Raw genomic sequence first — 144,179 nt, forward strand, 5'->3', positions numbered from 1 at the left:
GGTGGCTCTTGAATTACCCAATAACTGCAAAACATAGCAGGTGAAGGGGTTAAAAAAAAAGCAATGCTGCTAGCTGGTGCTAAATATGACCTGACGGTTACATCCTTAAAGTAAAAGAAATACCTCGGGGTTGGGAACCCAACTGTTAACTATTTTTATGAGTCTCTCTCTCTCTCTCTCTCTCTCTTTTAAACAGCTCTTTATCAAAAAAAAGCACATTTTAAGGCAGTTCTTGATCATTTTTTACCAATTTTCATCTGGTTAAATATGGATGTACTTAACTGTAGCTTATGTTAAATGTATATAAATCTATACATGGTCACCGAAAGGACTTGATCTCTGTGTAAAAAAGGCATGGCTGAGGCTCTGTTTTATAGAAGTTGATTACAATATGTTCCATGCATAATAATGGAATTCTCTGAATCTCAACAATTTAAAAACTTTACTTTTTTTTTTAAAGATTTTATTTATTTATTTGACAAAGAGATCACAAATAGGCAGGCGGGGGAGGGGGGGGGCCGGGGGGCAGGCTCCCTGCTGAGCAGAGAGCCTGATGTGGGGCTTGATCCCAGAACCCAGATCATGACCTGAGGCAAAGGCAGAGGGTTAACCCACTGAGCCACCCAGGTGCCCCTATAAATGTTACTATTTTTACTTTTTTTCCACCATCATATTCTTTGTGGGATCATAAAACAATGCAGCTAGTGAGTGACCAATTGGCTAAAAGGTATTTAAAGCAGGTTCTGAGAGTGCAGGTAACGCTGAGTCCAGAAAGGACAAATAGGTCTAGAAATACACAGACCACACAGCATATAAAGGAACGATAAAGAATTGACAAATCTGAACACACGTTATACAGTTTAGGTAAAATGTGATTTTATTACTTTATCTTTTTCCTGCTGACCTTCTTTTTCACATTTATAGTGGCAATTAAATAGGAATGAAATGTTGATTTGAGGCTACCTCCTCCAAATGAGTTAGATTGAAGGGATAAGATAAAGATATAATTCTTAATTTTTTTTTGATGAAGCTTAAAGGAAGTAGGAATCAGGAAAAGGAATGGAAACAACGTATTTGGCCGCTGGTGTCATATGTAGTTTATTTGCAGATTATGTAGTTGTGGTTCAAGGTACAGAATTTTCTCTCCTAAAATATCACTACCACTTGGCAGATGTGCTTCATGACTGGAAAATAGCCATGGAAAAAAAAGAATATACAGACATGTAGAGTGGATTCGTACCTAAGTAAATATCCATGAATCTGTGGGTGGAGCAGTGGTGGGTCTCATCTGATTGATTCATGGTTTTTCTTACTTTTTCTCCCTATGTTGCTCATGTTTTTATCTTATTTTGTCTGAGGGAATATTTAAACTTTATTTCTCAAACATTTTATGGAAATTATCCTTTTTTTTTTTAGAGAGAGAGCAGGCAGGGGAGGGGCAGAGCGAGAAGGAGAGAGGTTATCTTAAGCAGGCTCCATGCTCAGCGTGGAGCCTGTATGTGGGGCTCGATCTCGCTATGCTGCGATCATGACCTGAGCTGAAATCAAGAGTCAGACACTTAACTGATGGAGCCACCCAGGCATCCCCAGACTTTCTCCTCTACAGCCAGTTTGGTTGCCGTCTTGCTTCTCTGCAGACAATTGCCACTCCTCTCTCTGCTTTTCATCCTCTTTATCACCGTGGACGTGTCTTGCCTGTGGTCATTTCATCTTCCATTCTCTGTTTTTATGGGTTCGTACCTTTTACAATCTTGTGTCATTTTTGAGGTGTGTCAAACTTCCATTTTTGGCTGGAAATCCTCATCTACTTTATAGATAAGAGATCTCAGATGCAGCGAAATTACATGTCTTGCCCAAAGTTATAAAGACAATTAGTGGCAGAAACGAACCTTTGTTTAAGAACAGAAACAATTCTAGTAATATAAAGAAAATGGAATTTCAAAGTTGAATTAGCACAGAAAACCACATTAGTTCCTCATGATAGATTTAGGGTATTGTTTTCCTAATCAGGAGATTTTTAGAGCTGACTTTTTTGTTATCCTTTCAAAGACATGAATGTCGCCGTGTCTCACAGAACCATTGTGAGAGTTAATAGATGAAAGTTTCTTTGAAAGGCTTCCAGTGCCTCTATAGAAGTAGGAGAAGCACAGTGTTACTTAGCCAATGCTGGCAATATCCTCTCAATGCTCACTTGGAAAATAGTCAGAAAATGTGAACTAGGTATGGACAAGAAGTAACTTGGAATTCAATTTGATCGATTACTAGGACATTATTCAGTAGACTGTGGTCTATGTTTTCAAGCCCAGGATTGACCAAATTCTCTGTTCCATAATTCAGTAAATAAACTAAGGTTTCACCGGAGAGAAAGTAAGCCATAAATAAGGAAAGGAACAATAAAGTATTCCTAGGCATCTATTCATTTTGGTGTCTAAAATAGAATTTCCAGGCAGACAATGCAATTATAATTGGTAAGGGGATATAGAATCCTATACTAAGGGATGCTAACTAGGTTTCCTCTGTATTGTGTGCCTTTTAGTCTTCTTAGAAAGTGAGAAAAATGAAACTTGTGTCTTTATTTGTCTAGAGATTTGTAAAAAAATGGGAAATGGAGCCAAACATTGAAGTAGTTCTCATATCTTAGGCCTAGAGAGAGAGGAAGGGGACAGGGGGAGGGAGAGAAGGGGTGAGAAGGAGAGAGTAGGGGCGGATGGGGTGGGGGGCGTGGAGAGGCAACTACTGAAGGTATCTCTCTGAGTGGAAAATAGTTCATTAATTTGTAAACCTTTGGTTTTGCAAGTCAACATCGCTGTCTTAATTAGTGATAGTGATTCATTCTCAAAAAGAGGTTTATTCCCTCTTCCTTTCCCTTCTCGATGAGCATACTCACATTCTCTAAACCTATATTCTGCTAGAGGAGGTCACAATTCATAGCACAGCTAATCATTCATGGTGGGGAAGAAGAAAGTACGAGAGTTCTTCTGAGCTCAGTTATTTTAGTGTCTTGCTAAACACATATTCCTTAGATATGGCCAGAGATTACCATTAGTCACCCAACTCCTGTCATATTCCAGAAAGGATTAGTACTATAAATGATTCTAAGGTTCACATTTATTTATATTTATTTATTTATTTTATTTATTTATTTTTAAAGATTTTATTTATTTATTTGACAGAGAGAGATCACAAGTAGGCAGAGAGGTAGGCAGAGAGAGAGAGGAGGAAGCAGGCTCCTTGCTGAGCAGAGAGCCTGATGCGGGGCTCGATCCCAGGACCCTGAGATCATGACCTGAGCCGAAGGCAAAGGTTTAACCCACTGAGCCACCCAGGCTCCCCAACATTTATTTATATTTAAATTAAGACTTGACTCTGCTTTTTTGTTTAACTGTAGACTACCCTTTTTTAACTTACTAGTTGAGAAGTAGAGAATATGAATCTGCTGAGAGAGGGAGGAAAATAAATTTACCGAAATCTTGTTTTTACGCTCTGTGTAGACACAGGTAGAAACTAGTGCTGATTTGGATTTCTTCGTGGAAATAGAGTTACATGGTAGAACTGTGCTTAGAAGTAGGGTGTGATGAGATACAGGACACATGATCCCCAAAATAGAGCACCTTGGCACATTGAATATTATTAAGCTGAAGGAGTTTGAGAAAATGGCAGAAGCCACCATTCCCTCCTGAAATGGGTCATAAACCCTCATGTGAGAGGTGCCCACTCCATGCCTGGAAGAAAGGAGCATCCTTATCTACAAGATAGAGGGACACCAAGAAGAATTTGAATAAATAAACCTTGCTAAGCTTCCTCCAGTTCACTTACCTCACGTTCTTTATCGTACCTATCTATATGACTGTCTACTCTGTCAAACTTGGCATAAAAATCCTCAGGTTTAACTGTCTCTTCAGGTCTTCATTTCCTTATGAAGGCTCTCATGCCATGTGAATCATGTCACCTAAGTATATATGCCTTTCTCCTATTCATCTGTCTTTGCCAGTTTAATTTTCAGACCCAGCCAGGGACCCTAAGAGGGTTCAGGAAAACTTTTCTCTCCCCCATAAATGGATCTTTGAGTCAGGGCACACTTGGACCTTCACAGATGCCAGAGTTTCTGGCTAAGGAGGAAAGCAAATAAAAAAAACACAGAAAAAGAATGCCCAACTTTAAACCATTTTCTGTGAAACTAGCCATTCTTTGACTTGCCTTGTCTCATGGACAGGCTGAGCAAGGACAATGAGCCCCTATGGTTGTAGATGAACAGAATTCTCAGAGAAGCTGTTTTTCCTATGCACATTGTAAGATCAGGAATGCGAGAATATCCCATTACTTACCTGTTAGTCTTTTAACAACTGCTCTCCCACTTCCAATGGCCCAAGATGTCCATGTTTAAGTTAAAGAGGCTAGTTTGATGTAGCTAAGATAAGTTTGATGTAGCTAGATAATTTTCCTTATGACCTTCCTATGTATGCAGACTCTCTAGATAAGGGTGCTAAAAACTCGTATTCATGGAGTGCTCATCGTATGCCATGGACTCTTCTAAGGCCCCCGTTTCCCATGACAACTCTATGAAATACATGTCCAGATAATTCCCATTTCATAGACAAGAAATGGAGGCCAAGAAAATTCACTTGCTTGCCCCAGATCACACAACAAGGATGTGGTGGAGAACAGATTGGAAACCAAGCAGAATGGCTCTAGAAACTCTCCCGTTGACCTCTCTCCATCTAGCCTTGTTAAAGAATGGAAGACCCAAGCTCTATTCCTCCATATGACCTGTGCTTTAGTCAGCCTGGCTCAGGTGTCTGCATGGACACAGCTTAAGATTTCTCAACTCTGTGCCTTGACTCATGTTTCTCTCTGCTCAAAATACCTTTCTTTTCAAATACTTTATTTCCTTCTGTTTGGTTAACTCCCTGGTTTCCCCCAGTCAAACAATATCCAGTTCAAGAAGCTTTTCTAAGACCCTTAGTAGGAATTACTCTCTCTCTCGTGTGAACTTCTGAGATGTTTTATATTTTCCTCCCTAGTAGTACCTATTGCTCTTGTTGTTTATTCTTCCCTCCCCATTAAATTGTAAATTATTTGGAAACAGAGGTATTTGTCTGTCACTTTGCATTCCTGGCAAAGGCCATGCCCATGGTACATGCTTACAAGTTTGTTTAATTAATATCACTGAGAGACATATCCAAATTGTGCTTATTTTGCTATACGGAAAATCGAAGCCACGGGCAGTGATTCACATACACTCTCTTGTGTCTGTGTTTCCACACATGATTGCCTCCTAAGTAGCTGTCTCATTGGGTCATTGACTTTTAGAAAGATGACCACGGATATACAGTCACAGGCCTAACGTTTATTTAATGACAGATACTAGATTTTCAGAGATGGTTACATGAGGCAAGAGTAACAGGGATTAGACAGAGATCTATGGCTTCTCCAGTCTTAAAAGCTGGCTCTGATGATGAAACCCTGGTAAAGGTGAGCCTGGCCCTTCTCCGTTGTTTGCTACTTTTTATTCAATCCCTGTTTTTAACGTGAACATTCTGGCTTTTTTCTTTTATTTGCATGCCCTTTTCAATTCTCTTCTCTCTCCCACTTTCTCATAAAAAAAAATTTTATTTTCATTCTAATTAACTTTCCTCCAGATCCCTAGTGTTTATTCAAAGGTCTGCTGCTCTTAGGACTATTTCATCTTTCCAACATCCTGGGGACGTTTTCAGTCTTTGGTTTCCCTCTTGCTTCAGTTGGTCTTTTGTTGCTCTGATTTATTTTTCTTTTACTTTTTCTCTCTTTTTTTTTCATACGTAGCCTGAGTCAATAATGGAAACACTTTCTTCTTTGCAGCTTCCCTGCTTCCCTTAGAAAAACATCTCCCTGTGCGAATATGAATAGGGTCTGTAAAGATAAACCCTTAACTTCAAAACATTCGGGAAATTAACAGGAGAGAGCTGTTTAAGTTGGTGATCAGGAAGGCAGGGCACAAGATACTCTGAAAAACCTGCAGTCATTTTGAAGCAAGTTCCCAATTTGTGACAAATGACACTGAAGGAAGGAGGAGAGAGGGTACTTAACTCTTAAGGCTGAATGTCTTTTCAAACCATCAAAAATAATGATAGACAGAACAGTCCAGTCTATGGAAAAGAGATTATTTTGCTGTGTAATGCACTGTATTTTTGTCAAGCACTCTAAACCTTCAATGGTTTTAAAATGTATTGGTGCTTTGGGGAAATTCATTTTGTATGGTTGTGCTAAAAAAAAGAATTCGTAAAACCAGTTTCTTCTTTAATCAGGTCACTTTTCTCCCATGAATAAGTGAGTAAGTTTCACCTGGGGGTAAGTTTACTTCACTTTTCATGGTGGTAGAATCCCTTCATGACTTGCTTATTATCACATGAAATTTGGCTATGATACACTCCAAAACACCTGCCTAAAATGAATCAATCTCAAATAGAAAGCTGATGTCATAGGCCTGGCTGTTAATTGTTCCCCATTAGGATTCATTATACAGAGATATTTAGGAAGAGTCCTGGATTCCATTGTTTCAGAGTTGGCTTTCTCTGGCCTTGTTCCTCAGGGCCTTTTCTATGGGCTGTGTTGATACGCAGTGACACGTGGGAGTCTCGCCAAACATGATCAGTAATGCTTGAGAAGGAAGGAAGCTTTCCTTCATTATTTCCACAGGAATTCTTCAGAGACGTTGGCAAGTGTAACATCCCTACATATGCCTCTTGGCATTGCCAACTATATTTTTAAATTATACGTATACAAATTAGTAAACTGTTACCAAGTGATGGAGTTCCCATGCTTCAGAGTGCATGCTGAAGTGTACTAGAAGTGGGAAATCTCCATGCATGTTATGGGCTGTCTATCAAAAGGGGTTTAATTCCAACAGATAGGAAAAGAAGAGAGTAGTCAAGTAATAAAATGAGGCCAGTTAGCATCGTTAGATAGAGGCTTCCAGTGAAGTGGAAGATTTACAGGAGTGATGGTAATATTTTCAGTGCAGACAGCGAAGCCAGTGATGACTGGGGATCTGGCAGGAAATAAGTAAAGAAGTCCAAATGAGTTGATGAAGAGATACAGCCGTGCAGGGCTTTTGACTCTGGGGTGTCTGGCTCGGTTAACCAGAGAGGCTGAGTAGCAGGTACACATCACAAATACTGGGTTCAGAATTAAATTTCCATGTGGTTGACTAGAACCCTTTTCAGGGTCTGGGAACTGACGGAGCTCCTTTGTAACCAGAGACTTTGATGTGTTTGATCTCATTTTAACTGAAGAGGTCATCATAGTGGAATAAAACTCTAAACCCTCTAAAACTCTAAACTCTAAACCCTCTAAAAATCACTTGTAAAGTGATTTTAGTCAGTAACTTTTATTGATTTTTTTAAAAAATCATCCATTTTTAGGATTTTATTTTGTGATGAGTGTTATAGAATTTGGAGAACCTCATCATCCAGATATGAAAATTGTTTCTCTAGTATTAAAAATTTGTTCTTATATGTCTATGTGTAGGTATTTTATAGATTTTATTAATTATTCTTTAAATCTTACCATACGTAGACATTTAAGTTGGTTTTGACTTTTAGGATATTATAAATGTGCTGGCGTAAGCAACATTTTGCATAAAGCTTTGTCTGTATTAAAATGATTTCTTCAGGCAAGAGAATTATAAATAGCATCCTTGGTTTAAAGGCTATAAGCAGTTTCAGGCTCTTGATGAATATTGTTATTTTTTTTCCCCAGAAAGAGTAAATTAATTTACACTTCTATCATCAAAAGAGAATTGCCCACTTCACTGTACCCTTATCAGCATTAGGCATTGTCTTCTTTTTAGTCTGTGGTAATTTAGTTGTTTTTCTTTTAATTTGCATTTTGGGTCATTACTTAGATTGAACATTTTTATATATGTTTATTATCTGCTTATATTTCTCTTTTGAAAAGTTACAGTCTCTGTTGAAATGTGGAAAAATATCCTTGTACATTTTATCTGATCATTAACAGTTCTTGGAATTCTTTTTTTTTTTTAAGAATAAGAAGACCAATTCTGATCCTGCAGATCTTTGTATAAGGAGATAGAATGGTTCCTTATTTCTGATTGATGTTACTTCAACTCTCTAACTCCTTAAAGATATCTCTAGGATAGTCAAAGGCATGTGTTAAATGCCTGTTTTCATATGGCATGGCATTAGGGGAAAATAAAAGCACTTTATCCAGCCACATGCCCTGTGAATTACCAAGCTTGGCCCCTTGTTCAAACTAATAGCTAGTGAATTACTGCATTTATTTTGAAAAGTTGTTACTCAATGTCCAGTATGTGGAGATATTAATTAGTACTTTGGTCACCTTGGGATTCGAGAGACTTTGAAATTTCCCTTGCTTATTTTTCTTTCCACTTCCCAGTTTTGCCACACAACACTGTCCTCTGATAGGCAGGTGTAAGCCAGAAGACCTTTGCCAGGCATCCACAATTGTGTGTCAATCACTCTCCCACCTAAAGATATATTCCTCACCACCCAGAATGAATGAGAAACAGGAGCTTTAAGTAAAAAAGAATCCTTTGTTTTTAACTTTGACAACAGTTCCCCCTAAATAGTTCTCAGTACCCGCAGGGCTGCATACCTTTCTGGATTATTAGAATGTTACTGAGGTTCCAGCCCCTTGACTTTGGGCTGAAAGCTTCTTCAATCTTGAACTGAAAACTTCCTCTGGGTTGTTGGCTCAGTGACTGTCTTTGCAAAGCCATCCAAGCGGGGCTGCCACACGGGAGCTATTTTAAGGTCTCTCGTGGAGCCCAAGATGTGTTTCTGTGCTCTAGCAGACGTCCCTCAAAACTTCTATGTCTGTGGCCAGACAGGTCACCCTGCACCTGGGCTCCCGTTTTGTTAGTGGAGCAAACAGAGATGCCAGCCACCCTGAGGGGGGCAGCCAGGACTGTTATCCCAAGCAGAGACCCACTGGGCCAGATCTCACCGTGCTCTGACTTTTGGTGACTACTACACGACTTCAGCCACTTTCTTTAGCCTTGCTTTCCTTATCTGCAAAATAAGGGAGTGGGAGCAGATGGTCACACAAATTTCTCCCATCTGTACGGATGAATGAATCTGATTCTGCTAGCCTTTGTAGACTTGATCTTTTTTTTTTTAAAACTTCTAATCCTTTTACTCCAGAACATTGATCAATTATTTTAACAATCATTTTAGACTCTACCGCGCCCCATGTGCTAACCATGAATATCAGTCAGGTGTTTACTTTTTCTTCTACCCAAACTACAGGGATAAAGTTTCTTAAAATACGTAAAGAATCCAAGGGGCCCTGTAGCCATCATAAATGGTGTGATCCTGGTTGTCAGGTTTCATCTGTGAGGCTAGACCCTGGGTCATGGTAGGACCACAGCAGTAGACACAGCCAGAGGAAGCTAGGGTATAAAGGGACTGCAGCTCATGCGGAGAAAATCAGAAGAAACTCTTTTCTGATTCAGACGAGACAGATTTTGCATCATGAGGCAAGATACATTCTGGAAGACCGGGAAAGCTCTCCTCCACAAAGATGCCAAGAAAGTAGACGTGGAGACACAGAAGAAAAGCTTGAAACTAGGGGGGTACTGGGGAGCTTGTGTCAGTGTCACTAGGAGTTGATCCCCATGAAGTAGGAGAACATTTGAAATATGTAACTGTTTGATGCATTTGTCACTGGTTTGTCTAAGGTGGGGTTTGGTTTGTGGGTCCAACTCCACTGAAAGGGGTCTATTTAAATAGAGTTGTACTTCAGAAATGTAAACTTGGGTGGAATCAACTCTACATCTGAAGTTCCATCAGTGACCATGAGACAGTAGTTCTCCCAACCAGGGACCCCGCTTAAACTGGGACTGCAAAGACAGCCCTGGGAATCTATCTATGTGCACACTGACTAGGTTTATCTTGTCAAGGCAGTATTTGGAAAATTGATCAACTCCGAATAGGTATCTAAAGTGTAAACTGTTTAATGGATAAATGGATGTTTCTTTTATCTCTGGTTCATTTTTTTTTCTTTCTTTTTTTTTTTTTAAAGATTTTATTTATTTACTTGACAGAGAGAGATCACGAGTAGACAGAGAGGCAGGCAGACAGAGAGAGAGGAAGGGAAGCAGGCTCCCTGCCGAGCAGTGAGCCCGATGCGGGGCTCGATCCCAGGACCCCGAGACCACGACCTGAGCTGAAGGCAGCGGCTTAACCCACTGAGCCACCCACGCCCTTTTTTTTTTCTTTTAACATGTATTTGTTGCCCAGATTGTGAATGAGCACGAGCTGCTGTCTCTTTGCATTAAAATGAACACTGAGAAATCCACAGAAGTCAGAGGGAAATGGAGAGTTCAGGAACTAAGAGAACAAATAGGATAAATGTTTGGGGAACCTCCTGTTTGCACTGAGCTGGTAAAAGTGGGGAGAGCTTCCAAGGATGAAGGGCGGCAGAAGGCAGGAGCCAGATGAGGGAAGGGAAGCTTCTTTTGTTCTCTTTTTCCTTTCCCTGCATTTCCTTGAGCCCAGGGCTACTCTTCACTGGAGTTTGTGGCTGACACAGACACGGGTGCCCCTGACCCCAGTCAAGTAGAAGGGCAGATACAAGCTCTGCTAGTTGAGAAGTTGATAAAAGCAGATACTGGGGACTGGAATCATTTAAAGACTCACTCAGTCACATGTATGATGGCTGATGCAGGCTGTCAGCTGGTCCCTGAGCCGGGACTGTTGGCTGGAACGCCAGCATGTAGGCTGACATGTGACATGGTGACTGGGCTCAGAGAGAGAGAGAGAGAGAGAGAGAGAGAGAGATGCGGGCAGAAAGTGTATTACCTCTTATGGAAGTCAGACATTCTGTTTCATTCTATTTGGCAAGGCGGTCACAAAGTTCTGTCCAGGTTCCAGAGGCTGGGCTACAGTTAATATCTCTTGATGGGGGAGCGACAAGGGTCGATAAGAGTATATAGAACTGGAAATATTGTTGCAGACATTTTGGGAGAATAAACTCGTCACATAAAAAAACTTCTAAATAAGGACCAGAAACTGGACAACAAATGTTATCTGTATCTTGTGGTTTGAGCCAGTGGAGGAAGAATTTAAATTTAAATTCAAGGACAACAGCCTGCCAGAAGTCTATTTAGACAAGGGATTCAGGCATCTCCTAGGAGAGAACACGTTCCAAGGGGAGAACATCGGAGAGACAAACTTCGTTCAGGAATAAACAACTCTCTACAGTGATTAAAAACTGATTTTGAATGCAGTTTCATGGATTGCTTTTGTCAAGGATGACTCAGGGATGAAGCTTTCGAAAAGGAAAACAAACAAACAAACCTTACCTGTTAAGATTGCAAGTCCAGGCTTTCAAAGGACTGGCTCAAAAACTTAAAAATATAGCAAGTATTTAAAGAAAAAAAAATCCCCCAAGATCACCGAGGTAACCATGTTTATTAGCTCTTGTCAATATGCTGTGTGACTACTACAAAATCTGATGGCTTCACAAGCAAATAAGCGGGTCACCTGGGGCTTCGTAGTTCTAGTTTGGGTTTGGCCGGTGACTCCAAGCTTCAATAAGGGCTCATCTGTTGCAGGTGTCTCCCACTCTGTCTTCTTGGGGCCAGTAGACCCGCCAGGACATGCTGAGTCAGGTGATGACAGAAGTTCAGAGGTGAGTGGTTAGCAGTGATGTCTGCTAAGGACTGGTGTCTAAGCTCACAAGCTGTCCATTCCAACTCACTGGTCAAAGCAAGCTATGGGGCCGTGCCAGACATCAGGGTGCAGGAGGGAGTACCCTCATCTTCAGTGGGTGGAAATGCAAACCAGGAAGAGTAGAAGAAATGAAAACAGTAATACATTTTACCACACTGACCATTCATGGAAAACAGCATTTTTTTCCCCACGTGATCTCTGAGTCCATAAAAGTTGTGATATGTTCATGCACACACAAATTTCAGACATCCAGTGTTAGAAAAGAAGGAACACCACGTTCGTCAGTGAGTCAGCATCTCATGGGAAGGGCTCCAGATTTCATTTATTCTGGAGTCTAGAACTAGATGAGGGAACCCTTTTTTAAAAAATGTAGGTTTTGGGGGGGGTTGTTTATCTGTCTATCTATTTGTTTATTATTTTTACTTTGAGATGTGATACACATGATTATCCATAAAAGTAACATATAAAGAACTCCTGTCTAAATATGGAATGAGGGTTAGAGGTTGTAAAATGTAATATAGGCTGGAAAAAAAAAAAAAACTGGCTGGGGTCAGGTTGTGAATTGTGTGCCTGACAGGCTGAAGAGGCTGCCTTTACTGTCTGAGGAAATCATCATTAACTGCATTAGATTTCAATATTAGAAACCAAGTTAAATTTTAGAAACCAATTCTAATGACAATTTAAAGGGATACAGGGGAGAGATACATGAATATACACCAAATGTAACTTGATACAAGGTTAGACAATGATTATTTTTCTTTTTAAAAAAATTATTTGAGAGAGAGTATGGGAGGGCGGGAGGGGCAGAGGGAAAGGGAGAAGCAGACTTCTTGCTGAGGGGGGGAGTCTAATGTGGGGACTCGACCCCAGGACCCCAAGATTATGACTTAAATTGAAGGCAGACTCTTGAGTAACTGAGCCACCCAGGTGCCCTGACAATAATTATTAATCTAAAGGAGAAATATAGTAATGAGCAAGTGGAGAATAGAGAGATTAATCCCATGTGGGAGGTTCTGGGAAGACCACTAAATTAGACACACTGAAATCACATGATGGGAGAGGCAAGGCAAGCAAGGAAGAAGGTAGAACATTCATTTATTCAGCAACTCTTGAGTGCTATTAGGCTCTGGGCACTGTGTTAGTTACTGGGGATGCTCTTTTGGACAAAACTAAAAACATTTCCTGTCATTGAGGAGTTTATATCTAGTGAAGATTTAGACATTAATTAGACATTAACATAAGCAAATTCAAAACTCTAATAGTAACAAGTCCTGTGAAAGAGAGGTACACAGAGCTTGTTGACACTTTGCAAGGAGTGTGCCCTGGTTAGGTTAGGACAATCAGGGAAGTTCTTCCATTAGGGAGAAACACAGAAGCAGAGATCTGAAGGGTTAGTGGGGGGTTAACTAGGGGAAGGGAGGAGGGATGACATTGGACAGTACTGACTACTCACCACTTGCCAGATGATTCCTAAATGCTTTACAGGTATGAAATCTGTTTCTTTTGAGAATAACTTAATGATCTAGGCTCTGTTATTTATCTCCATCTAACAGATCCTGCAACTTGAGCTCACAGAAGGTTTAAAATTATACAGCTTGTAAAGGTGCCCCAGACATATGAACCCGGACAACTGTTCCAGTCCAGTTCTTTCTGTTCTCACTTGCCATCTCCCCAGATAAGGAAGAACAAATGGCATGTTCAAGGCTCTGGAGGGAGGCAGGTTGGGAGTGAGGGACTGAAATGAGACCATGTGAACAAGCAGAAGTGGATAGCAATGGAGTGAGGTGAAAATGGTAGATAGAGGCCACTGAGGCAGGGCTTCGTAGTGCATATAAAGGACATTTTGGTGAAGCAATTGTAATATATCAATGCCTTTTAAGCAGTGAAATCATATTTTTAGATATGCATTATGGCAATACTGTGGAGAGGGCATGGAGGAACATCCGTGAACCAATTTGGTGGCCAGTGTGATCTGTCAACCAAGAAATGATGGGAGTTTAGGAAAGGCTGATATTGCAAAAGATGGGTGGATCTTAACTTTCTAACAGGCAAAATTGCATGGACTCTATGAACTGAATATCAGAGGGATAATGTAAGGGGAACGAAGATATTAAGAATGACTTCTTGTACCTGGCATAAACAGCTGGACACCTGGCACCAAGGATGGGCCTGCTTTATGGATTATTTTGGGGACTGGGGCAAGGTCAGCTCTGCCATGTGTGGGGATCAGGATAAGGAGCAATGATTAGAAGTCTGGGATGACTTTAGCAGGGAGCTTCTTGCTTGCCTATGGCTTTTCCTCCTACTGCTGCAGCTTCATAGTTGACATTGCCACAAAAATAGAGAATACTGGTAGTATGATTTGCTGCAAAAATACAGAAGCAAATTCAAATGGAAGAAGAAATTCACTTCTTCTGGTTGATAAAATTAGATATAGAGACAAGAATCACTTTATTAAACTCAGGTTTATTTCTAGATACATTAGATTTTCTGGTCTTGGCAACATAATCTAAATGGGAGAAGAACCATAAAGCTAAATAAAGTCAAGCCATTTTGATTCAAATATTAGTCAGACCTTTTCATCATCTAGATTTTGATGAAATAGAGGGTTCTATGAGTAGATGGTGTCTCGAGGGATGAGATATTCTGTTCCTTTTCCTCTAAGTTCAAATGCATTCATATTGCCACAAACGATTTTTTTCCCTTAAAAATAGCCACGGGAAGCTAACATTTATTTATTTATTTATAGGCAAGTGGTATTTGCTTTCCAGAAATGAGAAAGTCTTGCAAGCTCTTTTTGGTATGAAATTCAGATTGATGGAAAGAAATGCCTTGCCTTAAAGGGCAGACCTGCCTTGTTGCAAAAATTTAATTAAGCTTTAAAAGTGCCATGAAATGCAATTGAGCCATTCAAGCAAGTAGATTGGAATAGAGGCTTCAGGTGATAAACAGGATACTAAATGTATTTCAAAGTGAGAGTCCGATATAAAAGTACTGCCCCACTAGAAGCCATTTTTAATTAGACTTCACTCTTGGTTCACTTGCATAAAAGTGTTAATAACGGTACTTAAACCCATAGATTTAATTTTGCTTTTATGCCCTGTTCTTGAGACAGAAAATTATCATGAACTGTAAAACACACATGGACAATGGTTTTCTAACTCTTGATTATATTCATTGTTAGAACTTTACAACTCAATCAAAAACATGATCTCGGCAGCTTTTTTTTGAATTTAGATTACACAGATAAGCAAGATGATTTAGCCAGTGGTTCTCAACAGTGCCATTATGACCCCCTAGAGATAGGGTTATCAAAGCAACTTGGGTAACTTACTGGTGTTTGATGGATGGAGTGAGATGTTAGCTGTCCTGCCAAGTCCAGGACAGCTGTTTAAACATAGACTCTCTCCTATCTGCACTGTTCACCTATGGACTAGTCTATTGGTCATTCACATAGGTGAGAATCCCCTTTATAATGATCTGAGCCTAGAATGTAACTCAATTTTACATATCAACAAAGTTTGATGTTTTTTTTTCAGAGCTCTTATATAACCTGAAATTTCCAGAAATACTACTGTAATGTATACTGAAGAATTGTATATTGCCTTATTTTTAATTTTACAAAGATGTGATCTCCACTTTGATATATCATGCCATCAACTGGATACATCTGAGCAGCACACTCCTGCTTATCAGTGCGCTTTTACCTGTCATGCCCCATTCAAAGGGATTCTATGTACAGGTGCAAGAATCTGACTTCTTCATTATGTGTGATCTGTTGCAGTTGCAGTATTAACAGTGTAGCTATGTCTGAGAACTTCTCTCTCAAAATACCGGTTTATACTAGTACCTTATACATTGTTTTTCTTTTATTTATTATATATTTAGCAACTAGGGGTATAGATAAATCATATTATTTATGAGTATTCATTACAAAAATGTATATATATTTTTTGTAAACGAAAGGGGAGTGTTAGGTCCCATAGGGTTAATGGAGTTTGAACCTCACTCAAGCACATATGTGAATTCTATAAATTTTAAAATGCCAAGAAGAGACATTTGAACCCATTGTAGTTGAGGATTAGGTTATAGACAACATAAACAAATACATGAGATTTGACTAGGGGTGTTGGGTTGAAAAAGCATGTTAAGTCAGAAATATTACCATAGTTTACATTTTACCATATATGCACACATCACAGTATTTTAAAGGTGAGAAAATATTTAGAAAGTGATGCATAAGTCTATAAATATTTTTTTAGAGATTTCTTTCTTTTGAGAGAGCGAGAGTGAGCATGTGCAAGCTGGAGCAGGGGGAGGGGCAGGGGGGAGAATCTTCAAGCTGACTCCCTGCGGAGCGCAGAGCCTGTTGGGGGCTAGATCTTAGGATCCAAGGTCATGACCTGAGCTAAAACGGAGAGTCCAGTGCTTAACCTACAAAGTCACCGAGGTGACCCTGCATAAGTCTATAAACATTTTTAAATAAAGGCACTCAAGTTTCTACCATTAAGTAGATACTGTATATAAATTCGTTTTGCACACTTTTCTCTGGCTTATTTTAAAAACAATTTATCTAGAGTCAAAATAAAACTGATTTTTAAAAATTGGTGTTTAAACTATAATGTAAATTTTGGAAATGTTAATTTTATCTCAGAAATATATTAGTGAACACTTAAAGTTATTTTATTTTATTTTTTAAAAAGTATTTATTTGAGAGCGAGAGAGAGAAAGGGAGAGAGTACAAGCACGGAGAGTGGAAGAGGGAGAAGCAGGCTTCCCACTGAGCAGGGAACCTGATGCTGGACTCCATCTTGGGACCCCGACATCATGACCTGAGCCAAAGGCAGTCACTTAATCAACTGAGCCACCCAGGCACCCTGCACTTAAAGTATTTTAATTGATACAGTTATCACACACACACCAAAGACCAGCTAGTGCCAGCCTTTTTAGTCAGATTATCCAAGTTAAGTCATGACTTCATGACTTAGAAGCCTTATATATATTATTTTTGTTACATGTAATAGAACAATATATATTAGGTTAGACAGTAGATTTAGAGTATTTAGCATAAAATCTCCATTCCTTGTGTAAGATTTTTCTTCCTTGAATTAACTAATAATCTCAACACATGCTTTGCTTTCCTGGAAGACTCAGGTATTGGATAACTGGGTAGGACAAACAGATTCTGAAATTTAAGAGCTGAATTACTATGTGAAATTCTACCAAAACTAAGATTCAGACTTATTATAAATATTTCTTTGTAATGTGTTATAATCATTTAAAAAAGATACAGTTCTCAACTCTTATACATTCAACATTTGTATGCTTGGTTTTAATCTAATCAATATATTACCCCTAAACTTCCTTACTTATACTAAATTCATATGTTCAATATATCAGCTGGACAATCCATTTTTTAAAATACTGCACAGAGGTGACCAGCATTTATGTTATTTTTCTAAGTGGTTCCTCTGCTTACTTGCTGTGAAATCATATGCAATTTAATCTGCTAAGCTTCAGTTTCAAATTAGGTAATTATAGCATCTCACTATATTTCAGTATTGAATGGATTAATGCATGCAAAGAGGTTTTATACAGTTCTAACATAAAATAAGTGCTCATAAAAACATAATATTATGAGTATTAATTATTAGCACTAGCAAAGGTCACGATTATTTGGGAATTTTATCTTAATTTGCCCTTATTTTTTAGGGAACATGAGGACTAACGAAAGTTAAGATGATCCTATTATTGCTAAAATGCCTAGTCTCACAAAATTAAACTCATGTAGACAAAGCTGGAAATTATTAGCTGGAGGCTTGAAGTAAGAGTCTTTAGCCACGATCTCACATGCTTTGAACACTGTCTCAATCTCACATACACTGTGTTCATGTGTAAAGAAAAATCACAGCAATAGACAACATGTATGAAATATTGAGGGTATATTGTTAAAGGCAGTTTTTGAAAGATAACATATAGTTTGTGATTCTATAATCCTTTAGTCTCAGGATAAAATTTTTTTCCTTATGAAAATTTTTTTTTCCAAGATTTTACTTATTTATTTGACAGAGAGCAGCAGACAGAGGGAGAAGGAGAAGCAGGCTCCCTGCTGAGCAAGAAGTCCAATGAGGGGCTCGATCCCAGGACCCTGGGATCATGACCTGAGCTGAAAGTAGATGCTTAATCAACTGAGCCACCCAGGCACCCCTGAAAGTGTTTTCACAATGAATTTTTTCCATATTTTTAAGATATATAACATATGAAAATGAGGAAGGGTCTGGTCTAGTAAACTCTTATTACAAATTTTCATTTTTAAGCCGTGACTATGCTCTGATATCAGATTCTGTTGCTATTAGCTTTGAACATACAAGAGACAGAGATAACATGTGAAAATATGATTTCTTAACAAAAATCTGAAGAAGTAGTTATTAATGTGACTCTGTCTTATTATTTACTGACTTCTCTCCCAGGTGATGCAGTATAGAAGACCCTCTTTTGCATAACCCTAGAGCGTGGTTTATTTTTTTGAAATTCTGTATTTTCCATAATGTAAGGCTCTCTGAAGTTTTTAAAAATTTGTTCAACTATTTCTCAGTTTGCTTTTATCTTCCTGAGGGATAAAGATGGAATGTTTTAAAGAAAATTATCATTATAATTCAGTGCAGTAAATTTTCCCCTTAGGAGTTTGATTCTATATGGTTTTCAATGTACCAAATTTTACTTTATTTGCATGCACAAAAAGAGTCTACTGAAAACCTATGAATCCTTCTCATATAGTGACACTGGAAATATTCTGATTCTTTAAGTCAAAATTCTTATGTGGTTACTTAAAAAATTGCTGAGAGGGATAGTGAGCAATATGTATTATCTACTCTTCTATTAAGGGAGGGGACGCAATCAATTTGACTTATGGTCTCGGTTGAAAGTAATATATTTTGACATAGAAAGTAAATGGTCATGGTTTAATCAGTGAACCTGCTTCTAAGGGCTACAAGACTGACTTAAAATATAGAGTGTCTAGCAGAGACAGAAGAACAAAAATCAGAGATATTAGCTGTCCTTGGGGGATGAAAGCAGAGATATATTGAAACTGTCATTGACAATGTAGTGATCAAATGCTGGCAGAGTTTTTAGTGTACAGAAATGAGAAAATCTATTTCATTGGTTCTAGTGTCAGGGAGTAATTTCTATATTTTTTTATTTTAAAACATAATTGACTTAGGCAATGCTGTAGCATGATGTACTGTTTATAAGCCAGTGATATTTTGGTGATAACGAAATTTTCTTGTATAGGATCCATTCCCACTTTAACCCTCTGTCTCTCCATTCATAAGTATATGAATGCTGGAAGCCAGTGTGAGGATTCTGCCAAGAGCAGAATTTAAGAAATTAAGGCAACTTAATTTCAGTTACTTTCTCAGGAACCAGGAATGCAACTACAAGGTCATCTGTGGACCTACCAGGCTCAGGACAGGAAAAACTTGAGACAAACCTTCAGGTATCACCACTGTTTCCCCCACTTCTACTAGCAGACCATAATAGGGCTTTGGATCCCCAGGAAATAGCATTAATTCAGAGCCTGTGTCTAGAAACCCCTAAAAGATCTTGGTATTTCCCTTTTTTCTGGTACATGATCACTTTAGGAAATGGCCTGCAGTTACCTTATGGAAAGACTTGGAAAAGATTTTCAGTACATAATTGCGCAATATTACATTGCCCTTCCTCAAGGAGGCCCAACATTTTTCTCAATCAAGAAACTCAAAATCCGTGAACTTGCTTCATGGTGGAAAGTAGACAAGAGGTCTCAACTCTCCATAGTAGAACTTTAAGTGCAGTTCCTGCACTTGAGATTTCTGTTACATAGTTCATCTCTTTCATTCCTAGGAAAGCCATATTCATTGAGCCACTGTCAGATCCATGAGGCTCAAAACATTCAGGCTATCATGTGGTCTCTGTTTTCTGCTGCTTATTATGGAAATTATATCTATCTTAGTTCTCATAGTTAACCATTGCCACTTGGCCTTCGCTTCTCCAAGATCCCCTTATCTCTTCTAAAATCAGGGAGGACATCTCAATAGTGGCATATCCTACCTTCCTCCTGCCCTATACAGATCAGTTTCCACAGAGCTTTTCTAAGATATTAGGACTCCCATCAATGATTGCCAATATTTTAATGAAGAAAGTATTTTTTGGTCCTGCCAGAAAGAGAGAGCGGTTTGGGAGCTGTTCAAGTCACATATGATAAATTCACTGCAACATTCCTGTATTCTTCATTTTTTGTTTCCTTCCTTTACATTATGCTAAGGAAGTTCTGGTCTCTCAACCCCCACGAGGCAAACTGTGATAGGCACTTCCCACTGCTGGAGATAACACGTGAAATCCAGAATGTCTGGCAACGCACCCATATCAGTAAATTCAACCCGATCCAATATTAAATTCCATCCTACTTGGTTTAACACCCTGAGAATCCATTTACATCTATATTACTCAGGTTTCTGCCAGTGTGAATTGGCGTAACCTTGCAGTTCCTTTGGAGTATGAGTTCTTTCCTCCCTAATCACACTTCCCACTCGTCCCCCACAGCACGATGAGCTCTGACTCTGCTTTTCAGTCCAGGGGCCCTAAGGGTTGGCCTGGGCCTGGAGAAGGAAAGACGTCTCCTTTTAGGGTGGGACTGGAGAGCAAGGATCCAGACCACATGCAGAAGAAGAGCTCTTATCCTGTCTCAGCAGCTTCTTCCTTTTCCTGGCTGGGGACCCTGGGCCTCTGAGTTTGTATGGGCATCCCAGGATCTTGGGAGGGAAGTTTTAGAGTTTTTGAGGTTCCAGATGATCACCTAGATTAATAGTGACACTGAAATCTTTTGAGCCAAAATCTAAAAGGCTGACTCCACTGGCATTGTCAAGGAAGATTTGTTCTTACCTGCAACTAATTGGCTTTTAAATAACTGGGTATGTTAAATTCACCAGCAGCTCTTCTAAGGATTCAGAAAATGTTGACTCAAGGAATTGTTTGAATAAGAGGAGGGTGAAGGATGTCATTATAGAAGGGTAATATAATTGTCATCAACTAATGTTCACAGAGTTTCCAGTGAATATAAAGTACTGAGGCAGGTTTGAAGGAATACATCAAAATTGTCTGGCCCAGACACTGATTGGTTGTGTGTGACATTGGACAAATCATTAAATCCAAGTCTTCAGTTTTTGTTCGTGTCAGATGAATAGAGTAAAAGTGCCTGACTACCCACAAGGTAGTTAGAAGGATAAAAGAAGTGGAAAGTTTGCCTAAACAGTGCGTGACACAGGGCAGGAGATCAAGAATGAAAAAAAGGTGAACATCCATGGACAGGAGCTATCCTTGCTATTTTCTGGTACAGGAGAAGAATGAGGTACATGTGATTGTGGTACTCATTTGCTGATTTTGTTTTATTTTTAAAAATATAGCTGTTTGTTAAAGCATATGGGCATTTGTTAGAATACTCTGTACATTTTTGTTTATGTATGACTTCTACATGATAAAATGTTAAAATTAAGAAAAAAAAGTTCCCAGTTTAGTCATTCAATATTTGGAGTAGTGTTAAGGGAGAAGGCTTTTATTACAGGGGAAAAATTATTGGAAACAAGTAAAAAAAAAACTGAAAGAGGGAAGAGTGATAAAGACAAAAGTAAGATCAAAAGTAAGAGTCATGCTCGAGAGTCATACTTGATGCTGGAAAGGAATTAAGGGGTAAGAGGAGAACCAGCTAACAGAATATATTTTTGGTAAAAACACAAAGGGTAGAAAATAATGAGAAGAAAAAGGAGAAATGGACAGTGGGCCCAATAATTTAGTGGAGGCTCAGGGAAGAGATGCCCCATTCCTGCCCTAGGCTTCTGCTGCCGTCTGCATATGGATGCCTTCCAGGTCTATGCAACTGTAACCGTCACTGTGGTGTGATGTTCCAGATTTGTGTGCCCAGTGGCCTAGTGAACATGTCCTCTGGGAGTCCTGCAGCCCTGCAAACTCAGCATGTTGAAAGCAGGGATGATTTTCAATTCCTCTCTGTCCCAAACTCTCTATCTCTGTCTCTCTCTCTCTCTCTTTCCCTTTCCCCTTCACCCTCCCCCTCTTTCACACAGGGACACTCACTTGCTCATAATTTTTATTCCTCCTGTCCTAATTAATGCCACCCACACAGCCATCCAAGCCACACATTTCTTTTTTTTTTTTTAAAGATTTTTTTTTTTTAATTTATGTATTTGACAGAGAGAGATCACAAGTAGGCAGAGAGGCAGGCAGAGAGAGAGTGAGAGGGAAGCAGGCTCCCTGTGGAGCAGAGAGCCCGATGCGGGACTCGATCCCAGGCCCCTGAGATCATGACCTGAGCCGAAGGCAGCGGCTTAAACCACTGAGCCACCCAGGCGCCCCCAAGCCACACATTTCTTTCTTCTTCTTCATTCTTTCCCATATCCAATTGGTTACTAAGTTTTCAATTTCTGCCTTGTAAACATCTCATATGGGTCCTATCTTTAATTTGTATTCATTTTAAAATTATGACAGAATTCTCCTGATTTTCCTATTTCTGGTGTTGACGCAACCTAAATGATCGTACATGATGTCAGCGATCAAAGCCCAGATCTGATAGTACTGCTCCACTCCCGAGTAAAACTCAAATGGCTTTGGGAGGCCTGGGTGGCTCAGTTGGTTAAACATCTTCCTTCAGCTTAGGTCATGATCCTAAGGTCCTGGGATTGAGTCCCGCATCCAGGTCCTTGCTCACCAGGGAGCCAGCTTCTCCCTATGTCTGCAGCTCCCCCTGCTTGTGCTTTCTCTCTTTCTCCCTGTTTCTGACAAATACATAAATAAAATCTTCAAAAACAAACAAACAAACAAACAAACAACCACTCAGCTTTACTTTACATATTAGGCCCTCCCTGATTCAATATTATGTGGTGATCCTCACTCGCTGCCTTTCCACTCATATCAGACAATTACAGTTTCTCAAACACAAGTGTGCACATTTATGCCTCCGTGCCTTTGCACCTGTTTTGCTTTCTGCTTCGAGTGCTTTTCCAACCAGTTGATAGGGAGTTTTTGCTTATATTTAAGAACAAGTTTAAGAACTCCCTTCTCTGTGAAGAATTTGCTGACCCACACCTCATGACAACTTAAGCACAGCCTAGTTAATATCTAACCCATCATGGTCCCTTATGCATATCCTTGGTGTGATACCTGAGGCCATTTGTTTAGAAGTGTGCCATCTACTGGATTGTGGATTTGTCCAGGTCGAGATCACATTTCATGCATTTCTGTGCTCTTAGCACCCAGCTCCGTACTTGGCATTCAGAAGGGTTTATGAGGGATGAGTGCATACATAACTGAATATTTGGTTACAGGAGGTTGACGTTAGCAGATCCTGTTGGTGTTTCTCTACCCTGAACGTTGTGTCATCTGTGTTGAGTCCACTATGCTCCCTTGAGACGGATGGCTCCCTGCTTCCATAACAGGCAGTCCCGGGCTGCAATTTACTCCGTGGTGTAAAGAACATACATTAATGACAACAGAGGTCTTACAAAGTGAACCCCTCAAAACCAAAATCCTTTCACTGATCATCATCCTACCTGTCTCTATGGTTATTAACTAATGACTGTTTTGAGGATTTTTTTTTTTAAAGATTTTATTTATTTATTTATTTGACAGACAGAGATCACAAGTAGGCAGAGAGGCAAACAGAAAGAGGGGGAAGCAGGCTCCCTGCTGAGCAGAGAGCCCGATGTGGGGCTCAATCCCAGGACCCTGGGATCATGACCTGAGCCGAAGGCAGAGGCTTAACCCACTGAGCCAACCCAGGTGCCCCTATTTTGAGGAATTTCTGATCATGAATCTCATTCTGCTCTCATTTAGAGAAAGTGATATTTTGTTGTTGGTCCTGGTTTTTGCTGAGGGAGGGAGAACTCTCATGTTTAACTAGAGAAAATGTGAGCTCTGTAGATAGAAGACAGTACCAGATCTAATAGTATATAGAACCCCCTTTCTAACCCTTCACCCGAGGTTGATTTTAGTTCTGGTGGAAAGGTTTTGCTATATATTTTTTAGTCCCACTAGTAGTGTTAATTTTACCATTAAATATCAATGATGTCAGCATTGTAGCTCATTCTGACTAAGCTTATGTGCTTCTCAAATTTAATTTGATAATGCTTTTTCAAAGAATAGCTAAGGTAACTGGGTAAAGGTTTTTGTGTAATATGTTGGCTCTGCTTTTTCCCTGTGCTTTTTCTGATTTGAGTGTATCTGACTTGACAAGCAGAGGGGCTGCTATCCATGGACCATAGCATCATTTTCATGAGATACTTATATAGGAAGAGTATATTTTGAAATCGCGCTATTTTCCTTCAGTAGCTCTAATGTATATGCTCATTAAAGGTATTTCCTCATTTTGCAAGATGGAACACTTGGATTGATAAACTGATGCTACCTGGTTTGGATAACCACCCTCTGAACAGAGTATACAACACCCTTAGCATGCACAGTTGTGGGAAGCTAGAGTTCTATTTTATTTTTTTAAGGTTTTTGCTTAAAATAGATGACTCGTTTTCAAAGCAGAATAATTTGTTCCATTGAAGACTTTCTTAATAAAAGTAAGACTGTAGAACAAGACTATAGAGCATATGCTGATGTTTCAGTGCACGTATTCTTGCTTCCTAAAACACCTAGATAAAATTTACCTTTGAAAGCGATTTTGTGAAAGATTCTGATTTAGAAAGTATAGAAATGTTTGAAAATATAGAGAGAGCAGTATACTCTCTAGCCAAGAATTTTGATGAAGATCCAGGAAATCGGGTGGACTTCTATAGCCTTCAAGTATATTTAAAGTCGTTTTGAGCATACAGTTCTTTGAGGAAGCAGAGGAGAAACGTGGAAGAAGAATTTGTTGGAAAATGTTTTCTAGCTAAAGGGTGATAGTACTAAAAAGTGAGAAAGGAAGATATTACTTATGAATCTGATATAAAGAAAAGGATATGAATTCATAGGACATTCTGAAGTGATGTCCGTTCTTTTCTAAGTCAGACGTCTTGACTCAGTCCCATTGAAGTTGAATAGAGGCTCAATTTTATTAAACTATACAATGTTGAGGGTGCTCTATTGTAGCATTTATGATATCATGCCCCTGTCCACAGTCAGAATGAGCCAGGGTAGCCTTTGAGATGCTCAGCAAGGAGTAAGAACAAACTGAGAGGGTTGCCAGGGGGCAAACCTAAAGAGAAAGCCTTGTAGAGAGTATAACCTAGAAGTTAGTCCACAGGAGATAGACTAAAAGTAAACTAAAAGTTTGAAGCCACTGGCAGAGACCAGGAATTTAGAATGGAGGGTAGAAGCCCACTGAAATTCCCTGAGCCATGTGAGTATAGCTGACAGTGAATTCTAGAAAGTTTTGGATGGTATACAGTGATATGTGAGTGAAAGAGCCACAGCCACTGTAGATATTGTTGTGGTATAAAAAGGTTCATCTAAAAATTAAATGACCAATGCCTTTTGCAATGAGGTTTCATGGTGAAAAGTGTAAACTGAGGTGGTAACAATAGCTAACACATTTGGTTGGTACTCTGTGCCAGGCTCTGACCTAAGAGTTCTGTATCTATAAATTCATTTACTCTTCCTCAGGTGTACTGGAAGTAACCCCTGTTTACAGCTGAAGCATGGACAGGCCAGAGATCATACAGAGATGGCAGAAAAGGTCCACATCCTGGCTTTGAAACCCGTGCTTTGAAACATTTCAGTATATATGGAATGTAGAATCTCAAATCCATGACTATTATTCCAATGACTGTCAGTACTGAAATATGCCCAAGTCTCAAATTAATGACATTTCCCAATTACCTCTTGGTCCCTTTCTTTCTCCACACAATAGAAACGTATGATTTTTAATTATTATTATCAAATTTCATCCCTAGTCTTATCATTAGATATCCTCCCTGGAACCTCATCTCTACTCCAACATATACTTGAAAATAGATACTTTTATGCACAGAGTAGGGTTACCAATACACTGAGGTAGTTCACTCTAGTTACAAAGAATGATGAAGGTGGCTTCTGGGATCCATTGGATGGAAAACTCCAGAAAAGCAAGAACAACCTCTCGTAAAAAGGTTATCTTAAGTCCCAGGCACAAGGTACCTACGTGGCTCAGTTGGTTAAGCCTCTGCCTTCCGCTCAGGTCAGGATCTCAGGGTCCTGGGAGTGAGCCCCACATTGGGCTCCCTGCTAAGTAGGGAGTCTGCTTCTCCCCTCCGTCTGTCCCTCCCCCCACTGGCTGCGAGCTTTCTCTCTCTTGCTCTTGCCCTTAAGTAAATTAAAAAAAAAAAAAATCATTAAAAAAAAAACGAAGCCCAGACACTGATCTTACATTACTTATGAGAGGTGTTAACTTGAGCAGATCTTTAAACCCTTTGAGCTGAGATTTCTTAGATAGTGCAACAATGAGGCTAATACTTAAATTGTTTTTTAATCAGTCAACAAACAATTTTTGAGCATTTATGATGTCGAGGAGTACATTAAACAGATCACATTTGTGACTTCTTTCTGCTTATGTTCTATTTGGGGAAGACAGAATATAAATGTGTAAGCAAATAATTTCAGAGAATGATTAAGTACTCTGAAAAAAAAAAACAACAAAAAACAACCAAACAAGAGCAATATGATGAAGTGACTAATGGGAGAATCAGAGATGGTTTCTTAGTTAAGTGACATTTGGAGTGAAACAAATGATGTAAAGGAGCCGGCTTCTTGTTGGGCAGGGAGAGGACTATGCAAGCAGATGGAATAGCCAGGAAAAAGGTATTGAGGTTGGGATGAGCTTGACACACTCAAACTACAAAAATAGGGTCCATAATTTCAGATGAGGTGAATCGGAGGGAGATTGTGGGGAGGTGAGGTTGAAGAGAATGCCAAGGGCCAGAGCATATTGGGCCTTCTAGGATACGGTCAGGAGTTTGGGATCTCATTTGAGGCAATGGAAGTCATGGAGGATTTTAGTGAAGACTTACGGTAATAAATGCTGTGAAGTCATGGTATTCATCAATGGGTCTATACAACATAGGACATGGTAAATTTCTTAAGAGTTTAATACAAAATGTCATTTGGAGAATTAGAGTGAGTATAGGGTTGCACCAACCTTGCTTGAATATTGGGTCCTCTGTGTAGCATAAAAAGTCCTCAGTTGTGCCTGTCTCTGTGGTTGAGTAGTATTGCTGCTGCCTATACTATCAAGTTTATTTTCTATAGTTTCTATTGTGGCACTTCACAGAACTCATAGAATCTTAATACTGAAAAATATTTTAGGGATCAGCTAAGCCAGTGTCTTAAATTTACAAATGTGAGACCTGGAAGAAAAGAACCTTCCAGCACTTTTCTGCATTATCCTATGCAGCTTCTCATTAGTATGCTTTGCAGTCATTGTAGGATTTTGTTCTCCTGTTTATGATCTTTTTAGTCCTTTGGTACTTCTGTGGACCACTTTGGTGGTCCTGGGCATTTCCATATCCCCCAGGACAAGCATGCTGAATACTGATTTCTTTCAGGTATTTTGCAAACACAATTCCCATATTTAAATGGGATTACCAGAAAGGTTGCTCCCTGAACAATTTACTTCCTTGTGTTGCAACTGCTTCTGCTTCAGTTCAGCTTTCTTATGATTGGTAAAATTCCTAGTGCCTGCAGCCCAACCCTCCCTTCCCTGCTCTCCTCTGAGATATTGCTGCTCAGTTAAGGCTGAGCTTATTTTTGTAAAAGCCTGTGAGATTTACCAGCTTTCTGCTGGAAAAGTTTGTATTCACTTTGCTCTTCTTGTCTGAGCTATAAATTGTTGTAAATATCTGGCGTTTCTGGACCAGGTGGTAAGAAATAAAGCAATCTTTTCTCATCTGCCCGGTCTGGCTCCAGCGATTTGCAGATTCTGAATGAAATATTGTTTAGTGCATGTGTGGGTATGTTGACATTGCCTGAAAGGCTTTTTCCATTATCATTCTCTCTGCTTCCATCTCTGTATTGAGGGGAAATTGACATTGGCTCCAGCATAATATCCTGCAAATGGGACTACTGTTTAGAGACTGTTTCTTACGCGTCAAGCTGGACTCATTCTACCTGACAAACTTTTCTAAACCACTTGTTTCAGCTTGATCCTCATGCTTGTCAAGTAGAGAGTATTATTTAACTAACTGTGGTTCTGAACCCAACTTTTACAGAATTCTTGAAAATATAGAATAAAGACTTTGAGCATGATATGATATCTAGTTTCCTTAGCTTATTAGAAATAAAAGCTTACAGGAAATCTACAAGAAAATGAAATGACGTGGAATAGGGAAAACATGGGGGGCATATATGAAACAAATTGGTTTAATTGGTTCTCCCTAAATTGTATTTCAATTTCCTTTTGCACCTTTTGTTTCAGAGCCCATAGGAGTTAGAAAAAGAAATATTCATTTGAATTAAATAGTTAATTAAGGATTAAAATGGTAATTTATTAGGTAATCTAAGTTTTTCTTATCCTGCAAGGCTATAAAAAAGGGCTTCTTCTCTAGAACCTTTTTTCTAAAAAAAACACAAAAACCTCTTATGAAACTTTTATATGATTATTGGAATCTTTGGTACTTTCCATGGTTATTGGATTTTTTTTTTCTTTTTCTTTTTAGCCTCTCTAAACCGTGAGCTCCCAAAGGGGCCATATATAAAGGGATCATAACTTTAGATACTCTCAAATGTGTGAGGTTCTGATTTAGTTGGTGCTCAATAAATGCTTACTTATGAGACTAGAGAATATGAAATAAAACAAGCAAACAAACTAAAAATTATACCAAGCAATTTCTGGGGATAAAAAGGAATTTGATATGTAGATTGGGTGTTAATGGAATATATTGCTAAGGAAATAGTTAATTACAAAAGACCGGAAAGAATTTGAACTCACTTAGGCCCAGCTGGGATGGCCTCTCTCTCTTTAATATGTGGCAGGTATCAAGACATAATTAGAATTTGGAAGTATAAGGTGCCAAGGTCTGACACTTTTTCGGGACTTCTTTACGAACAATTTTTATTTTGGAATGAGACTGGATTCAGTGACTAATGAGGGTCCTTTTAACTTCTTAGTATCAATTATTTTACCAGCAAACTACCTCTGGTTTTAAAACACTGAATATAATTTTAGAATTCTGCTGGCTTAAAACTCACAGCATAGGTTGTTTTTAAATATCACTTGCTCATTCTTTAAATACTATATTCTTCTGAAGTCATGTCATGATCATCTGATATGACTTAATTTATATTTACCTACCTTATTACACTAGAAATGTAGTTATTTGAATGCTGTCTTCTCTATCCTTTTGAGTATAAGATACTTAAGATTTAAAAAAAAAAGATACTTAAAATAAGGGATTTGGTCTTACTTAGGACCTGGTTGAGAGCATAGAACATAGAGTGAGAGCTGAATAGAGTTTCATAATTTGTGTATGCAAGTTACTTAATCTGTTTGTCACCTTATTTTAACTTAGTCTTTTTGTATGCATTAATGAGATATTATATAAAATATCTGTATTAAAGATGCTCAATAAAGTGTTTAAAAACCTCTTGTGCCTCACACTTGCTACATGCTTAGTTACGATTTGGCAAATGAGTTGAGCTGAATTTTTTCTAGTAGAATGTATGTTAGTATGCATAGTATTGATTTTCATTGTTAGAACAAGTATACCTGACCTGAACTCATTTTTATAAAATCAAATATAACACCAAGTTATTAAACAGCTCAAGTGTTTTACTTGGGGAATTAAATTACTTGGGGAATTAAATTATCTACATCTTGCACACTCTGAAATGTTCTCACCAGATTAATTCAAAAGAAATCAAATTTTTTTTTGTTCAAAATCAACTCAGGAAACATGGTCAATATATTCCTTTCTTAGGTCACTTAATCTCAAGTCTCTTTTCAGATGACGAAGCGGAAGAAGGCATGGTGATATGTACTTTGAATTCCCCCCACCCCCACTCTGGTCTAAGTTTCTTCCCCTGAGAACCTTCACCTGGAGCCTTGCTCTCCTATCCATCTCATCTGGTTGTTTGGAACATCTGTCCGGGTTTTGTATGACTCGCATTCTACTCCTATGTTCTCCTCTGAATTGCAGTATAACTTTAAACTTTATAACTCTAATGTTCTACTCTGTGATTCCATCTTCTTCCTCCTGAGAGTTTCAAATCCTTCAAATATTTATTCTCAGATTGACCCCAAAGAATTTTCATAAAATTTTTGATAAGTTTATCAAGTATATAATAAATAACCATTGAACACATACTAAGTGAAAGTCTTTCACTTTAGGATATAATTGTGCCACTGAACACTGTAACTTGGAGGAAATTAAGAAGCACCATATAAACCACATGGATGCTTTGGGCATTTCTCCCAAATTCTAACCATTTCCTCTTAAGTTAGAGAAATACAATGGAGTGATATTTTCAACGTTTCAATACATTCCAAAATCAGTGGGAGGGGAACTTTGGCATTTGTTCGTAAATTTTATCAGTATCAACAGAAAAGTTGGATCATTTGGAGCTCAGAAATATGTTTATGTTGGGACTAATTTAGCTAATTCATGGGAAGAGAAATAATCATTGTAAATTGGAGAGCCCAGTTAACCTAGACCCTAATAAAGAATTTTGTGGTCCTCAGATCAAATCAATAGTTTATCATCACTGGCCTAACTGGCGAGAGCTCTTTCCTGTTCATTCATCATCCAAAGCATTCTTGGAAAAGCTGGGGGAGGGGCTGTGACTGATGGTAAGAGTCTTGTTGCTTTTCCCCCTCCTGTTTTGAAAATATGTGTGACCTTGTTTTTAGAAAGAAGAGACATGGGACAAATGTTTTTTTCTCTTGTATGAGTATTTCTTTCTTTGTGAAATTTGTGTAGCCACATGTGGCTTAATACAGGGATAGAGAGCTTTGTGTATTGACATTATAAGAGATAATTTTTGTGTGTTCTTGTGCATTCATAAACAAGGCACTACCTCAAATGCTGGTATGTGTATGTTCTATTATGTCCTCCCTACCAGCCAGGTAAGGTGGCTTATTATATCCATTTTAAAGATAAGGAAACCAGGAGACTGATTAAATAGTTGGCCTGGGATAAACTATGTTAAGTGGGCTGAGTGACTCCAATGCCTGTTCTCTGAACTTAAGATGATTTTCTGGACCCTAATATTTGTTAGGCCTTTTTTTTTTTTTTTAAGATTTTATTTTTATTTATTTGAAAGACAGATTACAAGTAGGCAAGAGAGGCAGGCAGGGAGAGAGAGGAGGAAGCAGGCTCTCCACAGAGCAGAGAGCCCGATGTGGGGCTCGATCCCAGGACCCTGGGATCATGACCCGAGTCAAAGGCAGAGGCTTCAACCCACTGAGCCACGCAGGTGCCCCTGTTAGGCCTTTTTTATGTAGATAAAAGCTCTACCTGAACTCCATGTCTTTAGAAAGGTTAAGGTTTGCCTTTGTGCCAGTCATGGACCTGCTCACATGATTTTGTTTAAACCTGACCCTCATGTCATTCTAAGAACAGCTATTGGATTGGAATCTCATTTTCCATAAGAGAATCTGAAGCAAAAAATTTAGCGTGTTTCAGACATGGCCATAGTTTTATCTGTCATATATGGGCAACATATATGAAGCTCTAGTTTCTTTCTTTTGCAAAGGAATTTACTGAAATAGGATCTGCTCATCATGGAGCTGCAATGACAAACACAAAACCACCAGAAGCATTTGGCAAATGTCAATGGAACTCACAGCCTCTCCTAGGCTTAGAGAAACATAAAATCTTATTTAAGTAGAAAATTTTTATTCTGACTGCAATGATCATGAGCCACACCATCAGTAGAACTAGGTAATGCACAACAAGCTTCTCTGTTTTACCAAAATTCTCCATTTGTCTGATATTTAACAGCAAATTGCTGTATCTGGTTCAGGTTAAGATCAGAATTTATTATTGGAATCAATATGCCTAACATTTCTGAAATGGACATTCCATCTAGGTCCACCTGATTTATCAAGAGTCTATTATTTAGGGACGCCTGGGTGGCTCAGTTGGTTAAGCGGCTGCCTTTGGCTCAGGTCATGATCCTAGCGTCCTGGGATTGAGTCCCGCATCAGGCTCCTTGCTCGGCAGGGAGCCTGCTTCGCCCTCTGCCTCTGCCTGCCACTTTGTCTGCCTGTGCTCTCTCTCTCTGACTAATAAATAAATAAAATCTTAAAAAAAAAAGAGTCTATTATTTAGCAAGACACTCCCACCATCAATATCATCTAGGAATTTATGGAACCAATTACTTTTTGAGAGACTGTCACTCGCTTTTTACTGTGTGCCTTGCCGTAGTGTTTGGGTGAGAGTAATTTGTAAGGCAACATAAATGTAGCAGTGTGGGTACATTAGAATTTTGGAATAAAGAGAGAAAACATAGTCCTAGACTAAGGACTATAAGTCAAAATTGAAAAGAGGGCCAACCAGAAGATTAGGGGATAGAATGTGGTATAGAATTATCTAGAAGATCACAAGGATACGAAGGTAGGGATCAAACAGAACATCTTTGGAAAAGCACTTAAAAAACACAAAGCCACAGAAATAAAATAACTGTCAAAGAATAAGAAAGTAAATTAGTATATTTTAGACCTGACTGTGCATTAGCATCATTTGAGGGGCTTTGAGAAATACTAATTAATCTGAAGAGAAATATGAGCACATTCTTTGAAAGTCCCAGGTGATTCAAATATTCATCTAGGGTCAAGAAGTGCTAAATTAAATGATGCTTTGAAGCCTATTTATAGGTCTCTTACCTTGGGGAGATCAAAGATGTGATCTATAAATAGAGACTTGTTTTGAATTTATCTTAGTTACATTTAAAAATCTTTGTTTTCTGTGAAGACTGTAAGAATAAATCTAACTCAGAGCAATAAGAACCCCCAATGGTTTGTATTTGGCTAATTTTTCACATCTTTTCATATTTTTATTAGGGTGCTCTAGTCTTTAAAATTCATGATGACCCTTGCTTTCTCATGATAGCTTTGAAAAAGATTAAGGAAAAATATCTCTATTATGTTAGAAAGAACTCTTAAAAGGCTGTAGCTCCATTTCTTTGTTAATTTAAATAGCAGCTGCCTTGCTTTTTATTTTCCTTGCCAAAGAAATCATCAGAAATACTCTCTACTATTTATGTGATATGAAAAATATCTATTTAGTGTAGATAAAAAAATACTTTTCTTCAATCATCTTCCCTCAGGAATTTTGTAATCTGCCACAAATACCAGGTTAAAGAAAAAAAAAATTTAACCTTAGAAAGTTTACTTTGGAATGTGTCTCAGGTCAGAATGCCTTTAGCACGTTCCCATCATTCTTGGAAGCATGGGTGGACAGCATTGGTCCTATTTTGTGTAGATAAAAAATACTTTTCTTCAGTCATCTTGCCTCAGGAATTTTGCAGTCTGCCACAAATACCAGGTTAAAAAAAATTGACCTTAGGAAAGTTTACTTTGGAACATGTCTCAGGTCAGAATGCTTTTAACATCTTTCCATCATTCCTGGAGAGTGGGTGGGCAGCATCGGTCCCTGTCCCTTTCTTATCCACTGCCTGAGCTTCTCCTCCTTACCTGGAATGCTTGGCAGGGCCTTTCCTCACCTGCAATGTCAGTTTCTGAGGAAATCATTATATTTTGTAAATGTCTTTCCTAGGACCATTGTCGTTAGGGAAGAATATTTGTGCCATTGAGTAACCTCCCTGCCCTATTTAAAGGAAAAAGGCAGATCTTGATGAGATGTTCCTGTAAATGTGATATCAATGTAATAGGGAAGGTCTCTGGTTTGTAAAAAACCTAAGGAATATTTTTCTTTTAGAGGAGAAGCAGGTAAAATTTAATACAAATTCAAAGAACCCAGTCAGTATAAGAGTTGCTGCTCAGCCCGTCTTGGTCACCCATTGCTTCTATAAAATAACCAGTGCAATGAACCAAAATGAGGTTGACTCTCAGCAGAAATCATGCAAGAACCAAATAAACAGAAGTGGTAGGCTTTGAGTTTCAGGCTGCTAAAGTATGATCTGGAAATGTATGAACCCGAGGAAACTGGGCAACTTGAAAAAGGCTTAGGACTTTTTTTTTTTTTTTTTTTTTTTTTTTTGCAGCATCAGTTAGAGTCTGACCCTTGGTTTCAGAAGATCCTATTTCCAGTACATCAGAGACATGTGGGTGGACTGAGTCATTCTCATTCCCTTCCAATGCACTCTCTCCCTCCAATCTCCCTGAACACCCATAAGCAATCTGCTACTTCTGCCCTGCAGAATGTAATAATTTATTGAGAGTGCTTCTGAACAACAACTTGAAAATCCAGTTTGGCATATGAATGCATAGCAAATCAGAATTTGTTAATTTGCCTTAAGTTTGCACTAGTCCACCCTGCTTTCTTCTACCTTAAGCTGGACTATTAAGTTTGGATAGAACAACCCCAATAATGTCGGGCCACTTTGAGGGTTCGATTCTGCTGTAGGATAATGACATGAATAATGAAACAGATCAAATGGTACTGGGTGCTCCTGTTTTATTGGGACTGATGGTTTTCTTTTGTGAGTTTTCAGAAATGGGATGTAATTCTGAGAGAGAATCTGAAAGTCTTTGCTTCTGCAAATATATAGCAGATGCAACCCAGAAAGCCACAGGCTCCTTTCAAAATATTTGTAGGGTGCCCCTGGAGATTCTCTAGACTGATAAGGCCATGGTCAGGGACCACACTTTGCTGTCACTGTTGAGCTGCCTTCTCTGCATCTAGAAGTTATGCTCCTTGGGTAGTCCTTGTGTCAATTAATTAGATATTAATAGCAGAACATATGTGCATCTCTCCCCTACTGTCTCTTGGCTTTAACCAAGCTGCTGAGGGTTGGGGGAGAGCTAAGCTGCTGGTATATGTATATGTGAAGACTTTAGAGGGATGTAAGAGGGGAAGGACATCATACCGCCACCCAGGGTTTAACTGCTTGTTCCCAGCAACTGTGGCTAGCTGAGCCAGATGAAGTACTCCTGACCCTGCCTCTCATCATTCTTGACCTTGAAACTCTCCCAGAAATAGTGCATTGAAAGAGAGAGAAGGTAGTGTCCCAGAGGCCTGCCTCTAATGACCTCCTTGAGGGTAGATTTATAGGGAAAACCAGAAAGACCATTAGGACCTCATTTTCAGGGTTTGAGCTGAAGAGGCTAAAATGTGCCTCAGTACTTGATAGACAGTGGAGTTTATACTCCATTCCAGGTTCTCTCTTTTACTTGGATGCCTAGTATGTAGTTCCTTAAATGCAGCTTTCTAGGCAGAGTTTTGAGGTGGGATAAAACCTACCGGGCCACTTCTCCCTTGTTCTTTTGGCAATCCCAATCTGGCTTCTCTAGAATTCTAGTTAGTAGTTGGGAGCACTCACTGTTCACTGCTTATGCTTTACCTTGCTTCTTCCAACAAATGATGAACGTCTAGTATGACAGCCTTTTGAAACAAGAGCTACTCCGTCAAAATATTCATATTTTCAATTGGTACCCATGGAGACTGGGACTTCCCCCTTTCATCACAAACATACATGGGTTTTTGCAGTCTCTTTTCCCTGAATGAAACCTTCCCTAGTCTGGTGTGGATGGTATAGGGCCCAGTTTCAGAAGACTGTGGTCTGTCTGGGTCTATGTCTGCATCACTTTCATGGGTTATTTGAGCAAATTAGCTTTGAGCTCAGTCTTCTAATTGGGTTGGACTAGATGATGTCTCAGGTCCCTTTCAGCTTGCCTACCTATGAATCAAAAGAGCTTTTTGAGTTACTTAGTGTATTCTCAATAGCTGTTCATGTCTTCTGTAATATGGCAGATTTGCAGAAAGATCTAGTCCTATCTCTGTTCTTAAAGACCCGATCTTTTTATAAAATGCTAATGAACAGCCTTGTCATCACCCATGATAATTCCTGTCTTCATACAGAGAGATAGTTTTGTAAAGCATGGTCACATTTATTATTCAGATAGCCAGCTCAGGATATTTTGTAGAAGAGAAAGTTAAACCTCAGAAAATTAGGATGCTCGTTCAAGACATTGAGGGTAGTAAATGGTTGAATTAGGGTTAGAACCCACTTTTTTTCTCACTGGAAGTCTGGTATTCTTTCCATCTCACTATAATAAAATAATCCTGAAATAGTACAAGCCAGAATGCAGGAACATCATCCAAATGGTGTAAATTATGTTCTGTGTACATCTTCTATAAAGGAGGCAGTGAGTGGGTGGGGAAAGTTCACATTTTACTCTCTTAAAACACATGAGACAAGTTAATACTATTGCCATAGTGAAGATTTCTATAGGTTATATCTCTTCTTAAAGTACCACAGGCACCAATACGATGTCTGTTTTCATGAACTAGCCTTTAAATTAGTGCTGATTTCTTCCATATTCTGAGTTGGGCTGCAGCCCCCACTCTCCCCACTCTTGGTCTCCTCCCTCTCTATAACAGTTCCTTCCTTTAGTGCTTGACATGAATTATTAGTAACCTCGATAGCGCATGTTGATATCTGGAAAAGCCACAAATTGACTTCTTTTCCACTATGTTGGGGTTATCTCTGTCAGAATCTTATCTGCCATGCTCTTCTTCATACTAGGAAATGAACTCCCGTAAGATATGGAATCAGATTGGCTAGATTACTTTTTAAGCCCCAGCAGAGACCAAGTGCAGGGATCTCTCTAAAATTGGCATGACTAAGATTAAAAGCTACTAGATGGCAAGGATCAATGAGCAATTTACAGCTTGATGGCTTTTCTTTAAGATTTGACTCCTAATATGATCTACTCTGTGCCTGTTTTGTAATTTTAATTGAATTAAATTTCAGCAAATGAAGGACAGTTGCATTTGAGGTCTGTAGAAGTGTGTAACACATTGGGGGCGGGAAAGGAGAGAAAAGAACAATACGTCCAATTAATTTCTTCCCTGTGAACCTTCTACTGTTAGGAGAGCAAATTGTACTCAAAACTTCATTGTCCAGAAATGAAGCCTTTGTTTAAAGAATGAATGTAAATTCCAGAGCTTCAGCTTATTGAATTTAGTTCAATGGCTCGTGGCCAAAAATTTAGTGAGGACTGAAATGACTGATATTTCCCCCCATTCAACTCTACCACTGGGACTGCAGTTGCTGAGAGAAAGAGTTGTCTTAAGGTTCAAAACAGAGTTAATATATTCTGTCTATTTGCAACTTTCATCAAAATGAAGTCACCTTCATAACAATGACTTGTGGCAGGATTTTTGTCCTCATTTGCCATTTTTAGTTGGAATTTTGAGGGAAAGTAAAGGAAAATAAATCACTCTGTCCTCTTTCTCCTTTTACCTTGCAGAGTCCGAGAGCCTTTCCAAACTTCAGAGTAACAAAGCTGAGAAAAAGGAGAGGAGATCTTTTCAGTAGTTTGCAAAGTTAAGTTGAGTGGTTTGCTTTGTGGATGCTAGAAGGGTAAATTTAGAACTCTTGGTCTCCCTGAATGTTTGGTGAATAATGAGAAGGCAAGGGGCCACATAGTTCTTTCTTAGATCTCTCTCTTTATCCTTCCTGCGAAACAACAGATTGTTTTCAATTTTTCAGTATCTTTACCATTTATTGAATATGAGAAGATTAATGTATTAGTCTGGTACACCTAGGGTCTCCTAAAGACAAATATATGACTCCACCTTCTTCCCCTGAGGAATAGAGATGGCTACCTAAAGAGAATTAGGTTATTATAACCATCACGTGAGTGCGTGCATGTGTATGTGCTTGTGTGTGTGAGTCTGTGTGCATGTATGTGTTCATGGTTTCCAAGTACATTTTTACAAAGGCCATCACTTTTCTCAGGATGAAAAATGAATAGGACTGGGTGCCTGGCTGGATCAGTCTATGGAGTGAGCAACTCTTGATCTTGGGGTCATGAGTTCAAGCCCCACATGGATATAGGGGTTACTTAAACAAACAAAACGTAAACAGATAAGTAGGAGTAGCAGCAATCAGCATCAAACTCATGGATTTTTTTTTTTTTTTTAAGCATAGGAAAAAGCAGGAAGCTGCCTTCCTTGCTTAGTGTCTATGGAGTCTGAGTAGAATAAAACATTGGGCATCAGATAAAAATAGGAGATAAGCCTCGACTAGACTGTTGTTTGGAATCTTCCAGCTTTTTGCCTAGAGATGTACTTTTCATGCTGAGCATACAACACTAATTCTAGGCAAATTAATACTAGCTTTTAATCTAAGTTGAAACTCTAGAGATGATGGCTCTATTATTCACATGTCGAATACCTGAACCTCAGGCACGGCTGCTTTAACAAACAACATAGTTCAGCTGAAATAGACTTTTACTGTATATTATCAGGCAGGTGAATTTAATGTGAAACTCATTTCCATAATTAGGGCTGTTGAGAGTGTCACTGTAATTATGGTTACTTAAAAAAAAAAGTTCCTTCCTAATTATCATCTGAGGGGTGTGCTCTCAACGGATTAATGATAGCATTACCCACTGCTGAGCCAGACTCAGGATTAAATAGACCAAACATCTGCTGCCTTGACATCTCCCCAGTGCACTTTATGGTGGTATATTAGGTCAGGCCAATACTGACTTATCTTTAAAAGCTATGCTTGCCTCGATTGGGTAGAAAGTTTTTGTAAAAGTAGGCTTCAAGCTTGAATTAGAGAGAAAAGTCTTTCAATTTCCCACTTTTTTTTTCTTTGCAAGCAGAAATAGAATTCTTGTGCAGGGCTCAAGGTGAATGCTAAATGTTAACCTCATGTGGATTTAACTTTAAGCATTTTTTTCCTGTAATATTTTAGGGTAAAACTAGCTGGGATAGAGAATAGATTTTAAACTTTTGACTTTGCATTGTGGAAAAATATGAACTGATCCACAAAAAATATAAATTCCTTCGGGGAAGGGGATGGCCTCTTTGTCTTCAAATCTTAGACTGAGGCCATGAGGAAGTGAGGTCAGTTATCTCTATGCACACAGATACTGTAGGTCACGTTGATTAGGGCAGCATGTTTTTTAGGGGTGGGTCTGAGTTTGATAGCATCCTTAGAATAATTCTCTGTTAATAGACAAATCTATTTTAGTTAGGTAATAAAAGAAAAAACTATAAAATGCTCACTGTTTACTTTTAAATTACTAATTTTGTAAGTGATTATACTTTTTCCAAAGTATACTTTTTCCAAAGAGGCAAGCTCAGACTGGAAAGAGATGAACTTAATAAAGAAGCTAGTGAGGACGCCTGGGTGGCTGGCTCAGTTGGTTGAGTGTCCACCTCTTGATTTCAGCTTGGGTCATGATCTCAGAGTTGTGAGATCAAGACCCATGTCTTGCTCTGTGTTGAGCATGGAGCCTGTTTAAGATTCTCTATGCCTCTCCTTTAACCCTGCCTCCCCCCGACTTGAGTGCACTCTCCCTCTCTCTTTCTCAAAAAAAAAAAAAAAAAGAAAGAAAAAGAAAAAGAAACTTGTCCATTGTCATGAGAATGTCTACCTAAAATATATATATTTTTCCAATACGAGTTTGTGTTAATATGACCGGCTGTAATATCCTATTGAGATAGGTTTTACAAAGGATATTCTGTTTTGTGGAAAGGTAATGAACTAGTGGGCCCTTGCAGGGATTTATTTGTTGGAAAAGTCTTTGAGGGATTTCTAGTCCAACATATAAGGAGACTAGAAATTGCCATTCCATCCTAACAACAAGTAAAAAGCTGAAAAAACTGAAAAATTACCTCTTCTTATATCTGTCAGAGAAGTGAGGTCACAGGGGAAACTGCTGATCCCCCAACTGGAGAGACAGGCAGATTGATAGAAAAAAATCACAACTTACTAGATCAGAAACCCATAAGCAACAACATTTGTGGGAATAAGTGCAGGCAGAAGGAGGAAAACCTAAACTATAATTGATGAATTGCTGGGGGCTTAGTGTGGACAGTCTGAGAGATAAAAGTTCTAGGGGAGGACCCCATGCTTTTGTGAGTTTTACATCCAAGAACTCTAGCAGTTCCTTGGAGTGAATATTGGAGAGAAATCCCCTCATGCTGCCAGCAGGGGGAGGGGAAAAGTAACAATTTTGAAATTCTCCAGAGCATTCTGTTGTTCTTAATAAGGCCTGCCCTTAGGAGCAATTATTTTTCCACAGCCTAACCTACGTGGGTTTTATCAGAGTCTAACCTACTTGAGAGAAGTGAAATACCCAACTCCAGCCTGTTCAGTCATTCTGTCCCATCTAAGGGAAGAGAAAAGACCATCGCTGGTGAAATTTACAGAAACACAGATCACCAAAAGACTGAGACTTACTCATAGGACAACAGAATGCTTCCCCTCCTCGTATCCTTTACCTTCATGCCACTAAATGTCTATTTACTAGAGTTTCTTTTTTTAATTTTCCTTTAAAGATTTTATTTATTTGTCAGCGAGAGGGAAAGTGAGAGAGCTCATAGCTGGGGGAGGAGCAGGGGAGCTGAAGAGGCAGAGGGAGAAGAGGCTCCCTGCTGAGCATGGAGCCGGCTGCAGGACTGGATCCCAGGACCCTCAGATCATGACCTGAGCTGAAGGCTGATGCTTACCATCTGAGCCACCCAGGCATCCCATCATGTCTAGATTTCAACAAAAATTACAAGGCATCATAGAAGGCAAAACACTCAGTTTGAAGAGACTGAAGAAGCATCAGATTCAGAGTCACATATGGTAGGGATATTAGAATTATTGGTCAAGGAATTTAAAATGACTGTGGTTTTTTTTTAAAGCACCAACTGCTAATCAACTATTTTTTTATTTGTATGGAATTAAGTTTAAATGTATATAATAAGGCAAATGTGTATGACAGTGGAGTTTATATTTTAAATTGTACCTTAAATATACACATTTAAAAAAGAGAAGCCATTAAGTATTTTAAATAAATACAGAGAAACTTACCTGTTCAAAAATAAATAAATAAAATGAGTATGATTAATTTGCTAAAGGCTCTACTGGAGAAAGTAGACAGCATGCAAGAACAGATGGATAATGTAAGCAGAGAGATGGATATTTTAAGAAAAAATAAAAAAGAAATGCTTAGAGATTAAAAACACTATGACAGAAATTATGAATGCCTCTGGTGTCTTATTTGTGATCTATAGATAGCTGAGAAAAGAATCTCTGGGCTTGAATATATGACCATAGAAACTTACAAAACTGAGAAGCAAAGAAAAAGAAACACACACACACACACACACACAGCAGAATATCCAAAGATTTTGGGGTGGTTAAAGAAGATTGAATATATGCATATGTAGAATAACGTAAGAAGAAAGAAAGAAACAGAAGCAATATTTGAAGCAATAATGACAGAAAATTTCCACAAATTAGTGTCAAACTCCAAACCACGGATCCTGAAAGCTCAGAGAACATCAACAGGGTAAGTGGCAAAAAAAAAAAACAAAACAAAAAAACAAAAAAACCCAAAAGCAAAATAGAAACAAAAAACACAACCCCTAGGTGTATTGTATTCAAACTTCATAAAGTCAAAGATAAAAAAAAATCTGAAGACAGAGGGGAAAAAAACATTTTGTTTCTAGAGGAGCAAAGGTAAAAATAACATCTGACTTCTTCAGAAACCATGCGGGCAAAAAGAGAGTGCAGTGAGATAATTAAAGGATTGGGAGAAGAAAACCACCAAACTAGAATCCTGTATCTTGTAAAGTTATCCTTCAAAAGTGAATGAAAAATAATGACTTTCTCAGGCAAACAAAAATTAAATTTGTGGCAAGTAGATTTGCCTTGCAAATTCTAAATGAATTTCTTTAGAGAGAAGAAAAATGATTTAGGTCAGAAACTTGGATCTATTATAAAGAAAGGAAGAATAGTGGAGAATGAGTAAGTGAGGAAAGTATCCCAGCCACCTGGGACCAGAGAATCTAACACATGTCTTAAAATTTCTCCTTTAAGCCTCTCCCATGATCTGGAACCGCAGCCCCTCCTCTTTTGGCTGTTCCAGACCATGTCCTTGGTGACTGTGCTTGGGAACCTGCTCATCATTTTGTCAGTCCAGACTCCTACCTCATCTCTGTACACTTTCTAATGTGTTCTTGGCTGACATTGGTTTCACCTCCAACCCAATCCCGAAGATGATTGCAGACATCCAAACTCACCACAGAGCCATCTCAGATGCAGGCTGCCTGATGCAAATGTCTTTTAAAATTCTCTTTGGATGTTTGGACAATCTGCTTTTAACCACTTTGTGGCCATATAGCACCCCATGCACCATCTAGTCATCATGAGTTCCCACCTTTGTGGCCCCGTAGTGGTTCTGGTGTCTTTTTTCCAATCTGTGTTTCTGGATCCCAGCAGCACAGTGGGATGGTATCATAACTTACATTCTGCAACAATGTAGAAATTCCTCATTTCCCTTGTGACCCTTCTCGCCTTCTCGACCTTGTCTCTTCTCGCATCTTCACCATCAATATATTGTTGTATTTATTGGTGCTGTAGTTAGTAGTGTTCTATTCTCAGTGGTCCTTAACTCTTACACCTTAAATAGTTTCCTCCAGTATTGAGAGTACAATTAGCAAGTGGGAAATATAGAGCCTTCTCCATCTGAGGGTCTCCCCTGTCCATTTGCTTATTTTATGGAACAGGCCTTGGGGCTGCCTTAGTTTGGCTGCCTTAGCTTCCCCCCAGGAAGGGTACAGTGGCCTTGGTGGTATGTACTGTGAGTACTTCCATGCTGAGTCACTTCCTCTACAGCCCGAGGAAAGGGGACATCAAGGGTGCCCTGTGGAGGCCCTTCAGCAGAATCTCTTTCCCTGTGCCATCCTTTTTAGGAGTGTAAGTTGGGAAAGACAGCAAAACCGAATGTCTAGAACTTGAAATCCTGCCTCTTTGTTAAGTAATTTTCATAGCCCATGGCTTTGAGTCCTGTCAGTGTTTTATATCCAAATACCGCTCTTTTGGTATGTCTTTAATGAATGGAGGCCGTATTCCGGGATCCTACCTATGTTACGATCACTGCATGACTGAGTCCTATCATAGCTGTAGAGCCTTTTTATTTCTTCTCTGTGACCCAGGCATTCTGGAGAAATGTGGAACTCCCCCCTTTTATACTTAAAATCCTCAAACTTTTCCAGAATTCATGTCTATTGCCCATACAGCTTTTCGTATCTCCTGATCTGTTTATGCACATTTCATTAGATACCTGTGAACAGTTCTCAACTTTGGCTTCATGTTGGCATCATCTAGGGAGTTTTAAAAATATTGATATCTGTGTCTCACCACAGATTCTATTTAATTGGACTGAGCTGTAGCCTTAGCGCAAGGATGTTTAAGTTGCTCCTGTTGGTTTTAATGTGTAAGCAAGGTTGAAAACTACTGATGTATCACATATTTTGTTGAAAGATGACTCGTATGTTTAGATTCTTTACTGCCCATGAACAGATGCTGAAGTTCTTAGTGATCCAAGCTCACAAGAGAGAGAATATGAAAAAGCTCACCCTTAGCAGTAGGCAACGTATTTCCTGGTATTTCTTTAATATATTCTTTTTCCAGACTTTACACCTAGTCATCTGTCATCACTTTGTTCCAAACTCACCCTTCTATACATTACCCCTACAAAGAGTGTCTCTTTCCTTTCACCAGTAACAAGGATCTTTAGGGCTTTATTTTGAAATCATGCTTCCCCGTCACTTGTCTTTTTTTTTTTTTTTTAATATTTTATTTATTTGACACAGAGAGAGAGATCACAAGGAGACAGAGAGGCAGGCAGAGAGAGAGGGGGAAGTAGGCTCCTTGCTGAACAGAGAGCCCGATGCAGGGCTCCATCCCAGGACTCTGAGACTATAACCTGAGCTGAAGGCAAAGGGTTAACCCACTGACCCACCTAGCCCCCCCCCCCCCCCCAAGTCGCTTGTCTTGACAAATCTGTCTTTGGGCTCTTGTTGGCATCCACTAACATGAGTATCCATATTTCCCTTAACAATGTCACATATGGTTTCTGAGTCAGTATCTGGCGCTCTCTGAAAACCTGTCCAGTAACTAGTTTAATTTCTTTAAGAGTTTTGTCATAAAGCTAACTCTACCACCTTCACTGAATAGGAACTCTGATACTGGAGAAGGAAATATCTTTTACAGAAGTTAAAGCCATACCAACCAATAAGAAGAGAAAGTTTCCATTAAAAAATTACTAAATTAACTAAATTAAGGGATTGTGATTCCCTGGTTATGAAGAAATGCATTGAGACACATTGGGTCTGATCTGCTCTAGAAAAATGAATAGGTTATATCTTCCTTTCTGAAAACCTAAATAATGGGCAAAATCCTTGGAACTTAGAATTTGCCAATGTAATTTTGATGGTTAATCTTATGTCAACTTGGTTGAATCACAGTGCTTGATACTTGATCAAACATTATCTTGGATGTTTCTTGAAGGTGTTGTTTGTTTGTTTTTGTTTTGTTTTAGTGGTGGTGGTTTTTCTTTTTTTTCCTCTTCTGAGATGACATTTAAATTAGTGGGCTTTGAGTAAAGCAGACCACCCTCCATAACGTGGGTGGGCTTCATCCAGTCATTTGGAGATCTTCATAGAACAAAGACTGACCTCCCCTGAGCAAGAGGGAATTCTGCCAGCAGACTTTGGACTCGGTCTGCAACTCCTCCATGGGTTTCTAGCCTGCTGGCCTATTTTGGATTTATCATGCCTCCATAATTATATAAGCAAACTTCTTAAAATAAATCTCTCTCTAAAACCAAACAAACAAAAGTCTTTGCAGAAAACTGCTCAAGAAAAGGTGAAAAACTATTAAAAACAGGGTCTTTGGAAGAAGAAGATTAATACCCCACTCTTTTTGGAGTCTGCAAATTCATCTCTATGAAATACAAAGAACAGCCCATGTGAAAGCTAACCAGCTTTCACTGCCTCATTGTGAATAAGTGCACACTGTCACATCCAACAATAGAAACAGCAGTAAACCAGGGCCACCTCTCTTGCGCTAGCCCCCATAAATAAATAAATAAGTCCATTTACGATAAATTACTGGCTTCCTGATGAAACCAGCTTTCTTTGTGGCTTTTATAATATTGACAGGTCACTACCTTTACTGATATGACAGCCATGTGAGGGAAGAGTTCTATCATGAAAAGACTAACTCTTATAAGATTTGATAATATTGGGGTGCCTGGGTGCCTCAGTGGGTTAAGCCTCTGCCTTCTGCTCAGGTCATGATCTCAGGGTCTTGGGATCGAGCCCCGCATCAGGCTCTTTACTCAGTGGGGAGCCTGCTCCTCCCCGTCCCCCACCTCCCCGCATGCCTCTCTGCCTACTTGTGATCTTTCTCTGTCAAATAAATAAATAAAATCTTTAAAAAAAAGATTTGATAATGTTATAAATTTTCCCCTTTAAATGACTGTTTGTTGATTTAAATATGGTCAGCTAGGTTTTCTAAAGCTCAAACTCCACTGTAAAACTTTTTGCAAGTAAACTTACTTTCTTTTCTAAATATTCTTCATCTGTGAGTGTTTTTTTCATGTTCATTACTGAACTTGATTTGTACTTATTTATGAAAAAGTTACTAGCCAGTATTATTTATGTTCAACTGGTTAAAACAAAACAATTTATTTAAGTTTGAACTCTCATGATGATACTGAAAGATGTTTCATTAGTTCATTGGCAGATTTGAAGATAAAGCCCTTCCTGCCCTCAGAAAAATGGAACTAGATCTTTTATTGCTTATGAATTGCTCTATAGGTATATTGACCATTAGAAGATCAAGAAAATAATAGACTAGAGATGAATAATATTAGAGAGGGAATACAGGGGGAAATGGGCCTTATGGACAAGAGAGAAGAAGGCAAGACAAAGCAGGGGAGGGGACAAAGCCATTTTTACCTTTAGAAAAGAAGAAAGATGATTACTAGTGAGACATCCTGGTGGCCTTGGAGCTGATACTGGGAAGTTTGCTTGAGAAGCATCTTAAGATTGAGTCCTCTGGAGGCAGAGCGTGGGAAGGGAGTTTTTATACAAATGATTTTAAAGAGAGAATGTTCTCAGGAGAAATTTACAAGAAAGTGAGGGAAGCAGAATAGGGCAGGAGAAGATAGGCAGAGATGTGGGTTCAGATAAAGCATGGTCTCAGATGGAAATGATACCAATGAACTTTAGAGTTGATGGAACCTCTCTGAACCTGGTGGAGATGAACTTGAATTTACTGTGTCCAACAACAGTGCATCAATCATTGTCTGTGAGGGTGTTGTGTTACTTCCCAGGGAGCTCTAAGAGAGGCAGGGTTCAGGAGTGAGCCATTAGCCTCCAACACCCACATCCCAGACCCCTAGGAGAGGGGATTTTGTTGAGGCAGCAACAGAATCTATTATGAGAAGAGAGAAAGCCTGCTTGTGGCCGGGGTTGGTGTGTGTGGAGGGGGGTGGGGTGTAGAGGGAGTCAAGTGGGAGGATTGGGAAAGATGGCAGTGAGGGACATCAGACAAATGCCCAAGACCATATGGAAACTAGATCTTCACTTGCAGATCCCTCAGTCTTCATTTGATGTACCTCTTATTCTCTGTACCCAAGACTTCTTTCAGCTGTTGCTCTCATAATATCTGGTAAGACTGCATTCAGCTGTAGGACTTTGCCTGTTGGTGGGCCAACAGGACAAAATGCCAGTCTGTCCCATAAGAATATGCTCAGTTCTCATTATATTGCCCAGTGCAGATACTCCTGTTGCTAATGTCTAAGAAAGATAGGATGTTGTACTTGTAACTGGGGGAGAAGGTCCTGAATTAAAACTTGGACACCCTTGACATTGGCAAGTGATTAACATCTCCCTTATATTATAGCTACATGCTCCTGAAAATACAAGGCCTCTGGTAAACTGAGTTGGAGAGCATGGCTCGTGCCTAGGTCCCAGGAGTCCTCTTTTTCTCGCATTTACTTTAAAACCTAGAGCTTACACGCTGGGACCTATTACTTAGAATGTCAGATAGTTAAAACTAGGTTGAATAAGGGATGTCAATACATTTTGCCAACCAGCTTCAGGGTGCTAACAGCAGGCCTGCTCATTACTTCTCATAGATGGAATGGAGGGAGATGTCTAACTTCTGTACTAGGCTGAGTCAGGAGATGGGGCTTGGATGAAGTTATTTTCCTTCTGGTGGATCAGCACACAGACTAGAGCAGAGAGAGAGAGAGAGAGAGAGAGAGAGAGAGTTGCTCCCCACACTGGTCATGAGGTGATACAACGGAAGAAATTCAGTACAAAATAATACATTAATGGTAACTGGGTTTCTTTTTTTCTATGATCTAAGAAGTCAAGGTAACCTTGGAAATATCGCTCATTTTACTGATTGTTAGGAAATCTATTTTTCTGTTTCAAACCTATTTTGTGACTTTAAGGAAGTCATGGAACTCCTCCATGGCCCTGCTTCTTCACCATGTGATTATTCGATCTCATCTTCCCAAATGAGATATTTGGTGTGATTATTTAGTAGCCCAATCATTTTATAAATAATAAAATGATAAGTAAGTTTGGGGTGAACTCAGAACGGATCGTTCTGGTAGCCCTGGTTAAGGTATTGTTGTCATGCAGGGCTGTTACTCGAAGCAAAGAGATGGAGACTGCGTTGTTATTCAATTGGTCAGTCATGTAAAATAATTTAATTCATTTAGTGGGGAAAGGAAAAGAGTTGACTGACTTACTGTCATATAGATCAATATGTCTTAAAGTTGTTTAGCTTGTCTTTAAATTTTTGAAATTTTAATTTTAATTTAATTTAAATTTTGTTTGCATCAAGCAAACTTTTTGGAAAATATTTCAAAATGTATTTTGATATTTTTTTAATTCTTACCTCTTGATGTTATAAACAAATACCCCGAGGAAGTTATATATTTGCTCCTGGTACCTGATAATAGGAATTACTAAACCATGAATTTCCAAATTACCTCTATCATTTCATTTTACCTCACAGAATTTTACTTTTAAAAAGATCATAAAGGCGAGTGGGTGTTTGCTTTCACAGATGTGAATGACGAAGTCCTAGAAAAAAAGAGCAAACCTCAGTCTGTGCAATCTCTGTGACGTGCTAAGCCAGTGTGATAGCAAATACCAGTACATGTTTCTAGTGCTTTGTCATTTCACATCTCATGAGGTAGATTTGGGAAGATGAGCAAAAATCTGCACAATACTTGTGCCAATTCGTATTACCATCCCACTGAATCTTCCAGGAAGTCTGTCAATTTGGGAGGCTAGAAAATATTGTTCCGCATCTAAATATGAAGGAATGGAAGTGTGATATTGACTGTCCCATATGGGTCAGACTGTGGTGATAACTTTGGAGAGTAACACATGAATGGATGCTCACAAATGTCTTTGGTTACTAAGAAGGGAGTCTGTTTTGCCGTTTGCTCTCCTTTCTTCTCCTTTTTGAGTTGCATTCTCACTGCAGCTTTATATGATTTAAATTTATTTTTAAATTTATTTTTAATATCATTTGATACTTCCAGAATAATAGGATGATAAGGCATAATAATAAAGGGAACAGTTATGAACCCCGGACCCCATAGAAAAACTAGAACAACACATGCTGCTCTCTAGCTTCTGCCCACGTCCCGCCTAGAGATAATGATTATTTAAAAATTTTTTGGCATTTATTTTCTTAAAAACTTTTTTTTTAGGTCACATGTGTTGATATTCTTCAATAATACATTGTTTAGGGGTCCCTGGGTGGCTCAGTCGGTTGAGTGTCTGACTGTTGATCTCAGCTCAGGTCTTGATCTCAGGGTCGTGAGTTCAAGCCCCGGGATGGGCTCCATGCTGGGTGTGGAGCCTACTTAAAAGAGAAAAAGTACATTGTTTAGTTTTCAGTGTCTGGTTTGGCTCTTTACAAAAATGGTGGCATGGTCACTAGTCTATGATTTTTTAAAATTAAATATTATGTTTAAAGATTTATTTCTGATACTTCATTTGAAGGAGTTCATTAATTTTCATTACTGAGGAATAGACACTTGTGCAATGTACTAATTTATTCATTTGTCTATCCATATCCTTGTCAGAGAACATTTGGACATTTATGTCTTTCCCTGTTTCTCACGTCTACGAGCAAGGGTTTCTTTTCCTGTTCATCTAAGAGCACAGCCACATAATATGCGTATTCAACTTCAGCAGGTAATGGCATAATATTTTCCAAAGTGGTCGTTCAATTGACACTCTTACTAATAGTGTAAAAGAGTTCCTGTTGATCAACATCCTTACCATCTTTTTGATATCATCATACTGTAAAAGTTTTTTCTGGTCTTTTAAGGTGTGTATAGTGTTTTGTCTTGAGATTTAAGTCTTTGCTTAAATTGGTATAGGCTTCATTTCTTTTTAAATCCCTTGTTCTCAGCCAGAAGTTGCCAACCCTCCCAATCCGTTTGTTCACAGAATAATTGGAGCCTGCTTCACTGCGAGAGAAAACTATGGAGCCTGCTGCCTTTCAGAGAAAACTTTGAACTGTCCCAGGCCTTTCGGTTCCTCATTAATACATTGTGCCTTCTTCCGTGCACAGGAAGAGGACACAAGTCCTAAGTCTCAGGACTGTCTCTTCTCCCACTCTGGGCTCTCTGAACTCAGAGGGCCCTGCTTACTCAGATTGTACAAATGAGAGGGTAAGTGATGTAGATCCAGTTTCTCTCCTTTTTGATCTACTGCAAACATGCCTGCTCTGCTGAGAATATTAAAGCTTCAAAGCTGCGTGGTTGATAATATATTGAGTGAAAGAGTCAGAAATTCATGGGGGGTGGGGGAGCCCTGAGTGATGGATTTTCTATAGTGGCAGGGATAGACTCAGTGGCTCATCAAAGGCTGGAAAGCAGGCCTCCCTAAGAGGCCATGACAGAAGAGAAATGAGCTTGGAATGAGGAAGCCCATGATAGAAGCGTGGGTATCTTCAAAGAAATTTGAAAGGTAAGGATTAAAGGCGTACGTGAGCTCCAATCTGATGTCTGCCTTTCCAGGTAGCAATATTTTCAAAGACATGAAAGAGCCCCAGGCATATTCAGTAGATACTCTGCAGGCCTAGAGAATATCAGTAGATATCCAGAGACCTAGCCATGGTGAGTGACTTGCTCAGGATCCCACAGCTAGTCATCGGACAAAGATTAGAGTCCAGGATACCTGAGCGCTCACTACCTGAGCACACTTTCCTTTAAAACACAGACTGCACTGCTTCTTCTACTCTGCTGGCCAGTTTTTCTTTTCCTGATAAAATTGAAACAATGCTACTCTATGCAAAACCCCCCAAAATAAATAAAATACATGCTGTTTTCTGTTAGAAAACAGTTTGTCAAAGATTTTATATTGAAACTCTTACACCGAAGAGGACAAAAGTTGATTTTTGAGTTTCTCAGAAGCAAACTACAACATGGGGATTCCTGTGAATGTTACTTATTAGGAAATGCTCCCAGAAAAAGATGGTGGAAGTCATGGAGAATGGGTCAGGGAAAGGAAGGAGGCCATGCAACGAGGCCCACAGAGAGGGGCCTGTTCAGGCCCATGGGAGCATTTTGAAGACAGTGGAGATTGTAGCTCAGAGCTGTCCCCAGGAGGGAGCAAGAACTCTGAGTATTAATATACACTTACATGTTGGCCTTTGGTTAAGGGCTCTTGTTGGGGTATGGGGAGTGAGTACCAGAGCATTTTTTGCTGTCCTTAGGCACAGAGCAGAGCACATTCCTACAGCCTGAAGGAAGCCTAGCAAACTCACAGCTGGCCGTTGGGGTTGAAAAACACATTGGTTGCCAATGTACATGAACATGGTGAAGGAATCCAATGAGACCCAGCAGAGCACCAACTGTGTCTGCTACTTCTTTTAAATTAGACCTTTTCTGTAAGAAATTCTCTGAAGAAGTGAAAGTGTACTGAATCTCTGCTCCATAAAGAATGTATTTCCCTGGGTTGTCTCACATGTGGCCGATAACAAAGTAATTCACACGACTTTTGGGGAGGGCCATTTGGCAGTATATATCAAAAGTCTTAACCATAAAACTTTTCTCATCAAAGTAATAGGTGTTTTTTATTAAGTGCTTGTTATAGTCAGACGTCTCGCTGTGTGCTTTGCTTGAATTATCTCAGCTAAGTCTCCAAGCAATCTGGTAAGATAGGTCCTGTTAGAATCCTCATTTTATGGGTGAGGAAACTGAATTTTACTGAGTCGCTTGGGTCACACATCTGTAAGTGGTGTAACCAGACGTTGGACCAGGTTTGCTTGACTCCGGATAACTATATCCCAGTACCATTTACAAAAAATGGTTAAGGACAGGTACAAAAACATGTCCTTTCAGTCTTGTTTTTATTTAAAAAATTGGAAACACTGTACATGTCCAACAGCTGAGGTCTTGTCTTGTTGAAGAATCTGTGTTATGATTCTTTGATGGGATGATTTTTAACACTTCAAAGGAATGTTGACAACCCACATTTGACTTGCAAAGATATTCACTATGTAACATTAACTTAAGAAAACAGGCTTAAATAGCTGTAGAGTTTCTATTTCGTGGGGAAAAAAGTAACAAAGAAACCCCAGACCATAGATGCATGGTGAGTCAGCCAGATGAAATAGGAGATCCAGCACTAGACAATGTTGCTGACCGTCTTCCTCTAAAGGCCTGTGAGATCCACTCATGTCTCATCTTTTCTCAACACAGTGGGAGACTGTATTTATTTGCAGTTTGTTGAAGTTAATACTGCAAATGGAAGAGGAAGACCTTCTAAAAATCTTGTCTATAAGGCAATTTAACCTGCTTTCATACTTACTTCCTCCATGGGGTCTGCACACTGTGGTCCCGGCACCCCCTTCTTGGAATGCTCTTCTCCCCCCAACCTTCTGGTTTATCCCTCGCTCAGCCCCTGCTTCGTTTCTCTGTGGAAGCCTTCCTTTTCAGACTGGGTCTGATTCTCTTTTGTTTTCTCCTCCAACCAAGTTAATCTTGGTAACTCTTAACATAGTGACAGATTTACTGTATTTCTCTGATTATCTTAGCAATGCCGGTCTCTCCCACCCAGCTTTAACTTCTGTCATTACAAAGGCCATAGATCTTGCACTGTAGCTTCAGAGGGAAGGTGGTGCACCAAATAATTTGGATATGTGACTGACGGGGAGAACAAATGCAGTTTTGGGGTTTTTGTGCCCTAGTCTTGGGTGGGGAGGGGTGGGAGTGGAGAAGCATTCATTTTCAGACCATTCTGACGAAAACAAATGTGCAGCACTAGAAATTTGGGGAGGCTTACTTCTCTGTCAGTCTGCTCACCTTTAGTCCTGACCGGTGACATTCTCTTCACAGAAGCCACTTGACACAGTGTCAGGTAATGCTGAACGACCATCAGTTTTCCTCTTCCCATGTTTTTTTTTTTTTTTTTTAAAGATTTTATTTATTTATTTGACAGATAGAGATCACAAGTAGGCAGAGAGGCAGGCAGAGAGAGAGAGAGAGAGGAGGAAGCAGCCTCCCCGCTGAGCAGAGAGCCCGATGTGGGGCTCGATCCCAAGACCCTGGGATCATGACCTGAGCCAAAGGCAGAGGCTTTAACCCACTGAGCCACCCAGGTGCCCCCTCTTCCCATGTTTTTTTCTCACATTTCTTTATTCTATCCATCACCTTCTGTCTTTAATATTTATCTATGTCTCCTTTACTCTTTTCATTATTCCTTTTCCCAACTTTTGCAAATTCATTCATTCAACTTCAAACTTGCAAACTTTATTGAGTGCCTAATATATGCTACACAATGTGCTGGATGTGGTGGTCACAGGTGTGGAGCCAACATCCTTTTCATCTGTTAGAGGAAGACAAAAGTATGAACAAAGCATTGACATAAGATGAGATTTGTACTGTACCTGAAGTGTATGGAATGGAGATTGGTGCCACACAGAAAAGATGGTCAATTTTACCTCTTTTGAGAGGAAGGGATTTTAAAAAGGTTTTGTAGAAGAGGTATTGGATTTTCTCTGTTTTTCTTAGCCTTAGCCAAACATGGATTTTTCAAGAGGCTCCCCCACCCCTTTTTTTCCAGCATTTTTTTTTTTTCCCATTTAACAAAATACATGAATGTCAAATACCATGTTGGGTGCCAGACAGGAGTCTAGATAAGAAATTCGTTTATGGCCCTGTGTTCATGGTGTGTTACAAAACATTTGGACAGCAAGAGATAGATGGCTGAATGAAAGACTCAAAGTGAGATTTTCTGAAGTTTGTGCTTACAAATGACTCATGCACTGTCATGCATGCCCATTTCTTCTTCTTCTTCTTCTTTTTTTTAAGATTCTATTTATTTATTTGAGAGAGACAACATGAGAGAGAGAGAGTACAAGCAGGGGAAGGGTCAGAGGGAGAAGCAGACTTCTTGCCAAGCAGGAAGCCCAACATGGGATGCGATCCGGGGACTCCAGGGTCATGACCTGAGCTGAAGGCAGTCACTTAACCAACTGAGTCACCCAGGCATTCCCATGCCTGCCCATTTCTAAGAGATGTTTAAGCTACCCTGATAGCAATAATAACAACTAGGATCCATAAAGTATATAAAAGGCCTGACGTGGTTTGCAACCCTTCACAAATATTACTTTAGAAATGACAGGATGTTTGGGGGAAGCTATCCAAAAGATAAAGATCTTCATTTGTGTCACTTAGATCTCCACAACTAAAACATATGGCTGTTGAGCAAAAGGAGGTAAGTGTCTGCAAGTGTTTTGCTTGAGCATGCTGTGTGCTGAGGGAGGGCCCGATGACCGTGCTGGTTTGAGGACACCACTTTGGGCAGCATTACTCAACTTTGCTACACGTGGCAGATGCACGGTGACATGCACCATGCTGGGGACCACTCAGATACCCGTCCTGAAGTACATACAGGACAGCATAGGGATAAATAGAGAGAACTTGGTGTTACGCCAGTAAGTTATAAACACGAATGAGTAGGAGGCTCTGAAAGTTGACGTTCAGAGGAATATCATAAATCAAAATTTCTTTGGCTTTGAAAAGTTGTCTGGAGGAGATAAAGAATCCAATTCATCTTTATTCATTTTTTTTTTTTTTAATATTTTTTATTTATTTGACAGAGAGAAATCACAACTAGGCAGAGAGGCAGGCAGAGAGAGAGGAGGAAGCAGGCTCCCTGCAGAGCAGAGAGCCTGATGTGGGGCTCGATCCCAGGACTCTGGGATCATGACCTGAGCCGAAGGCAGAGGCTTTAACCCACTGAGCCACCCAGGTGCCCCATCTTTATTCATTTTTAAAGGACAGGAGGAGAAGCAATTTATAGGAGTCTCGGATACCACTTCCCTCTTGTCGACTGTATTGGGATCTATTCAGATCCTGCTGGTGTCAGAGTTCAGTAGTTCTTGGAGAAGAGCCAGGAGAACCTCGGAGAATGACAACACTACATTTGTTTGGAAGATGAAAATGGAAATTATACCATCAAAGCTGAGCTGCAGGAGTGGAGTTTATCATGAGAGAGTTATGCAGAGGTGCTGGGCCCACTAATGGGATGCTTTTTAGAGGTGAAGATAATTTTAGTAAGCACTTAATGATTTAATTAAAAAAAAACAAACAACAGATTTTAAAATAAAGTGTCAGACAAAAACAGTGGTTTATATGTGTGCATTCATGCATCCGAAGTCAGTTTTGTAGGCTGTAGCTTCTGTTTTACAACGAATTATTATCTGTTTACCCTGTTTTTTCTTCCAACCTTGTGTTGTCCACATTGGTGTATCTGAAGTCAATTAAAATGTATCTATACTGACAATATCTGTACTGATATTTGTGACCTTTCCATGATGAAGGACTAAGGGAAGTGATAAGAACATTTTCCTGGATGTTAGGAATCCTAAATTCCTTCCCTAATAAGCTCCGTGACCTTGAGTAAGTCACATAATTTTATTAATCTTCAGTTTTCTCATCTATGAAATGAAGTTGGACCACATGATTTTGAAAGTCCCTTCCATCTCTAAAATGATATCGGACTGTCAGCTCTCATTTTTACTAATTTGGAGGAGCAATGAGCTGCTGCTATGACACAGTGGATTAATCCTCACCATTTCTGCCTAATTGGCATGAGAAGCGACAGAAACTGGGCTAAGAGGAAGGGGTGCAGCCGAGATTGCTGCAAGGGGGCACAGGCTTACTGTTCTCAGTGCTCTGAGTGCCTTCCTGTCATCCATTAGCTCACTGTCCTCATGTTCTTGATCATTCTTAGGGGGATCTGACCTTGGACTCCAGTGATGACCCGTGTATGTGATTATATATTTATGTTTGTTACCTGGAGACCCTTCTCAAATTATATATTTTATTGGATATATATATATATATATGTTATATATTTATAATATCTATCTATCTATCTATCTATCTATCTATCTATCTATCTAAAATTCCAGCATTTAATTGTGAGAATGTATCTGTTACCATGTACAAGGCGTGAATCATTTAAGGGTGCTTTCTCTATTTCACATTGCAGAGTTACAGACCCAAAGTTCGTATCAAGGACATCTTTGGCAGTCTAGGGGAACACCTCAGGGACCACATCTCGGGGTAATGTTTTTAAATGCACAAAATAAAGTACATAGGATTACCAAAAAATATTAAATTGAAATGCAGTTCAAATCATAAAGCCTAAGTTAAGACTACTGTAAGTATGATTTTCCAACTGGACTATAAGCTTCCTGAGACCAAGGATTATGTCTCTTGGTCATTGATGTGTCCTTAGGTGCTTAACCCAATGAGTGATTCAGATAGGACGCTCTATAAATGCATGCCTGCTCATTTGGTCACACTGTTGGACTTCTCCCCCTTCTTTAAAAAGTCTGTCTCCCAATCAGCGTAAGTCCCTTAGGGATCTTGGCCGAGGCGTATCCACTCTTTTCTCTCTGGGCCTTGCTTGGCTTCACACATGGTTATTTCTCAAATATTTATGGAATAGGTGCATGGATGAGCTAGTTCTGCACATTTTTCACTCTCTTGCGGCAACTTCGAGTGCCAAGTTATTGGCTTATTGCCAGTGATTCTGTTCTCTGGAGGTGCAGGTTGACCTGAAGTCTTGAAGAACTGAAGGGGAGGGTCAGTGTTACAGTTAATTTTATGTGTCAGCCTGACATCTGAATTGGTGGACTCAGGGAAGTAGATTGCTCTCCCCAGTGTGGGTGGGCATCATTCAGTTCACTGAGGACCTGAGTAAAATTCACCTGTTTTTTCCCCTGCCCCACTGACTGAGCTGGGACATCTCATCTCCTCTTCTCCAGCCCCCAGCCTGGGAGTCACATCATTGCCTCTGCACATTCTCAGGCCTTTTGACCTGGATGGAATTATACTACCAGCTTCTCTGGTTTTAATCTCTGGGTTTCCAGCTTGCAGACAGCAGATTAGAGTACTTCTTAGCCTCCGTAGTTGTATGAACCAATCCCTCATAATAAATCTTTTTTGTAAATATATGTGTATATATATATATATATATATATATATATATATATATATATATATATATTTCCTGCCTGCCCCCACCCAAAAGCCAGCACCCTGTGATGGGGGAGCTGGCCCCTTTACCCAAGACCCTTCATCAGGAAATGTCCTCTTTTTTTTTTGAGTATGATGAGTGATACCTGCAGGCCAGGGCGTGTGGGGCTTCCCAGAAAGGGAAACAGGGTACAGTTGAAGCTTGCAGGGTGTGCTTTGTGGCTTCCAGTGGTGGTGTTGGGGACTAAGTGTGGGGCCAGATGAGAGGGCAGGGAGAGGATGGGCTGGAAATGATGAGCCCATCAATGCCCCAATGAGGGGCAGCTCAGAAGACAGCAGGATCAGGCCTGGGGCTTTGCCACTGCAGCCACTTTTCCAGGCTTCAGAGGAAGCCTGGTCTTGGAGGACTTCTACTGTGGGCTGATGGAAGAGTTCTGGGATGAGAAACTCCTGGGTGCCCAGGTGCTACAGGCTCCTCCCCCAGTCTCCTTGTAAAGGAGTCCGGCTCAAAGGGCACGGATCAAGCATAGTCCTCCTCCATGCTTCCCCAGAGGCCATAGTCAGTCACAGTGCACTGATACTCCTCTGTCCCCCACAGGGGCCCAGCAAGACATGGAGGACCAAGCTCTGAACCAATGGCAGGATTGACTGAAGCAGACTGTGAGAGTGAACTGTGCAGGTGTAGGCCAGCTGCCTAGTTTATTACCTTCTAAGAGGCTGAGGCCAGGGGCTTAGGGCGTGGTCCCCTGGTGTCCCGATCTGATGTCTACCAAGGTACAAGCCTATAGCAACTTGAGCACACGGATCCATGCACATCCTCAGGGCCCATTGTTCCTCCTGGCAGTAGTGAGCGGTCAAGATGTTGTCCCAGACCATTACTGCCTGTCCCTGAAGCCCTTCCCCTGAAGAACAGCAGATATATATATTTTCGTTCTGTTTCTTTAATCCAGAACCCTGACTAATACAGTCAGTGTAGTGCCATAGAGTGTGCGGGGGGATTCCAAGAACAGAAAACCCTAGTTCTTACTCTGTCTCTGCCGTTAACTAGCCAGAGACCTCAAGAATGTCCACTGTTTTCTTATGTGTATTGGACAAAAGAATCTAAAGTTTCCTTCCACATTCAGATTCTTTGCACTTGCAGGAATTGGGTAAATCTAGAACAAATTAGCTGCTTAAACTGAGGATGGTTGTTTAAAATATGATTGAAAGTTTAGTTTCTCAAAATACTACACAGTAAACTTAGCTTCTGATGAGAGGTTCTCAAGGCTTTTCAGGGAAATTTAGGCTTATGCCGAGATGGTCGCTCAGAAATCCAGCGACTGTGCTCAAAATGGGGATTAAGGAAGTTAGCCGTGCTTGACATTCTCCTTTACATCTTCAAGTTGCTACTTTAGATCATCTCAAGGTCACATTGATTTTTTGTTTTCTTTTCACATGGAGCTAGACAATAAAATTACTTCTATAGTGTATTTTTGAAATAAACTGACACTTAGGGAGTTAACAAATAAATGTGAGTAAAAGGAGTGCTTATTAGACATTGATTTGATAATGACTCCCATATTTTTCTTAAACGTTTATTTCTGTCCACACACACTTCCCCTCTGATTTCTGTTGTGTTTTGAAGTTCTTCCTAGCAGGATCATACAAGCTGAAGGAACAGATAAGCAAACATTGCTTTGCTGAGAATTTCACTATTGTATTGCTTGATTAGGACTGGTTGTTTCCTTTCATCAGGAAGACAAAGACTAACAAAGCTTATTAACTGGTGTTTGTAGAGAGTTCTGATGATGGTTAGTGTTGCAAAAAAATCAGGAATTTGATTAGATCTTGTAAATCTTAAAAGTAGCAAATGCTTTTGAGTTAGTGTATTTGGGTTGTTAATTTCACAGAAATCTAGAACTAAAAGGACCCTGAGTGGTAGAATAATCCAGCTTTGATGGTATAATCCAACTTTCACATGTTACAATGCCTGCCCACAAATTCTCTATGGCTCAAGTTGTCTGTTCTAGTTATTTACTCAGTCACTTACTCATGGCTCATTCCTTTGTTTGTTTACTTATCATTTGATAGATGAGACAGTGTATTGTAGTGTAGCGGTTAATAGCGTGCACTCACGTTACAATCCTGGTAGCTCCATTATTAACTGTGTGACCTTACTCTATAAGCTTCAGTGACCTCATCTTTGAGATGGGGCTAATGAAATGCCTGTTTCACGTATTTGTTTTAATAATGAAATGAGATGGTATGAGTAAGGCACTTAAAAGAGTACCTGCCGTATATAAATGGCTCAATAAATGTCAGCCACTCTTATAATTACCCCATAAGGTTGTTATGAGGATTAAATAGATGATGAGTATAAAGCTTTCAGCTAAGTTCCTGGCACACAGACTCTTTCCATAAAGGTGAGATATTATTATCAGGAAATATGTGTGTAGGCTCTGGGGACAAAAAGATGATTACAAGTCACAGGTTCCGTCTGTCTTCCTTTGCATCTTATTTTTCTCTGGGAAGGACACTAGGCTAGGAGAACACCTCTTAGATTCTCTCCATGAAGAAAATATCTAGAAAATACCACACAGGAAACTAATCGGAAGAGTTCTGCAGAGCCCACTGCATTTCTTCCAGACCCCATTGCTCAGTAACTTGTCCCACAGAAGACGAAGGCAATAAATGCATCTTAATTTAGAAGCTTCAGACTAGAGAAAACAAAATGACAGAGAAGATGGAGTAGGGGTGGGGAAATAGTCTTTGAAGATAGATTTAAATTTAATTTCTTCTAGAAAGGTGAATACCGAGAGGGAGATTGACTGGGATCTTATAGTAGTGAGCAGCATCAATGGAGGGCTAAAAAAAAAACCGCTATGTGCTACCCAAGTTCCCGAAAGAAGGAGGAAGGAGGCACTTGTTGAAATTTTAAGAAAGTAAATTTGAGAAAATTAAAAGGATGCCTTCCACAGGGATGAAAGGTACAACATAGGGAATGTAGTCAGTGATACTGTAATAGTGCTGTGTGGTGACCGGTGGCAGCTATGCTTGTGGTGAGCACAGCAACGTGTGTAGAGTTGTCTTATCACTACATTGTTCACCTGAAACTCACATCACTTGGTGTGTCAACTATACTTCCATAATAAAGAGGACGACTTTCGTGTGTAGAGGGTAATCTATGGGATTAATTATTATTATTATTTTTTAAAGACTTTATTTATTTAGACAGAGAGAGATCACAAGTAGGCAGAGAGGCAGGCAGAGAGAGAGAGAGGGAAGCAGGCTCCCTGCCGAGCAGAGAGCCCGATGTGGGACTCGATCCCAGGACCCTGAGATCATGACCTGAGCTGAAGGCAGCGGCTTAAACCACTGAGCCACCCAGGCGCCCGGGATTAATTATTTTAAGAAGTAGTACTGTTATAAAAGATTCTGGGGAAAAGATGACAAGGTCATAAATAGTTAAGTGTTGGTGAAGTAAAGGATGATATCATGGGGGAAAACTATGTTCTTATGGGATATCCCATGGGACCTTTCACAACAAAATCTACAATGAATCCTAATCTGGTAAAGTCTTGTGTATTTGCCCGTGATTTTTTTTTTTCACTGCCAGATAAGTGGGTCACTGGTTATTATTATTCTGCTAAAACTGTGTGTTTTGCAATTTGGAAGATTTACACAGAAGAAAATTCTACATTGTTCTCCGTTTTAACAATTCAGCCTCTTAACCTCCCCAGGACATGCATCTTTAGGGTAAATCTGAAATATTTATAATGCAACTGAAGCCATCTTTTGCTTTCTTCTTAGAGGATGTTGAATTCAATTGCTCTAGTTAAACAACAGTCCTTCGTGAACAAAGAAAATATCATCAGATTTCTTTAGCATTTTTGTAAAGACTTTATCCTCCATCCCTTTAATTGTCCATGTGACCTCAAAGTTTTCAATAGTTGTCAAATTGTGGAACATGCCATAAAGGTCTGATCAGTAGACTTATGTGAGTATCAAATTCAGTGAAGAAGCACATACCATTCTACTTACCTCCTGAATTACTAACCGTTTGTTTGTAGGACTTTGTATCTTTCCAGATATATATCTTTTTACACACTTCTTTATACCTTCAACCAATGCATTATTTAAAATTTGGCTTTATTTACCCCTAATGTCGCTGTTGGTTTACCCATCTCACAGCAAATCTTAAACCATTGCCCCTCATTTTACATTTTTTGTATGGATGTTGATACTTCCACTTAACCACTTTTTTACACTGTCTCACTACCATGCTCTCTTTTATCAGTTTTGGATTTCTCTCTGAGAAAAAGGAGAGAGAAATGTGTCTGCTTGTCCCCTCACCCTTTAATATGACCTCAGTACGGTTTTCTAATTTTTTTTGTATGCATGTTCCTGGGGTCACTGTCTGGCAGAATCTCCAGGGACGATTCCAGAAATGTTTTCTTTTGAGAGGATCTGCTGTTTTGTCTCTTTTTCACTCTCTGTGTGAACTGTTTACCATCTAAGATAACTGATACTAAATACTGTTCATTCAAAAACCTTCCAGATTTTATTTTAGTAAATATTTTGGCGGTAGTGGGGGTGGGGTGGGGATGGGACAAGGGTTTAGAGTTTTCTTATAATCAAACATTGTTGAAGATTTAAAAAAAAAAGACAAAATAGGCTGTCCATGTAGACTTCATTTTGTATAATCTGTGTCAACAGAAGAAATGATGAAAAAACAATTCTTATTTATTTTCCACAACATTTCAAAGCAATTTTATGTTTCGATATGTCAGCCTTTTGTTGGGCCCTTAATGGAACATCACAGGCCAGGAAAAAAACCTCAGTGTTTTTTGTTGACATTCTTGTCAGAGGCAGATGTCTAAGGTTTATGTTTCCCAGTAATATTTTAATATACATAGAGTAAGCAAACATAAATGTGGGTGATGTTTGGGACCAAAATGCTGCCTACATTTGTGTCCTGCATGAGCCCATGATTACTTGAAATTCTCAAAAGTACAGTTATTGGCAAAATATTTTCTCATGGCATTGACTAAAATTTTGGGTAACAATTAACTTAAAATGGCTCAGAAAATAGGTTGATTTAAAACAGTATCTGCCTACCAACTATTGATGCAATTTCCTTATTTTCTTGAAAATGCCTCTATCCATTAACATTTTTTTAATTCATTCAATAAATACTTACTGAGTGCCTGACCTGTACCATGGCTCTGTGATTCTCATCCAAATTAAAAAAGATAAAATTTATACTACCGCTCTGAGAGTCAACTATGGACAGAAAATGAAAGGATTTCTCTTGTTTGGAAGGACAATAAAGTTGCATGTAGAAAAACACTTACTGGACTGCACCTGCTGCAACCTCTAAATTGAAGCAGACTTGTGAACCCGAAAGGAAATTTGGAAGTTATTTATTCTTTTCTCCATGTCTGCCTTTAAGCTGTCCTGAAGTTGGGCGGCTGTCCATCATGAATAAGATACGTTTCTGTGTCCATCGAGAGACAGAATGCAGCTCGTGGATGCTGGACTGTTGAAGCCTGTGAGTTAAAGGTCCTCTCAGGAGGGGGCTGTAAACAGTGTTGGAGAACAAAAGAATCTCTGATGTTACTTACTGGAAATATGATTTTGATTGCATTCCGGTTGGATCAATGAATTGGAGATCCCAGTAGTGGGCTGGGGAGGCTCTCTCCCCAGCAGAGAGGCTCTCGGTAAATGCCCAGTGGACACGGAGGCTTGTCTGGAAGCCTACATGTGTCTTCCATTTGACTTTGCATTTCTAAGCATGTCAGTTTGCCTTGTAATTCTTTAATTGTAGTAAACACAGTTGTTTTATAACTGATAATTCCAGTTTTCTGACTTCTGTGTCTGTTTCTATTTGTCCTTTTTTCTGCTGGTTCTTACATGCTAGCTTGCTTCCTTTTGTGTCTCATTTTCATTCACCATATTTTGCTCAGTGTCCTTGGAAAATAGCTTTTGGTGACCCTCCAACACCTAGGATGATGGTGTCTTTCTATGGACAGAATGTGGGTTGGCTCCTACCAGTCAGGAACCACTTTATACCAGGTGCACAGCTTGGAGTTCCTTGCCCAAGAAGAAAACGTGTCATTGAGCAGAAAACCTGTGTGAAGTTTGGGCTTTGACACTGCTTCTCTGAGATTATTATTTTCTTACTGTGTTAGTGACACAGCTGTCTCCTGGGAGTCTCTGATGGAGCACAGGATATTTGGTTCTGGTTCACTCCTATCCCAATGGCTTCATTTGCCCTCTTTTCATCCCATATGCTCTCCTTGGAAATTTTTATCCAGTCATTATAACAGCCAGCTGTCAGCGATACTCAAATCTAATCCATCTCCCTCTCTCTTCCGAGTGCCAGACCCATGTTTCTAACTACCTTCTGGACTTTTCCATCTCAAGTTCCATGCAGTCCTCAACCTGACTTTTTTGCTTTCTCCCCATCTTACTTTTCTCACTTGTAATCTGCTCTCTTCCTATATTTCCTACTTGCTCACTACCCTCCAGGTCCAGTTGTTTCTACATTGTTTACACTGAAATAGTTTTTGAATTTTCCCCTTTGATTCATTTCAGCTGTCAATTCCTTCATTTAGCTTTACATATACTGCTCATCATAGAATGACTCCATTGTGTGTCCATTTTTCCTCTTTGCCAACACCCTCCCCCCCCCCCCCCCCGCCCCAAACCTCTCTTTCTTTCTGCAATTCCATTGTGCTGTCTCTGCCCAGGAATCTGAACTTTAAGGCCTGCACCCATAGGCCCTTACTTCTCTGATCTCTATGAGGCTTAGCCAAAGGGAGGCCCTGGCAGAAGATGAGGGCATAGGAGGATAGTGAAGGCAGGTTATTATCCTGTTCTTTCCCTCAGGGCTTTCACAGGCACCTGTAGTCCTCTCCTGAAGACCACAGCTCCTGATGGGTGGTGAATTTTTATAGGCACTTACTCTGAGAGGTGGCACTCTACTTCAAACAGCCACTCTCCTGACCTCTTTGAATGACTCTCTTCCCTTGCCTTTTAGTCCTAGAGGTGGTTAGAAGTCTCAGCAATCCCTTTTCTCAGATTATTCCACTGTCTTTTTGGCTTCCCTTAAACTTTCTCTCAAATAGTTCCTTTATTTAACTCTCCTCAATAATACCATTTAATTGGTCCATCTGAATGACCCTGACTGATGCAGTGACTCAAAAAGGCTCTCTACTTCTGATCTCATTTCTTGTCTACATACCTTCCTAACCTTTGATTAACCGCTATTCACACATCAGCCATGCTGGGATATGCTGTTCCGGAGACAATTGTTATTCAGAATTCATTGCCTTTTCACATGATTCCCTCACTCCCTAGAATATTCTTCTTCCTTCTTCCTCCCTTATTTTTTCCCTACGTGAAGAACTCCCTCTCACCCTTTTAGACTAAGATCAACCATTACCTCCCTATGGCAGCTTGTATTATTGTTAAAGTAATTGCTGCTCCTCCATCCAGGACGATCCCTATAGGTCTTACTCCTGATAGAGGATTATTCTTCCCCTCTTATTGATATCAGTCTTGTCTGTGTGACTTGCTAGAATATGAGTAGAAGGGGTCCTGGGTAGCTCAGTGAGTTAAGCATCTGATTCCATTTCCCAGCTCAGGTCATAATCTTAGGGTTGTGACATTGAGCCCAATGTTGGACTCCACCTGGGCTGTGGAGCCTGCTTAAGAGTCTATCTTTTCCTCTGCGCCTCTCCACACACCCCCACTCCCCCATATGAGTGGAAGTAATGCCTACAATTTTCCTATCAGGAGCTTTAAGAACCATTGCATGTTCTGCCATCTTTCCTTTCCCTCTGATGTAAAAATAGTAATGACTTTGACAGAGATCCTCCTCCTGCCTTGCCTCAGGTGATAGAGCAGAGCTCTATTTGATCTCCATAAGGTGATTGTTGGCATGAAATGTCAGTGATAAAACAAGTAAACCAACTAAGCCCCACAACCTTGTTTTTTTGTAAATCACCAAATTTTGTGGTTATTACCCAGCATAACTTGATCTGAGCTCTTCTACTTTCTCCATAATAAGACAGACACACAAAGATTTTCCTTCAAGAATTTTTATGCTACTTTATGAGAGTGAGAAAAGGATTTGGTTAACAAGGAATTTGAAAATAAATAATAGAAAAAAAATTAAAAAATAACTTACTCATCAACAGAATAGAACACTAAAATTCATTAAAAATTATGTTTGAATATTTAATTATGGAGGCAATGTACATGATAGGTTAATCAAAAAAACACTTTACCAAATCATATATACCATATGATGGCATCTGTGTAAAAAGAAAATGAAATGTACATTTCCTTTTTACAGTTTTGTACATTTTCCAAGGGTTATATAATAGCCATGCATCTCTTTTATATTCAGAAATAAAAGTGTTATTTAAATATTCTTTCTAATGTCACCCCTAATTTACCTAGGCAAAACTTAATATTCTTTTCTCTCTGAATACATGCTATTTAATGAATTATATTTTTGCCTATAAATATCTTCTCTTAAACAATAAAAAATACCTATGCATTATTTGGATCAAAAGAGATAATTCATGTAAAGCAATTAGTACAATGTCTTATATATAGTAACCACTCAGTAAATGCTTCTTTATGATCCTATTTTATTTTTTGGAAATTTTTAGAAATGAATATGCTTTCTTAGGGTGACAAGGGTTGAGTGGCAGGATGATTTTAGGATAATCACTTATTTTCATTGCCCTCGGAAGGCTGTCATCTCTGGCACTTGAATCCCATGTCTGTAATGGGAAGCTAAGGCTAAGCCGATGAGATTGGAAGAATGTAAGGGGCTGAAAAAGTTTTTTTTTATAAAAAGGGTTTATGTCTGGGGCGCCTGGGTGGCTCAGTGGGTTAAAGCCTCTGCCTTCAGCTCAGGTCATGATCCCAGGGACCTGGGATCGAGCCCCGCATCGGGCTCTCTGCTCTGTGGAGACCCTGCTTCCTCTTCCTCTCTGCCTGCCTCTCTGCCTACTTGTAATCTCTGCTTGTCAAATAAATAAATAAAATCTTTAATAAAAAAAAGGGTTTATGTCCTTCTTAGAGAACCTTAAAAGTCTCAGAGCTCATATTCTTAAATACACAACTGTATTCCCCATTCCCAACATGCTCCATTGGAATGTGATACTAGTGAAAAAAGGTATGACAAACACACAATTCATGGGAGATGAATCAAAACCAATTTATTTTTGTCTTCAATAGTTTCTTAAAAATGTATTCAGAGAGGGTAATTTTTTTCCTGCCACCTCATACACAGGCTCTTAATGGTAGAGTCCCCTTAACTTCCTAGATGTCCTCTTGGGCCATTCTAACTCTCCATGTGGCCTCCATTTGGTCCATGTGAAAGACCCTACACAACTGACTTCAGCATGGGTGGTAGTGTGGTTATTTAGCAAGCAGAAGGCTATCTCCAGTGTCTTCCCTCCCTCCCCAAATGGAACCTATATCAGGTTCTCAGTGTGGCTCAGTTAAATCTCCATCTTCAGTAGGCTTGAAATGGGTAGGCATTCCCTATTTCAGGGGTTCAGTTTCAAAGCTTAGATTTCTCAGTGATCTCTTCTTAGAAAATTCCTCTCCACATTCTAACCACTTTTTAGTTTCTTGATCTAGCCAAGGGATCCTCAGATGGTAGAGGAATTGAGAGAAATATTTGTTGAATATTTCCTTGTATATTCTGCATTTTGGCCTGGCACCTGACTTTGGCATGTCAGGATGGTTGTGTCTTGGTGGCGGGGTAGACACTAATGTTCTGACATATTGTTTCACTGATTTCAGGAAATGGTGGAGCACACTTTGTATTACATAGGAATTGAAAGGAGCAGCTCTCTGACAATGCTTAGGAAGCCAGTAGGAAGTGGGATACTCAGTGTTTAAAGCACATACATTAGAACTCAGATAAGCCAGGATTTATGTCTTATTTCTTTTGCTAGCCATAAGTTGGGGCAAGTAAATCAACCTTAGGTTTTCTCATCTGCAAAACTGGGACAATAACAGTACCAGTCTTATAGGCTGTTGTAAAGGCTAAATGACATAATTAATGTAAAGAAGTTAGAACAATGTCTGGCATGTGGCATGGTAATAGGCCAATTAATATTATGAAAATAATGTAGTCATACCTACGTGGCTTTGCTATGTTAAAGCTGTTTCAAGTAATATCCTCAAGGCTCTTTGCCTCTGAAAGCCATCATTTGCTCATATACTTTTCCAGCCCTGTCACCTGTATTTCCTATTACACAGTGAAATTCCATCCAGGTTTCAGCCCGAGACAACACCTGGGAGTTGGCTCAGGTTGAATCTGAGGACTGGTTGGTTATCTCAAGACCATACTCTCCATGTGGACACAACATAGTGTATGAGTCTACACCCCCCTCCTAACCACCGGGGCTGTAATCCATATAATTTCCTTTTTAACCTTAATGCTAAAATGACCTTGGATAACTTTTCCACTCTGCTTCTTTGCATTCTATCTCACTGTCTAATACGATGCCACATTGATTTGACTAAGATGAGAGCTTTGTCACTTGGAGAAAAAATTTTACATGTTTCCGTAATGCTCTTTCTAAAGCACAAAGCAATTTTGTCATTAAATTCTGAATGCTCTCTTTAGTTCCGTTTCAAGATGGCTTTCCCAGAGCCAGATGAAAGTCTTCAAAATGACTTCTGACAACTATCAAATGACAGTGGCATTCTTGCCATCATGTTGTTTCTAGTCTTCAAGGAAAGGGTGGCAGGCATTAAGGAGAGAATGTAATCATTTTCTCTGGAGAACTGCTATTTTATAAGATTATCAAAACCCCCCAAATTAGCATTTTGCATTCTTTCTCCAAAGATTTTCACTATTCTACATCTTTAACACACACTTTGGGCCAGAGAGTGTATTAGTTTCTCATCTCCAGATAATCAAGCCTGAACATCTGTTGACACTAAATTGGGCCCCCCTATATTTGGTTCAGTGGTATGGCAGAGGAGCTCATTTGTATGTATGTATGTATGTATGTATGTATGTATGTATTTTCAGCATAATAGTATTCATTGTTTTTGCACCACACCCAGTGCTCCATGCAATACGTGTCCTCCCTATTACCCACCACCTGGTTCCCCAACCTCCCACCCCCGCCCCTTCAAAACCCTCAGGTTGTTTTTCAGAGTCCATAGTCTCTTATGTCCATAGTCCATTCATCTCCCCTTCCAATTTCCCTCAACTCCCTTCTCCTCTCCATCGAGGAGCTCATTTTTATATTAAAAGAGTATCTGAAAGGGGCGCCTGGGTGGCTCAGTGGGTTAAAGCCTCTGCCTTCGGCTCGGATCATGGTCTCAGTGTACTGGGATCGGCATTGGGCTCTCTGCTCAGCAGGGAGCCTGCTTCCTCCCTCCTCTCTCTCTGCCTGCCTCTCTGCCTACTTGTGATCTCTGTCAAATAAATAAATAAATAAAATATCTTTAAAAAAGAGTATCTGATGGTTAATGGATGGGATGGTTCATCTTTTTCTTAAAAATCTGAGAAAATGCCTTTAAGCTACTTTCCCCTTCAACTTGAGCTGACAGAAACGTGCGTTTAAAAATTTACTTGAGTATTTTAAAGATACTCCTAAGATTAGGATAAGCATAATAGACCCATTTACTTGGAATTTTTCTTTTCAAGTGTTTCCTCCATTATTTCATTGATGCTTCAGAGAGAAGCCAGGCATCTGGATGCATTGCCCTTGTCTCTGGCTCAGTGTCCTCTAATAATGAAGAAATAGGTTATGACGGCTCCACTACTTATGCAGAATTTAACAGAGGAAGATTAATGGGATTTATGGTGAAACTTTATGGGGAAAAAAAGCAAAACTTTTATAAGTGAATGACATTTATTCATTTAAAAAAGTGCTTACCTCCATTTTGGGTTAATAGTATGAGAAATGGTGCTCAAAGTCCCTAATGTTCTGGGAATGTGGTTTTATCCTGGGAGGAGCTCGAGAGCTCTATCCCTATACTTGCATGTCTTAGGCACATGGTTTTCTGAAAATTACACAGTGAAATTCCATTTCACTGAAATTCTGAAATTTCAGAAATTTCATTTCTGAAAATGCAGAAGGTGAAACAAGGGGTTCAAGATTGAGTGGAAGGTAACCATACTTAGCCACTGTCCTTGCCAGACAGTAATAGAATGATTAAAGAATTTTTCTCTGTGGGTGCCTGGGTGGCTCAGTTGGTTAAGCCTCTGCCTTCAGCTCAGGTCATGATCCCAGAGTCCCGGGATCAAGTCCCAAATCGGGCTCCCAGCTCCATGGGGAGTCTGCTTCTCCCTCTGACCTTCTCTCCTCTCATGCTCTCTCTCATTCTCTCTCTCAAATAAATAAAGTCTTAAAAAAAAAAAAAAAGAATTCCTCTCTGTAATTTTGGCTCACGGCATTTTTCCCAGGATGTGCCATGGTGTGGTTTTTGTTATATTTACCCTGATTGAGTTGTATGATACTTTTTGAATCTGTGGCTTGAAGTCTTCCTCATTTTTAAAAAGTACTTAGATACTGTCTCCTCCAATATTGCTTCTGCCCCTCTTTGGTATCTGTGCCTCCTGGGACTTGAATTATGTTCACACATCAACTTTTCATTGTGCCCGTTAGAGCTCTTAATCTCTTTTCTATGATTTCTACTCTCCTTTCTCTGTGTGCTTCAATCTGAATGTCCAGTTTACTGATATTTTCTTCAGCTGTATTCAATTTGATGGAAAGGAGGCTTTTTCTGAAAGGAGTAAATACTAAGGAAACTGTAGCTGTCCGTACTGTCTTGTGCACTGTTGGTGCATTAGTGAACAAAACCCCAAAATCTTACCCTTGGGAAACTTACTTCTTGTCGAGGGAGATAGACTATAAGTAAAAAATATAGCAAATGAGTTTATTATGTAGTATTTTAGAAGTATTTTAGTATTTTAAGTATTTCACTTAGGTACTGTGGGAAAAAAATGAGTGGGGAGACTACAGCAAGCCAGGCCTCAAGAGAGGGACATTGGAGCAGAGGCTTGAAGGAGGTGAGAGAGGAAGTGAGTGGTAAGGAGCCAACCAGTGCAAAAGAACCTATGTTTTAAGAAGGATCATTCTGGCTGCTATTAAGAATTAATGGTAGGAAAAAAGACTGGGAAAAAATAGACTAACTAGGTCTAGTCAAATGATCCTGGCTCTGACCGGGGTGGTAGCAGAGGAGGTGGTAAGAAGAGACTGGGTTCTGGAAATATTGTGATTGTAGGATGAATAGGATTTTGCCAATAAACTGGATGGATAATGTAAGAAAAAAGAGATGCCTGTGTTAATGCCAAGTTTTTGCCAAATGGGGAAGAGGGGTGAGTGGAAATTGGGAATTCAGTTTGGGGCACAATTAGCAAACATTCAGGGGATGACGTCAGTAGGCAAACCACCTCGCTCTTAACCACTTTACCTAGGTTTTATTTACTCATTGATCTTATTACTTTTCTATGTGTTGTTTTTATCTGTTTCTCTCATTAGACTACGAGTTCCAAGATACAGGCATTTTTTTTCTGACATGTGTGTCATTGGATCCTAGAATATCATTTGGAAAAAAAAAAAAAAGCATAGGCTCTAAATATTTGTTGAATAAATTCATGAAAGCAACTAGTTTTCCAAATTTGCAAAGTGGGCAGATTGATACTGGTAGTGTCAGTGCTTCAGTGTAGTTGTGAGGGTTAAATGTTATGTAAAAATATGTAGATTTTCATACATGCAGTCCTACATAACATAGAGAGAGGTGCCTTTATATGGCTGTGACTTTGGAAATTAATATTGAGGTGTGTATGACTTGGGAAGCAGGCTGGCAGAGTAATGAAAAGCCTGGGCTTTGGAGCCAGCGAGACCTTAGTTTGAATCTTAGAGGAGCTATTTTCTAGCCGAATGACTTAGGGAAAATGGCTAAATTTCTCTCTGCCCCTATTTCTTCTGCAATTTGAGAATCATAGTATTATCCTCACAGGTTTGTTGTGACTTTTCAATATAATTATGTTCATAAAGGTATGGCGGACATAGTGCTCAAAAGTCAGAGTTCTCCTTCTGTCTCCTGGCAGATACATCTGACTGTGAATATTCATAGTGTTTTCAAAAGACCCCATTGTATCTTATTCCTTTTTATGTCTTCTGTGCAGACTTCATGTCCTCCCCATTTCTCTTTGTTTTTTCCCTTCAATAGGCCTTCCCCTTTTATCAGCCATTTCTTTCCAAAATTAACTCTGTACTACACATTTTTGGATGATGGTATTTTCCGAGGACTAAGGATTAGTGTGAAGGCTAGGTTAGTGGGAAAAGGAGCCAGATGTGTTAGGCAATAAAATTGAGCAAAAGTCAATCACCTCACTTTAAACTTGGGATGAAGGGCTTATCATTTCAAAACCAGTGAACATGCTGTAAATGTTGTCCATAGAGAAAAGGCGTAGTTCTGTCCTTTGGCTTTACACAATTGCAGATGGGAGTCAATATGGTGCTACGGTAACATGGAAGGAATGAATGCAACGTGAATATTCTCATCGATTGATAGGTGATTGTGTAACTATGACCCTCCTGGCACTTCTCAGAAGCCTGTCTCATTAACTTTGTCTTACAAATCTGTCATGAGTGAGTGAGCAGAGGTGAGGGAAGGGGGAGGAGGAAGGCAGGAAGTGAAAGCTGATGTACTGTCAAGGAGTAACCTGAGCAGGGCTCTTCCCCATGGGGACCCTGACTGGAAAAGCCCAGTAGATCTTTTTCTAGATGGTAAATTATAAATCACCAATTATAGCTATATTAAGTAACTAACCACTACCTCCAAAGCCACTTTTGTCTAAATTCTATTTTTTCTTTTCTTTTTTTGGAGGTTAGGGGAAGAAGGAGAGAGAGAATCTTAAGCAGATTCCACACCCAGCATGGAGCCCCATGTTATGTTCGATCTCATGACCCTGAGATGGTGACCTGAGCCAAAATCAAGAGTCAGATGCTTGACTGACTGAACCACCCGGATGCCCAGCCATTTTTGTCCTTTCAAAGGGAAATTATTTTTACTTCAAAGTTTAGAGTAGTAGAATCATACCCCTTTTAGTGTGTAAATGAAGCAGTAAAGCTAACTTTAGCATACAGCAGTTTGGTGGAAATCAATAAATATCACACATGCTATTTGGCTCATTTTTTAAAAAAGATTTTATTATTTATTTGACACAGAGAGCGAGAGAAAGAGAGAATGAGAACACCAGCAGGCAGACAGAGAGAGAGGGGGAAGCAGGCTCCCTGCTGAGCAGAGAACCTAATGCAGGGCTTGATCCCAGGACCCTGAGATCATGACCTGAGCCAAAGGCAGAAGCTTAACCCTCTGAGCCACCCAGGCACCCCTATTTGGCTCACTTTAGGAAGGCCTCTGGCAAGGAGCTTTAGAATTTAAACAAACAAAAAATGCTCTGTTGTAAATGGTATTCTGTTGAACTCTCTAGTGGGATTCTAAACATTTCTCAGGTGCCATGGGAGACTGAATACGGGGACTGGATAGTAGGTAGAGCTGGGATGATGCTGCTCCTGGTGGAGACTGGCCCTGGGGCATGTGGGGCTGCCTGTCTGTCTGTCACGTCCTGCATAGTAATGAAGTTGTCTAGACACAATGGGGTCAGCTGAGGTGTGGTGGTTTTTTGTATAGCACTGCGGAGTGATGCCACAGATGGCGTTATGCCAGAGGACAAAGTTCCTGCCCTGAGGCACCAGTGCTCCAGGAGGGGACCACAGGGGATAGAACAAACACCAGCTTGCCCAGTGCTCATTAAAGGTAAAACACTTGATGGGGAATATAAAGATACAAGGTGATATGAGGAGAGAATTTTACCTTCAACTCTGGATTTCTTGGCTTCTCTTGTCTTAGGATAGGTACTCATGTTACCTGCATAACAGATAAAAGAATCGTTGCTCTGTTGGCTCCATAATTGGGTCCTAGAGTTCAGGATCCTTCCTTCTTTCCTTCTTCTGACCCCAACTTACCCAACTTTACTAAGGCAAAAGTAAATCATAGATAGGTCCATGAATTTGGACACAGAGGTAGCTGGCAGTCTGGTATTTCTGCCATTTACCTAGGACAGTAATGACTGAGTTTGGGGGTATTCCTGAGCTGGTGTTGTTTGGCTAGAAGGAAGAAATTAATCATTATGCTGGGTCCTCCTAAAAAGCTGAATGTGGCCCATTTGGGATCAAGGATCCATGGTTGTGCTTGGAGTTCTAACTCCCTGAAAACATGTTCATCATTTCCACGCATGGGCATGTTTGGATTTTTCTGGAGAGGTTTTAGCTTTAGTGTTTTTCCAAATGTGTCCACAAACTTAAGAAAGGTTAATGATTCTGGCTTTCCTACTCCTAGGCACTTCTTTCTGCCTGTCCAAATCCTACCAGTATCTGAAATCAAATCTCATTGTTCATGAACCTTTCCCAGCTATGCTGGCTCCCAAGTACTCCCATGGCAGAATGTACACAAAAGACGCCACAATGGTACTGAGTACCCCCACGGAGAGTCACTTGATGTGTTAGAAGCATGAGGGGGGATGCGATGTGGTTGGGGAGGAGGAGAGGCTTCCTAAGGAAGAGATGACGGCAGGGAATGAGGCAGAGAGCGAGAGTGAAGAGTAAGTGCTTCCTACACACATTAAGGTGGTATATAAAATTGATTTGGTTGTGGTTGTTTGGAGAAAATGCTCAGATATTCTCCATGATAATGGTGATTTCACAGGACTGAGGACTCCAGCCACCACAAGAAAATCTTACCTAGAATTCTCTGTGTGGATCCTGCCTACTGAGGGTAACAGCTGTCTGAATTAGGGCTATTTACTGTGACTGTTTTAAGGGTATAGTTTCCTTTACGTAAATGTTCAGGCCCCACTTCTGAGATTCTGAATAATTTCAGTGGATGAGGACTAGACATTCGTGCTTTTCAAAAGCTCCTTGAGTGATTTTAATGAGAGGCCAGAGTCGAGAGCTGCTGTTATAAGTCCACTGAGAAAACATTAATGGGTCTTTAAAGACTGGTAACGTCCAGTGTTGGCAAGGACATGAAAATGGATACTCTCACATATTGCTGTGGAGAGTTTAAGTCACTATGCATTTTCTTTGATTAATAATCAATTTCAAACATTTTAAGGTTGTGAATACTTTTTTCCCCCTCAGCAACTCCACTTATGATGATCTATGCTAAAAAAAACAAAAGGAAAAACAAACGAACAAAAAAACCCCATCGGGTATATAGATAAAATTTTATACAAGATTTTGTTCTTCGGAGTGTTTCTATGACAGAGATGAACTGGAAACAATTTAAAAGTCTGACAATAGATGGGGCGCCTGAGTGGCTCAGTGGGTTAAAGCCTCTGCCTTCGGCTCAGGTCATGATCCCAGGGTCCTGGGATCGAGCCCCGCATCGGGCTCTCTGCTCCGTGGGGAGTCTGCTTCCTCCTCTCTCTCTGCCTGCCTCTCTGCCTAGTTGTGATTTCTCTCTGTCAAATAAATAAAATATTAAAAAAAAAAGTCTGACAATAGAGGATTGGTTACGTTAAGTTTGCTATCAATTCTCTTTACAATGATGCACAACTATTGAGATGATACAGTAAAATACCTACTGACACAAGAAAGTGTTCAAGATAGATTATAAAGTGAGAAAAACAGGTACAAAATAGCATGTGTGCAGCGCCAGTACTGAAGAAAACATTGGGAAAATACACTAGTATTTAACTGTATCATTGTGAAATAAAATTGCAGCTGCTTTTTAAAGGTTTTTGTTTTCTTGTCTGATTTCTCTAAGATCTTTACAACAGGCATGCATTATTTTCCTCCAGAAACATTAGAGTTTTAACAAGAGCATTAGCAGAGGAATATAGGCACGGTGAGAAGGACAAAGCGTCACCTCATCAGGCCTACCTCAAAGGAGAGTATGAAAGAAAAGTCCCAGCTGGCATGAATATGGGATAACCTGGGTGCCTGATAAACACACAGAATCTTAGCTTCCTTGTTAATCAGATTCTCCAGGCGGCTCTGCCACAGGCAGTCACCAACGGGGTTTGGGAAACTCCCAGGAGCCTTCAGTCTTCCGGGAGCTCCGTGATCTCAGCTAGCCTTCTTTCCCTTTCCTGTGTCTCTCCCATTTTCTGGGATTGTCGCAGAGAATCTCAGTTACTGTGGGTTTATTTTAAGGAATCGGGGCAAAGTCGGTCCCACCTGCCTCACAAGGATCAGGTCGTGGTTTGGAGCTCAGTCGTGACTGCACCATCAGGCCTCATGGATAGAATACGAAGCACCTAGAGCCAGGGATACCTCCCCTCAAAACCCACGTCTGAACTCTCTCTGCCCGTTACCTTATGGTCATCCAGCTGCTCTGTCAAGGCCGATGTGCAGTCACTTCATCTTTTAAATCAGGTGAAGACAGTTTGTTTATTTCTATTCTTACACAGGGTTTCCTATGAACCATTTGCCTCCACTGTCTTTTTTCTCTCCTCCTATCTTTCTCCTTCTGCTGAATCTCTTCTTCACCCTCTAGTATGGAACGCTGGGCAAGTCATCCTGCCAGAGGCCCTCACAGCCTCACAGCTGCCTAGAAGCCCCTGTCTCTGGGTCAGGCATTCATCCCTGGTCCTGCCCTCCAAGTCAGAGGGTGGGCTATGCTAGAGAAACCACATATTCATCCCTCCTGGCCTTCACAGCAGTGGTACTCACTGCTCAGAATTATTGTATTCCAGGCCCTGTGTCATGTTCTCAGCAGCAGTTGTGGCTGTGGCACGTCCTCAGAACATTCTAGAACTCGCTGTGGTATTTCCTTGTATTTAGGTTTAGCCATTAGACATTGGCAGGAGTGGCTTCTGGATGCAGGAGGGAGATGGTCGCTGAGGAGGGGAGCCTCCCTCTTTGTTGAGCATCTGCTCAGATCATCTACTGATGCCTCCCAGGAAGAGGCTGCGAAGTGACTTCCTGCTCATCCCCACAGCATCCTAGTTCCATCCTGGGAACAAACACTCCTTCCTCCCAACGCTTCAGTGATTTGATTGTGGAAGTAATTAAGAGATTTCCCCTCGTGCCTTACCTATTTAGTATATTTTGATACCCTAATGCAAATAAATTTTAATTGTACATCTATGCTCAGCAGTCTAGCATGGCCCTGATTGGGTGGAGGGCTGAGGCTGTTCATCTAGGGCTGCCCGGGATGCCAGCTTGAGGTGGGCATGTGACAGAGAGCCTGAAAGTCTGCTACCCAGAAGAGGAAATGGCCTGTGGAAAACAGATACCAGTGTCCTCTCTCTGCACGTACCTTCCTCTTGCACTGCATTTGTGTAGACCCTAAAAACCTGATTCCTTCTTCAGGGCAGTGATATTTCCATCACACACAGAAATCAGGTGCAGAGAATCAGTGCCTCATTACCAAACCTAAGCCTAGAACTTGTGATTTTGGATCCTGAAGCCTGGAATTCTATTTGAGCTGGGCTTCTTGCTGCTCAGGGGTGGGAGCCTATGGGCCTCACTTTTCCTCCCTGGATTGGCTCACCTTTTCTGTGGTCCATGTGACTCAGAAGACCTCCTTTTACCCAGGGCCAAATTCCTTTTGTGGGAAACTAGAATGTGCGTGCTTTCTTCTCTGTTCCCCTCCAAGGTCGGGATGCAGAAACCTCTGGTCCATGCTTGGATGATTGCTTCTGGAAAAGATATAGAACCAGAAACAAAGCAGAGGGGGAGACACCAGAATGTTCTTCAGAGGAGAAGCTCCAGGAAGCAGGCAGAGGAAAAATCATTCTTTCATCCATGTCATCTTAGAAAAGAGAGGTGTTGGGGATAAACAGCATTAGCATTTGTGTTTGAGAGATCCAAATTTCATTCATACCTGTTCCATTATTACCTAATGATCTGAAGCAGATTAACCCATCTGAGCCTCAATTTCTTCATCTGTAGAATGGGAACAATAATAATACCCCTCTGGTTGTTAAATGGATTATCTACTACATTGCCTAGAAAATAGTAGACATGCAATACATGTATGCTAATTTATTACACATGACAATACTAATTATTGATTCTTATTATCAATTATCTTTATTACTCCTACTTACAGTGGGATAATTTGAGAACTTCATCACTGCGTAATTTATTTTATCCAATGCTTCAAAATAGTCTCTTCGTTTATAAAGAATGATATATCACTTATATAATAAATTCTGGCCACTGAATCTAAACTATATTCAGCTACTCCTTAGTCTCCCCCTAACCATAGGACTTATAAGCACTGGACACATTGTATATTTATTAGTTTGTTTATTGATTAATTGTTTTCCTCCACCAGAATTCAATCTGTAAGGGAAATGGCTATATAGCTCTTAGAATATAACTGAAACATAGTCAATTGTTCAATAATTAGTGTTGAATGAATGAGTGGATAAAAAATAAGAAAAACTAATACTTGAATAAGTTTCTAATACAAGACCCTGATCTAAGTACTATGAGTAAAGAAATTTTACCAGCTCCTGCCTCTAAGGATCGTAAAGTCTAGCCACAGATGTGGGAGAGTCTATGAAAGCCCAGGAGAGGGGAATCAGTGACAGATGCTGTAAAAGTGAGAAAGAGAAGGTTCTGTGGAAGGTTAAGTGAGAGAAAGGTAGGGATGCCTGGTTGGCTCAGTTGTTAAGCATCTGCCTTCAGCTCAGGTCATGATCCCACCGTCCTGGGATTAAGCCCCATGTCAGGCTCTTTGCTCAGCGGGAAGCCTGTTTTTCCCTCTCCCACTCCCTCTGCTTGTGTTCCTTCTCGTGCTATGTCTCTCTCTGTCAAATAAATAAAATCTTAAAACAAAAACCACAACAAGCTGTGTCTGTCAAATAAATAAATAAAATATTTAAAGAGAGAGAGAGAGAGAGAAAGGTAACTTTCAATGGTAGGATCAGAGACTACTTCATGGACGAAGAGTCTTTTTGTGTTTAGATTTTCGGGAGGGGGGTGGGGAGCTGTGGATTTGCGTGAACAAAGAGCATTCCAGATGGAAGGACTGCAGCATGTTGCCAGGCAGGGCAGACCTGAAGGACACAGAGGAGTGGCAAGTGAAACATTGTTTTTCTTTTAAACAAATGCCACCCTGATACTCATTCCCACCTCATCCCCATTTGAAGCATACCTGCGTTTTATTACAGACTTCACTGAAATTCTACTTTTCCATTGAAGCTTTTTCAGATTCCTGATAGGAATTTTTAACTGTTTTATCGTTTATTTGGGGCTCACATTGTATCTGCAGGATTGTCATTTTTTTCCTTATTGTATGCCCTCTTGAAATTTGACAGGCAAGGGCCAGACACCTCTTCCTGTGAATTCTAGCTGGATATATATTTGGCTATAATCATGACTCAGTAGAGAGCGGTTGGTTGACTGATTTAGGGAAGTAACTTTAAAAAAATCTTGCAAGAAGTCTTTCTGTCGAATTCTGAGCAGAATTGCTGTCTCATATCCTATTTTGTAAAAGTTTGGATAGAACTTGAAGAGAAAGTCCCTTTAGAAAGAGAATACTTTGGAGCTAATATTTAGAGTTTCACTTGTTTAGGGGTTCATTTTATGGATCACGAAACTGAAGGCCAAAGAACTCTCTGCTTTCCTGATGTCCTGGAGCTAGTTAGAGGTTCCTGATGATATTTTGGACTTGAAAGCTTGAAAAGGTTTGTAAGACTTGATGTTTTACATTAGCCCAGGGAAATCTCCTGCTGGGAAGCCAAAACACAATGCCTCTTACAGGCTCCTGAGTATAAAGAATGTACTCACAGACCCTCTAAACGATGAATATTATTGAAATGAGCCTTTTGACTAATAGAGGACTATTTTTGGAACTTAGAGCTGGAAGAGAACTTTGGATCAGGGATCTGAGTCATTCCCTGTTATTCCAGTTAATTACCACAGCCCTGCTTGAGGGAAACTGACTATTGCTAAGTAACAAAAATAGGTAAGTCCCACAAAGGAAACTGGGTAATTGCCATGGAACCTGAAGGCACTTTAGGAAGATAGGACGAGATGGGAAGGAAGATCTCACAGAATAGAAAACCTGGCCAAAAAAAAAAAAAGGAAATATTCTGATATATTTTTAAAAGCCTATGCTTAGAAGTCAGTGGAAACAGTGAAAGCAAGTAAAATCTTTATTTGTTTGCAATTCAAACATTTATTTCAGTTCCATTTGTTTCAAACCAAAAAGCTTATTAGTAAATTTCTATTTGAAGGGTTTGAAAAACTGGCAAACTATGATATTTTCTATTGGAATAGGCTGGTCTTACCCAGTAGATGAAAGGGAACAAAAACTCAGATGTAAATTCTCTTCCACCGCGTAATAGTTACAATGACAGCGGTTATAGGCTAACTGACTGGACGGACCTTCAAAGTGAAAAGTCAGCAGGTCAGAGGATAAAAAAACATTTGTAGAGCTGTGAATAATGGTTTACTTAGTCATGGTGAGTCTATGCTAAGAAATAACAGTACATTGAACTATAAACTCTTGCACCAACACCTCAAAAGTGTTGAATTTTCTTCCTTCATTTGTGTTTTTCCCCCCAATTTTCCACTCAAGTTTTTCTTTTGCTTTATTTCTTTCTACCTGTAACTTTACCTGCCATTTGTATAGTTTTTCTTTTTTCTTTCTCCTTTCTAATTTTCCTCCCTACTTTTTTTTTTCTTACTGTTGGTTGTTATAGCTTTCCTCTGATTCTCTACCTCATTCCTTCTCCTTTCCCCCTTGTCTTTCTCCACTTGAAAAATTAAATGGCCATAATCAATACATTATTCTTTATTCAATGGGTGTATGATTTTCCATACTTTAAAATTTTAAATCAATTTATATATGGTGCTTGTATTTGGCCTCTTGAATTTGTGACCTCAGAATGTTATGCCTATCACGGAACCTTAGAAGAATTGCCAAATCCCAGGGGCTGCAGATGGTGGAGCTAAGAATGTACCAACTTCATCTTCCATGACCTTGAACGGCCTTTAGGTCATGGAGAGCATTGGGCTTGTGAGCAGATATTCCAATGCAAGAATATCAATACTGTCATACAAACGGGAACTTTGGCTGTGAGAGAAAAGGGAATGAAGAATTAACTCTGCCTGGGGGTGGTAAGAAAAGTTCCCTAGCCAAGAGGGAACTCAGGGGAGTCTTTAAATAAGGAAAGAGCTGCAGGTGGAAAAGAGAGAGTATTGGGTTTTATTTCCATTTGCCCCTCAACAGATTTTTCTCTATAATTGTTAATGGCCTAAATGAAAAGGTGTTCCAAGTGATGAAAGCTTCAGGACCTTTTCAGGTTGTGCCTTCTGGTAGAAAACACATGCAAATAACTTCTGCCAGGAGGAAGGGTTTTAGAGAGTTCGGTTCTGGTTTGCCTGACAGCTGCAGGGCATTACAAGGAAACAAAATCCTGACAACTTCCCCTAAAGCAGAATTTCCCAAACTCTTCTAGAGAGATGTTGATACATGTGAGGAAAAAGAACATCCTTTGATCAAGTAGTTTAGGAAATAGGTTAAAAAATGTTACAGGTGGAATTCAGGACTGTTCTAATAGGCTAATATTCATCAAAGATCTTCCAAAAGATGTATTTTAAGAAGACTTTTCCAAACTGATTTGGCCTTGAGCGCGTGCTCGCCACCCCCCCCCCCGCCCCGCCCCGCCTTGGAATTGGGCATTCCTGACACACCATCCCAGGTTTTTCTCCTGTAAACCAGGTCCCCAGCACTTTCCTAACCACAGAAGTGAGATGCCTTTCTTCCCCGTCTCCCTTCTGGAGCTGTTGCCCTAAGAAACTACCAGTAGCTCTTTGAGCTTTGTGCCTCTCTGTCTGTCCACAGCCCAGAGAAGGGAGAAGAATGGGAGCAGAGCTGTTTCCTTCCAAATCCTCACTCCTCAGCGCTACATGGATTTAGCCACTTAGAACCTGTATAATCTTAGACAAGCCTCAGAACTTCTCTGCACTTCTTTCTTTGACACTTCATCTAAGGTAGATAAGTGAAGGCAGGTGTTGCTAATAAATCCTGGATATTGTACCTTTCCCAAGGACATTTGGATATGGTTGGAGAACTAGACCAAAAGGTCTTTCAGAGCCAAGAGAAGAAATCTCCTAGAGGTAGAGTTTTAGGCATTTTGTCAGAGAGGAAGAAGTGTTTTGGAAAGAAATGGCCTAGTAGGAAGGGGGTACCAAGCTCCCATAAATCAGTCCCACATGGTCTATTTTATCTTTCTGGCCTTCTCTTGGGTGCTTGTGTGAACTTTGGTTTCCCAGACTCAGCTCTAGAAAGGGACACTCCGGATGGACTAGAGTGTCAGACAAGGACATGGAAACCCAATTAGTACTTACACTTCAGAGAAGGCCATCTGGAGGCTTAATCTTGTGTCTTAAAAATTTGGCAGCTTTCTTTCTAGAAAAACTGCATTTGGTGATGTTTACAGAATTCATCCAATGCAGCTTGAGTTTTATGGAGCGCTAAACATTTAAGCAGTATTTGGGAAAATGGCAGGGTTAAAATGTTTCTGAGTAAACTTGAAGCTATAGTTGTTCTCCTCCCACTCCTGAATCCTAAGGAAGAGTTTTCTGAGTGAAAAAGGAAGGAGATATGAACTGAACAATCGAAGTAAGACCTTTGGCTTTGTGGACAAAATCCAGGATTAGTTAAATGGCCCATTTAAATTATTTACTACAACTTACATAACTAAATTTTTATGTATGGCACCTATGACCTTCACTGCTTTATGTCTCAGCCAGATAAGCTATTAGAAAAAATAACTCAGTGAGGACTGAATGTTCATTATAATTCATAATTGTAAAGAAGCACAAGGTCTTTGCTTTGAGGACAAAGGGTTAATGAGAGATTTTTCTGGGTTTTCTTAAGAGTCCTAAAAGTCAACGCACATTGTATTTACCAGAGCCTTCTGGTCTTATAGGGGTCAGTCTGCAAACCCATGGCTAGGTCCATCTTTGGAAAATAGAGAGCCCAGAGGCAGGACCAGAGAGTTGGAGCTGGAATAAGATAAAATGAAAGAAAAATAATTTGAATGGAACACTGGTTTTTACTCTTTGTCACTCTCTGAAATATCTACAGTTATGCCTAACTCTGAATTTTTGAAAATCCCCAGACATTAAAAAGCGTGTTTGCTAAATATCACTTGAAGCATGAAAGAAAGGAATTATGTAAACTCTTCAGCTTTCTACCCTACAGCCTACCCTCAAATCTTCTATATTTCTTGGTTATCATAATCACATCCTGATTGTGTCCAGACCAACAGGGCTGAAATGTGTTCCCCTGTAAAGCGTGGACAAAATGCTTGGTTTCCTGAGAACTCTCTGTGCATGTGTTGGGGGTGGAGGGAGGAGTAGAACTGGGGGACATGGCCTAGCTAGCCTGGGAATACTGGGTGTGGTGGGGGAGCTGCCCCGACATTAAGGCTAGTTGTGAACTTTCTAGAAGCATTCTTAATGCTGTTGGTAACAGGAGATAACTAAGCGAACACAGAGACAGTCTTGGGTTGATGGGAAAGCCAGCTCCCTCCCGCCGATATACAGCTTCTTCTGCTTCTAATCACAGATACCATGACCCCTGCCTCTGCACAGCTATCACTGGGTGGTAAGGAGTGTGAAAGGCTGGCCTTAGTGAAGACTGGAGATGCTGACTTCCCTCTTCTTTTGTTACCTTCACAACATTGCAAGTCGGGTCCAAAGTGGAGTGTAGGGACTGCATTGATCTGAAACAAACACTTCCTACCAGGTGGAATACTGGTTATGCTAGGTTCAATGAGGACACAGCAGCAGGAACTGAAACCCTCTGATGATACAGGAATTTTTTTTCTTAAGAGCACAAATTGCTATTGGTAAATTAATGTATTATGTAAGCATATAGCTTTCTACTAAGCTGGCAAAAGGCAATCGTATCAAAATATAAGGCAAGAGGATCAATTTTATTCCTTTTGATTGTTGTGAAGATCAAAAAGAAAGCTGTTCATGCTGACTACTGATAAGAAAGAGTGCCATCTAGAGGTTCTGCTTAGAACTCCACTTCAGTCTCAAGAATCATCCTTCAATATGACCTTGAGTTGTCTTGCTCTGTGATTGTGGGGCTCATGATTGATAATAAGGGGAAGGGAGCAGTGGGCATAGCCACATGGTGATGGAGTCAGGTATTATGAGGGATGAGTTGTGTTGACATAGAGAGAAGGCCCAGACCTCATTAATTACTAAATGATGCCCTTTGTCTTTCTAGGGATGCTTCTCGTCCGTTGAGAGCTTTCATACTCCAGTGGTTTGCTCCTAGGCTTTAGGCTTTTAAGTTTCTTTTTCTTTAATAGAATGAAAAGCTTAGAAATCATATTTCTTCTTTTGTGTTAGGAAAAGTAAATTGTTGAGATGATACATGTCATTTAAAAAAAAAAAAAAAAGCCCTAAGGGGAGAAATAGTGACAATGAAGAGCAAAAACAAAGGTCAATAACCATCTCTAATTTTGCTCAACATACCCAATTGGATTAACTTATAGGCTATGTTCCTGAGGATTAGTTTCTTTGCCCTCATCTTTAATCATTCTATTTAGTAGCATCAAACAAATTATTTCCCAACTTAGCACTGATGTTCACTCTCTAATTTTCAAGCCCACAATGAACCATAGATTTTGAAAGGAGGTCTGAACTCAACACATCACCATTGTCATGCTACAGGCATAATTTTCTCAGGAAACCTAAGAACATATTGGTAATGATTTCATCATCATCTTGATAATGCGATAGGTAGGAACACCTGAGAGAGTGACCAAGGTGGATATCACCCCCCCCCAAACACAAATGAAGTTGGCAGCAGACCTTGGAGTCTATAATCTCTGACTAAGAAACTATTTCTAGAATAAGTTCCTTCTCCTATAATGGAGAAAATAGGCATATACATGTTTGAGTTTAATGTCTATAGTATTGGATTTTTCTATTGTGACTTTCACATAAGTTTGGACAAACTCCTTTGTTCTTTAGGAAAAGTCTGGCTCTTACAGTAGATATGAGCTACAGAGAAACAATGCAAACTCTGAAATCTTAAGGAATAATATTTTTAGTAATTTGTACAGGATAATCCACACCCCTTGAGATAGTTATTAGTGGTATTCAACTTACCGATGACACATTAAAAAAAAAAAACAACCATTGTGCTGTTTGTCTCCAAACTTCAGTAGCCAGTTATAAAAGCTCAAAGGTTGTTTGCCTCATTCTTTCAGTTAATTAAAAAGATTTTTTTATAGCCTCCAGTGTAGTGTAATTTATAATAGGCCTTTCTCCTTCTGTTTTAATTACTATCTGCATGGTGTTGTTGGACCTCTGCCTTTTTATGGACTCCTTATGCATAGCTTCCTGAGACCAGCGTCATAGCTGTTAATTAGAAAATAAAGAAGTTTTATGTATTTTTAGTTATCAAAATGAGTGGTGTCGCCTGAATGGGATTTATTTCCCCTACTTTTTTCCCTACTGAAAAGGAAAATCTTCCCTCCCAAATAATGGTTTCCTTTTTAAAGTATGTTATATAGAAAAGACTAGGAAACTGCAGTTTCCTCCTCCTTCCTAGAGGAGCCCAAATATAAGTTAAAATTCTACTTTCATTCTAGCTATTACACAGAGAAGGTAGAAACTTTTGGAATTTTACAGAGTTATGAACTGAGCTCTTGATATTTCCAATTCATTGAAGAAATAAATGAATGAATTTCTTTGCTTACTGATCAATATAATGAGGAGGATAACGTAATTCATGGGGGTGGAGGAAGAGAAAAGCAAGAAGCAAAACATTAATTTCAGAAATATAGCCTTTCAAATGACTGAAACACCGGGGTAAACACGCTGGCGTCAGTTTTGCTCAAAGAGTGTTAGGTTAGTGTGTGGAACCAGTAGAAACAGGCACTGCCATCATTTGTGCCATTCGCTTTCCTATTAAACTCAAGGTTAGCGAGGGAGCTGGGTAAAGCTTTCAAAGAAGAGAATAATTGCACCGTCAGGTCAGCTGAAGAGAAAGGAAAGCAACTTTCTTTTTTTTTTTTTTTTTAAGATTTTATTTATTTATTCGACAGACAGAGATCACAAGTAGGCAGAGAGGCAGGCAGAGAGAGAGGAGGAAGCAGGCTCCCCGCGGAGAAGAGAGCCCGATGTGGGGCTCCATCCCAGGACCCTGAGACCATGACCTGAGCCGAAGGCAGAGGCTTAACCCACTGAGCCACCCAGGCGCCCCGGAAAGCAACTTTCTAATATTAACTGCTTTCCTCTTTGTTCCTTCCTTCCCTTACAAATGAAGGAGAAACCCAAAATGGTGGAAGAATTTGTTCCGAATCCTCACAGGGTTATGCCCATATCCCAAAGAATTGTTATAAATAAGAAGGTATATAAATCTTCAAGTGATAAATGCATCTGATTAGTTTTTCATTTAAAAAATTAGGATAATGTTGCCCAGCATGCAAAATGCTCCGAGGAGCAACTGAAAACATTACATTTTAATTGGATCACCTCAATCTACAAATACTATCATTTTCATTTAAGAGATAAAAAATTACTCAGTGACAGAATTAAAAGTTGAGTCCACTTAGCCTACCTACAGAAACTTATGATTCCTGACTAAGATGACAGGGGGAAGTAAACCTGAAACAGTTTTATTTTCTTCTCTTTGGGGAAGATAAAAATCAAGTCAAGACTTGACGTTGAGGGGCGCCTGGGTGGCTCAGTGGGTTAAACCGCTGCCTTGGGCTCAGGTCATGATCTCAGGGTCCTGGGATGGAGTCCCACATCGGGCTCTCTTCTCCGCGGAGAGCCTGCTTCCCTTCCTCTCTCTGCCTGCCTCTCTTGTGATTTCTCTCTGTCAAATAAATAAAATCTTAAAAAAAAAAAAAAAAGACTTGACGTTGAGCTTTGCCAGTAGACTCACACACCTGAATCCTCTGATAGTGAGCAGATCTGTCTGGGACCTTCCTGTTGGAGCTGGGTGGTTTAAAGTTTGTCTACCATGTCTGTAGTTATAGCCAAATGTAGATGGAAAGAGTTTTATCTTTTTCTCTTTCCTGCAAATCTTTAGGTCACACATGTGCTCTAAAGAAGCCTTCATTTTCAGAGGCCTTTTTTTTTTTTCCTTTGAAATGGGAAGGGCTTCCTTCTCCACAATTGTATGAATAAAGTTTTTATCTTCATGTTTCGCTCGTGCTTTATTCTGCCACCATGGTACCAACACTTCACTGTTATCCTAACTCTATGTTTTTAACGTCAAAGAAAATATATCTGATATCTGTCTGATGCCCAGATTTTAGGAAGATGCACTAAGAATTTCAGTCTGTACCCACTGTCTTAATAAATTCATGGGTTTGATGAGAAGAAATTTTGGTGACAGAGTTTTTGTTTTGTTTTGGATGGCAACATTTTTGAACATACATTTTAGGATCAGTTTATCAGTTACTGCAAAAAAAAAAAAAAAATTCCCCCTGGATTTTGACAAGAGTTTCAGTGAATCTGTAGATCAACTTGGGAAATACTATCTTCTTGGTAATACTAAGTTTTTCAGTCCACAAACAGTGAATGTCTCCCATTTATTTAGACATTCTTTAATTTCTTTCAGCAAAGCTTTGCTGTTTTCAGTATATAAGACTTTTGCTTCTGTTAATTTTATACCTAAGTATTCCTTTAGATGCCGTTGCTTTCTTAATTTCATTTTTTGGATTGTTCATTGCTACTGTATAGTGTATGGATATGCAATTGGATATACAAATGAGCCTGGGTGGCTCATTTGGTTGAATAGCTGAGTCTTGATTTCAACTCAGGTCATGATTTCAGGGTTGTAAGATCAAGCCCCATATTGGGATTCACACTCAGCAGCAGTCTGCTTCTCTCTGTCTCTTTCTCCTTCTCTCTTTTCCCACCACCTCTCCCCCTGCCCACATGTGCACCCTCTCTCTAAAATAAACAAATGAATCTTTAAAAAAAGAAATATACTTATATTAGAAATAAAACTGATAGATTGACTAGAAGTACAATTGATTTTTGTGTACATATTTGTCCTAATTGTTTTTATTGTGTGTGGGTATGTACATGGGTACTCCTTAGGATTTTCCATGTACAAAACTATGTCATATATTAATAATGATAGTTTTACTTCTTTCTTTCCACCGTGGATGCCTTTTATTTCCTTTTCTCGTCTAATTTCCCTGGCTAAAACCTCCAGTATAATGTTGAATATAAATGGCAGGAGAAGACATGCTTGTCTTCTTCCTGATCTTAGAGGAAAGCATTCAGTCTTTCACCATTAAGTATGATGTCAGCTGTGGGTTTTTCATTGAGACCTTTTACCAGGTTGAAGAAATTCCTTTCCATTACTGCTTTATTGAGTGTTTTTTTTTTTTAATCATGAAATGGTAAAATTAAAATATAGATTTTTGTCAGACTTTTTTCTGAGTCTTTTGAAATGATCATGCATTTTTTGTCATTTATTACCATGATATATTGAACTTACTGATTTTCATATGTTAAACAAAACTTGTATTCTTGAAATAAATCTCATTTGATCAGAGTGTATAATCTTTTTTATATGTTGTTGAGTATGGTTTTGCTAGTATTCTGTTGAGGATTACAAGTCTATATTTGAGGGATATTTGTCTGCAGTTATTTTTTTTTTCTTAACTGTATCTTTGGTTTTGGTATCAGAGTAATATTAGCCTCATAGAATCAGTTGAGAAGTGTTCTCTCTTGTTTTTTGGAAGTATTTGTGTATTGGTGTTATTTCTTCTTTAAACATTTGGTAGAGTTCACTAGTAAAACCAGGACTTGGTTTTTTGAGAAGGTTTTTGATTAATTCAATCTCATTTGTGATAGTAGATTCAGATTTAGTGTCTTGTCTTGAGTCAGGTTCAGTGGTTGGTAATTTTTTAGGAATTTGTCTGTTTCATTGAGGTCATCTCATTTATTGGCATACAATTATTCATAGTATTTGCTTTTGATCCTTTTTATTTCCAAAATATCAGAGGTGACATCCACACATTCCTCATTTTTGTAATTTGATCCTTCTCTTTTTTCTTGGTCGTGCTATTCTATACTGATTTTATAATCTTTGAGAGGGTATTAATCTTCAGTTTGAAAAACATGACCTTGGGCACACATTCAGTAACTTGTCTGGACCTCTATTTCCTCCTCAGAACTTGAGGGCCCCATAGGGGCCTAATAAGTTCTAACATTTTAAGGTTCTATGGGATTTCATTCTAGAGGATTATGGGTTTCTTGTTACATTTTCCCCCAAAATGGAGTCCAATTTAGGCAAATGGTACCTCTAAAACAGTGATTGCCATAATGTGATTCCCTGCCAGCAACATCAGCATCACTTGGGGAATTGTTAGAAATGCTAATTCCTAGACATACTAAGTCAGAAACTCTGGGGTGGAGCTCAGCACTGTGTGTGTGTGTGTGTGTGTGTGTGTGTGTGTGTGTGTGTGTGTGTGTTTTTAATAAGCCCTCCAGGTGATTCCCATATATACTAAATGCCTGAGAACCACTGATCTAGAACAACTATCTTTTCTGAAACAGACACTCTCCATCTCTGGTCTTCTGATTTAAATGTCTTTGTTTCCACAATTCTTCCTCCCATTCTCCAACCCCTGTTTTTTTCCAAGGGGATAATCAGTTCCTGCAATATCCCTGAGACCAGAGTAGTACAGCAAGGCATTTCAGATCAATGGAAAAGTAACTCCAGTCATTCCTAGCCTAATGTGTACAGATCTCCTGCAGCGATCCCCACAGGTTGGGGAGGGAACAAGCCCAGTTTAGACAAGAATTTTTGCATCCTTTGGTAGAAAAGACTACAGTTCCCCTTCTCTCCCAGAAATTGCTCCCACCTTAAACCAGTTGGATGCCCTGGAATGCTGGGCTGCTTGATGGTTGTTTTTCATAGATGATATGTGATGAAAAATGTGAAAATTGTTGCTTTGTTGTTTTTATAACAATTGTCATTTTTTGCCATCTTAGGTCTTGCCAATGTAGAAACCACCCCTTTTTTGGGTCAGAAAAAGCCCCTTAAGATGTCTATAATGTAAGCAGCAGTCCTCTAGATGAGCACACACTTGTGGTAGATTTCTGTAAAGTGAGAAGACATGATTATATTTTTGTGTGTTTAGTCTCATTTTGTTTCTTTGCTTGACATATTATATAGAATATAAATGAAGGTTTTATACTGAACAGTCCTAAAGAGCTAAAGGAAATAGATGATATTTAGCCCACATTCTTTTTAAAATTTTTTTTTTCAAAAAAAGCAGAAACCTATTGTAATCTGTGAATTTAGTCACTTTTGATGTGCTGAAAACTATTTTTCTGTTTCCACAGCTCTAGGAGATTATTGTATGGTTGAAAAGTCAAGAGACCTAGATTCTAATCTGAAAATTAGAAAATGGTAAATTGACCACGTGTTAACTTGCACTCTTGCACAAATTACAAATCGTCACTGACTCTCGATTTCTTTATCTACAAAATATAGATAACACCTTCTCAAACACACAGCCTTGCTGATGGAATTTAATTAGCTAGTTCAACACATATAGCTTCTCTTATATGCTTGGCAATCAGGATAAAACAAAATAGGGGAGATCCCTATCCTATTGGGGCATATATTCCTACTAGCAGGGGACAGACAGTAAAAAAATAACAAGTGAAAGAAAAAGGTTAGGAGTCAGGTGGAGGGAACAGTAAGCGCACATCTCTGCTTTAGGGGTGTTTCTGGAGTGATCGAGGAACAGAAAGGGACCCAGAGTACCTGAAGGAGAATTAAAAGGGGAAGAGTAGCAGAAGTGAGGCTAGAGGTGACATGGTTGGGGAAGAGGACATGCTGGGTTTTAAGGCCATTGTCAGGATTTCAGCTATTACTCTGAGATGAGAGCCATTACCGGGTTTGAAACAGAGGAGTCACATGATCTGATTAATGTTTAAAACAATCAGTCTGACTTTGTTAAAGAACAAACCATTGGAATAAAGGTGTAGAAAGAAGAGACTAGTTAGAAAGATGATAGTAGTTTTCTGCAGAAAAGTTGCCAAGAAGGTGGTGGAAAGTTGTGAGGTTCTGGATATAACTTTGAAGGTAGATCCAACAGGTGTTGGATGTATAATGTGAGAGAAAGACAGGAGTCAAGGATGACACCAAGACATGTGCAGTCAAGGAATGGAAGGATATAGTAGTCTCCCCATTTCTGCCTTCTCCTTTAATCCCCACCACTTACACCAGAGATCTGAAGATGTCTTCTTTAGAATGACATCATCTGTAACTTGCTTTAGGCCACCCTCCACCATCCAGAGTTTGTATCTCAGAATGCTATTCTTAGAAGCTTCACTGTGGAAAGCAGTTCAGTAGGCAACTAAGTAAGTTTGGGAAATGTTGTATTTTATATCTCCTTCAGAGTCTTAACATAAAGGCTCTGAGAAGATCTGCAAAAAAAATAAAATAAAATAAAAAAGACACCCATTTCACTTTGATATAGTATGGTTTTCCTTTGACTTTGAAATACCTTTGGTTAATTTATCTCTTACTTATATTCTAATGTACATGCCAAGACACATGTTAGGAAATGATGAACTAGACCGCCTGCACCTCCAGGACATCCTCCAAGCCTCTTTACTAACTGTTGCCACATGAATTTTCCCAAACACACTTTTGCCATATCATTCCCTTCTCAAAAGTCACATGGGGATCCTTTCCTTTATAAGATTAACACTGAACTCTTCAACCTCACCTTCAACTGTGTCCACAGGCCAGCCTCAACCTTCCGTGCAATCCACCTTTGCTACCAGGTGCTCTCAGTGGCCTCCAGCTCTACTGCATATATACTCATCCTTTCCCTAGGAAACCTTGCTGGGCCATCCCACAGGTTCACGGCTTAAATCATTTTTACTCACCATATATTGCCCAGCAGAGGGCTACTTTTTTCTGGGCAGCTGCCTGTGATCTCCACAGGCTGTGCAAAATCTTATCAAATTGTACAGCACACACTGAACATGTTATTCATATGGTCCTTAACATATATTGCCATGCATTGATAGTCACACTTAAAACTGTGTGCTTTTATCTCAATACAGTTCCTTAAGAGCAAGGGTTATCTCTTTATTGTCTTCCTAGCCGACATGACATCTAACCTTGTAGCTTGTTTCCTATGTTTATAGGCATGTTTAGAAATATTTGCTGACTATCAGTGAGCTCAAATGCTTTGTACAAATGTAGTAAGAGGATTTACTATTTTTCTGGTTTTATTGTACTTTGTATTTGTCATCATCCTGACTCCAGAATCTTCCATTCTGTAATGCTGGTGGGTTTGCATGTATTTTGGTGGGTGCCTTTCTTCACCCGGCATGCTGGTAATGCCATGACTATGCAAGTTCAGGTGTGAGGGTTGCTGGGGCCTCAGCAACTTCATGTGGTGGGAAATAAGAAAAACTGGGAGCAGGAAAGAGCAGATTGTAGGCCTGGTCTTCATGGGAAAGACTGTCAGTAGTTGAGTATGTGGTGTCAATGAGCCTTGGCAAATGGCTTCCTTCCACTAGCTCAGATGCATTTGAGGGAGATGCATTGCTGAAGGGGCAGCAGCAGTGAGTGATTCTTGACGTCATTCAGGTTTTCCATCAATCAGAGCCATGCACATGCCAGGAGTAAGGGAGGTAGGTAACAGAATTCAGCTTCCTAGGGAAGGGTTTGCAGGTGTGAGACAAGACATCCCAGATAAGGAGGGCATTCAGTTGTGCTCCTGAGGACCTGGATGCTGGACAGAACCCCTGGATACACAAACAGGGCCATAGGCCACAGTTAGAGCCAGAGACTGGTGAGATGTGCCCAGAGATCATCACAGGGAGTAGTTCCTTTCCTAGCCCATGGAGGCACCTAGGGAAGTGTGGCACTTGCTGTTACTTCTTTAATACTCTGTTTTCTTCTTTGTGAATTAGGGAGCTTAATGCCTACCTTGGAGTATTGTTGAAAACATTAAATGAGATAATGTACATACTACGCTTTAACACCAGGCACATAGTAGGTCCCCAAGAAATGTTTCTATTCATTCCATGTGTCTGCTGATGGGACACTGAAGCTCCTGCTGTGATCCGTATTAGCTCAGAAAACGGGTTAGACTTAGCCTATAGGTGAGTCATCAGTCTCAACAAGGGCTGCATGGGCCTGGGGATGGATGGGGCAGACAGGTAAGACAGCTAGCTGGATATCAAGCCCTAGGCTCAGCGTGATTCCCAGATCCTTTGGGGTTAAGCAAATGAATATAAGCCCAAAGAGCAGCCAGACCAGAGTAATAATAAATGATACAAATAACAAGCACTGTAGCACATGCTAAGTGACAGCTATGCTCTCAGCCCTTTACAAAACTTGTTCCTTCCGATGAAACTGAGGGGTCTGGAGGCTAGATTATGCAGCCAACAAGCAGCAGAGCTTGGACTCAGATGGGGAAGGAGAATTCCCTGACGGTTTGGGATTTTGGACACTGGAATACATGGCTAGAATAGGTGTTAAAGATTTTACACATATTGCTGGGAAAGCTGATGCACAACCCTGCCTAAAGACAGAAGAATGCATGAAATCAACATGTTCAAGCCTGTCTTTGGACCAGGTGAGACCCTCTGCCTAGACTCATCTTTTTTTAGACAACACCATTTCTCAAGCCTTATCCCTGGAGGCTGTAACTCAGAAGGTCTGGGTGGGTCCAGGAATCAGGGATTTAAAAATCTTCTAGGAAGCAGCCGAGAGCTTCTCGGCCAGGTGGCTTTCCACGTTAGCTTCTAGGTCCCTGGCTCAGTTACACTACCTTCTTCTCATTTCGCAAGTTAGAAAAGTAGGCTGTGTGATGGAGGTTTGCACAGACCAGAATAATGATTTCTTTCTGCCCTGTTCCCTTTAAGATTCAGAGCCTGCGAAGTGCATTCTAGCACTTTCCATGGAGGTAGTGCTGAGGATCATACAGGCAGCAAGGCCGCCGGCTGACCACTGGATGGCATCCCTGTTCTTCCTTTTCTTGCAGCATTCCTGTTTAGCATTCACAACTCTCCTTAGAGTGCTCCTGGCAGCCTCTTGCCAGTGTTTGTCCTTCCCCTTCTGACACTGCTCTATGGTGACTGATGCCCACCACCCTCCTTGGCCGGTGGGGCTGGGGTGTCGGACCTAGACAGACCCCAGGTGAATGGCAGAACAGGGGAAGGCAGGTTTTTCATTTTACAAAAGCAGCCTCCCCAGTTTCATTCTGGGATGTGTTCATAGGTCATGCTTTTGGTGAGAGAATAAGAATGTTAAAGAAGTCCAGCAGTCACCAAATAAACATTTCCATGCTGAAAACCTCTGAACCAATAACGCAGGTTAATGGCAATATAACATTTGTTTTTTATCCAATTTTAGAAGCAGTTGTGTTCAGTGACCAGGTTATTTATTTGTTTGTTTGTTTGTTTGCTTGTTTACTGCCCTCTGGTGGAAATACATCAGAAATTTAATTTGCTGGAGATACCGAAGATTCACAGGAACAAAGAATCCAATGGTATTTCGAAGATGTGCAGAATCCTATAAAGGTGAAGAAGTTTCTTATTTGGAGAGGTAGTTTGAGAGAGGGTCAGTGGCTTTGCCTAGACAAACACTAAGCAAAATCTGCCATGTGCATGAATAGAGGTCACATAAAAGCATGATTTAGAAAAACTGGACAATGAAATGTGTTGGAACCATGTTTTCCAGGGTTTTTTTTTTTTTCCATTTTCTTTAAATATATGCTTAGTAAAAATGTAGGCTCTTAAAAACTATTTTGTATTTCTAATCTTATTTTTCCCCTTTAGTCTTTTCATTTTTTATTAATTTTTTAGCTTTCTTATTTAGTCCAAAATATCTTTTCCTGAGCAGTTTTGCTTTGCTAGAGGATACTATAGTCATGCTGGTCTTTCTTTGAGTTTGTCTTGTTGACAGGCTATGGTTCTTACTAGGTCTTGTTAATGTACTAGGAGGAAGGCCAATCCTGATTCCTGGAATTGAACCTCAGGCTTGCCATGGAAACACATGACTAAATCCTGGATTTAGAGGAAATCCCAGCTCTGGGGACTGTATGGTATTTGGTGGGAACAGATTGAACTGGATAGCTCCCAAATCTGCTGTCTATGTAGCATTTTATGGTCTGCAGTTTCTTTGTTTGGGGTTTTCAGCTCCAGAATAGGAACAGAGAGAACACCTAGCAACGGAGGGGAAATATTTAATCCCTCATCTTTTCCCTTCCTTAAAACAAAATACAGGGGCGCCTGGGTGGCTCAGTGGGTTAAAGCCTCTGCCTTCAGCTCAGGTCATGATCCCAGGGTCCTGGGACGGAGCCCCACATCAGGCTCTCTGCTCAGCAGGGAGCCTGCTCCCCGCCCCCCTTCTCTGCCTGCCTCTCTGCCTACTTGTGATCTCTGTCTGTCAAATAAATAAATAAAATCTTAAAAAACATGTATAAAATTCCCTTGCTTTGTCTTTCCTGTCTCCCTCTCTTTCAATACCTGGAAGGTTTACTTATCACATTAGACTGTGTACAGATGCATGCTAGACCAACTGATCTTATGTACTATCCCTTTAAAAAATTGAATCCACTACCCTTTTGCAATTCCCAACGCAATCGAATTGCAATCCAACTTGTCCTCTAGAGATCCCAGAAGGCAAAGAGTCACCCCCGCTTGTGTGTGTATTTCCCTGCTGTATATCGTAAGCTTCTTGAAGCTGGAAACAGTCTTATTTCATCTTTGCGAGAGAACTAGCTTACCTCGTACGAAGTATAGAGATGGTCGCTTGGACTGCGTCTCTGTGGTGTCTTGTAGACATGCGACTTTACTCATGGCTGTCAGATGAGTTAGAAAAGCCAGAACATTTTTCTTGTCATAACGTGTGTCCGCCAAAGGTCATTTATTTGAAGTTTCAGAAACTAGGATATTAGTGAAATAGAAGGCTTCTTGAGGGTCTTCTGCCACGTAAGGAGTAAGAGGGAAGACCCGGTGTAAGACCATAACAGAGATTTGGTGAGGCGGGCTCAGAGCCCACACAGTTCCCTTGAATTCTCCCCATGCTTCTGCGAGGTGAGTACGCCGAGACAGGTATTGCCTTGTTGCTGGTGCCCGGAAAGCATATGCTAGGAAAGGGTAAATCTCTCTAGCATATAGAAGGATGGCTAGCGGGCACCTGGGTGGCTCAGTGGGTTAAGCCTCTGCCTTCAGCTCAGGTCATGACCTCAGGGTCCTGGGATCGAGCCCCACATTGGGCTCTCTGCTTAGCAGGAAGCCTGCTTCCCCCACTCTCTCTGCCTGCCTCTCTGCCTACTTGTGATCTCTCTCTCTCTGTCAAATAAATAAAATAAGATCTTAAAAAAAAAAAAAAAGGACGGCTAGCCTCTCAGATGCCCACAGGGTGTCATTACTTAGAGAATCTGCTGGGATCCAGCTCCTCCAATCTGCCGGCCTTACCATCTGGGACAGGGAATCCAGTGAGAGGAGGAGATCTGAGGCCAACTCCCATCATCTAGACTTGGGGGTACCTACTTGCACAGGCGCACATAATGCCTGATGCAATGATCCTTTATTTCCACCTGCCCTACCTATCATCTTCTTCTAAGCGAGCTATGTGGTAAGCTAAGGCGCGTGAGTCTGCAACGGGATCCAGAGGGAGCTTGATGATGTCAAAATTTTCTGGAGGCTGTGGGTGCTCTGATCCAGCATGCCATGGGCCTAGCCAAACCTTTCTTCTCTCTGATGGTGCTTGGATGAGAGCTACCACTGTCCCTGTTACTCTCTTTTTAATTTCTGCTATACTTACAAACCACCTGCTGTTCACATGATCTTTCTCCAAACATGGTTTAATGGAATTGCTTAGATTTGCACTTAACGAAATTATAGTCTCATTTCCGACTCACTTTACCTCCTTGAGATTCTCCCCAGTCACCTTAGTCACTCCCAATTCGCTGCCCCACATTTAGGAAATTTCCGAGTCTTCCCATTGATGGCTGATCATTACCATGATACAGGGATTTTGCTACCTTTAACTTTCAGTGGCAGCTGTATTTTGAAGGTGTTGGAGAAAGTCTTGGTATTCCCCATGAATAAATGACGGTATTGCCACGCTATACTCGTATGTTCTTATTAAAAGGTAATGGCCCCTTTAAAAAAGAACAGTCTGTATTCGGAGCAGGTTAATCCTGCTATGTTCTGGAAACCTGGCAGAATCATTAATAAGGGAACCAGTTATGTGTAGATTTAAATTAATCAGCAAGCATCCAGCAGCTAGAAACCTAAGGGGAGGGGAGAATCTTTCTCCTTGAAAAGAGAAAATATACTCCCCTCTCATTGGGAAAACACATACACACACACACACACACACACACACACACACACACACACACACAAGACACACACACACACACAGTTGTGGAAAAACAGACATATGGTGTGGCCATAATCTTTTCTCTCTTGTGGTTTCTGTCAAGCTGTGTAAGAAAAAGTTTAAATCTCTGAGAGATGAGCTGTACCCTCAGGAGAATGGTTTCAGATTCTAAGGGATGGACAGACTGAGGTGGGTTTTATCCACCATTGTGAAGAGAGCTGTTTGGACTTTGGCCTGACAGCACGGGGAGCCACGTTCAAGGTCCTGTGTGAAATTAGGTGAGAGCCGAGTTGCAGAGGTGGGGAAGAGAGAAAATGGGGCTGCAGGGAAGTGGGGGGTTTCCTATCACCATCCCTCCTGGCCAGGCTGTTTCTAGGAGTACTGCTGGAAGACAGCGAAGATTAATTCTAACTCAGTACTTCTTGTTTTCTCTCATAGTTAAGGACAATGGAAACTAGGAGCAATGAAAAACTGTGGGAGCTGGACACTCGAGAAAGTTCTTTAGGGCTTAGACATTTGAATGAGTTCCATACACACCAAAAAAGATTCGGTATAAATCAGAAGATTGTTTATTTTGAACTAAGCCATCAATTGAGATTTGCTGAGTTACCCAATTTACGTGTCTGCATCGTTATATACTATTTAACCCTAGTACTCCTTGATCTTAATGCTTGTTATATTAATTACTCCTGTTTTTATTTTATTTTTTTTATTTTTTAGAGATTTTATTTATTTATTTGACAGAGAGAGAGATCACAAGTAGGCAGAGAGGCAGGCAGAGAGAGAGGAGGAAGCAGGCTCCCTACAGAGCAGAGCCCGATGCGGGGCTCGATCCCAGGACCCTGAGATCATGACCTGAGCCGAAGGCAGCGGCTTCATCCACTGAGCCACCCAGGCGCCCCTCCTGTTTTTATTTTAAAGGCTTAAGTTAGTTGTAAGCGTATGATAACCTGTTTAGTTTTAGTTATTTGATACATATGGACAGATTATTTCTATGAATCATAGAGACATTGCACAGTGGATAAAACAGCAGTAAGCCAGAGAACTCTGAGCCAGAGAATTCTGACCTCGCCTCTGCCCCTTACAAGAAAGGTTACTGGGGGGAAATCTTTCACCTCTCCGAGCCCCAGTTTCTCATGTGTAAACCTGGGATCGGGAAAAAAATCTGCCTTACCTAGACCACAAGGTTATTGTGATAGTTAAACGAAATATAGTCAAATCCATTTGGAAGTGCTTGGGAAACTAGAAATCACTATAAAAAATTCAGGGTTTTTATTTTGGAAAAAATTGATTAAAAAATAGATTCACAGCTCTTTTACCCTGTCTGCGGTCTTGTTGCTTCGCTTCCAAGGACATTAGTTCCTTCATCTATTAAATCAAATGAGAGGACATGTCAGCCAGTGAGCTCCGGCTATGAGGCAAGAGCAGGGCTAGCTGGGAGGTTTCCATCGATCTCCGTTGCACCCCCTGGCTGGGACTCACCTGGGGGAGAGACACTGGCCCCTTGGCTTGCTAGAGTAGCTCCATCTTTCTCTGATGTCATTAATCCTCTGAATAAACTTTTCTCTATTGAAAGCATACTACAGCTAAACAGAAAAATTATGTTTGGAAACCTTTGGGTCAGGCCATTTACAATTTCGTTGCAGAAGTCCACAGTTGTATTTCTGTGATGGTTTTTGCTGTGGTTATTGTTAATATGCCCCCACTGGTGGCAGCACACTTTAGGGGGCACATATAGAACTCAGAGAAAGTGTCAGCTCTTGCAAAACTGACTAGCTCTGCAAATCCAAAGGAGTGCCGTGGTGGAAAATACAGAAAGCCTTTTTTAGGTTGGGCCAACTGCCTAGCAATGAGAGGCCAGGACTCAAGTAAGAAAGCATATATGGATCAGCATGCCCAGGTCTAGTGGTGGCATCATGACAGTAGAGGAAACCATGTCTCATTCAGGAGCTTCCTTCCTGAGGTGGGACCAACGCTCATTCTCTAAGGGGCACTCCTTTCCTTGATTCTGTATGATTCCAATCTCCCAATATTCCACCTTCTAAGCCAACGACGTTTCTTCTCGAATCTTTTTGCTAAAGATATTGACTTGACTTATGATTGTACCTCTTATGAAATTGAGAACAGCTGAGTTTGGATAAAAGACTCTTTAAATAAATGACGAGACTGTGGATAGAATATGGTGGTAGGAATAAACAGAAATGTGACAGGAGGGATAGTTATGTCAGGTCTCATGTAATGTGTGTAATTAACTCATACAAGCATTCTTACCCAAAGAGTTGGATTGAGAAAAAGGCGTTACGTTTGTAGGGCTAAACAAAAGAAAATGTGTGTAAGTGTGTGTGTATGTGTGTGTGTGTGTGTGTCTGTCTGTCTGTCTGTATGTATCTATCAATCATTTACCTGTAAGCATTTGGATCAATCAGTTAAATGACCCATAGATAGGTATAGTTTGGGTTAAAATAATGGCAAATAGGAATTGAAACCTTTCTTCCTATCCCTCCCTCTTTCCTTCCCTCCCTCCCTCTCTTTCTTTCTAAGAGAAGGCAAAACAATATAAATTTAAAGAATAAGATTGAACACGTTATTGTTAACTGTAGCCATATATCTCTGGACTATAACTACCATTTCAGGTAGCATTAACCCTTTCATTACAAATGAGATAATATACTGACATGGAATTTACCATTAGGGCACCTCACTGAATTAAGTGGCTTAGAATTGATTCAAAAGATTCTTTAGAGTCTTCCAAAAGTCTCCAAGAAATTTCCAACTTTTTCTCTTTTAAAAGGAGTTTATCCATATGTGACATACCTTGTGTGTTTTTCCTGCAGATTATATTTCTCTATCATCTTTACGGCTTCTGGTCCTCTAATTCAAGTCTCTTCAGGCTATGCTACACAAAAATGACAAGTTTGTTGCTGATACTATTGAGAAAGGTTCAGATATTGTGTTAATCTGAACTACGACATATGTAAAAACTACAAACATTTAAAAATATATTTTCTTTAACATTATTCAGGATCATGTAACCTTGTTGAACTATACTGAAGATCCCTAATACAGTTTTTGTACAAAAGGATGTTAAACACACAGATTAAAATAGTGGCAAAACAGAAGTGGAAATTTTCTTGTTTATTAATATTACGTTCTTATCTCTTCCCTCCAGTCCAACACAACCCATACGGCTGGCGTGGTTGTTATTTTAAATTGCTTCTTAGTGGCTCTTGCTCTAAGACTTGCAATATCTATTAAAAATCATAATGAGAGGGATTACAACCCTTCTTGGCAAAGATAAACAACATAAATGTTTCGATTAAAATGGATAAACTGAAATGGGGGTTGAAGCTGGTATAACAGCAGCCAGCAGGACAGAGATTTATTTCCTCTCGAAGACAAACTTCTACCATTTCAACATGGAGTCTGGAAGTCTGGCCCTAAACTCTGAGAGGAAGTGGGCCGATTTCACCTCATGGAGGAGGTGAGTGACATAGCTAGCCCTTTAAGAAAAACGTCTTCTGTGTTCTGAGTGTGGGGACATTCTACATTAACCATTTGTTGTTTCTAATGTTGCTGAAGTTTTGAGATTTAATGCACTATTTTATTTCTGGTACTTGGGGAGCATATGAAGAAAGGTAATTCATGCTTAGTCATTTTTGATTTTCCTGTTCATTTTAAGAAATGATTTTGAGCTACGAAGTATGAAAAACAGAGTGGACACAATGAAAGATTTGTATGGACCCCAAGTTTGGCTTAATGTGTGTGTATGAACACATACACATATATCATACACATTAATGAATAATTTAATAAAATAGAATCACATAGATTCTAGATGGTATTTTGGGAACTGATTTTATTATCTTATGGGATCTTCATGTATCAGTAAATAGAATACTATATCAGTTTTCCCTCTTACATAGCAAGTACTCAATGAATATTTTTCTAAAAAGTTTTTTTTTTTAATTTATTTATTCGACAGATAGAGACCACAAATAGGCAGAGAGGCAGGCAGAGAGAGAGGAAGAAGCAGGCTCCCTGCTAAGCGGAGAGCCCGATGTGGGGCTCGATCCCAGGACCCTGGGATCATGACCCGAGCCGAAGGCAGAGGCTTTAACCCACTGAGCCGCCCAGGCGCCACTCAACTAAGTTTTTAATGGCTGTAAAAGGCAGGATTTATATTTCAGTGGTCTGCATGGTTTAAGCATTGTTATACCTTAAAATAAAAGTGAGGATGGGGGTGGAATATGTGACCTCCAATATTCTAGAAACCTGTTTTCTCTCTCTCTAGATATATATGTGTATGTACACTTGTATATTCCTTTTATTTCTTATTTTTTAAAAGATTTTATTAATTTATTTGAGAGACAGACAGACAGACAGTGACAGAGATAGTGAAAGAGAGCACAAGCATAGAGGAGAGGGAGATGCAGGCTTCCACTGAGCAGGGAGCCCAATGTGGGACTCGATCCTAGGACACTTGCCTCATGAACTGAGCCAAAGGCACTTAACTGACTGAGGCATCCAGAAGCCCCTGATATATAATCCTTTTAGAAACCTTTTAGAAACAGATTCTTCTATATACGTATGAGATATATATCATTCTCACCTGTGTGATATATATGCTCTTTGAAGCATCCGTCAACATTCTCTCATATTGATAATTACTTGGAATATCTTTTCTTCTACAAATCTTGCAGTTGGAGAGTTGGAAGGACATCTGAAGATCTAAGAGGTTTCTAGTGGTATTTGTGGCAACTAGTCAATCAGTAAATCAAGTGACATGTATGCAGCCTTCTTATTCTGGAGTTATTAAGTGTTGAAGGGGATCTAGAAGTGATAAAAACATGATTAGGACTCTCTTGGTTGAACTCTTTGTGGTCATTCATGTGACCCATTCTTCGGGGCTTAGTTCAAGTCATATGCATGGATCCCATTGATTCTCCTTCTTCTTCCTGGACTTTGGTCCAACAGTTTTTGCTCACATACCTCCTCTCAATGACTTGATGGTGTGGCTCCTGCCTCATCAACCAGACACAACCTATGCTTCAAATTCGCAGATCTATATACAGTCTTCTAAAACACAATGTTTTCTCAAAGTATTTTTTTTTTTCTTTCTCTTAAATGACATTCCTAACTTCCTCCTCTTTTTGGTAAACTCTCAGTTATGTTTCATGGTTCAAATGTGATCCCATCAGGAAAGCCTTCTTAGGAACTCCCTAGGTCAAATGAATCATTTCCTCATTGGCGCTTCCATATCACTGGTATACGCTTCTATTTTTTTGAAGATTTTACTTATTTATTTATTTGAGAGTGAGAGAGAGGGCATGATTGGGGGGAGAAGCAGACAGAGAATATCAAACAGATTCCCCATTGAGCATGGAGCTGGATATGGGCCTTGATCCCAGGACCTTGAGATCATGACCTAAGCTAAAATCAAGAGTTGGGTTAAGCTGCTGCCTTCGGCCAGGTCATGATCTCAGGGTCCTAGGATCGAGTCCCGCATCGGGCTCTCTGCTCAGCAGGGAGCCTGCTTCCCTCTCTCTCTCTGCGCCTGCCTCTCTGCCTACTTGTGATCTCTCTCTGTCAAATAAATAAATAAAATCTTTAAAAACAAAAGAGTTGGACACTTCAGCTGACTCAGCCACCCAGGCTCCCCATGCCTCTATTTATTTATTTATTTGCACTTATCAGAGTGCTATGGTTATTATTTGTTCATGTTCAGCTTCCTAGGTGAATTAATCTTTCTATCTATATCATCAAGGACCATTCCTGACAAACAGGAAACACTTGATATAACCAGAATATGACTGGGTCTCTGTGAAGAACCTCTGCTCTTTCAGCTCACATCAGCTTTGAGGACAAATTCTACAGTCTTGAAATCTTCAGAAAACAAATCTAACTTCAGGGAGCATTAGCTGTAATAAAAAATTTTATTAAAGATTTTGGGGGAGACAGAGCACTAGGGCTTTACATCAAACATGAAGTCACTAATAACTTGATTAAAAACCTTTAGTTTTTTCCTTCTTATTCCTTTCTATCAGACTTGTCTCCTGTGCCCTCCAAGAAGAGGGGCACATCAGAATCTTCATCTGAGTATAGCATGGCATTGGTGGTTGGCGGATGTAAGTTGCATATCAAATGGGCACCGATCTTCATGACTTCAACTGTTTATAAATGGCCACTTGCCTATCAGGATGTTTCATGACACTAGAGTGCTTCTCTCCTGTGCTTTCCTTTTTCAGTAGTTCAGGGTCTCCCGTTTCTCCTGAATAATCACAACTCATTCTTCAAGTTCTCCATGAATCTTATCTAAAGTTTGCCAGGACTCCCTTTCTGTGCACTGTGTATAATGGAGTATTAGTGGGAGAAACTGCTCCAGAGAAAAGGAAGAAAGCCTGAGCTAAACATCAGCATGACAATAAGCTTGTTTTGTGCTATGAACTAGAAAGGAAACATGCAGGAAAAGTGTGGTGCAAACATTGGCATGCTAGGCTTCCCAGTCCTGCTGGTTTGTGAGCTTCTTAAAGGTGAACAGTACCTTACGTATTTTTGCCTGGTAAGTAATAACTGCTTAATAAATATGTGTTGAAATGAACTACAGTCTATTCCAAGCAGAAGGTAAGTACTTTCAGAGATCATGGTCTTCATGACTTAATTCTTAGCACTTGCTGTACTAGCTATAGGTTCTTTATTCAACAAATGCTTTTGGATAGATTTTACAATTTCTCTCTCTCTTTTTTTTTTTCTACTCTAAACTGCAAACCATATCGATAGAGAGAAATCTCTAAATTGAGTTTCCATGATGCAAAATTTATTTGACTAGTTCACAAGGAATTTAATTGTGATGGGTCAATTCAAAAATTTTTAATGACAATCCTGGCCTTAGTGGACCAATTCACACCTGTTATTGAGACTAAATCCACTTCGACTTGATCTATTTTTAGGTTATTATACGCGGGTTTGTTGGTGATCAGGGTATTCGATTTGGTGAACTTAGAGAGGTCTGTCATTGTGTAAACACATAGGAAAGCTGTTCATTCTGTATGGCTGTGGAAAAATCCTTTAATCACTTTGAAACTATTTTGTATTATGTACAAACCTGGAGATTATATATGCCTCTATAACTGCCTGAACCAAATGACTCGCTCAGGTTCCATTTAGTTCTAAATATTTGATTCCGCTACCTTGATTATTTACATTAAGGATCAGCCAAGTACATCCAGAAAGCTAAATTTGGACCATCAACCTATTTTTTTTTTTTTTAACAAATTTAGTTTTATTGGAACAGAACCACTCTCCTTTACATATTGCCTATGGCTGCTTTCAATGGCAGAGTTAAGTAGTTGCCCCAAAGACCCAGAAATAGTGTGTCCCACAAAGACTAAAATATTTACTCTCTGACTCCTTGCAAAAAAAAGTTGACCCACCTCTGATCACATCCCATCTTTACTGAGCTACACTGATCAAAGGCATGGAGCAAATAGTTGCTGCCATAGACTGACTGTGCTCTACCACCCACATCAAAATCATGTTAAAAATGAGTCCCTGAGGTGGGAGGTTGGGGCAACCTGAGGGTTTTGAAGGGTCAGGGGTGGGAGGTTGGGGGAACAGGTGGTGGGTAATGGAGAGGGCACGTTTTGCATGGAGCACTGGGTGTTGTGCAAAAAGAATGAATACTGTTACGCTGAAAAAATAAATAAAATGAGAAAAAAAAAAAAAAATGAGTCCCTGATGTGATGGCATTAAAAGGTGGGACCCTTAAAAGTTATTAGATCACGAAGGACCTGTCCTTCCAAAATGATTCGTGTCCTTATAAGAGGACACAGAACCCTTCTGTACCCTTTCTGCCCTGTGAAGATACAGGTAAAAGACAGGTATCAATGAACCCAGGAAGTAGGCTCCCATTAGATGCTGCCTTATTAGAATTTGCGAGTGCCTTGATCTGGGACTTCCCACCTCTGGAACTGTAAGAAGTACATTTCTCTGGTGTATAAGCCACTCAGTCTATGGTATTTTGTTATAACACCTCAAACAGACTAAGATAGTTGCCAAATTACCCACTTTTTACACATTTTCCCTTGAGTCCACAACTGAAACTAACTGTAATAATGCAAAATAAAATTAGTTTTAAAAACCCGAATGTTTGATCTACATAATACTGAATACCTCAGCATCTTTGACAATTGAACTTTCTTTCAATTGGACTTTGTATTTCTATCTGGGTACTGATATGCAAATGGTTTTGGGAAGCCATGACTTAATATTTTCTTTTTTGTTAAACTTGAAGATCCAATAATAATGTTCCTTAACATTAAAAGTGAACTTAAAAGTCTCCTAATCTCTCCTATCATGCATGAGAGTCATTACCTTACTACATTCTTGACTCCTGTGTAATTTTAGCATTATGCATGGACTGTGCCATAGTTAAACCAACAAAACTGGGGGATCCTTTCATTGTTAGATATTAAGGTACTGAGAATATCAATTTTGCCTCTTATCCACATTAAAATAAGTGTAAAGGATATAGAGGAATAATAAGAAAATCTGATGGTGGGGAAAATAGTTGATCGTTATACCAGCAATCAATGATATCAATTCAATGAAAATTATAAGTCCGTAGTCAAACAGCAAATGTATGCTTTGAGTTGTCTTTCTTGGCAGAAGCTTTGGGAGCTATTTACAGACTTTTACTCAGATGTGTAATTTGTGTATCTTTGAGAAAGCATGGTAGTTATTTCCATTGGATTCTGACAACCTACCCATATGATTATGCATTATGATTCTTCTTCTATCACACTTTATAAATTATGCAGTGTATCCTCCATCACCACTTACTAAAAATTGAACATTTTCTCTCAGTGGGCCTATCCAAACACGTAGTCTTATATTCTTCACATTTCTGTCTATCTTGGCAGAATTGAGTGCCCCCTGCCCTTTGATCTAAACAAACAGCAAAGAAAAAGGATGGGAAAAAACCCTAACTTGTCAACCAAAGTAACTAGGATGTCAAAAATAAAAGCTTTCTGATATTTGTAATCATTATGGCAACACAGAGGAGTGTTTAATTTAGAAGTTAGATATTTTGAAATGGAAAAATTCAACATTTTTTGGAGGTCACATTTGCCTTGATATTTCCCACTGTGTCTTCTTCCCTTTTGTGTTTGACTCATGGAAGAATTCTCTGTGTTATCTTGCATTCCCTTCCACAGCCTTTCCTCCCCACCAAAAACCGATTTGCTCTTCTTCTGTGTAAATGGGTCTGAGAAATGAAAGGGCCTGAGACAAGAAATATTAAATCCAAGGAAAAAAATATTGTTAAAAACTGAGTTAATATTTGAAAGGTATTGAGAGCACAATTTGGAATTGGTCTTAATCCCCCAGTTGTTGCGTCCTATTCAGCAATGTCTCGGCAGGTTGGCCTCTGTTTGTCTAGAGGCTGGCATGATGGATGAGCTGGTATCAGACCAATGTGTTTAAGTAAAACCTGGGAGTTCCTGGGTTCGCAGAACACAATTCCTGTAAAGCCCTGGGAACAGCCAGCAGCTGTATTGCTATTTATACCATCAAGGAAACTGATTGGCCCAAATCACATCCCACTTTTATTTTCAAAAGAGAAAAAGAAATAATTTGAGAGCCCTCTCCCAAACTTTGAACCCAGTTCTGATTTAAGCAGAAAACTTTGAATTTCTTTCTAAAAAACCAGTAGAGAAACACATGGAGAATTTATAGTGGAGAATACTCTAGGCTCCAAGGTCATTACAGACTTTCCCATCTGGCCCTGAGATGGCAAAAAGAATTACCTTCATTTCACAGGCAAGAAAATGGAGGTAGAGAGGGAAGAAATGATTTTGGCAAATTCGAAAGGGAGGAAATTGAGCTTTAGTCTCTTGGCATTCATTTATCTATTCTAGAATAGTCAACTTCCAGCATGGGAAGATTTTGTTCTGCTGTTGCTTTGTTGTCATTTGTGTTCACACTGTCCCTATGTCCTTGAATGCATGGGTTTTATCACATTCTCCCTCGGACATCTGGTCAATGACCGACAACCTCCAAAGAGGGCATCTTTGCATATTTTTACTTATGAGAAATTCACTTTCAGATTAACTAAAATCTGTTTATCCTCCTTTCAGTAGTTCTAGTAGTTCTACTCTTTGGAGCCACAAATTAGGTATCTGTGTCACATCCAAGTCATCAGATTATGGAAGATGGTAATCATATTTTCTTTGGGTTACAGTGTCCTGTGCCCTTCAGTGTTCCTCAGTCGGTTTGCACTTGATGCTTCCCCTGTCTTACCTTCCTAAGCAAGTTCTTTTTTAATTAAAATCTGTTTAGAAAAGTGCCAGATGAATAGCCAGATGAAGAGGTCTGGCAAGGTCATGAGCACAGGAGCTTCTGTCCCTGTGGAGTTGGGGTGTGCTACCCTTCTAGTGCACATGTGTTCACCAACCTACAAGCTCTCCAAACCCCACACTATTGAGGTTTTATGTAAGCTCCCTCATGTATCCTTCAGTCAATGACCAATGAGTGACCCTATTTCCAGCCCCTCTCCCCTCTCTGGAGAATGGGGCATGGGACTGAAAATCCCAAACTTCTTTTCATGGCTTGGTGTTTCTGGAGACTAGTCCCCATCCAGGAACCCACCCCCAGTCACCTCACTGAAACAAAAGATGCTCCTGCTACTCTTATAATTTCAGAAATGATGAGGACTTCCAGAGCCAAGAACCAGGACAAAAATCAAATATATACTTCTTCTTATAAATCACGATATCACACACACATGTCTCATGTTTTCTGTTTTTCATCTTTGAAGGGTCACATTCCTCTCTTTACTCAAACCCAGGTTATTGTGAGTTAAAATCCCTACATCACTGCTGTATCATATCATTACCTCAGTTTTTCAGGCTTGGTTGCTTTTCTAGTGTAAAATGCACACACATTTATCTCAGTTGAACTTCGTCTTACAAAGCCTAATTTCTTGGTCAAGTCTAACAAATATTTTAGAGTTTGATTCTAATATTTAGCATTCTTAGTATCCATTGTGAGCTTTGTGTTATCTGAAAATGCGATGAGTTACCACCTCAGACTTAAGAAACAATTTTAAGAAGTAATACCAGGGCTAAAGAGAAGAAGATTTACTTCTTCTTACTTATCTGTATCCACTGCTTAGTACCATTTGGGTCTGGATATCTAAAAATTGTAATCCTCCACCTAAAATGTTCTTGTTTCTAGTCCAGTGCTCCTGGCTTTTGTTAAGACCACGGTGACTGACCTCATTAAATCCCCTGCTAAAGTCCAGGCACACTGTGTTCATGTTTGCTATGCTTCCTGCATGGTAAGCCTCTCTAATTTAATAATCCTTTCAAATAAAGAAATTAGATCCATTGGCCATAACTTGTTGATAATAAACCTAAATTGAGTCCAGTAGCTGTTACTCTACAGAAACTTTATGGAGAGTGAAATGTAGTGAAGACTCAGTAAAATTTATTGATTACGGCTTAAATATTACCTGAAGTTTGGGGTTTTTAAGGATTGTTCAACCGGTTACTAAAATTTTCCACTTTATAGGCTTTGGTTCAAGAGGAAATTAAACATATAGGAAGCTGATATTACAACTACTTTTAAATAATTCCAAGGAAGTGTTCATCTATTCTCTGGATATTGAAAAGCTGTGTCTCTAACAACCAGGGATACAAACATCTCTATCAGAACTACTATGTCCTGAGGAAGTACCCATCCATTAAGAGAGAACAGACAGATGGAATCTGTGAAATCCCTCTGACCCATGGGAAGTTTATCAAAAGACTTCTAAGATTAATAGGAAGAAGTGTTTTCAGTTAGAGAAAGATTCCTATTATCAGTCTTCACATTTCAAAAGGAGTAGGGGGATTCCCATCTTTCGTTAATTTAATTTTTTTTCTCTGCTCATTTTCTCCATACTCAGTAGATGATTGCTCTTTTCTAGTGAACATGAGATGGAAGATAGAATGAGTCTGAGACTGGAGAACAGAAGCCAAAGAGCTGTCTAATCTTTAGAAGAATGCCTAGATGTCACTAAGTCCAATTTTCAAAGAAGGTCGTGAGCCTCTCTGTGATATCCTTGGCACATGGCCATCCAATCTTTACCTGAATATCTCATGTTACAGGTAACAGGGAACTTACTCATAGTAAAGGAACGACTCTATTTTTAGAAAGTTCTAAGTATAAAAACCTCTCCTGAATGCTGAATGGAAATTACCCCCTCCCCTTCGTAGCTTTCAACATCTACTCTTGGTTCTGTCTTTTGTGTGAAGATGGAGTAAGTTTAGTGTTTCTTTTACCCAATAGTTCTTTAGCTCTTAACAGTGACAATCCAAATCCATTTTTTTTTTTTAAATTGAGTATTTCAGTATGGACCACAGATCTCTTCCCTTTGCCTGGGTCTAGAAGATAGGTCCAGGGGGTGGGGTCATACAACTCCCGTGGAGAAACATAGTAGTTAGACAGTTGGACTTGAAATCAGTGGGCTTGCAAATTACTTCTGCTTCTTCCTTTAAATGTGATTTGTGCCTCACCTGTGCCTCAGCTTTACCATCTGGAAAATAAGACTCAGGGCATTTCTCCTACTCTCTTCGAAAGAATGTTATTAGAATGTGTTAAGAGAGTAAATATTAAGCAGCTGCTTTAAAGTCACATATTTTGTAATCATACACACTTAAGACTTCAGAGAAAAACCAGAAGAAATTGTAATTTTGCCCTTGGTCAATGGTCTGCATTCTCTGTCCTGCCACCTTTCTGGTGCCTGATAACAGCTCAGTTGTTTCCTCTGGCCTTGCTCTGTCTTAACTACATTCTATTCATCTGGTCTCCTTTACCTGGTTTTTCCTTGAGCGTCATCCAAGAGGTCTGAAGCCCATCTTTCAATTGCTGATCCCCAGTCAGCTGTCATATTGCTATTAGAAAAAAACTATTTTAAAATTTCTAAATCTTAGTTCCTACTCTGTTCAGTCCCGTCCTGCTTCATTATAATTTCAGTATTCACAAATACATTTAATCCTTAATTAAAAAGAAGTAAAATACAAGCTTCTTTTGGGTTTGCCATATATCACCTTATTCTTTCTTCCTCTTCTCAAACTGCTTACTCCCGTTCTCTAATCCTTGCTCCAAATCCTGCTTTTATATTACAAAAAAAAAAGCCAAAAAACCCCAAACCTATGCCTCCTCCTGCTAAGACCTTATTTCTAGTTTTTTTTAGCTTCTGTAACTGCTCAATACCTAGTTCCATTTCCAATTTAAATCAGTCTTTCTATAAGAATAATACTGCACTGGCCTTTTAATCTGCATACTGTAACTATAACCAAAGGAATTAAAAAAAAAAAAGTCAAAGAGCTTTTAGAATTGGTAGAGAGAAGTGATTGTACATTGAGGATTCTGAATCTTTTTGTTTAAAAAGTACCAGATCTGGGCACCAGGGTGGAATGTTTGGGATGAGCTCAAGTTATCCGCGTCTTTACTTACCATGATCACTTCAAAGGAAGAAAGAAGGCCAAAGCAGAAAGGAAAATGTGTGTCCTCACAGACAGTATGTTTTTCTTCCCATAATATCATTACTGGTGATGGTAATCACATTGCTCTGAAAAGAAAACAGATTTCCATTTTATTTCATGGTCCTAATGAATAGATCTCCATTTATGCTACTACAAAGTCATTTCAGGGTATGGGCTCTTCTCTCTCAGAGTAGTTAGAATAATGGATGATCTTTTCTGCAATTACTTGGATATAATTAAATCTGTGGATTTTGCTGACGACTCTAACAGTCGGGCACTCAAGCTTGTTCCTGGAGGTTTATTATATCAATCGAACAGCAGCTCTCCTGCCTAGCTCTGCCACTATAGAAGGATTTATGAATTTATGATACAGGGTACCCTTTTCAGAATGTTCTGGCCAGAACTGAGAAGAATTAGGGAGGAACAGGGGAGCATATTTCTACTGGCCTGTGCTCTGGTTGTCCTTTTCTTGTGTTTGAGGAGGGCAGAGACCTCAAGAGGCTTCCAATGAGAAAAATATGCTTAGCCAGGTGGTATATATCTAAGGGGAAATAGAATATTTGGACATGATCCCTAGACTGACCAAAAGCAACTTGAGGGCAGGGGTCTTATCCTATTCATTTCTGTATCACTAATACTTAGCATGGTGAGTGGCATGTGGAAGGTTCTCCATAAGCTATTACTGGACTGAGCAAGGCCTGGGACAAATGCTGTTAAAACTAGGCATGTTGGTTCATTGTTCCATTCCTATTTTTATAGCATTATAGGGTGTAATACTGTTTGGTATCAGTATTCTTCTATCAACGCAGAATGAAGTTGCCTGTTGTAGTCATAAAAAGCTTCTCTGTATTGCATCCTTCAGCAGCAATAAATATATCTAATAGTTCAATGGTTATTCCAAATAACTAATCCAAATCTGCCAATAGTTATTCTTTCCTGTTTTTTCTTTCCCTCAGTGGGGAATCATTTCTTTCAAATATAACACCTGTAAAATTCCTTAGCTAGAAAATAAACTACTGTCTAAAAGCCTTCTCACTGGTCTCCCCATTTCTTGGAGAATAACATAGTCAAAAAGTGGAAGAGGGGATAATTAGAAACGGAGTAGGGAAAGAGAAAGAGAAGAGAAATCATGGCTTCCAGATGGCTTTTTCTCCCTAGACTGACATGAACAGAACTCATAAATGCAGGTACCTCACTTGGCCTGTGAGCATTAGGGAGCCTCTCTACTCTCCTTTTCTGGCTCTGTGTTTCTTGTTAAGAGTGGTGATTGTCCTAAGTGCCCAGTCTCTGTTTCAGAGGTAGCGGAGTATGATTCCTTCCTTAAATTCCAGTGTTGTCGTTGCTTTCCTCTTGACCAATGCTGCTTCTGCACATCTTAGCTAAGTGATCTGAAGGGGGTCTGAGTACAATAGGTGATACTTCTACATTATACCACATATACATCTTGACCCACTGACTTCTCTCCATGTATTACCTTGCCAATGTCCAATCACATTACCAACTTCTCATCAGAGAGTGAAGCTTACAGACAAAGGTGACTCTTCTTCAATTTGATTCAGAAAATAAATTGTTTGCTCCCTTCCACCTTTTTGCCAGGGTGATCTCAGAATTTCAGCCAGTTGAGAAATAGAGTTTGCTCAGTCCAAGTTGGTTCCCATGAGAAAGCTAACTTTTTTTTTTTTTAACTTTTGCTTAGACTTGATAGCTATGTTTAGATCACAATTGAAAGAATGGAAGTTAGGGCCTAGTTTAAGGTGCTTTTTGTTTGTTTGTTTGTTTGTTTGTTTTTATTTTGGCTAAGTGGGTAGGAATTACATAAAGGAAATGGTAAGAAAATAAGCTTTGGGAGGAAAACAACCTCTTGCTTAGCTATCAGTTAACTGGGTCTTCTTGATTCCTCCCTTCTAGAAGGCATGAGTTTGAACAGTTATTTGGTAAGATCACCCTTTTGTTCTAAACTTAACAGAAACATAAACATTGCTTTTCCCTATATTACAATGGGAATATGAGAAAGGTCCAGCAAAGGAGTTCTACAAAAACAACAATGATATGGCAAAGGGAGGATATCCTGGACTATTTTTGGGTGGTGCTATGCTATGGATGGGTATATTCTTGAGACCAAGTCTGGTCTCTAGGGCAGAGGTTCTCCAAGTGTATCTCCTGGGCCAGCAGTATTAGCAACTTCAGGAAAATTGTTTAAAACAAATATTCCCACCACAGACCTCATGACTCAGAAACTCCAGTGGGGCAGTGTGGATAGATTGTTTCCAATGTGAACTCAAGTTTGAGAACCACTACAAGCAATTCTGCATCATGTGGACCTGGGTGCAAATAGCGCCTCTATCACTTGGTATCTTCACACTGCTCACACATTACATGGCCCGAGGAGATTGCACAACCTCCTGGAGCCTTAGTCTTCTCATCAGTGAGAGGTGATAATAATGCATCCTTCCTATATAGCTAGAAAAGTTAACATTTATTTAGTACTTAGCTGCGTATCAAGTAGTGTTCAAAGGGCTTTACGTGTAATGACTCATTGTCTTCTCATGGCAACCTGGAGAGACATGTCATTTTCCAAATGAGGAAATGAAGGCACCAAGAGGCTAACTAATTTGCTCAAGCTTATATAACTGGAAAGTGCTGGAGACAGATTTGAGTCTCTCAGTATCCAGACAGATTTGAGTCTCTCAGTAACCACCTGCTGTTTATAATGTACCTGGCACATAGTAAGGACCTAATACATGTTAATTCTCTTTCCTACTTCATCCTCCTGGGATGCCATTAAAATTAACTATGGAGACTTCTTTTAGTGCTGGTTCAGTCTGGTTATATTAGTAGGAAAAAACAAACTTCAGTTGAATGTAAATTGAAGACCAAATCAATGGAGATTCATATTAAAGCTTGTAATATCAGTAATATTGGGGCATTTGAGGGAACCAGTATGAGAATCTCTGAGATCTTAACCTTTTCTCTCTTTCTTCTCTCAGCTTTGTGGATTTACCATGGAAGAATTAACTGAAAACTGGGTCAGTGGTTTTCAAAACTGTTGGCTCTAGGGCCCCTTTACACTCTTACAAACTATTGTAAACTCCAAAGTAGTTTTGTTTATATGGGTTTTATCAATAAATGTTTTAGAAATTAAAATAGAGGGCGCCTGGGTGGCTCAGTGGTTTAAGCCTCTGCCTTCAGCTCAGGTCATGATCCCAGGATCCTGGGATCGAGTCCCACATCCGGCTCTCTCTCTGCTTGGCAGGGAGCCTGCTTCCCCCTCTCTCTCTACTTGCCTCTCTGCCTACTTGTGCTCTCTCTCTCTCTGTCAAATAAATAAATAAAGTCTTGAAAAAAAAAGAAATTAAAATAGAAATTGTTAAAATATTTAACTTATCGGGGCGCCTGGGTGGCTCAGTGGATTAAGCCGCTGCCTTCGGCTCGGGTCGTGATCTCAGGGTCCTGAGATCGAGCCCCGCATCGGGCTCTCTGCTCCGCGGGGAGCCTGCTTCCTCCTCTCTCTCTGCCTGCCTCTCTGCCTACTTGTGATCTCTCTCTCTGTCAAATAAATAAAATAAAATCTTAAAAAAAAAAAAACAAAACTCTGCCCCTCAGCTGTTAAAAAAAAAATATTTAACTTATTTAAAAATAATTATGTGTTAACATAAATAACATTTTGTAATGGAAAATAACCATGTTTCCAAAGGAAAAACATTAGTTTTTTTTAGAGTCGTATTTTCTAAATTATTATAGATCTCTTTAATGTCTGGTTTAATGGAAGACAACTAGATTCTCATATCTGCTTTTTATATTCAATCTGTTACAACATCGCATGTCAGGCAGCCTCTGGAAAACTCCCCTGTACACTTGTTTGTTTGTTTGTTTGTTTTTTGAAAGATTTTACTTATTTATTTGACAGAGAGGAGAGAGAGAGATCACAAGTAGGCACAGAGGCAGGCAGAGAGAGAGGGGGGGAAGCAGGCTTCCCGGTGTGCAGAGAGCTCGAATGCGAGGTTCGATCCCAGGACCCTGAGATCATAACCTGAGTCGAAGGCAGAAGCTTAACCCACTGAGCCACCCAGGTGTCTCTCCCTCATACACTTGTAAGATAAAATAATTTCTTAGCATTATTTAAAATACTAAGTATTTTCTTATTTTTCTTAGGATTATACGAATTCTTAGTGTGAATTAAATAATTATTAACTTCTAAGAATAAGAAATATTTAATATTAAGAATTCTTATTATTTGTCAGTATTATAAACATTAGCAAATAATTTGCTATTATAATATCTTAGCATTATTTTAAATAACTTCATATTATTATACAAATAATATTTGTGTTATTAGAATTTCTTAGTATTATTATAAAAGTAGTTTTGATCTCACAGTTCCCCTGGAAGAGTCTTGAGCCTCCCAAGGGTCATGGGGTCATACTTGGAGAACTCCCCAGGCTAGTTAATAGCTGGATGGCAGCGCACAGTTAATCCAGAATATTCCCACTCTAAACCTTTGTCTTTCCTCTTAGTTAGCAACGACTGGGCCCTGGGCTTATCAACTAAGAATTAACTAGAGTGAAATCATTTCCATGGCACCATGCCAGGAACCCCAAAGAGCAAGACACACGATAATATAGCACAATTGCAAAACAGGAGCAAACTTTACTGTGCTCAGCTTATCATTATTAACTTTGACAGCTGAATAAAACCATTTGTGGCATCAATGGAAATAGAGCAGAAATAAGATAATGAGAAAGAGGATAGGCGAGTTTCCATGGCAAAAAATAGGATTCTCCGTGTGTGGTATGTGTGTATATACTCACTTTTCATAAATGTTTCAGCATGTCTGGAAAATACATTGTGTCTACAACTTCCTCTTGCATCAGGGGATGTGTAGAAGTTTAGTATTGCTGTCTCTTATTGAACAGTGTACTAAGAAATTTCTAAGCTTACTAATAGTCAAGTAGATCCATTCCAACAAGTTTTATTTAGAAGCCAATCTTTGGGCAAGAAAATGACAGCTCCTTTAACCTTCTGGAAGCTTATTTTCAGTCACCAGGGATGATGTGAAGTGCAGAGGACACGATGGGGCAAAGGCACATTTTGCCAGCATTTGCTTTATGTCTAGGCGGTCTGCAGACAGATTTAAGGCAATGGTCACTTATCCTTCTACCTACCGCTTCAAATAACCAGGGCTTGTGCTCTATCAAGAAAACGTTTTCAATAAATTCACCACAGTACCTTGGCTGTTTCACAGGCTGAAAGTTTTTTGAACTTCTGTTACACGTGAACGTAACATGCTTAGCAACCACAGTTTTGATGCTCTTAAAAAAGAATATAGTCTGCCATATCAGCATAGAAAAAGTTCAGACTCTTCGTAGAAAGCACATAAGGTATCCTAATTCAATTTCAGAGCCACTGTTGAGTCTGGTAAAATTACAATAGGTTAAACAGGATGACTCGTGCTGTAAGAATACACAATTTAGCCAGAAGTGGAGCATAAAATATATACAATGAACATAATGTTTAGTATAGTATAGATTATATTTGGCATGTTTGGTAGGTATTTTATAAGCACATCTGAAATTTTATACCATCTCCAACAGATGGGAAATAAACAGTAACAGGAGCTGTTAATTTTTTTTATTATACATTAGAAGAAAAGGAGTAATAATGTTAGAAAAAACATATTGAGGCTAAAAAACTATATAAAATGTTTTTAAAACCCATTTTAAAATCTTGAGAAAAAAAAAGAAATAAAAAGTAAGTCGAAATGTTTCAGCATCTGTTATCAGTAATGGCAGCCCTAAAAAAATCAGTTGCTATTAGGTAAGGAAAATATTTTCTGGTTAAAATATAGCCAGCTGGTTTTTGAGATGCCGGGAGCAAGTATTGGCTGAGTAGATAAAGTGGAAGAAAACTTTAAAAACTCAAGTGGGAGGCAAATTAGGACAAAGTTCAAATCTCAAATATTGGTTCAGACTTGAAGGCAATTGCACACACACACACACACACACATATACCCCACATTCACACAGTCTTTTGTCAGCAAGGCACTCTGGGGCAGCTTTGGGTGTTGCCTTGAACCCCAGCTGAACCACAGGAGGGAAGTTTTTCCTCCTGCCATTTTTGTTCAAAAGGGTCATTCAGGCTCTCTCTCCCTGATTTTCGCTCCTTGCTCCCTGCACACTGGTATGCCAGAAACCAGTGTTTTCCAGCTCTGCATAGCCTCTTTTTCCCTCCGTGGCAGTCCTCTCACAATAGATATGGCTGTGTCATTCCCAAGCTGACCAGGCTTGGTTGGCTCTAAATTCTTCTGTGTTTAGTCCATGCTCTTCCCTGGAAAACTACCTCTCAGGCAGGGTCCCTGGGCCTATATCCGTACTCTTAACAAGGAGACTCTACTCACAACTGTATGAAAATGTTTATTATCTTGCATATTCATTACATATTAGCAGTTTTGTTGAAAGATAAAGTGAGGCACACTAAACGTTCTGAGTTGGAGAAAAATCGATTCCAATCAGGCAGCACCAAACTGAAAATGGTTGGGAGCGTTCCACCTGCAGGAACTTGGCGAGAGATTTTTTTCGAGAAGAGACAGATGCAAGGTAAGGAAATTATTGATTGGCTGTAGCAAAAAGCCTAGTTGGCTATTTGTGATTGTTGTCCTTGGGTCTTCGGTTCGTCACCTTGAGGCAAAACCTTAGGTTTTGGTTTGCTTACACAGGCTGTCATTGGCATTAGAGCCACCTCAGCCCAATGGCCTCTTTGCTTAAAGAATTTTACAGTTTTGCCTGGACTGTGAGCTCCTTCCAGACAGAATTTTGTATTTTCATGTCTGTAGCCCTTAAGTAGGACACTTTCTTGGTGATCGGGAAATATTGTTGATTGCACAGTTAACTGGCTAGAATCTGCAATGCTTTTAGCAGTCATGGAAGCCTCTCATTCCAAAATTAGAAATGATGCTGGGAATGTATATCCCCCGGATGGAATAATTATGGTGGTGGTAGGTGGATGAAGCTCAAAGCAAAGGCCAAATGTCCTTCCCCTCAAAACTTGAGGCAGAAAGGCAGAGGGAAGCCAGGGGATCTGCAGAGTGGAAATCCCACAGAAAAGGGAGGCTAAGGACAAGCACAGGAAAAGCTGGGCCTCTGCGTACTAAATTTCCTTCTCTGAAGGACAATCTGATAGAGGCCTTGAGAAGTGGAGGGGGGGAACATTTCATTTGTAAATTGTCCTTAAAATTGCTAAGTGCTTTGTTTCTGTAAAAGGTGATAGGCCTGACAAGGAGTTAGTGCCATTTTAGAAAAAAGGTGATAAGAACAGATAAGTCTAATGGAATTTTTGGTTGGAATAACAAAACTGGGAGAGGGTTATTGAATGCAGAGGGGACACTAGTGTCCCCTCTGTGATGCTCATCTGGCTGATCGCTTGCTGGTGCCTGGCTCATGCTGCCTTCTGTGGCCAAAGACAATACCTACTTGCCATTTGGGACCACAGAAAAAGGAAAGGCCTGCACTACAGTTTTGGGGGGCTTGGAAAAGCCTCACCACACCTCACTTGTCAGGCTGGCTAGTCAAAACACTGCACCCCATACAGGTTTGTAGGGTCTTCATGCCTCCAGGCTTTCCAGGCCACCCTCACAGCCTTTGACCTGCAGCCCTTCCTGGACTCTGCCTCCTCAGTTAGAGAGCCCCCCGTCACAACACCTGAGCAGACCAGCCTGTTAAACTGTTAGAGACTGAGTGTGCTAAATTTCTTTCCCCCAGGACTACAGGATCTTCCTCCAAGAAGATGCATTGGGAACGAAACTGTTAGCAGAGAGAAACCAAGTGCTAATAATGGGCTTTCAAGCCATAACTGGGGGGAAGAACTTGCCCTCTAATTATGCAGAGTGGGTAGTGGCTTAGTTGCTTATGCATAAGGCTGACCTTGCCCATTATCTTTACATTATCTTTGTGTACGGTTCATATGGGTACTCAAAACAATAAAAAAACCTGTTCGCACGTGGGAAAATATTGGCCAGATGGAGCAAAGATAGAGTGTAACCCAGTCTTATTTATCCAGCTAATGGGATTCTGCTTAACTAGGGTGAAAAGTGAGAGCATGTGACCTGTTCAGTCAACACAGGGGAGAAGGAAGTAGGCCGACCTTCGCATAGATGAGAAGCTCCTGCAGAAGCCAGGGAGATAGACAGGCTTCTGCCCGCAGCCCTCTTCTTTCTCAGGCCGTAATGAAGCTCAGAGGAGCTCAGCTCTGCACAGCCAATTGAGCTGTGTCTCTCCCACCATTAATTCCTGCAAATCTAGAAAAGGTAGCTGGGGAAGCAATTAGAGAAGAGCAAAAAATTTTCGGAGTCTTATTGCCTTTTGTACAAAATCAGGGTTTTGTTGCTCCTGTGGTTGTTTTTCCAGCACAGAGCCAAAAGAAATAAAGCAGTCCAAGACTTTGCCGTCACATTTCTGCTTTGAAAATTGCTAGAGGAGGAAATAAAGCGTAGACAAAGGAGCCCGCACACACATACCCCAAATACATACGTTTCAAAAGATAAAACTTCACGTGTACTCTTTTATTTTTTTTTATGTCCTGTTAATTCACTTTAATTTAATAAATATTGACCGTGTTCTATTTGGAAAATGCTGAGTTACAAGTGCAGAAAGAGGAAAAGTTATTAGCCCTGTATTTCTGGAGTGGACTCATGGAGCAGGAATTATAGGGAAGAGTCTCCAATAGAAGGATTTAACAAAGATGCTTAGTAATAATTGTGCCACTGAAGTCATTATCACACATACCTTTCACACTCATCTCCTCTCTCCTCAGCGATCCCTCCTCCCGGCCACTTTGGCGAGGACCAGTTCAGTGGGCTCCGCACGAGGGCAGTCTGGCGGTGCCTCACCTTGGCCGGTGCCCCTTGCTTCCTGCCCTGGGTCTTACCTGCAGCAGCGGGGTGGGATGCCTTCATCAAAGCACGAACCTGTGCATTCAGAACCTGGAAATATGGGAGAGTTTAGAGGGGTTTTGGGATGAGGGATGACTTCCATCAAGCAGGAACAGGAACCATAGATAAATGCTTCCCCTGCTGTCATCTAGGGGGGCACAGTTAGTAAGGTTCTCTAAGAGGTTGTGTGCAATCCATCCTGTCATTTGCCAGGGTAACCATATCCGCCTTTGCTTTCCAGCCTTTCTCTAGTACTGCTTGCTGGGCTGGCTTCTTCGACAGTGTGTGGGCCTTTGCTTTGGGCTATGCTTTCAGGAGAACCCAGGCTGAGGAGACTAATGGTATTTACTCTGTATCAAACATCGCATTGATCACTCTCCATGCAATAGCTGAGAAGATTCTTCCCAGATATCTCTTAAGCTGGGAGACAATATGATTATGATTATTATTCTCATTTTACAAATAAAGAAATGGGTTTAAAAATTCCGTGACTGGTCCAACGTCATGCTATTGGTGACGGTGCTGATGTTTAAATCCAGGTTCATTGAATGTCCAAACTGTCACAGCAACAACAAAAACCTTAAAGTCGTATGGTTAGTGGGGCAGGAACTGTGTTTCTCTCCTCAACATCTGTTCTAGTTCTCTGTGTCCAGCATGTGGTTTGGATGGGTTTGGCCTCGGCCCTCTTCCCCAACAGGGGTGGCCCCTAATTGGCCTGAACCTGACTAATCCCAATCATTCTTGCCATAGTGACTGCTTCAGGCATGTCAGGCCTCCATTCATTAGAACACAGCATTTCCCAAGACACAGTGCTAGGTTTACTCGTGATGAGCATAAGACCCAAGATGCTTTCATTAGAGGCTGCTAACTGCTTAATATTGAAGTGCCCAACTCAATCTTTGGGCCTCTTCTCTGTCAGTACTTGCTTACCAGGTGACTTCATCTGGTCTCATGGCTTTAAAGGCTTTTGATAGATCAAAACCCCCAAATGTGTATATTTAGCCCAGACCTCTTCTTGAAACCCTGGACTTATTCGTACATCCATTACCTCTTAGATGTTTCCACTTGGGTGTCTAATAGACCCATAAAACTTAACAAGTCCAAGAGTGGACTTCAGATCCCCTTCTTTCTCATCTCAGTTAACACCAACTCTAGCCTTCTAATTCCTTAGACCAAAACTTTGGAGACATCCTTGGCTTGTCCCTTTTGTTCACCCCTACACTCATTCATTGACAAATTATTGGTTCGCCATCTGAAGAATAAGCAGAATCTGACTGTGACCTCCATACTGCACTGCCACCACGCAGCCCAAACCACTACACCTTCTGCCTGGATGCTTAGCCACTTGGCTCCTCTGTACTCCCATCGCCTGTCTCCTAGCTACACCTCTTACAGCACTTACTTGCTTTGGCACTTAAAAAAAAAATTTTTTTTTTTATAAACATATAATGTATTTTTATCCCCAGGGGTACAGGTCTGTGAATCGCCAGGTTTACACACTTCACAGCACTCACCATAGCACATACCCTCCCTGATATCCATGCTTTGGCACTTTTATCTGACCTTTGGAAAATGCTTCCATCACTCATACAGAATTAAGTGGTTATGAATTCAAGGCCATCATGGGTATATATCATCAGCATCTCAGTTAGGCCTTTGGGGCAAGGTAGTATTTTGGTATATGCTCTGCAGGCTTAAAGAGCAACATGTTAAATAACATCTGCAACACAAAAGGGGAAGATGGTCCTTTCTCGAATGGGCTCATATGCTGAGAGGCCAAATTATTGCTTAAGTCAATGTTTATATATTCACTGCTAGCGTGGGTATGTCGATACAGAGATAGGAATAGGGAAAGAGCGTCAGGCCAGGAGTTGAAAGAGCTGACATTCGTTCTGCCTGATAACTTTTCCCCTTAGATAAGTCATTTCTGTTTCTGAGTTATTTAATCTCTTTCTGTGTCAAATGGAAAAAGAATACTTGCCTACATACCTCACAAGGCTATTGCCTGAAAAGATGTAGGGAAACTCCCGTCTCTCCTGAATTGTATGTAAAATGTGTTTGTGTATGGGCACAAGGCACTTTTTCTTTTTTCTGCTAAGAGAGTCCAAGAGTCCATAGTTTTTATGACCCAAGAGGGATCAAGAGCTTCTGGTAGTGGTACTTTGTAAACTATAACATACTATTCACATAAAGGTACCATCTACTGGATTCCTTAAATCATTCTCGATGACCTTGTGGTATGGGGGGACAAGGACTCTTTACAACGCAATTGTGACTTTGGCCTTTAAAAACCAATAGTGAATCAATAAGCTTTGTATGTCCACAGGAACTACCAAGGTCAGGAATCATGGCTTCACAGAAAATTATCCAGCGTATATGTTTTAACAATCATGTTACTGCTCCAACCTAGACCATGACAATGAAGTTCGGAAGCCGATATGGGAACTACTATTAAAATATCGGAATAGCTTTTTATTGTAGCTCTTGAAACACAAACATTTACTATACTGAAAATTTCCTTCCTCTCCAGTTCCTTTCTCCCTCTTTCCCCCCTGCCTCCCTCCTTCCCTCATTTCCTTTTTCCCTCTCTTTCTTTCTCTCTTTCTTTCTTTCTTTCTTTCTTTCTTTCTTTCTTTCTTTCTTTCTTTCTTCTTTCCTTTCCCAGTCACTTACTGAAGGCCAAGTACGCCTTGAACAGCACTGTGCGGGCCTGGGTTCCTGGAGGAGCCCCATCCTGTGAGTGTGGAGAGACACACTGGGGTCCCAGGAAGTAAGAGCGGCGCTGGGAAACCGCCACTGTCTGGGAGCCCCGGCTCTGCTATTCAAATCATTCAGTGACCCTCTGCCGGTCACTTAACCTGCGGTGCTGCTATTTGCTCATCTGTAAAATTGCTCTCCCTCTTGGGTTTGTTGTGAGGATAAAGGAGAATAATAGGTGGCAAAGTGCACTGAATGGTAAAAGTCTAATACCAAATCAAAGTATTATCATTTTAGAAGTTTATCCCTGAGTAGTGCTGACACCGACAGATGGAAGTTAAAGCTGCAATTAGAGGTCTGCTTCCTCTTTAATCCACCTGTAATAAAGCATTCTCCAAGCAGTGACCCAATTTCAGGTGCCCTATGGTTATTTGCAAGTTTTCTTATTCTTGATATAAGTAGAGCAACGCAGAATTTTTGAGGACAATTCCAATATCAACGAGTCTGCAGTCTTGCCTCTCAAAAGTATGGATCCGGAGCATGTATCATTAAAGCTAGCAGGAGCATTATTAAAGGATGCAGGCCTGGGGGTGATTTTGTTTAGTTCAACCGATCTCAACTGGGGCCTGCTATGGCACAAACCTTGGGGATACAGTGGTGGGAAATGTCCACCCTAGACCCGAGGGAGCGAACAGTCTAGTAAGAGAAGACCTCACAAGGAAACAAGGAAATGTGCTCCACACAATGGTAACCTAATTATAACAGATTTCCTTTGGTGAACACATACTAGGTGCTAGGCCCAGTGTCAGAACTTTTCATGACTCATCATTTTTAAGCTTCCCAACCACATTATGAGGTAGGAATTTTAAACCCATTTCCTGAAGGGGTGCTTGGGCTCAGAAATCTTACGTAACTTGGCCAGGATCACGTGCTTTGTAGGTCTCAGCTAGGTCACAGAGTTTGGTCTGTCTGACTTAATGGATGTTACATAGTAAGGGAGGAAAGCAGACCTCAGGGAGGGCCAGAGAGGCAACTAAAGGACTGGATTGAAGATTAAATTGAGCAATGTACCAGTCTAGTGCTGAGTGATGGGATATGTTCCCTTTAATAGATGTAGTGTGAGTCCATCCTGATGTTGGAAAACCAACTAAGTGTTGATCAATGAAGCCCTAACATCATCTGGACAATTCCAAGATACTCATAGGCATAGATAATGCTAAAGTTTTCATTACTCAGATCTCAAATATCTGAAATAAATATATTTTTTTAAAGATTTTATTTATTCATTTGACAGACAGAGACCACAAGCAGGCAGAGAGGCAGGCAGAGAGAGAGGAAGGGAAGCAGGCTTCCTGCCGAGCAGAGAGCCCGATGTGGGGCTCCATCCCAGGACCCTAGGATTATGACCTGAGCCGAAGGCAGAGGCTTCAACCCACAGAGCCACCCAGGCGCCCCTGAAATAAATATTTTTTAAAATGTGTATCTTTCATAAACCAGGCTAATCAAGCATTAGCTGCATTAGTAGGTACCCAACCAACACTGCATTCTGACAATGAAGTTAACAAAGGCCGGGTTAGGTCAGGGCTTCTTTTTGTCTATTTCTTGTATTTAGAATATTCTTTGATAATAATATGTCCTCATTATTACTCATTCCCTGGGAGTTTCATTCCTTTACCTAAGAATCGTGGACTCTATTATGTCAGTAAGTGCACTGCAAGAACAGTAACCTTTTAAAGCAGGAGTTGGCAAATAATGACCCATGGGCAAAATTTGGACTCCAACCTGTTTTTGTATAGCTTGCAAGAGATTAGGATTTTTTTTTTAATTTCTAAAAGATTGTTTAAAAAAAGTAACATTTCAGATGTGGCACACAAAAGTCTAAAATATTTACTATCTTGCCCTTGAAAATGTTGACTTCTGCATTAAATGATAATGACTGGTTAATTTTCTCAGGGACAGGCAGATTTTTAAGGAGAAGAGAGAAAGGCCATGTGAGTCCTGGGTACATGTTTCCAACCAGCCAAGGGCTGTGGGAGCCAACGAGGTACACCACTCAGGGATCACTCCCAGAGAATTTCTGTGACTCCTCCAGGATCTGCTTCAGCTTTGGGGTGGTGATGGGTCCCAGAAAATGCCACCCCAAAATATGTCACTGGCATATGGATTATTTTGAGCTAAAGGCTACTGAAGGCCAGCAAATGCAGGAAAAACTCTAGAATCAGAGCACGCATTTTCCTTTTGTAAAGGAAACTTCCATTTCTTAAGAAAATTTACATTTGTTGAAAGTGTCTCCCTGACCTGTACCAGAAAGAGGAAGACTCTTAACTCTTTGGATGGGGAAAGTGTCAACTTAAATCTGTTTAATAAAACTTACTAAACAACATTCATTTATCATATTTTCCTGGAGACCTTCCTATAACTTGTCTTTCCTGTCCAGAGTCCAAAACTGCCCTTTTCCTTTGTTTAGCCTCATAACGCAAATAAGCCCAAGTTCTAATCATCTCTTTGGGTTACTCATCACGGGATTCTCCCACGCATATATGTATGACATTCCTGTTAATAAACTGTTTTTCTCTTGTCAGTCTGTCTTTTGCCAGTCTAATTCACAAGGCCTCAGCTGGAGAACCTAAGATGGGCAGAGGAAGAATGTTTTTTTCCTCCCCTATAGCAAGCTCAGCCAATGTCTGAACATGACAGGTGTCAAATGGGTTTTCCCTGGATAAGCAGCTTTACTTACAACGTAGCATTGGACTGGACATAGGAGATGAGCAAAAAAGGAAAAAAAGATACTAAAATAATTTCAGGATAGTGAAATACAATTTTACTTGAATAGACATATTCCATTGCATAAGCTAAAGAGGTTATATGGCTAGGGTTGCCAGATTTAACAAATGAAAATAAAGGATACCCAGTTAAATCTGACTTTCAGAGAAACAACAAATCTTTTAGTGTATGTCTTTCCTTAGCGTAAGTATTTCTCAAATGGGAGTGCCACAAGAGATTGCCTATTAAAAGAGTCCTGTACTGGGTGAAGAAAAATAAAATTATTTTAGCATGAATATATCGCAAATACTGCATGAGATATACTACAAATTATTTGGTGTTTACATGAAATTCAAATCTAACTGCGTGTTCTGTATTTTGTCTGGAAGCTCTAGTTATGGCTTAAAGACAATCTATTGAAACACAGATCATGTCTTAATTCATTAGAAAGACTTGTTTTTGAAAGTTAGATGGGAATTTGAGATTCCTTAATCCAACATGTTTATTTTTACATGAGGGTGGCAAGTGTCTTGCTCTGGGTCATGGAGCCAGTGAATCTCAGAACTGTGTCTCAACAGTGTAGCACTATTCTTTTCGGTTTCCTTTGCCTCCTCTTCTTTCTATTTTTCCTATCAAATTGGTCTTCATTATGAAATGACTTATATTTGTTGACAATTAATCTGGGTAATTAATAGACGTCACATTATATTAAGTGTGTCTTCTCGGGTCCGTATATCTATATTAGTATTTCCAAGATTAAAATACTTACTGTAGAAAAATCAGAAAGTCTAAAATAATACACAGAAGAAAATAAAAATTATCCATAATTTTCCACAGATAAAGATAGCCACTATAGTCCTTTTGATGGGATCCTTATTTTACTATCAAAAACAAAACAAAATTGAAGTATTAAAGTGTATATATAATTATAACCTATATATATTTATATTTATTGTAATTATATAAAATATACATTTCCTATTTTATATTTAACTTACATTTATTTTAATTTAATTAAGTTTTTGATATATTTTAATCTATACATCATAACATAGTATATATAGTCATAACTTATTCTATACTTTAAATATTTCTGATATATATATAAAATCTATCTATATTTTTATAACTTGCTTATATAAATTGACAGTATCCTATGTATTTTCTTGTTACTAATATTTTCTACCACAGAATAGGGCTTTATTACATGAATATACTGGGCTTTATTCAGTCACTTCCTATTGAAATAACTTGACTTTATTTTTTCCCCTGGTAGTAATTGATACTCTGACAAACATTATTATACATAAAACTTTGCAAGTTTACCAACTGTTTCCAAATTTATTTATTTTTATTTAAAGATTTTATTTATTTATTTATTTGACAGAGATCACAAGTAGTCAGAGAGGCAGGCAGAGAGAGAGAGGAAGCAGGCTCCCTGCCGATGCAGGGCTTGATCCCAGGACTCTGGGATCCTGAGCTGAGCCAAAGGCAGAGGCTTTAAGCCACTGAGCCACCCAGGCACCCCAATTGTTTCCATATTTAAAGGGTAGATGTGAATTACTGAATTGTAGAGGGAGCTTGTTTGAAAGATTATTGATTTGTGCTCCTAACGCTTTCTGTAGTAAGACTAGGCCAGTAAATGGCTGATAAGCAGTGTATGGAAGGACACCTTTCCTGCATCTTTCTCAACCATGGCTATTGGCAACTAAAAAAAAAAAAAAAGTGGTCCTAAAGAAGTAAAACAATAACACAGATTATTTAATTTTAATTTCACTGGTCATGAAAGGGAAGTCAAAAATTTGTCATGTATTTTTAGATCTTTTCTACTTTTTCTAGAGTAAATTGTCCTTTTTCTTTTTTCCTTGAATAAATTCTTTCCCATTGAAATGTTAATTTTCTTATTAACTGCAATTAAAAATATATATCTTAAGATTCTTAATCTTTTGCTTTATTCCATGCCAGGAATAATTTTTTTCTAGTTTGTCGTTAGCTTTTTAATTTTATTTGTGAATATATTTATTATGCAAAAGATCTGAGTGTGTATATAATTAATTGTATCAATTTTTGTTCACAGGCTTTGAAGTTATACTGAGAAAGACCTTCCTTTATTTGTAAAATATAAATACTTATCTGTATTTTTCTTCTTCTCCTTTTGTTTTTAATGAACAAATTGAGCTGTTTGCATTTAACTCTTAACCCAGACAGAATTTTTTGGTGTGCAATTTTCTTCTTGATTTCTTGTTGTTGTTTTTATGATCTGGACATTTAAAACACATTTAAAGAAAAGAAATCTGTAATAAAAACAGTTTTTCACATATAGTCATTTCCTCCATTTCTGCATAGAAGTACCTATGCAAAGAATTTGTAAATGTTATGACCCTCAGGGAGATCTCAAGAGAGAACACTTCTTTAATGTCTTAATGCTTCAAAGGACCTGCGAACAAAGAAGGTTTTTCTTTTTTTATTGACCTATTATATTTGCATAATCTTTTCTGATGTCACATAGAGGAAGAGAGAAAACTTATTATGGCATCAGAAGGCAGAACTAGGACAGATGGGTGAAAGGTACACAGAGACCGAACTCAGCTCAAAGTAGGGAGGATAATGGTGCCTGAAAGTCATTGTTCTGACCTTCCAGCCTAAATCTTTTCTCAGATGCTGTGTGTGGCTTTGCTCAAAGAGATGCCTGTTTTAGCATGCTTTGTGATGAGAGTTAATGGGCAGGTATCATATCCTCGTGAGAACAGTGTCTTTCAGTTAAACAGTTTGAACCTCGTTATTTTAGTTACTATTTATTATCCTCAGACGAGGCACTTAAAACAACTGTTTTATTTTGCTCATGATTTTGTGGGTCCGGAATTAGGGTTAATTTTGGCTTGGGATCTCTCCCAATGTTGGAGTCAGCGGCTGGCTGGGGTGGCTCCTCTGAAGCCTCCGCTGGGCTGGGTGTTCCAGATGGCTCCCTCACGTAGCTGTCAGTGGATGCTGGCTGTTGGCTGGGAGCTCAGGGAGGACTGTTGACCTAAGCTCCTACATGTGGTCTCGCAAGCACGGTGGTCTCAGGGAAGCCAGACTTCTTACATGACACCTGGTGACCCCCGAGCAGATATTCCAAGGGAAGCAGGCGGAAGCTGAATGGTCTTTTCTCATCTAAGCTTGCAAGTCACACAACGTCCCTTCTGTCGCGCTCTGTTGGTCAAAGCAGTCGCAAGGCCTCCCAGGTTCAAGAAGAGGGAATATACACCCGGTCTCTTATTGCAAGGAGTAGAAAAACACTTGAGACCATTTTTAAAAAAACTGCCACACTTGCTAACACACGTTTTCTGTTACCCTGCCTCCTCTTCTCCCTGTGGCTCGTATTTTGTGGCTCCTCCTCTGTGTGACTCTACTCTGATTTGTTCCAAAGACAGAAGAATAGTTGGGAGTGGGAGTGGGAGTTCGTTGAAGAGGGATCAGGTGATCTCATCCTGCTTAGAGGGCATTTCAAAAGAGCCATTTGGAGAATTTTTCATTTTAATATTATACTGAGTTACTATCTTTATATTTGTTATTCATCAAATACATACTTCACTGTATGTTCATTTACTTGAAGACAAACTCTAACTTCTCTGGGGAGAGAGGATGCTACATGGTCCCCAGCCTCCATTTAAATTTTCTGTGCCGGGAGTTGTAAGGTTGACCTTGGCTGCTGGCCTGTGACTCTCTAGGATGATAGGCTGAATCTGTGACCTCTTCGTGGATTGCTGGATTCACCTTCTGTGACCTCACACTACGTTCAGCCTTTGGTCAGCACCCCTGGTAAGCAGGCTGCAAGAAATGCTCTGTAGAATTCCTTCCTTGGGGGGAATGTCCTCTAAGAGTCTATACTCCTTTTCCATACATCTTTTAGAGGCTAAATAAGCTAAATACGCAAAACCCCAATTATTTCGAGTAGAGAACACTGGGTTACTAATGAGTTTATGTAATTCAAGTAGCATGGTCCTAACCTGGAAGTGAGGAGTCAGGCAGGCAGCCCGGCCTTTGCTGTCTGGCTGCACCAGCAGAGCTGTTGTGCCTGCCTTAATGAGACCACATTTATGGTTCCAGAAGGGTATGAATGTGAGATTTGTTGGTTCATGTCCCAATAACATCACAATGGCCTAGGGTGTATTTGCAGCAATTGCTCTGGGGTACGATGGCTCTTTGTGACTTTGCTCCGTGCAGCCTGTCAGGGACCCACACACAGCAGTGGGATGGGGAAGGAGTGAAGTTGTAGAAGAGATCTGCAGTGCTGAGCTCCGCTGCATTTTGCAAGGGGATGGCAACCCAGACCACAGGATTTGGCCTAATGAGACAGTGAAAACTAGATGTGGTGAGTTAAATCTCCCTTTTGTGCCCTACTTTAGAAGAAGCCCTCCTGCTGTTTAGGTTTAAAAAAAAGAGTAAATGGGCTGGGCAGAAAACTCAGAGCTGTAACATACAGGGTAGTTTAATTAATTATTTTGAAGTTTCCTTGCTATCAGGGAGACATATTTACCAGTGTTTGCTCTATGATATGCGGGCAGCATCATCTAAGGATCAGACGTTGCCTTTGTAAGCAAGAATCCTCCTATTTACCCGTTACTTCCTAATCTATCCATTTGTTCTCACATCATACCAAGCCTCCAGGCTACCTATGTTTGGAGATCGTTTCCTGCCCTAAACAGAGAAGATAGTAAAAGTCTCTGGCATTACCAAATATTGGCCCAACATCAAGGCCCTTCTCATGTACATTAGGACCCCTCACATTCCTGGATCACAGCTACGCGGACTCCCTCCATAGTTTCAGTCCTTGGTCCTGCACTGGCAATGGAAGCCTCCCCAGCGCTCTGTGCCCTCCTTTCTGTGAGTTCATAACCTCATTACCTCTTATGTCCCAGTGTGACACCCAGAGATGCAACCACTGAACATTGTTCAGTTGTTGGATGATATTTGCTTAGCATGAAGATATTCAGGAACACATTTTAACCGAAGTAATAAGGAACAGAATCAGTGTCCTTCTCCACAAAGCCAGGGATTAGATAAAATAGTGCTCTATATTCTGTTGAAGTCTACTGTTCATTAATTCATTTGACACATATTTATTAAGTGGTTAATATGTGCAAGGTGCTGGGGTGCCTGGGTAGCTCAGTCAATTAAGGGTCCAGTTCTTGATTTCGGTTCAGGTCATGATCTCATGATAATCTCTAAGGGAATAGAGACCTGAATACTGAGAAAGACTAGCCAGACAAATATTTGGGAGAAAGAACATTCTACATAGATGAGCTGTGTCAAGGTTGTAAGGAGAGAAGGATTCCCAAGAAGAGTATATGGGCAGAGGTAAAGTGAAATGACGTAGAGAGGTTGCCAAAAAGTTCTTTAAAGGCCAGGGTGAGGGGAACAGATTATGTCCTTAATAGTTATGCTAAGCCATTGGAGGGTGCTAAGCAAGAGGATGGTATGAATTTATGTTGGGGCTAAGACTGGACCAGGGTACCAGCTACAAGGCTAAAACCATCCAGGTAAGAGATGCTGGAAAAGTGCACAAGGGGTACAGTCCTACTAAGAAGCATTGGTCACAGAATGGATGGGCCTTGATGGATTAAAATAGGGAATGGCAGAGAGAGAGTAAGGTCAAGGATATCTTCTAAGTTTTCGTCTTGAGCAACTGAATAAGTTGGTGCCATTTCCTGAGATGGGTAAGAGCAAAGAGGAAGCAACTTTGAAAGAAATGGATCCTTGTATTTGGAGTCCAAGGGGAAAGGTCAGATTTGGTAATTGTCAGTTTACACATAGGGTCTAAATTCATCAGACAGACGCAAATAGTTCTTCAATTAAAGTATTACAAAGAAAAATCCAAAGATGGGGTGAAAAAGTGATTTCTTAAGAAAGAGGATTCCAAGAAGTGACTTAATGTTTCTGTTGTATAGAAGAGCAAGAAGAGGATAAATGGACTTAACCCAAAGAAGAAGGGATTTATTGAAACTAAACAGATACATGAATCAAATTGAATAGGTGAGGGGAACTGGAATGAATTTCATCATGTTTTTTAAACTACATGTGAATATATAGCTAAATGCACATGTCATGTGTATATAACTTAATTTTCACAAAATGAGAATATCTACATAACCAGCACCCAGAACAAGAAACAACCTTACCCATATCAAGAAACCCACTTGTGCTTCTCACAATTAGAAATGTGACTTCTGATAGTGTAGATTAATACTGCCTCTTTTAAAACTTTGTGGGAATGGAATCATACAGTATATATTATTTTGTATGTGTCTATTTTTACTCACCATCAGGTTTGTGAATTTTTTTTTTCATATTGTTCCATGTGCACTCTCTGATGAATAATATTCCCCATCATGCGAAGATATAGTTTATTTATCCAGTCTACTATTGATGGGCATTTGGCCATTTTTTGGTTTTTGACTAAGATGAGTAATGCCATCCTGACCATTCTAGTCTATATGTTTGATGAACATGCACACATATTTCTGCTGGATACATAGCTAACAGTGGAATTGCGCTTTCATAGTATGTGCCAACGTTCAGCCTTAGTAGATCCTGCCAAACATTTTCCAGAGTGGTTGGAGTAATTTACGGTCGTATTAGCAGTGTATGAAAATTAATGTTGTTCCAAATCCTTGACTACACTTGGCTTTGTTGGTCTTTTTCATTTCAACAATTTTGATTGGTGTCTAAGTGGTACCACATAGTTTTAATTTGCATTTCCTTGGTGACCAATCAATTTGAACACATTTTCATGTTTTATTGCTCACTTGGGTATTCTCTTTTGTGAAGCATTATTTCAAGCCTTTGAGTAAATTTTTCCAATAGATTTCCTATCTTTTTCATATAGGATTGTAAGAGTACTTTATATATTATATGAGTGTTTTGTCGTGTGTTGTATACAACGTGTGTTGTATAAATAACCTTTTTTTTTTCACTCTATATGCTGCTGTTTCATTCTCTTTTAAAGGTGTCTTGTGTAGAGACACTTGTGTGGCTCAGTCAGTTAAGGTCCAACTCTTGATTTCTGCTTAAGTCATGATCTTAGGATTGTGAGATCCAGCCCCATGCCTTGTCAGGCTCCATGCTCAGCTAGGAATCTGCCGGAGATTCTTTCTCCCTCCCTTTCCCTCTGCCCCTCCCCTTGCTCACCTGCATGAGCATGTGCACTCGCTCTTTAAAATAAATAAATAAGCCTGAAATAAAAAACAAAAGGTGGCTTGAGATAAATCGAAATGATTAATATTAATATAGTCAGGTTTTTTTTGGTGATTAATTTTTTTAAATGTCTTATTATAAAACCTTTGACTACCCCAAGATCATGAATATTTTTCTCATGTATTTTCCTCTAAAAGGCTTTTTGATTTACTTTTCACATTTAGATGTCTTTTGCATTCAGAACTGGAGTGTGTGTGTGTGTGTGTGTGTGTGTGTGTGTGTGTGTGTGTGTTTGTGCGGTGTGAGGTATGAATCCACAGATGCATGTATTTTTGCCTTTGTGGCTATTCAGTTGACCCAGTGCCAGTTTCTGAGAAGCCCACTCTTCCCTCGCAGCAGCATAGTGTTGCCTTTGTCATAAATCAGGTGACTGTAAATGTGTATGTTTGTAAAGGTTTTCAACATTGTACTGAAGCCTCCCCCATTCCTCCATCAAATGATCACCATAAAAACCAAATAGTTAATGTTGAAATATAACTTAAAGGTCTTCCAGTTAAGTGGTTCTCAAAGTGTGGTCCTTGAGCAGCAACAACCTCACCTGAGAACTCATTAGAAATGCAAAGTTTAGGGCCCCACCTCTTCCCTAGAGAATCAGAAACTCTAGGAAGGGAGCTTAGAAATCTGCATTTTAGCAAGCCCCCAAGATTTGCTAAACTTGAGCCAGGTGAATTTGGTTCAAGTTCAAAAGAAAAAAAAAATAAAGAAAAAAAAGAAAACACAATCCTAGCACACCTTCTATTTACAGCTACCAAGAGCAAACTAAATATCAGGTATTTTTGTTTTAGTCAGCGATTTAGAATTCATGATGAAAATAGATCAGTTTTACTGATATGGAGCAAATTTGAGAACTTCAAAACATTTGACATTTCTAACCTGAACAAAGTAGTTAGTATATTTAGTTTAACAGGAATTTCTTGTTAATGGTGATTTTTAGAGGATAAGGGGACAGAAACAGGTTAGAATCTCTTTCCCTATGCCACAGCATGCCCCTAAACACTGATTGCACCAACAGGGAAATGCCCCAAAGCACAAAAAAAAAAAAAAAAAAAAAAAAAAGGATGGGCTGGAGCAAAGCAATTGAGAGAGAGAAGAAACAGACTTAACTCTAGAGAACAAACTGATGGTTACCAGACGGGAGGTGGGTGGGGGATGGGGGAAATAGGTGATGGGGAATAAGGAAGGCACTTGTGATGAGCACTGGGTGGTGTTTGGAATTACTGAATCAGTATATGGTGCACCCACCGCTAATATAACACTGTATGTCAACTGTACCAGAATTAAAATTTTTAAAATGGATGGCCTATAAAGATATTTCTCCAGGATATTTCAAGCTGTTATTCTCCCCGGTCTGAAATATAAATTCATGGGGTGAAGAGTAATTTCATTATCCGTTTCCGCATTTCTTCCTATTTAAGTGAGTACAGCCCTTTCTCTGAGAGCCGCAGAGCTGGAAGCATCTCCTTGGTGCCAGGCAATGTGAGTTGTTGGTCTCTTAAGCAGCTCCTTAATGGATTACACAGCCCTCCTCAGACTCCCCACCTGCATTCATGAGGTATCTCTGAGTTCCTCATTAGGGGAGGAGATTTCATCGATGTCCGGAAAAGTGCTTATGAATTGTTCCCCAGTACTCCCATTCTTGAAATCTCATGGTTAAGACAGGTGCACGCTGCATCAAGGCTGCTTCTGGAAGGCAAATGAGATGATCTGGAAATTGCCTCCAAAATACTTCTAAATCTCCACTGATTAGAATAAGCAGAGAAAGGAGCAGAGAGAGGCACTCAGGGCTTTCAAACGAAGCTCGGCTTTTGCTTCTCTGCTTGCTAGCCAATTGCTCTTTTGCCACTCATTTGCCTTTCTCTAAGGCTGCATCTTCAGGGAAGGCAATCTAGGAAATATGCAAATCAGTTCAAAAGGCCTAGCTTCTCTCTTGTTCCTTCTGTTCCGGAGGGTCTGGGGCAAGCACTGAAATTCTCTTTCTTTTTGGTATCAGAAACAGATTGTAGCTATTTCTTCTTAGAGCGTTAGCTTTGTGAGACTTTCTGATGATAAATGAGTCAAGAGTTCCAAGAGTGCAAATGAAAAGGAGATCCTAAACCACCGCGTATCGGTGGTATTGTTGTTACTAAATTTGATCTTCTTTTGGAAATTACCTTTTCCCTGTTTGCTTCTGTTTTAATATGCTAGCTTTCCATGACCTTCACATTATTTGTTTACAGAATAAGTAGAATTAATGCTTCACATTTAACATAGGATTTTGCATCTTCAAAGAACTCTTCCAATAAGCTAATTGAAAGGAAGCTAACAGGAGAGTACAAAGTTAACATTTAAAAAAAAAAAAAAAGAAAGAAAGAAAAAAAGAAAGAAAGAAAATGCTTCTAAACACAGACCTGGAAAGGTAATGGCATAAAGCAAATCAGTCAAACACATATTTATGAGAAGGAATTGAAGTCTGGAACAAAGTCTGGATGGAAGTGTGATGTCAGTAAGGGTCGTGTGCATACCCTGGGGGTGTGTGTGTGGAGGGGCACATGGTGTGCATGCACGTGTGTGCACTCTCTCTTGTTATTTATCGGTCAGGGTGTTCAAGGTTTGAAAAACTTCTGCTTTTGTTACTGCTTCTCAGTTGGAAGACCAGTACATGGTGATTTTCTTACCTTCCTGCTACTTGTGGCTACGACTGGGTGAATGAAATTCATTTCAAAGTTAGAGGTAGATGAGTAAGGATCTCCAAACTGTTCCTATGGGCAGTTGGGGCTCCATTTGGATGGGCAATTGTAATCATTCTTGGCCTTTCTGATTTGCTGTTTTGATTCCATTGGCACCATGCATGGGTCTCTTACCAGCTCCTAATGGAAGGACATGGCATGTCTGCATTGGAGAGCTCTGAGCACGTCTTGGTGATGTGAGGCTAGGTACTTTCACTGTTCTACCCCAATGTGTAGCACAAAGCCTGGCTCAGGGAATACATTCATTTGATCATTGTAGAGTGAATAAATGAATTAATGAATCACCTTGGGTCCTTGCTAAAACTCTTGAATGGTTAGTGTGAAAGGCCACCTGAATATAATATTGTGCTTGCTTGACCTTTCTTTATGGCTGACTTTTAGAAAATATAACCCATTCAGCAGGCTGGTTTCTTCCTGTGGAGCATAATAACTGGGTATTGTGAATAATATCTATAGTTCATTCAAGTTCCCCATTGTCTTGAAGCTCTCTGATATATACATGCTATTTTTTTCCCCATCAAGCAAGAAGACTTGCATGTGGCCTCTGCCATTAATTTCACACCTTGCAAATAAAAAGTACCAAACAGGATAAGAAAGTCCAGGTGTGCGGCTGACCTCAGATGAAATACTGCTTTTCTATGGAAGTCTCGCCATAAAACTTGGTCACAGTGCTTTATATGAGGAAAATAACATTCTGTTATTAATAAAACCTGGACAGATTCTCACTGGTTGGTAAGAGAGGGAAATGGCAAAGATCTTCGAGGGTCTAATTTTTGTTTCCTGAATTCACCTGACTGGTGAGGATTTCACCTAACTTATGCCTCCCACCTACGCATAGACCTTCCACATAGTTCTTTGTATTGTTCATAGTTCTTTCACATTGTTCCTTCTGTAACATTCTGGCCAATGTTGATACCTGATTCCTTTCTATTCCATAAGAGAGCCGAGATCAGGCCAATAGGGAAGGAGTTGTTTTCTCTTGTGCAATAAGGCAAGTGGTAAGAGTGTTCCTGGTATCAGACAGGCTTAGGTTCAGTCACTGCCAATTTTTTGGTGGCATAACCCTGGGCTAGTCACTTTACCCCGCTGAGTCTCACTTTTTTTCATCTATGGAATAGGGATGCCTATAATACTCATGTCCTGGGGCCACTGGGAGCATCGAATTAGATAATTGTTGGAAAATTTAGCATAGTTCCAGGTACAAAGTAAGTGCTCGGTAGATGTTAGAAAAAATTTTTTAAAAGATTTTATTTTTTTATTTATTTGATAGAGAGGGAGATCACAAGTAGGCAGAGAGGCAGGCATAGAGACAGGGGGAAGCAGGATCCCTGCAGAGCAGAGAGCCCGATGCGGTGCTCAATCCCAGGACCCTGAGATCATGACCTGAGCTAAAGGCAGATGATTAACCCACTGAGCCACTCAGGCACCCCAGATGTTAGAAATTTTTGTGACAAAATGCTACTACAGGTTGGCAGATAGCAAAAGAGAGAGAAAAACACGAACATAAATCCAGATAATTGGGTTTCTAAGAGATGGCTTACTTCCTGGGCTTCCAGGATTCAACCCATTCTTACTCCTAGGGTACCTCTGTGAATCGGCCATTCTCCTAGGACTCAGCATCTAGAAGCCTGGGCCTAGCCCCAAGGGTGTGGGGCCAGCACAAGGCAGGATTTTCTTCTCCCTTCTCCTTAAGACTCCGCCTCCTGGTTTTATTTATTTATTTTTTTTCTGACTGAGAAACCACTTCTTGCCAGAGAATCAAAAATTAGAACTGACTGGCCCTCTGAGAACAGGTAGGTCCCTGCTGGTGTGGGAGAGTAGAGGGTGGCCTCCGCAGGAAAATAACAGGATACTGCAAAACAAGCCTAACACACATAAAAGATACACATAAATAGCGACAATGGGGACATTTCATTATATCTAAAACTTTTTCTCATTATTCTTTGATTCTCCCTATTACTTTCAAATGTGCTCTCCCACACACAATTAAGTTATTTTGTGTTCCATTCTCTTCCTTAAACTCTATCTGGGCAGACTCTTCTCTGGCAGGATAGCTCTCTCCCTTTAGGTATTGGTGAACTGCAGCCAGGAGGACCTCCATGGCTGGCCAGATGGAGGGAGGAAGACTAGGGGCTACTGAGAAGTCCTGCCCCCCCACCCCCAAGAGGCTCAGGAACCCTGAAGAAGGGGGAAGGCATTTGCCCTAGCTGGGTACAGGGAGGGTCATCAGAAATCCTTGTGTCACTGCCTCATTCCAGGAAACATCAGGATATCACAGAACACATTTCGTTTGGAAGCTTATTTTGTGCTTGTCTCAAGGAGTACAGTGGAAATAAGAAATTAAAAATAAATCCATGATCATTGAGAGTTGTTCTGTATAGTCAGGGCTATATAATAGGAGGAGAGCCTCTAGGAAGGCAGATTCCAAAGAAGGTTAGACAATATTTGGCTTGCAATGGCGTGGGTTCAAATCTGTATTGTGCCTCTTAGCAGCCATGTGATCTTGGGCATGTTTCTTAACGTTTCATAGTTACAGTCTTTAAAAGGATGATGGTAATACTATCTATCTACCTTATAGTATCATATGGAGAATTTTCTGGGGCTCAAAGGAGCTCCTAGCATGAGGTAGGAGCCTTTAAAAGCTCAGAGAGATACTGAGGGAGTCAGGCAAGAGTTTTGATTCAAGGGTATAGCAGATGAGAAGTTGACCCCAGAATATATTTCAGGGATATGTATTCCTAGGGGACGGTTTAGTTGTTAGTGTTATGTGTCAAATTGACTGGGCTAAGGAATGCCCAGATAGGGGGTGAGTGACTTCTGGTGTGTCTGTAAGGGTGTTTCTAGAAGAGATTTACATTTGAATACCATCTATTCCACTGAGGGTCTGAATAATACAAAAAGGCAGAGGAAAGGTAAATCCATCCTCTCTGCCTGAGTCGGGACAGCCATCTTCTCATATCCTGGGATGTCTGTCCTTCTGGTTCTGGGCCCTTAGGCTTGGACCAACACTTAACTGCACTGACCCTTCATGTCCCACTTCAAACTCAGACCAGGACTTATACCATTGAATCCCCTGGTTCTCAGGCCTTTGGCTTTGGACTTGAATTCCACCACCAGCGTTCTTGAGCCTCCAGTTTGCTAATGGCAGATTGTGAGGCCTTTCAGCCTCCATAATTGTGCAAGTCAATCCCTCATAATAAACCTCTTTCTTTCTATCTCTATATATCCTATTGGTTCTGTTTCTCTGGAGACCCTGACTAATAAAGGTACAATAAATAAGCCCAGGCAGATCTACCTAGCTCAATCTACTGAGGGAGGCCCAGGAATTAACAATACTTGTGGGGTCAGCATGGCTTAAACCCACCTATAAAACCAGATAACCAGAAAGGAGCTGCTTCTCTTGAGATGAGGTCTCATACCCTGTGTTTGTGACTTTGAGGGCTCAGGCTCTGGACTTTGCCTGATGAGACCAGGGGTGTTTTTGTTTCCTTCTGATTTGTCTATCCTTTCTGGGGTTAGCTTCTCACCTGCTAAATTCTTTAGCTTTGTCATCTCTTGGCTTCCATATTTTCTCAGAGTCTCCCCCCCTGGCTGATGTATCAGTCAGAGTTGCATTTGGAAAACAGAAACCACTCTAGGTATTTTAAGGAATCAGTGAGTTAATATAATTAGAATTCCAAGCCTTTGGAGGCCTGGGGGAGGGATTCTAATTTTGATCTCCAGGGATGACTCCCAGAACGCTTGTATTGACTCTAAGGCTTCTATTGACTCCAAGGCTTCCAGTAGATCAGCCGATTTCAGAAGACATCAGTGAGATTGCTCACAATCCAGGGAGGGAGCAGCTTCTACTACTGTCAGCATAGCGGTCAGTGAATGGCCTCTCAATAGGCCAGCGATGGAGTCAGGCTACTGTCTTCCCAGCAAATGCCTCCCCACAGCCAGAAATCTAGAGAGTGGAGACTGGAACAATATTGCACAAAAACCTGACTTTTCCCTGGACTTGTTGCCTCAAATGACTTGCTTCTGTCTTTCAGATCTCATTCAAGTGCACCTAGTATGTAGAATCTAATTTGCATCCAACACCTTGGTTGCATGGGAGACTGGGGAATTCACATTTGAGCTTTTCTGTCTCTGCAGTATAGGAAGGCACACTGAAGTAACTCCATAAGGTAATGAGCTAGCAGCTGAAAGGAAGATGGAAAATTTGGGCAGACCACGGACTGAGTTCAAGTTGTTCCTCAGCTAAATATATACAGTGGTCAGCAGGGATCCAGAGGGACTCCAAGAGGGTTAAAAAAATCAGCTGTGGAAAACTGGGTAGCAGAAGGATGTGAGCCTAGGTAAAGAGTACAGCCAAAAGGTGTCATCATTCAAGCATGGGGAAGAGTAAAAGATGTGTAGGCCTAACAATAAACATGGGAATTGACCAAAGCCTGCCATTTGTGGAGCTGTGGGCTTCTGGTGCCTAGTTTGTCCAGAGCCTCCACTTACCTAAATTATGGGCAGGTCTGAGCCTGCAGGTAGAGGGACTGGAAGGGAAGGGGGAAGGCAGAGAGCAAAGCAATCTGGACCCCAAGTCCCAGGTTCCACCTGACCCTTGGAACCTCTCTGCTCCCCCATTCACTCCCCCTACTGGCCAGAAGAGGTTGGTACCTGTCACTATACCCATCCCTCCTCTTTTCTGCAGTGCTTTATTTAGGATGCAAACTCTTACATATACTTTTGCATATAGTGAGGTTTGTATGATTATTATAAAAGCAATGTAACTGTGTTCTCAGTGTATTGGGAGAAGAATGTAGAGATGGGACTCTACGTGGACCTGATCAGTGATAACACATGTTAAATATTCCCTTATCAGTAAAAACAAAATATTAAGTACCTTTAGAAAGCATAGTTACATGAAAATTTCCAAAGCAGAAGAACTAATGTATACTGACTGAAAAAACAGTAGCAAGCATTAAAATGAAAACGTGAGATAATAACAAAGAATTCCTATCTACAGACATACATACACATAGGCACCCATAATACAAATATAAGTGTGGATGCATGCACATAAGCACATACCCACAGAAATCATTTTAAATTAAGATGAAGAACAAGTACCAAAAAAAAAAAATCCCATAACCTGAATTTTTAGGATTTAAAAGGTGAAAAGTAGTGAGCAGAACTCACATGCCAAAAATTACTTCCTTGGCAAAATCAGGTCTTTTGTGAAAGGAGTTTTTCAGCAAACACATTTTGACAATTGACACCCCATGAGCACCGTCTGTGAAAAACATTTTTTTTTTTTTGCTGTAATTTGATGAAGCAGGAAGTGGAAATCGATAGGACGTTGCCAAATGAGTTCTTTGCTCATGCCCCGTCTTTCTCTCCTTTGCTCCTGTTCTGTAGTAGATAAGAGATAGGAGGAGCCCAGAACACAATATATGGATTTTTTTCTTTCTTTCCTTTTTTTTCCCCAGCTAACACAACAAAGGAAGCTACAGAACACTTTTAACCACAGAAATGCTCTTAGCACCATGTTGTAGATTTGCAATGGAGCAGTGCAGGCTGATTTCAAGCCCAAAGGTGGTTTGGGAGTTCGTATGATCCCCCAGAACTTCAGGAGATCCTTCCTCACTGGAGTGCTCATCCCTGCCTCTCAGCACTGCTGGTTTCCATGACAACCAGGCCAATGTCTAGTTCAGTTTTGCAAATACTCCCCAAAGCCCAGTAGGCCTAAAATTTTCTCTATAGGCTCTCAAATCTGCCTTATTTCATCCAACTTTCCTAATGTACCTCTTTTTCACCTTCTTCAACTTGGGAGGGGAAGACCGTAAGATTTTATAGCAGCAAATTTACTAATGGTCAGACCAAGACAGATGTTAGAGAAAACACAGGGGAAAGAGGCTAAAGTAGTGCCTACTTGACCTTCAGTCCTCTGCCCTATTGTCACTGTTTGTCGCATCTTGTTTTAGACTCTGGGAAGTGGTGTGGTGTGTATTTGCTTGGCTGTTCTGGGTGGATATGTTCTAGGGGGGTAAAATGAACAGTGATGTTTCAGTGTGGTAGTAGGAACACTGTTCTAGGAGGGGAGACCTGAGCTTTGTCCCTGAGCTTGTGTCTTTGTGACCTTGAACGAGAAAGAATTCCTATCTACAGACATACACATATATAGGCACCCATAACACAAATGTAAGTGTGGATGCGTGCACATAAGCACATACCCACAGAAATCATTTTGCGATTTGGAAGGAAGGCAACAGAGGAGGAATAGCCCAGCTTTGTCTCCCATGACCTGGTCTTCGAGGTCTAGTCTTCTCACCTTTGAATAAACTGGTGTTCCCCTAATCAAATATTATTATTGCAGGCTGGTGATTAAACAGACCAATCTTAATCTTGACTCAAGAATAAGGTAGAAAAAAACAAGCTATTACTGCTTAGAACACTTCTGAATATTCCATCCAAGGGCCCACCTTTTAGAGTAGGAATGAAACTTTTAGGGACAGCTCCAAAGATACAATATTCATTGTTCATGAACCCTGTGCTCAGACACACCTGACAGATTTATTGCTGATGTAAATAATTCAAAATCATTCTGTATCTATTAACTAAACTGTTTATGAAAAACCTCATTGGAAAGCATTCTTGAAAACAAACTCATTTTCAGGAGTAGTTGGTCCAAAGTCGAGATATGTGTATTTCTCCTGCAATTCTGCTCACCCATGGACATGTCCAATATCCTAATTATCTTCAACCATGCACCAAACTCAACACAAAGGCTAGCCCTGCAGATGACATCCTTGAGGATCTTTTATATGTGACCCTCATAAATGACATCAGTCCTTTGCACAGGAAGCAGTGCATGTATGTCAGAACACTGTTGTAAGATCCTTTCCTTTCTTTCTTTTTTTAAAAAGATTTTATTTTATGTGTTTGAAAGACAGAGGTTGAGCTAGCAAGAGAGTGCGTGAGCAGGGGGAGGGGGAGGGGCACAGGGAGAGGGTTAGTAAGAAACCTGATATGCGCTCCATCCAGGGACCCCAGGATGGTGACCTGAGTTGAAGGCAGACACTTAACCAACTGAGGCACCCTGGTGTCCCATAAGATCATTTTTTTAAGATCTTATTTATTTATTTGACACAGAAAGAGAGATCACAAGGAGCAGAGAGGCAGGCAGAAAGAGAGGGGAAAGCAGGCTCCCCGCTGAGCAGAGAGCCCGATGTGGGGCTTGATCTCAGGACCCTGAGATCATGACCTGAGCCCAAGGCAGAGGCTTAGCCCACTGAGCCACCCAGGCACCCCTGGTAAGATCATTTTCTTAATGTCACATTACCTATTTAATTTTCTTACTGAAATTCCATGAGAGAGAGAGAGTTTCATAGTGGACTTGACAGAAAGAAAAGCTGAGGGGTCTGGGGAGGAAGTGCTGTGTTAAGGGAAGTTGCAGCCGTGAAGCCAGAGGTCACCTTGAGGATGCAGGGTCCTGGGTTTGGGATAGAGCACCTTCTTACTGAGCACATGTTTGCCCAACTGATGGTGGTAAACTCCTGCTTTTTATTTTCCTCAGAGTTAAGGAGGCTTGATTATTTTTGTTTTGTTTTGTTTTGTGATGTCTGACTTAACCAGTTGTAGTATATTGTATCAGAGGAGATACTTATAAAATAGGCAAATCATACATATGTTTCATAAAATCTGCTGGCTATGGGCACCTGCATAATGTTCTCTCAGGAAGCCCCAAGTTCTGTTTCCTCAATCTAAGCAGGCTATACCTGTTGATACACTTAGTTTGATTTGATGAAAATTTGAGTCCCTTGCCATCTTGATGAGCAATGTTCAGATGTTTTTGTAGTGTTACATTTCATCATGGAAATGCTAGGTCATGGAGAGTGAATAAAGGTCAGTAGATACAGAAAAAGTGTGGCCTTTGGAATCTCGGTGATAAATGGACATCCGTATTACCTGAGAAGTAGGAGGTATTTTTGTATGGAAGAACAAAGATTTGGCTGAATGCTTCAATTTTTCACTGTACTATATTTGAAGAACAACTATTTGATTATATGTAATTCAGTTTCTGTTAGTTCTGATTCACACACACACACACACACACACACACCCCTAAAATTATAAAGCCTGCAGAGCATTGTTTCTAAGTAAAATGGGATCTTTAAAATATAAGCTAAAGGCTCAATAACTAATCAGTTTTCAAACAACTGCATTAATCCAAGAAAGAAATTTTTTCATCCCCAATGCCCCCAAAGGACAGAGGATGCTCAACATTCTGTCGCCATCTTGCAGACCTTTGCCTTGGAAGTTACTTTCACAGTATCGCTCAATGTATTTGGAGAAAATGCAGAAAGAGGCTTATACATCAAAGTGCAGGAAAGCCAACTTAAGCTTTGGAATAAATACCCAAATCTCCTATCTTTTCATATTAGTTTTTTGCTCTAATCTTTGCAAAGTAACCTCTAATAGTGAGGGGAGGGGCTGGGAAATGAAGAGGAAGGGAAACCACTAGATTTGAATATCTGATTAAAAGCAAACAAGTATGAGTATTCCACCAATCTTAAAATGTGGATTAGAGCATGCGAATAGGTAGAGGCAGAAGGGAAGAGTGTTCAAAATCTATACAGTCTTCTTAAAATAGACGTAACTCCCGATGAGAACAATTTTTTGCCAAGGCTTACTGTACCCTGACTGATGAGTTCATATTCCATCCAGGAGAAACAGAGATGGAATCCTTGTCATCATACCCTCATGTTGGTGAGAGAGGGATATAAACAGTATCTACTATGTAGTTGTTGTTGTTTGGGTATAGATTAAAGTTGGTTAATATATGTAAAGTGATTAGAATAATACCTGGTACATTGTCAGTATTGTATAAGAGTTTGTGCTGTGACTGTTATTTCTAATAATAATAGTAACTGACATTTAATGCTACCTTAATACAGAGTTTCTCAGCCTGGCTCTACTGACATTTGGGGATGGATAATCCCTTATTGTGGGGGGCTGTCATGTGGATGGCAGGATCTTTAGCAGAATCCCTGGCTTCTACTCATTACATGTCTGGTGCCCCACCCCCATCCTGTTGTGACAACCCAAGATCTCTTTGACATCGCCAGTTGTACTGTGGAGGGACAGGGTCACACTCGGTTGAGGAACACTGCCTTCCTATATCCCAGGAACTATTCCCAGAGCCTTATAATATGCTATCCATTTAATAGGTCCTGTTTTAATTCCCATATTGTAGATGCAATAACTGAGGTATGGAAAGGTTAGGTAATTTGCACAAGTCACACCACCAAAAATGGTAGAGCCAAGATTCAGATTTTGAACCACAATTATTATTTCCAAGGTAGATTCTTATTTTTATTTTGGGACAATGAAGAGGCTATTAGTTGGGTTCTAGAAAGAATAATTTTCATGCCTTGCCTATATGTAGTAAGAGGCTTGGTGAAAACACTTTACTAGTCAAATGATGACATGGATATGTTAAAGTTCCTTGAGTTTTCTATTTACTTCAGGTATCAAAATAATGTCTTTTTGTTGCAATGAAACAAACATTTATTGAGCATCTAAAGATATGAGACACTGTGCTATAAATATTTTAAAAAATTGAGAAAATCTGGTTCCTGCAGGGGTTACCAGAGAGTTTATCAGCACCTGTCTTTGGCAATCCCTCCCTTCCCCCAACCTTGTCTTTAATAAAGGAACCCGAGTATTAGTACAGCTTACCTTGCCCTCCTAGAAGCTCCTGTCCCAGGCCAGGACAATGAGTCTGCCATTGAGGAGTTTAAATCTCAGGATTCTGGAGAGCCTGTGTTTTCCATCTTCTGGGGATACAAGATAGAATCTTTGGGAGTTAGTAGTGGTAGGATTTCCACCATGTGGGGAGAGACCTTCTGTAGTGACAGAAACTAACCCCAACACACTGATAGGAGCAAAGATGAGAGACAGAGTCTTAGAAATTTCTAGATCCATGACTTCAATAGTTTCTGAGGCTGGGCGGCACTTCTGAGGCTCACAGAGCTGGATTGTTCGGCCAGTTCTTCGAGACCCTGTGCCAGTCAAGCCCCTTTGGACTGCTAGCCAAAAGTAGCCTGTCCTTTGCCACCAAGAGAGTCCTAATTAATATTACACCTATTGTTGAGAAGCTTATAGGACTTGAGAGATATTTGGTGGTACAGATCAAGGGGGTCTTTGCATTCCTCCCAAAGACAGGACCTAAAGAACCCTTTCGTGGAGATTTGATAACCCTTGCCCCATTATGAAGGCTGGGTCGGTGAGCTAACACATTGGGTACTGGGAGACCTCTTGAGCTACTACAAAAGTCCAGGAAGAAAGAAATGGAGTTTCAAAGTATAGGTAAGATCAAGAAGAACTGAGATAAATTAGTGGAGAGAAGGAGATGTTGCATAAGATTCTCTAAGAACATAGTGTGATACAGGAATCAGAGTCAAGGTTAATAGCTGTGTTCTTTTGGAAACTTGGGGTAACTTAGAAGCCAGTAAACTCTAGCCTGGCATAAGTGACTGGGGAGGTATTATTATCCTAGGGCAGACAGGTGAGCAATGCATTTACTTTGGGTAAATATTTATTAAGAGCTTACCACCTTTCTTTACCCCTTTTCTAAATGCTTGGTTAGATTCAAGGACCAGAAGGACAAAAATTTATATATTCTGGACTTTACATCTGAACAGGAGGAGAGTTGGACTCCATGTGTCAAGGGAAGAGGTTGGGGAAATTTGCAATTTAAAATCTCGTGGGTCC

This window comes from Meles meles, chromosome 6 (genome assembly GCF_922984935.1).
Source record: "Meles meles chromosome 6, mMelMel3.1 paternal haplotype, whole genome shotgun sequence".
Taxonomy (NCBI): Eukaryota; Metazoa; Chordata; class Mammalia; order Carnivora; family Mustelidae; genus Meles; species Meles meles.